This window comes from Heloderma suspectum, chromosome 7, assembly GCF_057233095.1.
Source record: "Heloderma suspectum isolate Gila_16-S chromosome 7, 16-S_ref, whole genome shotgun sequence".
Taxonomy (NCBI): domain Eukaryota; kingdom Metazoa; phylum Chordata; class Lepidosauria; order Squamata; family Helodermatidae; genus Heloderma; species Heloderma suspectum.
The window spans coordinates 28842036-28954709 of NC_139464.1; the positions used below are offsets into that span (position 1 = coordinate 28842036).

A 112674-nucleotide genomic window follows, 5' to 3' on the forward strand; every position below is an offset into this window, starting at 1 on the left:
GTATATTTGGGGAAAGTGACAAGGTGAAAACGGATGATTCCCCTAAAACCATGTTCAGCTAGTTAAAAGATTCTTCTCACAACATCTTCGAGTTAATGTGTAAAAATGCTCATCAGCAGGAAGCATTGTTTAGGCTTTGTGCTATAAGGCATGCACCTCCTTTTATATTTGCTAATCATTGTATTCCGCGTTGATGGGTTGTTTCCTGCAAGCTGACCTATGTAGTTATAACATGTAGCCTGAAAGCTGACTTGAGATTTTGTAATATTGTGGGACATGTGTTAACCATAGGAACATAGGAAGCAGCCTTGTACTGAGTCAGACCCTGGGTCCATCTAGCCCAATATTGTTAATACGGACTGGCAGCAATGGCTCTCCAGGGCTTCAGGCAGGATCTATTCCTAGCCCTACCTGGAGAAGCCGGGGATTGAACCTGGACCTTCGGCATGCAAAGCAGGTGCTCCACCAAGCTACAGCCCCTCCCTTCATACAGACTCATACTTGCCTCATCTCGATGGTCTGAGATCAAGTCCTCTGAATCAAATAGCCATCTTCATCTGTACCATCTGAAGTCTCGCCTGCATGCCTGTCTGTGTCTGCCTTGCATACGGAGGGAACCTGGTGGCTGTAAGCTGGCAGCGTCAGGAGCCACCGTTCCACAGTACCCAGAAGATTAATTGATTACAATAAAAACAAGAAAGACTCCTGTGGGTCTTTCCCGTGGGGTCCCCAACGCAGCACCCACAGGGCCTTGAAATGACGACCGCGAAGCTCTCCAGCCCCTGACCCCTTCAAAAAAAGATTTTAATAATTAAAAAAACCCTGATGTTAGGACACCAGGTTCTCCTTCCTGTTCCTGATCCTGCCACTGATCAGCTGTTCAGCGGGTAGGAACAGAAGGAAAGAGTTCCTTCCTGGTCCCACCCAATCTTCTTCGGTCCACACAGACCTTCTTCTTTGCTCTTTCTCTCTCTCCACTCCTAGCCCCATGCCTTGTTTTTCTCACCCAACCCCCTTTCTTCCCATTTCTCTCCTTTCCCTAGCCTTCTTCTTTCTCTCCCTTCCTAGCCCCCTACTTTGCTCTTTCTCTCCCACTCTCAACCTTTTATCTTGCTGCCTCTTCCATTTCCAGTCTCTAGCCTCACTATTTGTCCCCCCAATCTCTTTATCTCACTGTATCGCCCTGCTCCTAGCCTCTAGCTTTGCTCTTTCTCTCCCCTTTCCTTTGCTATTTCTCCCTCCCACCTTCTAGCCTTGCTCTTCATCTCCCCTCACCTCTTTTGACTGGCCAGCCCCCCATGGCAGCCATTACATGACTAATCACATCCTCCAGGGGAGCCATTTTGTGGTGGTGCCCACAGCAGTTTCTCAAATTCCCAAATGTGCCCATGGGTCCAAAAAGGTTGGGGACCTCTGCCTTAAAGACGAAATTATTCTGGCATACACTTTCGTGGACTATTGCCCACTTCATCAGATACATGGAATATTATGGAGAGTTTCAGGTTTATATGCAGCATGTATGGCTGCAAGGCGGTGCGAAGAATGTAAACCATGAGGTCAGAAGGAGGTTAAAAGCAGAAAGTGACAACCATATCATTATTGTGGTATTCATGTTCTAGTTGTTGCTGATATTTGACATCCCCCCGACCCCGTTTGTGAGAAATATACAGGTCACCCCGAGATATGACCCTATTATACTTTTTCCCCATGGGGGCAAGTAACTGTTTTGTGGGGAGATACTATTTAAATGGCAAGAAATGGCATGGGCAAAAAGGGTTAAACACCTCCACTACCCCCCCCCCGCACTGCGGTCCTGATCCACCTCCCCCCTCCTCAGCTGCATGGGTGTCCCACTGTCAGGCCTCGTTCAGCCATGACTGGCAATGCACGCTGAAATACAGTCTTCCCACACAATCCTAGGCATGTTTACTCAGAACTAAGTCACACTAAGTTCAATGGGGCCTACTCCTGAGTAAGGGGGTTGGGATTGCAGCCTTAGCCATCACCAGTTGTCAATGACCAAAAACAGAGGAGGGAGGGCCTCATCTCATGCACACACAATTTCCCCAATGTTCAGCTAGTTATTGTTCAGTTCCCACCCTCATCCCAATTAAATAAAGGAGCTCTTGTCTAGGCTTCCTGGATGGTCTTATAGGTCCCTTCCAACCCTATGATTCTACTGAAGAAAATCCAATAACGTGGGTTTCTGGCACCATCGTGTGTTCATTTTGTAGAATTTCATCAAAGCTGAGTACACAGAATTCTAGAATGCCTTTTCTACAGCGAAGCCCAATTTATTCGCAGGGTTCCTTGACTGGGACAGCTAATCACATTTAAACGTTAGCTCTGCCAAGCAGTAACATTCACTGCGAATCTGGTGATGCTATGACTACACAGGAGTAAGTGGCTGTAATTTCTCTTCTCTGTTTTGCTAACAGAAATGTAAGGATTTATTTTGTAAACTTCTGAGAGTGCACAGGCTAGTCTAGAACAATCACAAAGCTAGACACAAAAAGGGAAAAGAGGCAATGGAAGGACAAGACTCTCCAGTGGTGGTGACCTGCAAGGTGTGTGCAATGTTTGTTTTCTTGCCTGAGAACAACATGGCCTACACCTGCAACAAGTGCAAGTTGATCACGCTGCTGGAAGAAAAAGTAAGTGGACTGGAGCGGCGACTGTCAACCCTCGGGGGAATAAGAGAACACGAAGAGTTCTTGGACAGAATGGGGGAACTACAGCAGCAAAGGGAAGACCAGAAGCTTGAAGAGCAACAGCAAGATGAGGCAGTGGGAAATGCTGAGGTGAAGAAAAATGGAGTAGAGGATACTCCTTGGAAAAGGGTGACAGTTAGGAGAAGAAGAACTAGACGCCACTCTGCACCAGTGGAAGCAGTGGAGCTGTGGAACCGATTCCAGGTACTTGAGGATGAGACCGGAGGACAGCCTGCAGAGGAAGAATCACAGGGGAACCTACATGAGAGTGAGCAAGAGGCTGAAGGTCAGTCAAACAGAGGCGATGAAACCCAGGCCTACAAGAAGAAGAAGAGTGGTGGTAGTGGGAGACTCCTTGCTGCGTGGGATCGAGACCCAAGTATGTCATGAAGACCCGTGGACTAACCAGGTATGTTGTCTCCTGGGAGGACGGATTAGAGACGTGACTGAAAGCTTGCCTGCACTCAAAAAGCCCACTGACAGGTATCCCTTTCTTCTCATCCATGTGGGAACAAATGATACTGCCAAGCGGAGCTACGAAAAAATCATGTCAGACTTTGAAGCTTTGGGAAGGAAACTCAAGAACTTTGGGGCCCAGATAGTGTTCTCATCCATCCTTCCAGTAGTTAGAAGAGGGATAGAAAGGGAATGAAAAATACTCCGGGTGAATGAAGGTGGTGCCGACGAGAGAGATTTGGATTCTGGGACCACGGGCTATACTTCCTGGAAGATGGGCTGTTGGCAAGGGATGGGTTGCACCTCACAAAGGATGGGAATAATTTGTTTGGCCACAGTATGAAGAACTTTATCAGGAGGACTTTAAACTGAATTCTATGGGGAAGGGAGATGTAATGTTGGGGGTAACAATGGATGTAGGCGCATGCACTGTAATGGAGAGAACAGCTCTGATAGCGCCCAGTAATAGTCTTCAGACACATGTAGGAAGAAAGCCAGACTATGAAGCACATGGTCTTCAATGTCTATATACTAATGCCCAGAGCATGGAAAACAAACAGAATGAACTTGAACTCTTAATACAGGAGGGAAATTATGACTTGATGGGTATAACTGAGACTTGGTGGGATGACTCTCATGACTGGAATACAGCAATTGAAGGATATAACCTGTTCAAAAAGAACAGGAGGAACAGAAAGGGAGGTGGGGTTGCACTGTATGTGAAAAATACACATCTCTGCACAGAAATACAGGAAGATGAGCTTGGTAGCTCCATCGAGAGCATCTGGATCAAAATGAATGGAGCAAAGAATAAAAGGAACCTGGTGGTCGGAGTCTACTACCGGCCACCCAATTAAGGAGAAGACGAGGATGAAACTTTTGAAAAGCAAATTGACAATGTTTCAAGGAAGCATGATGTAGTAGTAATGGGCGACTCAATTTCCCTGATATTTGTTGGGAGACAAATTCTGCAAAACATGGCCCCTCCAGGAAATTCCTGACTTGTGTGGTGGATAACTTCCTCCAACAGAAAGTAGAGGAAGGAACTAGCGGATCGGCTATCCTTGACTTGATCCTAACCAACAGAGATGACTTAGTGGATAAAGTAGCAGTTACAGGAACTCTGGGAGAAAGTGACCATGTTGTACTTGAGTTCTTGGTTCTAAGGGAAGCAAAAGCTGAGTGTAGTCAAATGCGTACCCTGGATTTTAGGAAAGCTGATTTTAATAAACTCAGAACAATGATCACTAAGGTCCCATGGCAAGCGACGCTAACGAGAAAAGGAGTCCAAGATGGGTGGGAGCTTTTAAAAAAGGAAATTCTCAAGGCACAATTACAAACAATTCCAACAAGAAAAAAAGGTGGAAGACAACAGAAGAAGCCAATGTGGCTTCACAAAAAGCTTAGGGATGACCTGAACACAAAAAAGGACACATATAGGAAGTGGAAAGAAGGCCAAGTAACAAAGGAAGAGTACAGGCAGGTAGCACAGAATTGCAGGGATGGTGTCAGGAAGGCTAAAGCTGAGAACAAGCTGAGGTTAGCGAGGGATGCTAAAAACAATGAAAAGGCTTTCTTCAGCTACGTGCATAGTAAAAGGCAGAAGAAAGAAACACTTGTTCAGCTATTAAATAAGGATGGCAAAACGATAACAGATGACAAAGGAAAGGCAGAGGTGCTCAATTCCTACTTTGGCTCAGTCTGTCTTCTCCCAAAAGAGGGTCTATGACCCCCTGGCAAAGGCGAAGTACAGGCTGAAAGGGCAGGATTGCAGCTTGAGTTCAATAGGCATATGGTCAAGGAACACCTAATTACTTGGAATGAGTTCAAATCTCCAGGGCCAAATGAACTGCATCCTAGGGTAATAAAGGAACTGGCAGAAGAACTCTCAGAACCGCTGCCTATTCTCTTTGAGAAATCATGGAGGACGGGTGAAATGCCAGATGACTGGAGGAGGGCTAATGTTGTCCCTATCTTCAAGAAAGGGTAAAAAGGAGGAACCTGGGAACTACAGACCAGTCAGTCTGACATCAATCAATCCCAGGGAAAATTCTGGAGCAGGTGATAAAGCAATCCATCTGGAAGCACCTTGAAAACAATGCCGTGATTACTCGAAGCCAACATGGATTTGTCAAAAACAAGTCCTGCCAGATGAATCTGATCTCATTTTTTGATCAAGTAACCTCCCTTGTGGACCGTGGGAATGCTGTAGACATCATATACCTCGACTTCAGCAAAGCTTTCGACAAAGTGCCCCATGATATCCTGATGGGCAAACTAGCTCAAAGTGGGCTAGATGAAACAACGGTTCGGTGGATCCACAGTTGGCTACAGAATCGGACTCAAAGAGTGCTTATCAATGGGACCTTCTCAGACTGGGGAGAGGTAACAAGTAGGGTACCGCAGGGTTCAGTCCTGGGCCCAGTGCTCTTCAACATTTTTATTAATGACTTGGAGGAGGAGGTGCAGGGAATGCTGATCAAATTTGCAGATGACACAAAATTGGGCAGGATAGCTAATACTTTGGAAGACAGAAAGTCTTCAAAATTCAAAGTGATCTGGATAGACTGGAGCGCTGGGCAAAAAACAACAGAATGACATTTAATAGGGATGAATGCCAAGTTCTGCACCTAGGAAAAAGAAACCAAATGCACAGTTACAAGATGGGGGATTCATGGCTCAAAAACACGACAAGCGTGATGGATCTTGGAATTGCTGTCGATCACAAGCTGAATATGAGCCAACAATGTGATGTGGCTGCAAAAAAGGGAAATGCTATTTTGGGCTGCATTAATAGAAGCATAGCTTCCAAATCCCGGGAAGTACTAGTTCCCCTCTACTCAGCACTGGTTAGGCCTCATCTGGAGTACTGTGTCCAGTTCTGGGCACCACACTTTAAGAAGGATGCAGACAAACTGGAGAGGGTTCAGAGGAGGGCAACAACGATGATCAGGGGACTGGAAACAAAGCCCTATGAAGAGAGACTGAAAGAACTGGGCATGTTTAGCCTTGAGAAGACTGAAGGGAGATATGATAGTGCTTTTCAAGTACTTGGTTGTCACAGAGAGGAAAGCCAGGATTTATTTTTATTTATTTATTTATTATTAAATTTATTAATCGCCCATCTGGATGGTCACCCAGCCACTCTGGGCGATGTACAACATACAATAAAACAGTTTAAAACAATAACATTCTACAATAAAAACATTTCTAAAATACCCTAACCCACCCCAAATGCCTGCCTGAACTGAAGAGGATCTCTTCTTGATCATCCCAGAGTGCAGGACACGGAATCATGGGCTCAAGTGACAGGAGGAAGCCAGATTCCAGCTGGACATCAGGAAAAACTTCCTGACTGTTAGAGCAATACGACAATGGAAACAATGACCTAGGGTGGTGGTGGGCTCTCCCACACTGGAGGCATTCAAGACGAGGCTGGACAGCCATCTGTCAGGGATGCTCTGACTTGGATTCCTGCATTGAGCAGGGGGTTGGACTCTATGGCCTTCTAGGCCCCTTCCAACCCTACTATTCTATGATTCTATGTGATTCATCACATTTCAAGATCTCAGTATTATGACTAAAAAAACCCAACAACAACAGTTCCTTTCTTTTTAGTCATTAAAATGTAGCAAGCTCTGCTGAAAATATAAACACTGAAATTATCATCGGGCGTGGTCTAACCAAAATGAATTTCCTTTATTATTTGGTTGGATCCTGACTAATATCCTCCTCCTCCTCTGCAATGTTTTTTTTTTTTAAACAAACCTGAAATTTTATTTTATTTCAAAATAAAGTTAACAAAATAAAGGCAACAACAAAAAGAAAAACATACATAATAATAAATCAAAATTACTAAGGGTGCAATCCTATGCATGTTTAGACAGAGAAAAGGCCTACAACTCCCAACATGCCCCAGCCAGCCTATGCCTTTTCTGTCTAAACATGCATAGGATTTCACCTTAAAGCAACAAGGGAATTCAATAATTATAAAACTTAGTCTATATGCTTATGGAACATGTACAGTAAAACAGCCTAAGTATGAGCTCAATACCTAATGAAAGTAAAAATACAAATTATACAACATATAAAAGGGGGGGTATATGAGTGTATGACATTTGTGCGCATGTGTGAATTAATAAGAAAAAATACAGGCAACTGTACTCGGCTGAAGTTCTATCACAAGTTTGAAGAGCTTGAACACAGAAAACAAATGGAAGCCACAGTGCCATAATAGCTTTCTTAAAGTTAGGATTCCTGGCTTGCTGCACTTGCTGAGTAAGTTTATACATAGACATAGTCCCCCAATTTTTTTTTTAATCCATTGCTCTTTAGTTGATTGCTTTGGAGACTTCCAGTTACATGTTAAACATGACTTTACAGCTGTATACAATTGCTTAAGAAGCTCTTTATGCAGGAATCCAGGATCACTAGGTTCAAAAAGATGAAGCAGAATTGCTTTAAGAGTTATGTTTACATTTGGGACAGAGCTTACAGCACAATCTTATTGGGGTTTACTCGGCAGTAAGCCCCATTGGATCAGTGGGACTTACTTTTAGATGGGTGAGGTCAGCAGGTTTTTCCGACCTGGCGCCCTCCAGATGTGTTGGACTACAACTCCCAGCTGCGGGATTCTGGAAGTTGTCGTCCACAACACACATAGCATCATAGAATAGTTGGGTTGGAAGGGGCCTACGAGGCCATCGAGTCCAACCCCCTGCTCGATGCAGGAATCCAGGTCAGAGCATCCCTGACAGGTGGCTGCCCAGCCTCGTCTCATCTGGAGGGCACCAGCTTGAAGGAAGCCGATGCGCAGGATTGCAGCCTCAGTTCGTGCGACTGCTTTGATGGGCGTTCAGGCTGCAATCCTCTACCCCCTGACCTGGGATCGAGCCCCGTTGAGGAAGCCGATGCGCAGGATTGCAGCCTCAGTTCGTGCGACTGCTTTGATGGGCGTTCAGGCTGCAATCCTCTACCCCCTGACCTGGGATCGAGCCCCGTTGAGGAAGCCGATGCGCAGGATTGCAGCCTCAGTTCGTGCGACTGCTTTGATGGGCGTTCAGGCTGCAATCCTCTACCCCCTGACCTGGGATCGAGCCCCGTTGAGGAAGCCGATGCGCAGGATTGCAGCCTCAGTTCGTGCGACTGCTTTGATGGGCGTTCAGGCTGCAATCCTCTACCCCCTGATCTGGGATCGAGCCCCGCTGAACTCAGCGGGGCTTCCTTCTGAGTAAACGCGGAGGAGAACGCGCTGTGACCCTGCCTGGGAGCGCCGAGCACCTTTGCAGCTCCCAGCCCCCCGCCCCGAAATCAGTGGGACTCGGAAAAGCTCCCGTTGGGCAGGATCAGTCCTGCCTCGCCGTCAGTGATTCCACAAAGGCAGCGCACCCCGAGGAGCCGACTTCCCACTCCCGGATCACCCCCTCTCCGACGGGGGAGCAAGGGAGGCAAGATGGCCGGGTTCAATCCGCACCCCCTCCCCGCGAAAAGAGGAAGGCGACCCATGGATAGGGGCGTGGAGAGGTCCATCACAGCCCTCAGCCAGTGGGGGAGCCCGGAGCGGAGCTGGAAGGCGGGGCCACGGAAGAGAAGTCTCTGCTTGCGGGGACGCCGGGCTCTTCTTATTGCCGTGGCAGAAAGCGAGAGAGGGCAGCCATGTTTCAATTTTTGGTGAGTCTGTTTTTAAGGGCTGCAGAAGCTGAGCTGCTGGGGGGCGTGCAGGCAGAGGGGGGCCGCAGGCAGGCAGTCAGTCAGTCAGTCAGTCCTGGCTTCTTCCCTTGCCTGAGAGCTGGGCAGGGGAAACAAGCCAGGACCTGCGGCTGCAATGCCAGGGCGCAATCCTAGACGGAAAAACCCCACAACTCCCAGCATTCCTCAGCCAGCCCCTCCCAGTTTGACCCCTTACGTATTGGGTAGGGGATGCTGGGAGTTGTAGGACCTTTAAGCCGCAGTCCTAGGCATGTTTACGCATGAAGAAATCCTACAACTCCCACTATTCGCCAGCCTGCTCACCTCCCCCCCCCCTTCAGTAGTTTGACCCCTTACTTGTTGACTGGGGAATGCTGGGAATTAAAGGACCTTTAAGATACAATCCTAGGCATGTTTAGGCAGAAAGAAGTCCTACAACTCCCTGCATTCCCCAGCCAGGGGGAATTTTTTCTGTTTAAATATACCTAGGATTGTGCCCTTCTAGACACACTTCCTTGTGAGTCAGCCCTATTGGAAACAGTGTGACCTGTGTCGGAGTTGATATGTGTCAGAGCTGCCGTCAAACGCACACCTGGAGGGCACCGGTTTGGGAAAGTGTGTGGCTTGTAACCTTGTCAAAGGTTACAAGCCATGTGCAGAAGCACTAGACCTCTCAGTTGGGGGACAAGCCACAAAGGATAGTGAGCCCCCTTCAGAGCCCTTTATGCATTTTAGGGAGGGGTTTGGCTGGCCACCTTTGGAAGCAAAACGCTGGGCACTGGTCTGAGGTAGCGAGGCGGTTCTTATGCCTAAATGAATTAGAATCAGTTCATTTAGGGCACAATCCTATGTGTGCTTAAACATGCATAGGATTGTGCCCTTCAGTCATTATTTTCCTAGGCTAGCCTTCCTCAGTCTGATGTCCTCTAGGTGTTCTGGTCGACAGCTTCCAGAATTTCTGGCCATTCACCATGCTGGCTGGGTCTGATGGTAGTTATAGATCAAAACATCTAGAAGGCACCAGATTGAGGAAGGACTGTGTCTCCATGTTTTGACTATTTCCCATCTATTTTCCTATTTCTCCAAGAACACAAAAATCTGTCTTGTAGCTCGGCTAGCTTACTCTAGCTATATTAGATCTGCGGTGGAAATTTGCCCTCTGTTTGTAGTTTCTGTACACTGTAGCAATCATTGGACCGTTTGAGCATCACCTAAGTGCTCTGGACGGATTCTTAGCATCACTTAAGAACTGCAGTACTTATGAATCATAAGGAGTTGGTTTGCTGGCTCCTATTCAGGTCAGTCTAGTCTAGCCTTCCCCAGTCTGGTCTCCCTCCAGATATATTGGACTACAACTCCCATCACCCTGAGCCAGTGCTGTAGGGGATGGTGGGAGTTGTAGTCCAAGACACCTAGGGGGAGATGGGTTGGGGAGGCTGATTCCAGTCCAGGGGTGATCAGCTTGTGGCCCTCCAGATGTGTTGAACTACAACTCCCATCAACCCCAGCCAGCATAGTCACTGGTGACGGGCATTGTAAGTCAAAACATTTGGGAGGCCAAATGTTGCCCACCTCTGTTCTAGTCTAATGTTCTGTTTCGACCAGCAGCTAGCCAGATGCTCTTGGAAACCTGTAAGAAGGACATGAAACTTTAGCCATGTCCCGTTATTGCATTTTGTATTCAAAGGTATACTGCCTCTGAACTTGGAGGTTCCAGTTAGAGTTAAAAGTTCCAGATCGGGCCAGTAAAACAGTACTTGGGGCCCCTCACCACCACGAGCACCTGCTCTTTGGGGGGTATGCTTATAACAGAAGTGGAGCTCCGCCTGCTACTTAGATAACCTTGCCCATGCGGCTACGAAATACACCCTTGGTGTATATTGCGGCTACTGAACTTCAGGTAGCTGCATATGGGTTTTTGGCTTTTGTTCAGTTGTTTGATTTATTGCACCATGACCCTTGAAATCCGCATGCAGCGTGATCCAGATGTACTTTGTTTGTCTGAAGGCATCTGCCTTTGAGTGGACCTCGAACTCTGTTGTGCTTTCAGCAAGCGATGGGGTTGTGTATGAAAGCGGAGGAGTTCTAGTCTTAAGACCGTGTACTCCTTCAGTCAGTGTAGTTGAATATGGATTGTTAGGTGTTTTCTGTGCCACATCACCCCATCTTATCTCTTACTTCTAAGAGAGGGTGGGAAGTGGGGGTGGGGAGAAAATGTTAGGAGTTGCTTGACCGGATGGACTGCCCGAATAACCTTTATTTTATCCCTGCTGGTGTGTCCTATGGCTCTGCAAACTCTCAGGCTGCCTCTACAAAGGAAAAGTCGCCATTCAGTGTAAAAGTCCTTTCCTCCTGGCTGATTCAGTGCTCCTGGCTCGACTCAGTGGAGGCCGGTGGCTCTGATTCCAGTGGGGTGGGGAATCTGCTCTGGGTTTCAGAACCAGTCAGAATGCTAAAGGAGCTATCTGAGGCACCTTGGATAGCTCCTTTAGAGTTCTGACTGATTCTGACTGAAACCCAGAGCGGATGCAATGCCCCACTAGCACCAGAGCGACCAGCCTCCACTGGCTTGACTCGCTCCCTGAACCTTTGACTCCACCTCGCCGGTCTGCGTGGTGCCAGGGCAAGTTGGGACCCACCAGGACCAAGAGCTAAAACCAGGAGTGTCAGGCAGGCTATCCTTCTACATGCGGAGGTTTTCTCCTCCTGCACTGTCCTCTGCCATCCACATCCTGCTTGCCCTGTAGAAGCTTTATCCTGACTTGCTGCACCCTCCTCGGTTACTGTCAGGTCTCTGCTGCTGCCCTACCCTTAACCAGAGGAGCAGCGCAGGTTTGCTTTCTTTGGGCTCTTCTCTCCCTTTTCCCAGGGTGGTTGTCAGCTTTCTGTGGCTAGATCCTCGCATAGATCCTCTTCCTCATTCACTTTAAAAGTTCCCACCTCAGCGAGAAAAGTATTGATTGTAGAACAGGGGTCGGCAGAAGGTAGATCTCCAGATGTTTTGGACTTCAGCTCCCAGAAGCCCCTGCCAGCATGGCCAATGGTCAGGAGCTGAAGTCCAAAACATCTGGACATCTTCCTTCTGTCCATCCCGTTGCAGAACACACCTATATACATTGTGGTTTGCAGTCTTTTGGTATTCTCTCAGTCTGGAGTATATTGGTTCCACGCTTATAAGTAGCCACTTCTGTGATCCTTGCTGACCATAGAATTGGAGAAAGGCTTGTAGGCTCCGTGCCACACAGCTAATTGGTTTCTCCTAATGCTCACCCCAAATCTACCCTCCATTAGCCCTCTTGGGCAGCAGAGAATTGTCTCCAGGTGGCCTGGCAAGAAAACATTACATAAGCTGGTTCTATTTATTCATTCATTCAAAATATTTCTATACTGACCTTCGTTATGAAATCGCAATGCGGTATACAGAATTCATGAAAACAACAATGAAACTAAACCCGAGACACAATAAAAAACCCAAAAAACTACTAGGACATAAGTAACAGAGGTATGTGTAAGCGAGCAGGTTAGTAAACATTCAGGTGAGATTGGCTAGCAGGTCTTGTGGACTTACTTCCAAACCTTGTTGATACTTATCTTGCTGTTTCCAGCCAAATCAAGCAAGTATAGAACTGCCTTCCCACAGGGCAGCTGTCATTTTTCATCTGCCTTACGATATTAGTTATGTGCAGCCTCACAACGCCTTCCATAAATGATACAACCCGTGTTTCTCTCTCTAAAAACGACGACGCTGTCTTCTTGGGTAGATATTTTAATAACACCATTTAAATATTGAACTATTGACTCCCTGGTCAGTGCAGCCAAAGACTGGATCATGCCTAGTATTTACAAAGCACCTCAACACTAGGCATTGTATGGTATTACTTTGAATACAAGGCATACTGCCTCTCATACTGGAGCTAGCAAGTAGCCATCATGGCTAGTAGCCATTGATAGCCTTAACTTCCTTGAAGTCGTCTAATTTCCTTTAAAAGCTGTCCAGGTTGGTAGCCATGGGTACATCTTGTGGTAGTTAATTCCATAATTTAACTATGCGTTGTGTGAAGAAGTACTTCCTCTTATCTGTTCTAGTATTAAGAGAGAAGAAGAAATAATTCTCCCTATCGATTTATTCCACACCATGCATAATTATATAAACCTCTATCCTGTCTCCCCTTACTTGCCTTTGTTCTAACCCAAACAATCCCAGACATTGTAACCTTTCCTCATAGGGCACAGCCCTTTGATAATTTTGATTGTCCATTTCTGCACCTTTTACAGCTCTGCAATATCCTTTTTGAGGTGGTGTGACCAGAACGGTACACTGTTTTTCAACTGCAGCCACACCATAGTATAAGTTCCTGAAGGCTCTCCTCCTGAAAATATTTGTTCAAGCACAGGTATCTGCCTTACATCTTCAGTAGTGAAGACAGATGCAAAGAATTCATTCAGCTTCTCTGTGATTTCCTCCTCCTCCTCCTGTACTCCTTTAACTTTATTGCCATTCAATGGTCCAACTGCCTCCCTGGGCCAGTTTTCTGCTCCTCATATATTTTCATTTTTATTGCATAAAAACATCAGAGCCATGCTGGATCAGACCAAGGGTCCATCTAGTCCTGCATTCTGTTCACACAGCAGCCAACCAGCTGCTCACAGGAAACCCACAAGCAGGACACAAGTGCAACAGCACCCTCCCACCCACGTTCCCCAGCAACTGGTGTCCGTAGGCATACTGCCTCTGATACTGGAGGTAGCATATAGCCACTCGGACTAGTAGTATTGTTGGTGTTAATGTTACTAGCTCCTCAAAATTGTCTTGCACATCCCTTAGTGCCTGCTTGCAGTTCTCTTGTGCAAGGTTGTGTTAATTTTTGTTCTTATTTGGACAAGACTTCCACTCTCTGAAGTAAGCCTTCTTTTCTCTAATAGCTTCCTGACACTGCTTGTCAACCATGGTGGTGACCTCCTGGACTTCGAGTTACCTTTTCTGACCCACGATATACATTCTAGCTGAGCTTCTCAGCTCAGTTAGAAAAATGATTATGCCAATTCAAATACAGCTTTTCCTTTTCAGGCACTCAGAAACAGGGAGCAGGAGAGGTTGAGCCCTAACACTGGTGCATTTTAAAGGGAACGACACACACACAGTTCCATTCACATTCCTTCCATTTCTGATGTTCAGGCTGTGAGTGCTGTTGGTTATGTAGCTAAAATGGCACCAACCACAAGAGGGAGGAATCAGCAGGGCTGGGAGAATCCTCAAAGTTTGAAGAAGTACAAAAAATCTTTAGGGAAAGAAGCCAGGGTGGGGGGGAACACCCCAGATCAGCCCACTGAGGGCTGAGCATGCTCCATGGGCACAGTATGCTTGACTGTTGGAGGGGAAAAACAGAAAACTGGTGGTGGCAGTGGGATAGAACAGAGTGGCTGCAATCCTGAAGGACAGCACGCCACACTGCAACATTTTGTTGCAGGTTCCACTTGCAACAGCTACTACAGATGAGAACCCTGAGCTTATTTATTTTGTTATTTATTATTACATATATTTTGTTATTTCTTATTATATTTATAACCTACCTTTTTTCCTCCAAGGACCCCAGGGTGACTTACATAATCCTCCTCCTCTCCATTTTATCCTCACAACAACCCTGTGAGGTAGGTTAGGGTGAGAGTCTGTGACTGGCCCAAAGTTACCCATTGAGCTTCATGGCTGAGTGGGGACTAAAACCTAGATCTCCTGCTTCCCATGAACTGAAAGACATAGAGGGACGTTTATCCTGTTTACCACTCTCCCTCTAATAGCCCTCACTGTAATCATAACCGGGTGGCTAAAAGTGCTTTGGAGTAACCTCAGCAATAGTGCTTCTATGAGGATCTTCATGGGAATATAGCTTGAGTTAAGCTTTTGTCATGTCCATAACATTTACTTAGTTTTAACAAGTCTGATATAGAGATGATGGTGGTATACATAGCAATGTGGCAACTGTGGTTTCTAATTCTGTCTGATAACTACATATAACATTATTTCCCATAACGTTTTATGCCTGGGCCAGTTTCCATCCTGGCTTAGAAACATATTTCACTCCCACACTTTAAAATATGCATTTATACTTCCTTGACCCTCTCCAAGTTAATATTGGCTTGAGATTATGTTTTGTGGGTAGTGGCGATGCTTCTGAGATGCCCCTGCTCTTGCCAACTGCAGCACGGTCTGAACCCTAATGTATCCTTGCTCCCTTAGGATCAAGTATCTTCCCCAATATTGTAGAGGGATGGAAACAGGGCTCCACTAGAGCCCTCTTCAGTCGTTCGGTACACATGGGTACCGAATGCATGAAGGGGCTTGCCAGACTGCACCCAGCTAGCTACACCCGCTAGATATGGATGTGCTTGCCAGCCAAGCCCCCCCTCCCCCGGTGACACACAATGGCTGGGCTCACACAACATGACAACCCATACTCAAGGTTGACTGTTAGTTGAACCGTGGGTGGTTGATGAACCATGGGTTGTTGTTTTGTGTGAACCCAGCTGCACTAACAAACCATGGTTTGTTAACCACAAACAACCCACAGTTCACAATCCAACAACAAACCATGGGTTCCACCGTGAGTATGGGTTGTCTTGTTGTGTGAACCCAGTCAATCTGTGTCAGACTGAAGGGCCCTACATGTATATAGATCCTTCCGCATCCTGTGGAGGGAGCCTTATGTATGGCCAAGTGTGGATGGACTGATGCTGATGATGTGTCAGCTGTGAGGTGGGGAGTCACACATGTCAACATCTAGGGGTTAGGGCTTGGAGAGTGTGTTCTGGAGAGGCCCTTCATGCAGTTGATACCTGTGCATAGTGAACAGGGCTTAGGCCACCCTACTCTCAGCGTCAGAGTAGTAGACTCCTCAAACATGGCACACTTCATCTCCTCTGAAAGCACAGTTTGGGAATTATGGACCTATAAGTGGTGTCCTCTGTTCACATTTAATTCCAATAAGTCCAGATTATTAATTGCATTAACATTTGATCTATATATAATAAAGTAATCGGACTTCCAGTGATTCTTAATTTGTTTTTTCTCTTATTTGTACAGCCACATAGCTCAGACTCTGGTCATTGCTGAGAAGTCCGTCTTTGTTGGTATTATCGATTTTTTTCTCACTTGTAGCAGTCCAAAACAAAATTGGAATCTCTTTAAGGACGTCTGTGTTTCTTCAGGCTTAGTTTTTTGGGACTATCTGTTATTCCTCTGACAAAACTGTGGATAAGACCCTCAGAAGAGAGTGCCTTAAATATTTTGTGACCGGGTGGTCTCCTGAAACTCTTGTGTTTCAAATCCATGATAAACATCACTTCTACTTAAGACTTCTGATTAGTGTTTGAGAACTGGAAGAATGGGAAAAGCTGATATAGTCGGCCTTCTGTTCTCTGGTGCATGGTGTCAGACCCGACTTCTTCCTCATGGAGACTGTTACAGAGCGATAAAGGGATAATCTTATAGACAGTGCTGTTGTTTTCGCTTTTTAAAAGATCAAAATAACTGCATACTTTTGTTTTTAGGGCTATGCATAATATTTGGATAACTACAGCAAGCCCTATACATTGTTCCCAGTCCTTTCCTGCCCCCACTTGGCATATGAATTGCTGACTTTCAAATGTGCTGGCAACTTTTCTCCATCTTCTTGCAAACTATTTTAATCCAGATGGAGGTGGCACCGGCAGCCTTTCCCCAATTTCATGCCCTTTTGATGTTTTGAACTAAGGTTCCCAACAGCCCCAGTCGTCATGGCCAGTGGTCAGTTATGATGGACATTGTGGTCCAATACATCGGAAGGGCTCCAGGTTGCAGAAAGTGGTCCATGTGTAGGTTCCACAAGGTGTATCTTGCTACAAGAGCTGGTACTTTGGAATGAAGTTCCAAAGATCTGCCACCACCAGTGGAGGCTGGTGGTTCTGATTTTGGTGGGATTGTAAATCCATTCTGGGTTTCAGTCAGAGCCAGCCAGACCTCTAAAGGAGCTATCCAAGGTGCTGAAACACATCCCCCAGATAGGTTCAGCATGCTGGCTACATCCTTTAGAGTTCTGGCTGATTCTGACCGAAACCCAGAATGGATTCGCAGCCCCACTGAAATGGGAGCCACCAGCCTCCACAGTTACCACCACCTTAAACTCAGAGGAACGCTTTGTACGTTACAGCGGAGGCTGCCAGAGTCCAGCTTTGTGTGGTGTCACTCAAGGTGGCAGCTGCAACACTTGCACACCGTGCTTATCGCGCAAAGTCAGCACAGTTGAATGGAAATGTTTCCACACCAGGTCCAGCAGCCGGGATGTGTGGCACAGGTGTGGAAAAGCGTGGTGCTCTGTACACATTACAGCTCTTGTGGAGCTCCACCACACTGATGTGTTTTGCATAGGGGTGGACGAAAGTCACTTACCTGTTGTCGAAGGCCGTTCGCGGTGGGGGGGAGTGCTTCGCTGCTCCCCCCACGAAGTTCAGGCCGGGGGGGGGAGGCTTCCCGCCTCGCCCGGCCGCGAACGCGAAAGTAAAAAAAAAAAAAAAAACACTTCCCCTGATAGGCTACGTGACGATTCACGTAGCCTATCACGGCTAGATCTGCAAAGTCAGCCGTGATAGGCTACGTGAATCGTCACGTAGCCTATCACGGGTGACTTTAAAAAAAAAAAAGTGTGTACGCATAATGGCGGCCCCCATAGGGAGCCGCCATTCCCGTTCCTTATTTGGTGGCTGTAGTCTACGTAAATGTTTACGTAGACTACAGCGAAAATAAGGGCAACGCTATTTGCGTTGCCCTTATTTTCGCCGTAGTCTACGTAAACATTTACGTAGACTACAGCCACCAAATAAGGAACGGGAATGGCGGCTCCCTATGGGGGCCGCCATTATCCATACACACTTTTTTTTTTTTTTTAAGTCACCCGTGATAGGCTACGTGACGATTCACGTAGCCTATCACGGCTGACTTTGCAGATCTAGCCGTGATAGGCTACGTGAATCGTCACGTAGCCTATCAGGGGAAGTGTTTTTTTTTTCTTTCATTACAATGGTGGCGGCGGCAGCCGGTCAAAAGACCGGCTGCCGCTCCCGCCTCGCTCGAAAACCCGCCGAACCGCCGGCCGGACCAGCCACCGGGAGGGACATTCGCAAAAGGTAAGTCCCGTCCCGGGGGCGGTGCGGGGGGCGAGGGGGTGCGGAGGATTTCTCCCCGAAACTTGTTCGGGGGGCCGAACACGTTGGCGCTCGGCCCCCCGAAGTTTCGGGGAGAAATTCTCCGCCATCCCTAGTTTTGCACAAGGGGGCTGAAACGTATGAAGCAGGCCTGGTCGCAAACCTTCATTTTTGAAGCAGCATAAAATCCTCTCCTGGCAAGTCAACCACAATGGCTTCCGCGTGTGAAGTGCTTGAAACGGCAGTTGTGTGCCAATTGCTGGTTGCCAGAGCAAACACTTGCCTTGAAGCAGGGGTGCAGTACCTCTGGCCCAGGTTTCGAGCCCACCTTGGGTCACAACCTGGCCCTCTGGGGCCCCCCTGTGCCATGCCTCTTCCCACCCCCTTTTCCACGACTGCCAATCATTTGGTGATTTCCTGGCCTTTGTGCAGTTTATTTTCCCCATTCTCAAAGGTGGAAATGCCCCTCATAAAGCTTCGGTACTGGCAGTAATTGCTTCACGCTAAAATATGCTGGTATTTCACCCCAGACCCTTTTGCCTTTGGCCTGCCTCCCACTGGAATGTGGCCCCCAAGGGTGTCTCCAAAAGTGGAATTCAGCCCTTCGGATGAAAGAGCTTCAACACCCCAGTTTTAAGGAGTGTTCTCAGGTGTGGTAACCATGGTAATTATCACATGATGGTGATTTCGAGCAAATGATCCTCTCCCCCTGCCCTCCCCACGAGTAGCAGGTGATTGAGACTACAGTCCCATACATACAAACTGGGACTAAGGGCTATTGAACTCAGTGTGGCTTATTTCTGACTACGTGTGTGCAAGATGGCACTGCAAGTGACTGTGAGAATTTTCCCTCCTCAAAGATCAATGCACGGGTGGGGAACCTGCAGCCCTCCCAGATGATATGGACTACAACTCCCGTCATCCCCATACATGGTCAGTGGTTGGGGAGAGTGGGAATTGTTATCCAGCAACATCTGGAAGGCTGTAGGTTCTCCACCCCTGAGATAATGTATGTGATGGCTGTTCATTCCATGTAAAAATGTGAACTGAGCACAATGATTTCTGGTGAACCAAATAAGAGTATGCCCCACCCCTTTCCCCAGTGCCTGCCTTTTTGTGGAATGCCTTGTAGTAAATGGCTGGCTGCCCTCATCATCTTCATGGGCCTCTTTCCTCCCTAGGTGATCCTTTTTCCTGGTTTCAGAATGGAACCATAGACAGAAGATCCAAAAATGTAACAAAGAACTTCTCAAAATACCTCTGGTATTCTGACAACCAAAATAGTTTGCCGTCCCCTTATCCAGAAACCAGCAAAACAGGGTGTGTGAACAAAGTGTCTGGAGCCATGCCAACCTGATAGGCTCCCTCAAAAATTAATGGAAGAGGGGTGTGTGAAGGTATGTGGCATTAAGAGGAAAAGAAACAGGAGGTCAGAATACAGATTGAAGACCAGGAAAGTATTTGTATAGCTCGGGGGAAGATGAGGATGTCCAAATAGACAGAGCCAACTAAGAGGAAGGCCATGTTGCTGTCATACAGATCTTTTGATCTGTGGTTTGCCTGAATGTTTTTTCTGTAAGAACTGGGCCTGTTGCAGTGCCCCAGCAGCTGTGCCACAAAACATGAGTACAGTCAATTTTTCCAACCACCAATTGGTGGAACAATGCCGGTATGAATTTTACGCTCTTTTGGCCAGAAGCAAAGGAGCCAGCTATACTGTAGCAGGGATGAGCTGGATGTGATTCTTCCTGCTTGCATGGGTCAAACTTTTAGATGCAGTGTCTTCCCATCCCACTCCACATCTGGACATGTAGAAGCACATGCAGGAGAAGTAAGACGCTGGGCTCTAGAAAATGGTTTTCTAAAAACGTAGGGATGGTGGAATAGCCATCCTGGAACCACTAGATGTCAGGACAGATATATCAAAAATCTGATGAATAAGGATGATGAGAGGAAAAAGGGATAGTAGGGGGTGCAGAGAGCAGTGGGGCATCTCAGAGGTGGGCATGTCTTTTCAGAATTAAGAGTGTTTCTTTAAAAAAAATATATTATGGAACTGGATAATAAGATGGAAATCTGGTTAGGTGTCAGTTAACACAGATTTCAGTGTCAATGTGAAGCGTTTCTTTTTCTTGGAGGGGAGCTGGAAGCAGAAGCACACTTAGCTTCCAACTAGACAAAGTGTCTCCTGGCCTGCTTTAATGCGCAGCACTATTTCGGACAAAGGAATGCAGCAAGTAACTTTAGAGTACACTGTGTTTTTGTGAGTGTACACTGATGTTCTACATCAGCTCAGTAAATCATAAACAGGGCAGTGTTCTTCATTTAATATGTCTGTGAAGATATCATCAGCTTTTTATATTTATCTTTGAAATTCAGCATGTGTATGTTTGTTTCCTATCTGGAAGAAGATGGCGTTTTTGTTCAGAAATCCACCTGACTCTGGCTTAGATTCTTGAGTGACCACCTGACCATGCAGGCCACCATGGATGTCTTCTATATTCACCCTTGGATTCTGCTACTTTCCACCGAGTGGCTTCATTGACACATTAAAGGCATTGCCAAAAGTTCAAGTTGTGCACTGGGGAGAGTTTGTAGTTCAGTGGTAAAGCACAAGCACTGAATGCAGGAGGTCCAGGGTTCAATCCCTGGTGTCTCCACTTCAAAGGATCAGGTAACAGGCGATAGGGAAATCTTCTGGCTGAGACCTGGGAGTGCCACTGCTGGTCTGAATAGACCAGCCTCCCCCAACTTGGTGCCCTCCAGATGTGTTGGACTCCAGATGTGTTGGACCAGCATCCCCCACCCAGCCATAGTTCTGAATATCTGGAGGCATCAGATTGGGGAAGGCTAGAATAGACTGTACTGGGCTAGATGTATATTTATACTCTCACCGGATATAAGGTGGCTTCCTGCGTAGTCCAAGCAGCTTACAGCACAGTCATCTGTGTCAGGAATGAATCTCAGCGTGTAAAGATATTTGGCAGCTCAGATTCAGGTTCAGCATGGGAACAGCAAGAACAGAGGGAGGGACCCTCCCTAGTGAGCCCAGATATGGCAAGACTTTCTTCCCAAGACCTTGACACACAGATGGCCCAGCCTGAACGGCTCCCCCATTCCTCCACCATGAGAACTCAAGTTGAGGAGGAGGAGGGCAAGGGGCCCCTTGTGGAAGCCAGCATAGGTGGGAGCCACCCTAAAGGAGGGGCATCCCTGCGAAACAGGTCTGGTCATGAAGTTCATGCTCAGACTGCTGGCAACTTCTCTAACTTCCACTTCATATCCTCTATTGATTTGGTAGATATGTGGATTAGCTGGTTCTATGCAGTCTGAGAGTTTCCTAGAATCTGCATTTGTAAAGAAGCTAGTCGTTTACTAATAAAGTAGTGTTGACCTGAAGCTTGTTTCCTAGAGTGTGTTGATTGCGAAGGGAGAGGACAAAGGAACGTGACAGTGTGCATGTTTACTCAGAAATAAGTCCTGCAGTGTTCAATACTGGCTTACTCCCTAGAATGTGTGGTTACTAGGATTGCAGCCTCAGACATTTGCTTTTCAGCACTCCACTTGTGATGCAACTCTAAGCCTTTCCTTGTGGTTTCTCAGGGCTGGCCCTACCATTAGGCAGAGTGAAGTAGTTGCCTCGGGCAGCAGATGCTGGGGAATGGCAGCAAGGTGCTGGAGGAGAGAGCTGTGGGCCATGCTGCCTGTCCTGTGCCCCCTAAGCTAGCCTGCTGCCTTCAGGTGTGGTGGAAGATGCCGTCCCATTGCCACTGTTGAAGAAAGATTCAGCCGCCAGTCCATTTAGCTGTTGTACGTGGAATGGGAGGGGGCACCATCTTGTCCTTTGCCTCAGGCAGCAAAATGTCTTGAGCCGGTCTTGTGTGACAGAAAGACCAGCCCTGGCTAGCGGGGGCATAGATGCTTGACAGCTCTTAGCCTCTTTTCTTCGAAGTCTGAATAGGCAGCTACAGACTGGCAGTGGGTGTTGCCGTCTTTTTTTTCCTAGCAGATAGGCCCACCTAATCAGTAAGATCTTCGAACAGGAGAGGGCAGCAAATTAGCACAGTAGCCTAGTCAAAACAGTTCACCGGATTGCCTTTGCAAAGCCAGAGACCCACAGATGTAGGTATCTTGAAATATATGCAAGGGTATTTTATGAAAGGCAAGCAAATTTCTGATGCCTTTTGAGCTGTGTGTTTGTGGCTTTTGAAAGGCAGTTTGTGGCTTTGGAATATGCGATCACCGTCTGCTACTGTAGCATTAGAGAGCCCATGCTAAAAGTGAGCAGTTACTGCAAAGAGAGAGAGAGAGAGAGAGAATGGAAGAGTCAGAAGCACACTTGAGGCGATTGTGAGCCACCAGTAGCCCTCGGGCCTTGCAATGAAGAACTCTAATGTACGCTGAATAGTTTCTCACCGAGTTTATATTCAGGGCCCTGAATTGGCAGGTCTGACCTTTAAGGGCATGTCAGTGGAGCGCTGTGAGCAGTTCCCCACTTTTGGCAGGGGTGGTTTGGGCAGCCACTTTTCCCACCACTTCCTCTCCCCCCTCCCCCCCCCCCCGTTTCTGGAATCTCTGTCCCTGTGAGAAACACTCTGGTCTGTGTTCTCACAGGGCAGTATGGTACAAGAGGATGCTCTGTCACCCTGCAGCACCATAGAGCCGCATGTCACTGCTACCAGAGTAAGTGGACAAGTAAGATAAGTAACCCGCTCTTTGTGTGCACGCGCATGCATATCCATGTGGCCATTGCTTGATGGTATATGACTCAATTGCTAATAACGCTAAGCGAGTCTGACCCTGGGCAGGACCTTGTTGGAGATCTGCCTGGGAACAATATGTGAGCCACTGTGAACATCTTCAGGGGGAAAAGCAGTGTATAAATGTAATTAAATATTGAAAGGCAAAATGAAATACAGCCTGTTGTTGTAGCTGTAAACAAACTTTTAACAGCAAGCAAGGCAGTGGGTTGGAATGGCTATCCCCCACTTGGACATCCAGCCCGTTTGCTTGACTTGCGCCACTGTAATGAGTATTAAATCCTGCTTATGCAAAGGTGCAATCCTATGCATGTTTAGATAGAAAGAATTCCTATAATTCCCAGCACTCCCTAGCCATTATTATTATTATTATTATTATTATTATTACATTTCTATACTGCCCCATAGTCAAAGGTTCACAAAGAGTAAAGACCATTGATAATAATTAATTTTAATTAATAGCACTCCTCCATTAATTGATATCATTCCATATGGGGGATGGGGGGGAGATTTATTAAGTTTCCCAGTTAAATGTAACCCTTATGCAAAAGCACAACAAGAATGTTGCTAATTAATGCGTGAATCAACTAAATGGAAAAGGAGTGCGGTGTTTTAAATGCTGTGTCATCATCCCGACAAGTCGTACATTAGGTTAATAGCTGTGACCTTATGGAAGGATGAGCAACCAGTTTTAATTTTCTATTGAACCCTTTTAATGGCTGTACCTGCCAGCAAGAACATTTGTTTGTGACCCTGAGAAAGACACGAGCTGTGTTTGTTCTTTTTGTTTTATGATTCCTTTCTAGCTGGGTGTTGATCAGAAAAAAGGTTGGGCTTATTAATAAGTTGAGGTTCCGATGCTGGGAAACCAGCTGCAATCCCCAGATGACTTTATTACTTCAAGCTGTCTGTGGCTACAAGATTTCAAGGACTGGCCTGGCTGTTTGCTTGCAATTTGACAACTAACAAGATTATTATGAATTGATACAGTTGGCTACTGATGGCTATTTGGTATACTTAAGCACTGTGTATCATATATATGAAAAGTCCCCAAATCCTGCACACTTTCGGTGGGTTTCCCTAGGAAAGCCCAAAGGGTCTCTCCTGCCTCCAGTGCTCAAAACTAGAGCATGCATGCTAGCTTTAGGCCAACAGGACTAGAACCTCCTAGATGCTCTGTAGCTAGCACGCATGCACCACCCTAGATATTGTTGGGAGAGAAGACGCTTCCTCCCTGTTCTAGTGGTGTAGCAGAACCAGGGTTTGCAGGGTCGATGCACCAGGACATTTTGATTAGCAGGAATGATGATGCCATCTGCTTCCGCCTCCAGGCTTCCGTGTTCCCTCTGAGCTTAGCTGCAGTCCTCGCAGTAGCTGGAGGTAAAATGCCCAGCAACAGTATATTGTTGTGAGCTATTCCTGTTGTAGGGCCGCGGTGGCTTAGTGGTTAAGACACTGAACTGCAGACTGGAAGGTCGGCAGGACAGCAGTTCGAGACCCGAGTGCCGCGTGACGGAGTGAGCTCCCGTCTTCAGTCCCAGCTTCTGCCAACCTAGCAGTTCGAAAGCAAGAAATTGCAAGTAGATAAATAGGTACCGCTTCAGCGGGAAAGGTAACAGCGTTCCGTGCACCTCGGTGTTCAGTCATGCTGGCCACATGACCACGGAAGCGTCTTTGGACAGCGCTGGCTCTTCGGCTTAGAAATGGAGATGAGCACCACACCCTAGAGTCGGACACGACTGGTTGGGGACACCTTTACCTTTTTATTCCTGTTGTAACTCAAAAGTATTTTAGGGTGGCTTGGACTCAAAGAGCCAAAAGTGCTGCTTGTGCTGGAGATGAAAACTGCTAGAACTGGTTTGTTGATATGGATCCATACCGCTGCCTCATTTTTGGTCTCTCCTTGTGAGTGGGCGTGGCAACGGGGAGTGTTTTGATGAGCATTTGCACTTCAGCATTTACTGCTGCGCTCCTGTTCCTTTCACCTCATCTTGTGTGCCCCCGACGCAACTGCTGCCTCCTTTTCTTCCAGTGCTGCCAAGAACGGGGGGGGGGGGAGTGGAAAGCCCTTTATCTCTTGCTAGAGCAGATCACACTCTGTCAGGTAGGAAGAAACCCTCTTGAGACCCCTTTCTCTTCATCTCTCATGACAGAGAAGCAAGGTGTATCAAGAAGTAGTGATGGTATCGGGCTAGCCAAGAGGGGAGGCAACATAGTGCAGTGAGATGTCCAAGTGGAAGGGGTGAGAAGGGAAAAGGTCCCATCTTCCTCCATTGCATTCTGCTCCTTCCACCCATTTGTTAGCTACCGCTACCTTTCCTGAGCCCTAAATCCTTGTATTCAAAACAAGACTGAATCTGATGGTTGCATGCTTGACAACTTCGCAGATGCTTATTTGACATACCTGGGGAGGCCTTTTGCTGGCCATGTGCCTAGGGAGGTAGCCACATGTTGGCCCAAGTGTATGTTACAAATCCTACATCTCTGGTCCATTTTCTAACGTGCATCAATAAAAAGGGGAAGGTAGATATCTTAGGGCTTCTTCCGACATGGTTTTTCATTGCAGGTGTCAATAAGTAATCGTTAGGAAAGCGCAAATCAGCAAAACTCAAACTCACCAAAGTTCTCCAGATTTTATCTCGAAGCTCATTTCGACTCAAGTCCATATAAGATTGCAAGCCTTGTTTTTTTTTCTGTTTCGAATGAAATCCATGCATATTTTCATGCATATTTTCCCAAATGTACAATCAGTTATGCGCATTTTTGAAATGTATGCATTCTTCTCCCATGGATTAATGCATATTTGTGCGCATTTTTTAAAGTGTGCTTTTTTCATGTGCATTTTTCTAATATACGCATGCTGCCGAAAGCTTTCTTTTGTGCCCGCAAATTACATTGCAGGCTCGCAAATGTACGTATGGACTTTGTTTGTGCAAATCAGATTGGTTTGGTTAGAAATGTGGACCAAACAAAAAAATCTGTAGCCGTGAGTAATGATCAGAAATCATGTGATGTACATTCAAATACTTTGAATAATACATGAAACAACCCTTAGAAAGCTTAAGGCAGCCTTCCCAAATACAGTGACCTCCAGAGGTGTTGAGCTACAACTCCCATCAACCTCGAACAGCATGGCCACCCCAATGGCTGTGCTGGCTGGGGATGATAGGAGTTGTAGTCAACACATCTGGAGGGCACTGTGTTGGGGAAGGTTGGCTTTAAGGAGAGAGTGAAAATGCAGGCTTTTTGCTTCTCCTTAAGGAGCTGTAAAATGAGTTTTATCATGGTGCACATAATTTGAAATTAATATGCCTCTCTTCGAAGCACCAAACCCATTATATTCCACAGGAAGTGAGATATATGTTCTCAGTTCCTGAAATAAATAGTCTCCCTACTTTTTAAATTAACAAGACGTATGGTGGCTGCATGTTTAAAACAATCATAACTTTACCGTGCATATTTATAACAGCACTTTCCCCAGTTTCAATAAATCCTGCGGTTCTTTTGGGGTTGAAGAACAGACCTTCATATGGAAAAACGATGAACCATAGTCACTTAAACATTTTCACCCCTTGGTGAAATGTTTTATTTATTCTTTTAACATTACACGATTTGAAGACTTCATTATTATCCAGATGGAAGATGTTTTAAGCAGCACACATGAAAACTAGCTATAAAATGTTGAGTTTGGAAAACAGAGGAATGGAAGTGGCTAAGCCCTTCTGCACAAAAGCAGGCAGCAGCTGACAGCCAAAAGTAGACAATATGGGCTAGGGTGGATGGTGGATCTGTATTGGGCAAACTTCATATTGTTAGTGTGTTCTAATTGGGGTTGGGCCGGTGCCAGAGTTTGGCTTGATTGGTCATCCATCAAGGCCCACACCCTGGCAGGGGGGCCACCACAGCCTGCTGTCCCTGCTGCCGCTGCTTTTCACACTTCCCACCTGTTTGCTCGCCAGCGTTCCAGCCTAGAGCAAGTGAATGGCAATGGCAGTGAAGCTGAGGCGCTGCTGCAGGAGGAGGCTGAAGCAGCTGTGCTCACCAACACCTGCCCTGTGGCTTTCTCTTTGGCAATGGGGACGAGTAGGATGAGGGCCCCCCGAGACACCCCCCCCCGAGCGTGTTCACTGAGATCTCCCAAAAACCTGGAGCTGGCCCTGGTTTAAATGCTAGGCAATGTTCACAATTTGCAAAATTCCAGTGGTTTTACTGAAAAGAGTGACTGAAGGAATTGATTATTTGTATAGAGCATACATGGAAGCAAACGTTCCAAAGAGTGGAAACCATTTGGAAAAAAACATCGGCTGAGAATATGACAAACACTTTAATGAGAATCAGGTTTGTTTTGAAACTGGCAAAAACATATATTTTAAAAAGAATAATGGGAAAGGAGGCGTTTTCCCTCTCTCAAATGCATTCACTAGTAGTGAGGGAGAAAAGTGTCTAATCCTTCTTGTCTCCCCTTTTCGTTTCTTCTTTAGGTTGGTTTTGCACTTGGCAATGTAGTTGGGATGTATCTGGCCCAGAACTATGATGTAAGTATTTTTGCTGTTTTGCTACTGTTAAGCATTGTCTGTGTCAGGAGTGGGGAACCTCTGGTCATCCAGATGTTGTTGGACTCCAACCCCCATCAGTTTCACAGTGATCAAGAATGCTGGGAGTTGTAGTCCAGCAGATGGGCCACAAGTTCCTTCTCGCTCTGGTCTATGTAATCACAACCTAATGGTGTGGGTGTAAATTTTTGTTTAGCTTCTGTTTTTAATATAATAAAATAATAAATATTTGATATTGCAAATACACGTATGCATGAGCAAGCAAGGGAATCTACAGTGAGAAACTACAGCCGCAGAAGCCCAAAAATGCTTTACAAAAAATTGTTAAATCATTAAAAATTGTTTTAAAATATACACTTCTTGTTGTAGACCCCCATTGTACACACAACTATAAACACTGTTCCCTGTGTATGTTTTTAAATAAGTGCAGTTTTACTTTTAAATTATTGCCCTGTATGCTGTCCTCTTTGCACCCTTGCTACTGCTTTGGCTGTACCACTAGAGGTTTGGGACTCCCCATAAATACTGGGGTGCTTTTATCAAGGAGAGGTGGAACAAGAATTGTAGTGGCCTGGACAGCTGGACGGTAGCAAGAGGGATTGTAATATTTGTGGTAGCGCAAGAGAGAATGTTGGCCAGGAATTTAAGGAATAAGTTTGACCACCCCCATGTCCTGCCCCCCCCCCCCACAACAGACTTCTGAGAAATCAAGCAAAAAAGAGGATTGCAACAACACCACGGAGGAGGTGGAAACGTAGAGGAGCAAAAACAACAACGGTTTTGTATAGTATCTTGTTCTTGAGACTGGCCGATGTGATCCTATGATGCCATACTTGGTCATCTGCACTGGCTGCCAGTCCGTTTCCAGACTCAGTTCACAGTCCTGGTTTTAATCTTTAAAGCTCTAAACAGCTTGGAGCCAGCTCACTTAACGGCACATCTCCTCCTGTATTTATCTCTCCGGACACAAAGTTCATCATTTAAAGTAACCCTGCAAGTGCTCCCACCAAATGATGTGGCTACAAGAGAGCGAGCCTTTTCAGTGGTGGCCACCTGCCTCTGGAATGCTCTCCCTAGAGAGGCTCGCCTGGCGCCTATCTTACATGTTTTTAGGTGCCAAGTGAAGACCTTTTTATTCTCCCAAGCATTTTAAGGGCTGTTTTTACTGCTTTTTAGTCACTGCACTTCTATTGCTGCAGGTTTTACTTTGGTGTTATGTGCTGGAGTGTTTCACTGTTGGTTTTATCTTGGTTTTGTTATGCACTGTTTTTATTCATTGTCTTATTGTTTGTATTTTATGTTTTTAGTGTATTGTACACCACCCAGAGAACTTGGGTTATTGGGCGGTTTAAACATATAATCAATAAAATAATATAAATAGATTCGGCGTGGCATCTTTCACCTGGCAGCTTGGGATACGGACACGTAAAAGGACTACCTGCTCTTGCATGAATCTGCCCAGCCATTCAGATTCGTCTCAGAAACTCTGTTCCACATCACCTACCATATGGAATTAGGCAGATGGTGATGGGAGACAGAGCCTTCTCAGCTGTGACCCCTTGTCTGTGGAATCCCCTTCCCAAGGATGCTCACCTGGAGTCTTCCGTATTCCCCTTTTAATGCCAGATCATGGGGAAAAACTACTCTGACCTTTTAAGTTGGTGTTTTCTAGTTTATATATTGGACTTGTAACCACTGCTGCAACTTTCCTTTGTCATTTCATTGTATTTATACTATTTACTGTAGGGATGCTTGAAGAATTTGATCTTTGCAAATTCTGATGTAAATTGAACTGATCTGCACCTGCTTGGAGTAATGTGTGGATCGGAACTGATTCATCCATGGGATTTTGCACTTCTCTGAATTTTGCAAAGCACTTCTTGACTGTTTATGCTGTAGCTCCTCCAAGCCACATTCCGTGCTATCTAGAGGGTCCCTTGAACCACAGGAGCAGATTTTGAGGAAACATAAGGGGCTGCATCACAAGGCTAAAAGATATGACGCCAGAAGATGAGCCCCTCAGGTCGGAAGGTGTCCAATATGCTACTGGGGAAGAGCAGAGGGTATTTCCAAGTAGCGCCAGAAAGAGTGAAGCGGCTGGGCCAAAGCCGAAAGGACACTCAGCTGTGGATGTGTCTGGTGGTGAAAAGAAAGCCCGATGCTGTAAAGAACAATATTGTTTAGGAACCTGGAATGTCAGATCAATGAATCAAGGTAAGCTGGAGGTGGTCAAACATGAGACAGCAAGATTGAACATCAACATCTTGGGAATCAGCGAACTAAAATGGACAGGCATGGGCGAATTTAATTCAGGTGACCATCATATCTACTATTGTGGGCAAGAATCCCTTAGAAGAAATGGAGTAGCACTCATAGTCAACAAAAGGGTGGGAAAAGCAGTACTGGGGTACAATCTGAAAAATGATAGAATGATCTCAGTACGAATCCAAGGCAAACCATTCAACATCACAGTAATTCAAGTCTATGCCCCAACCACTGATGCCGAAGAAGCTGAGGTTGATCGGTTCTATGAAGACCTACAACACCTTCTAGAACTAACACCAAAAAAAGATGTCCTCTTCATCATAGGGGATTGGAATGCTAAAGTAGGAAGTCAAGAAATCACTGGGATAACAGGCAGGCATGGCCTTGGTGTACAAAATGAAGCAGGACAAAAGCTAATAGAGTTTTGCCAAGAGAACATGCTGATCATAGCAAACACTCTTTTCCAACAGCACAAGAGGCGACTCTACACATGGACATCACCAGATGGTCAATATCGAAATCAGATTGGTTATGTCCTTTGCAGCAAAAGATGGAGAAGCTCTATACAGTCAGTAAAAACAAGACCTGGACCTGACTGTGGCTCAGATCATGAGCTGCTTCTGGCAAAATTTCGGCTTAAATTGAAGAACGTCGGGAAAACCACTAAACCGTTCAGGTATGACCTAAATCATATCCCTGATGAATATACAGTGGAGGTGACAAATAGATTTGAGGGATTAGACCTGATAGACAGAGTGCCTGAGGAACTATGGACGGAGGTCCGTAACATTGTTCAGGAGGCAGCAACGAAATCCATCCCAAAGAAAAAGAAATGCAAGAAAGCCAAGTGGCTGTCTGATGAGGCTTTACAAGTAGCTGAGGAAAGAAGGGAAGCGAAAAGCAAGGGAGAAAGGGGAAGATATACCCAACTGAATGCAGAGTTCCAGAGAATAGCAAGGAGAGACAAGAAGGCCTTCTTAAATGAACAATGCAAAGAAATCGAGGAAAACAACAGAATGGGAAAGACTAGAGATCTCTTCAAGAAAATTGGAGATCTCAAGGGAACGTTTTGTGCAAAGACGGGCATGATAAAGGACAAAGAAGGCAGGGACCTAACAGAAGCAGATGAGATTAAGAAGAGGTGGCAAGAATACACAGAAGAACTATACAGGAAAGATCTGAATATCCCTGATAGCCATGAGAGTGCGGTCACTGAACTTGAGCCGGACATCCTCGAGAGTGAAGTCAAGTGGGCCTTAGGAAGCATTAGTAACAACAAAGCTAGCGGAGATGACAGTCTTCCAGCTGAGCTATTTAAAATCCTAAAAGATGATGCTGTTAAAGTGCTGCATTCAATATGCCAACAAATCTGGAACACTCAACAGTGGCCACAAGACTGGAAAAGGTCAGTTTACATTCCAATTCCAAAGAAGGGCAACGCCAAAGAGTGTTCAAACTACCGCACAATTGCGCTCATTTCACATGCCAGCAAGGTGATGCTCAAAATCCTACAAGCTAGGCTTCAGCAGTATGCGAACCGAGAACTACCGGAAGTACAAGCTGTGTTTCGAAGAGGCAGAGGAACTAGAGATCAAATCGCCAACATTCGCTGCATCATGGAGAAAGCAAGAGAATTCCAGAAAAAGTCTATTTCTGCTTCATTGACTACGCTAAAGCCTTTGATTGTGTGGATCACAACAAACTGTGGCAAATTCTTAAAGTGATGGGAGTATCAGACCACCTTACCTGTCTCCTGAGAAACCTGTACGAGGGTCAAGAAGCAACAGTAAGAACCAGAGATGGAACAACCGATTGGTTCAAAATTGGGAAAGGAGTACGACAAGGCTGCATATTGTCACCCTGCTTATTTAACTTATATGCAGAGTACATCATGAGAAATGCCGGGTTGGATGAATCAGAGGTCGGAATTAAGATTGCCAGGAGAATTTTCAACAACCTCCGATATGCAGACGATACCACCCTAATGGCAGAAAGCGAAGAGGATCTCAAGAGCCTCTTGTTGAGGGTGAAAGAGGAGAGTGCAAAAGCTGGTTTGAAACTCAACATTAAAAAAACGAAGATCATGGCATCTGGCCCTATCACTTCCTGGCATATAGAAGGGGAAGAAATGGAAGCAGTGACAGATTTTACTTTCTTGGGCTCCAAGATCACCGCAGACGGTGACTGTAGCCATGAAATTAAAAGATACTTGCTCCTTGAGAGGAAAGCTATGGCAAACCTAGACAGCATAGTAAGAAGCAGAGACATCACCTTGCCGACAAAGGTCCGTCTAATCAAAGCTATGGTTTTCCCAGTAGTAATGTATGGCTGTGAGAGCTGGACTATAAGGAAGGCTGAGCGCCGAAGAATTGATGCTTTCGAACTGTGGTGCTGGAGAAGACTCTTACGAGTCCCCTGGACTGCAAGGAGGTCAAATCATTCAATCCTAAAGGAAATCAACCCTGAGTGCTCATTGGAAGGACAGATACTGAAGCTGAAGCTCCAGTATTTTGGCCACCTAATGCGAAGAGAAAACTCCCTGGAAAAGACCCTGATGCTGGGAAAGACTGAAGGCAAAATGAGAAGGGGACGGCAGAGGATGAGACGGCTAGATAGCATCACTAATGCAATGAATATGAACTTGAGCACGCTCTGGGAGAGAGCGCAGGACAGGAAGGCCTGGCGTGCTATGGTCCATGGGGTCACGAAGAGTCGGACACGACTGAACAACTGAACAACAACAAAGGGGCTGCAGGAATAAGGGGGTGGCAGGAAAGCCCCATAACCAGACCTCTAGTCATGCTTCTCTGTATTCAAGCCAAAAGGCAATAAATTAAAATGGGGCCCCCATGTAAGAGTTTGGAATTCAAGATTGGCATCAGGTCTGAAAGGATTGAAGAGATTTGCTCTACAAAGTAGGGATGCTTGAGGAATTGAGTCTTTGTGAATTCCAGTGCGAGCTGACCTGATTTGTGCGCGCACAAACACGCACACTTCCGGACTAATGTATGAATCGGAACTCAACTATCCATGGATTTCACACCTGTGATGCAATTCTTGACTCCAAAAAAATCAAGATATATTTAAAATGTGGATTTAGATGTGACTGGTCATGTAGATCAAAATAAATAATTATTGCAGAAACGGCCTGAATGGATTTTTGGGTGAACACATATGAAAGTGACATAGACCAGAAATAGACAGATTCACCCCTTCCTACTGCATAGCTATCCAAATGCTGTTTGGAACATTGTACTACCCCAAGTTAAATTCCCATGTATCTCAGGGTAGTAAAAGTCCCAAAACAATTGTGATGTTTCAGGTTTTTTATAACTAGGATGAGGAGGGGCAGGCTGCAATCACCCCAGAGGCAAACAAATCAATATTTAACAATTTTAACTTAACTTAAGGGTGTTTGGTGAAGAATAGCATTTAAAAAACTCAATTAACAGAACTATGAACCAAATATGTTCAACTCCAATTTCAAGCAACAGTTCGCTGTGAAGAGCATTTATTGTTGCTTGTCCCAGTTCTCCAGTTCTTGGTTGCCTGTCCCTGTGGGGAGGTGCACTCTTCGTCGAGCTGCAGACTGTCTCCTTCTGCACCAGGCTGCTGGTTTCCCATCCTTTCGTCTCTTTTCTCCTCCGTCACTCTCTTTCTGCCTCCTCTTCCTCCTGGCCACCAACCACCGCTTTCTTCTTCAAGCCGACCTCCACTCTCTCCTTCCTCCATTCCGGACCCCTCCCACTTTACTCAGCCCACATTCCAAGGCCTGTAGAGACAGGCATTACACCATTCCATGATGTTATCAGGAGCAGGCCACATAAGACTGCTTCGCTGGGTATATTTTTTTGTTTGAAAACCCCCATGGTACATTTTTAACCCAGTACTTTGGGACAAAAATCACAGCAGTGATGGAAATCAATAAATGTCATGGCATATTTTCTTTGTCCCAGGTTCTTTTCAGTTTTCATAAAGAACACTCCGTATGGGCACTTAAATCTGCATCCCTGAATCAGTTTTTGTTGTAATTTTTTACCCCAACAAATTACATTGGATGAGACAGAAAAATCCCTGAAGTGCTGGGGGGGGGGGGGGTATTTCATGGGATTTTTTTTTTTTAATGTCTTGAGCCCTTTTTTAAAAAAATAGTAAGTGCCTGAAATTTGGAACATGGTTAACTACTGTGCCGATTACCGTATCCTAGCTGGGCTACATGGTGGGACTACTTCAGTGTAAATTCTGCAGTGAAAAACATATCTAGGGTAGGGTTTTGTCCCAAACCTACTGAAGAAGATTTAAGGAAATCATTTTGTTTAGATGAAAGACAGATTCACAAATGAAGTGACATATGAACACATTTCCAAGTAATAAAGCAGCTGAAAAATAGGATTTTTTTCAAATATTGGAAATACGGAGTTACTGTAGTTAAGTGGACAGATGTGTCAAACTCAGCCAGTTTCTGCTACACTTGCCTCCATTGGTGACATCCTCTTCCCGATAAATTCTTCAACCCTAAATGATGCTGATATTCTCTTCTGCTTTTTAATAGGTACCAAACATTGCAAAGAAGATTGAAGACGTCAAGAGAGACGTGGAAGCTCGAAAGAAGCCTCCAAATGACAAATGATGTTGACTTCGCCATCTCTGTATTAAGTGTAGATGATTATAGTGTTGCCACAGGGCCGCAGGTGCCAAACCTTAATGTGGCTTTTGTGGATCCCCCTCCAGGTCTAGTCTTGGAGAACCTGGGCTGACATTGGGCTGAAGTGTCACCACATCTATGGGACTTTCCAGTGCTTTCAGGATATTTGACGTTTTTCTAACCCCATGCAGAACAAGAAAAACAAAAGAGAGAGAAATTGGACTTTTGTTCTCTGTGCATTTGTTCAACAATATTTTATATAAAGTATTAACATGATTTGGGTGTAGAGTAATGACATTCATTGAATTATTCCAACCCAACAAACCAGATTCTGGCTGTTACAATAACTCATGAAATAAATTGAAATGCATGTATTGGGAACTAGCATCCAAAGATGCACCCCCCCACACCCGAATTTAATCAGGAGCACAGTTTTACTGTCCTTTGTACAACCTAAGGTACCAAATCACTGATAAAAATCCTCGTCATTTTTCCTGACATGAGAGTTTTTTGTTTGAAACTTGTCTGGTCTTGGGCAGTCAGTTATTGCTGATGCAAAATGAGTCTGAAATGTTGAGCAAATCAGTGAGGCGTGAAATACTGTCAGTTTTATATCTTGCTTTCACCCATTCTCCTTCTCTTAGGCATTTCAGTAGCTCTTTTATAGGTTATACAAGATGCTTGTTTTTAACTTTTTAAAAAATTGAACAGCAAGTCTGCTAATGAAGTATCGTGTGGTGGTGGAGAAGGAATACATCATGTAGGACTAATTCTCAATATGTGCCCCGATGTTTCAGCCTGTGGTTTAATGATGAGTTTGCCCCCCTGCTGTAACATTAACAGTTGGTAGAGTCCTGCACTTGTGTGTTGACAGCAAAGTCTTTGAATCACGCTGGGCAAACTTTGCAGCATGTTCTTACTGTGTTACCACGCAAACTGTTTCAGAGGATCCTCTAATCCTCTGGGGAGGACTTCCAAGGGGAAGGAGGAATTGGAGAAAATCGTCTTCCTCTCCTTTCGTGAATGGGAGGTTCCATGAGTAGAAGTCCACTCATGGGATCTCTAGATCCAGCCCACTGTGTTTAATACATCCCTACAATAACTTTGTTGGGAAGGTTTTTCTTTGCGCTCAACCAGTGGAGTTGGCTAGTGTCTTGTCTAAGACCGTGCAGTGAGTTCTTAGCCAAACAGATTTGAATTCAGGTTTCCTGCTTCCGTGTCTGCTGTGCTAAACGCTTGCCCTGTTAATGTTCTTTTAAGGCATAGCCATATGAGAAGCACTTTCACCCTTAGTTTACATCCTTGAGTGCATCAACTAGACCTGTGGTACTGGCAGGGGCATGATAACTGTACAAGTGCATTATTCTGAGCAGGGCCTTATGGATTTTTCCATTGTGTAGACCAGGAATGGCAAAGTGATGAAACCCAAATCAATTCAAAGTTTTATTGTGTAGCCAAATAGGTTATTACAAGACTTTGTCATCAAAGTCACAAACAGATAAAATCAAACAGTGAATAAAACTGTACCCAAAATGAAAACAAGTGGTGCATGAAGCAAATTAATCAGCTCCCTCATGGCCCCATCCAATTTTACTAAAGTTCGTTGTGTCAGAGGAAGCCCTACATTTTAATGTTGCGTTTTTCGTCGGGCTTTGTCTGTAACACTCCTGCTGATTGGTACTCAGAGACTTGATTATAGAGTCTTGCCCTCTCAGGACTTCGGGCTGTGCAACAAAATATATCTCCAGTCTTCCTGTCACTATCTGGAGCAGCCTTCCCGAACCTGGTGCCATTCCAATGTGTCGAACTCTAACTCCCATCATGCCCAGGCACCATGAGCAATGGCCAATCTGCCTGGGTATGATGGGATTTGTAGTTCAACATGTGTAGATGGCACCAGGTTGGGGAAGACTGATCTGGAGAATAGAGTCACAGACTTACCAGAAAATGTTCCACTTCAAAAAAGTTTCCAATGCGTGAATCAGCTGGGATCTGATGGAGCACGTTCAACTGATTTATATTTAGTAAATTAAAAAGCTGTGTTAATTTTGTGCATTGTATAAATGCCTCAAAGCTTTTTCCAATAGCCCAAAGTATTTTAAACTGAAATATTTGGGGTGGAATAAGGGGAATCAATAAAGCACATTTAATGTGACTTAAACATTATATAAAAATGTCAAAGCTTTATGTGGAAACTCTTTTTATTGGAAAGAATACTTGTAAATATTTTAAGACATGACAACTCATTAGCTTACACTTCTCTTACGTTGTTTAAATTTAAAGGACAAAACTGCAGGCTGTGAAAGTTGTTAACATTGTGGGTAGTATCCAACTGTCCTGAGCTAGCGCTAGTGATCTTACGCTAGTGTAAACCAATGTAACTAGCGCTTGCTAGGGCAATAGGAAAAAGCACCACTAGTGCTAGCTTTTTACGCTAGTGCAACATCATTAACGCTAGTGCGGAGACACAGTTGGATACTACCCACTAATTTTAGCAAGCCTAAAGAATTGTGCCTGTTATATGCTTCCTAGGAATAGTTGCCTGAAAAAAGCTGACGGCTTTGAAACTGCCCAGTTTAATTCATTCTGTTATTCATTCATTCTGGTACTAATTAATTTTGTTTAATTAGCAATACAATAAAGGCGCAATCCTATGGGGATAGTCGGCCACCTCCAAACTCTGAGGCGCCTGACTATCCATGTAGGGCGGGTGGAGCGCGGAGGGGATCCTCTCCTCCATGCTCCAGCCACCCTGCGTTTTCAGCTAGACATCCGATTTTACATAGGAAGCATGCACCGCTGTCTCCTCCCCTCTGCATCCCCAGAAATGCCCTTTTTCTCCCTCCTCGCACTGCTCTTATGCATGCGGAGACAGGGATGAACCGCACTGTGGTATAGGGGTGAGGTTTCTGGGAACCAAAAAATCCTATGGCCCTCTAGACACTGTCTAGCGGCCCTAGGATTGTGCCCTAATTCAACTTTTAGAAATTGAACATTTTCTGCTGAAAAAATGGAGTAGAGACCTTGCCATGGAAATTTTTCTACCCCACATCACTGCTGACCCCTGAAAATACAAACATTGGCCAATTTTGGCCTAAACTCCTGAATTTCCACAACCTGCCAGACGGATTTCCAGGACATCTGCATGGGTACTTTGTGCTCTGTAGACAACAGATCTGCTGAATGACCTGCTCCAATAGTCAAGTGGGACAGATCATGATGTTGCTTGCCAACACTGTTGCTGCAGTTTTCACTGGGTTCTTGAAGACATCTGGGTGATCATGGTATGCGTACATATCCAAGAAGTATACAATAGCTAGTAAATATTGGAAGTATTGTGAGCCGTTTCAACCAATAAAAAGTGTCTGCTTGGCAGTGAAGTAATTGGGAGGTTATGCCCTTGACTAGACCTTGAATTCTATATAGAAGCGATGATCCGACATATTAAAACTGATACTTGATTGTTGTATGAAGAGTATAAAAATCTTACATTCGTATACCCTCTTTTTGAGCCCTTGGCCACCAAATATAGGTGTACCCCATTAAGTCACCATTATAGAATTCAAAAGATGTTTTGGCTACAATCACTTGAATCACGTGTGCTCTCTCTCTCTCCATCTCTCAGAATTCTGTCCAAACTGTTCGTGTTATGGAGCAAAGCGAAACGTTTTCGCATTCTGTTTTTGCTAGCTAAGCTGGGGTTGCCAAGAAGTTGACTTTCAGACAAAAAAGACTTATTTTAAACAAAGCCAAAAGAAATTGACACTCATGCCATCTCAGTCCCCATTACTGTGAATTGAATTAATTTTTTTTGTCCCTTTCAAGATCTGCAGCCCTCTGTACGTCAGTAGTAATGATCTTTTGAAAGTTCCTAATGGGTTTCTGAAGATGCCGTAAATCTGCCTAGTGACAGAATTATGAAGGCACAAATGGAAAGGTTAGCCAGGTTTTGAGTAAAGCCCCATGCCTAAGCAGAAAGCACTGTTGTGTCCCCACGTGGGTTGCCACTTTTCCCCTTGGTACTTCGTGCCACATTGCACACAACTCCCAAGGGTGTCCCAGCCCTCCAGTGTAGATTGGTGGCAGAACAGATATAACTACAAGTTCTTCCAGCATTATGACTTGGGGTATGTAAGTGTTTTACAAATGCACTGCTATAACCATAGCTTGCCAGAGATTTATTTATTAAGATACTTTGTACTCTGTCATTTCACAATCGTGATTCTCAGGGTGGTTTATATTTTAGGAAAAGATGAAATAAAGAAACAAGTCCATCTGTAGGACTAGGCATACTCTAGATTTATATACCGCTTAGAGATTTTTTAAAAAAAAATATGGTGAGAAAAGGGTCTTCACCATATCCTTTATTGTCCGTACAGAAACAGAACACATGAATATCAACGGCTTGAATAATTTATTTTATTAGCAAGCACTTTCTACAGCAGAAACATTTTGACTAGCAACAGGATATTATTTTTCTTTTGTGGGGAAAAAATTAGAAAACCTGATCATAGTACAATTACTGTGGGTTAACGTAGTGTTTATATGTGTGTGTTTTTCTGTACAGATTCACGATTTACAGGTTACACCAGTTATTAAAATAATGTGTCTATTGTAAAGGCACGTAGCGTCATACCTGACACTTAGTAGATGAGAGGTCTAGATGTCAGTGTTGTCTCTGTGAGGCTGGTTTGATTGCTCAGGGCTGCCCCCATGGGATCTTTCTGGGGAGGGATGCGGGGTCCTCCTTGGGTTCATGGCCAAGTCACACTTGCACGGAGGCACCGTATGTGTGGACAGGATCCTCTACATGGGCTGCAACTTCTCTGCTGGCAGCAGCTCTGACATGTAGAAGCGACACTTGACACAAAACGCTTCTGTAATGGACCCACAGCCTTGGTTAGTCCTTCTGAATAGGATGCCCCTAGCTTAGGCCTTTCTTGCACACCCTCCGGCCTTCAAATGCCCATTTGTCAGGGCATTATTCACACAGCAGCTTCCTTCCCTTGCTCTTGTACTAAGAGTGTGGGAAACATCCTGGGTGTAGACAAGTGTAAAGCCAGCCCCACCCTCTCCCTTGTGACACCCAAGGTGCTTCTAAGGGTTTGTTCAGAGAGCTCTCTGTTTGATCATCAGATGCACTAAGCAACTTCGCTGCTTAACGGCTCTACAGTGGGGAAAAGGTATCTCCCTTTCTCCAAAACACTGTGCAATGCATACTATGGTGTCAGATTCTCTCTCTCATGCATGCACGCACCCCCCTCCAGTCGTCTATAAAGGATGGATGTCTTCTCCCTGAACATCAGGCTGTTACGTGAATCAGGGCCAAAGAGAGGGAGAGGGTGAAGGGTACACTTTACCACAGCGCCAAGATCCAGGGGGCCCTAAACTGTCATCCCATTACCATGAGAAAAACAAAAATTAAGACTCATTGGTTCACAATGAAGGCTAAGGCTCGAGGATGTTCCATGGAAACTAATCACCCTGTATCTATGTACCTAAAGTCCAGACCTTGTGAGATTTGCTGGAGCCCATCAGAAGCAGTGCAACCCCCACTGGGTGCAATCCTTAATAATGCTGGCTGGGGAATGCTGGGAGTTGTAGGACTTTTTTCTGCCTGAACATGCATAGGATTGCGCCCTAAATGAAATTTTAAAACAACAACCAACTGATTTTCAGTGAAGTGTGCGTAGCCTTCAGATTATTTTACACACTGCCAGTGCACTCAAGAACAGTTAAGTCAACTAGCTTTTTTGTGTATTGAGTGTGAATGTGCAAGAGAAATGGACTCTGGGGTGATTTTGCAGTGAAAAGGGCCAGAATTTATGGAATTATCTCCCTGATGAGGCATGCCTGGTGCCAGGGAGATTATTCCTTAGAAGCACCATTGTCATCTTTTTGGTGCCAGGTTAAAACTGCCCTCTTCTCTCAGGCATTTGGCAGCATATAATGAGTCTCTTGATTGTCTCTGGCTGATTGTTTTAAATTGTTTTAGATATATGTTGTGTGTGTTGTTCTGTGTCATTACATGAATGGTTTTATATTTGATATAATATATTTTAATGGTTTTTAATTTTTGTGAACCACCCAGAGGGCTTCGGCTATGGGGCGGTATAGAAATATAATAAATGAATGAAATGAAATGAATGAGAAAAATAAAGCTTTAAAATGAATTGGTCTATTTTATAATAACAGCTGCATTGATCGATTAGAATAAGAAAGAAAGCAGAAGCAAAATATCAATAGGGTAATACCTTTACTAAAAAGGTAAAGGTGTCCCCAACCAGTCGTGTCCGACTCTAGGGTGCGGTGCTCATCCCCGTTTCTAAGCCGAAGAGCCAGCGCTGTCCGAAGACGCTTCCGTGGTCATGTGGCCGGCATGACTGAACACCGAGGTGCACGGAACGCTGTTACCTTTCCCGCCGAAGCAGTACCTATTTATCTACTTGCAATTTCTTGCTTTCGAACTGCTAGGTTGGCAGAAGCTGGGACTGAAGACGGGAGCTCACTCCGTCACGCAGCACTCGGGTCTCGAACTGCTGTCCTGCCGACCTTTCAGTCTGCAGTTCAGCGTCTTAACCACTAAGCCACCGTGGCCCCAATACCTAGTAAATACCTTTACTAGGACCAATAAAATAGTAGAAAATAGACAGCAAGTTTTGAAGAACTTTTTTGTAGCTGGATGTTAAGTTAAAGTAAAATACAAAAAAAGGGGGTATGGTAGAAAAGCCTCAGTGTGGGCCATGGTGTAGTTTCAGAAATGTAGAAAATGTAATTTCAAAATTAAAATAGAAACTTTTATTTTTTCTTCACACCTGAAATTGTATGTATTGGGAGGGGTCTTAGTATGTGTGTGGGAAGGGAACAAGTTTGTACAGGTGTCCAAAAAATAATGCTTGTTAACCTTGATGCAGATACCTTGTATTTCCCAGAGCAATGGATGATCAAATAGTTCCTCCTTATAAAGCAAATAACTCCATGTACAACTTTCCACATTTAAAAACTTAAATGTATATGCAGACACGCACACACAGAGAGATACGACCTTTAAAGATGCTTTAAATGTAGAACCGGAGCCACTGTGAGTTATATATACCCCATCAAGTAAAAAAGGAGGAAGACTGGTTACATGTTATATACAGCAAAAAACAAAAAAGGTTTTCTGTGGAAATAATGGGAAAGGACTGGAAGAAACCCAAAGCAAAACCATTCCATTCCAATTTTGAAAGATAAAGAGAGTACTACATGGTAAAGGCATGATAATCTTTGGGAGAACCTCAAATAGAGTTACTGCTTATTTAGTTCTGGTTACTGGAATAATATATACTCAAGTCTTCCTTTCTTATGTGCAAATATGTTGCTCCAGTTGCTGCAATTTAAGAAATTCTGCCGGTGCTGACTATGATGGGCCGGTGATGTTGCTGACAACTGCCCAGTCTGGAAACATACTCAGCTCAAAGAGTTCGATTCCCCAAGTATTTATTGCCACTGTAACAACCACCAGACCGATCAGATTGACACCAAAGCCAGCTTTGATCTGTGAGTAAAAAAGAGAACAGACCACAGTAATGACCATCAATTAGAGCAGGAATTCTCAACTCAGGGGAGCAAGGTGTCAGAGCCCAGGTGGACATGGGTTCAATGAAATTATGAGACTATCCATTTTAATTTCCCTTAAACGTTAAGTTAGAGTCCTCATCATTCTAAAAAAAAAAACCCTTTTCAATTCATTATATATCCTAGAGCAGAAGAGGGGAGCCTCTTGCATTGTGGCCCTATTTCCCGTTTTAATGTATGTATGCACAGCTCTTTTTGGCCCTCCACCATTTGTACCACTTTGGTTGAAACCTGCAGGGAACTTCACTGCTGTAGCTGCTACAACAAATTTTAGAGGAGCAGGTTGAGACTTCCCTTCCTAGTCTCCCATAGTAGTCCCGCCAAGAAACCTATCCTGCAAAACACCCCGCTGACCAGACCCACAGTAAGTGTTGCTTTATTCGGTTAGGTGCAGTGGTGAATGCAGCATATACAGTTTCTAAGGAAGTCCCAGCGATCAGCAGGAGGTTTAAATAGAAAGGGGGTGTCAGTTCATAGACACCCCTACTCTTTGTAGTTGTGTTTGGTTGTCCACATACAAACGCCAACAGCGGAAATCTGAATATAAATATAAGTGCTAGGGGTTTGATTAGGGATATTGGAGAATTTTGTTCTGTCCACATTTTTGGTGAACCAACCAACTAGATCATCCCTGATCTAATGCACACATCAGGCTGTGACTATCAGTCAGATGATTACACACTTCTTGGAATTTTACGTTGCAGTTCTCGGCTTGAAAAATGCATACAAAAATTTATATTTGGGGGAAAATGCATACAAAAATGCGTATTTCCTTTAGTATTTCACAGAAATTGACTGGACCATTCAAACCCTCTATTCCAAAACGCTATCCAGTTTCAAATTTGGGACAGTATAGTTTCAATTCCACTACAAAACAGCTACAACGTAAGCTCATTATTATTGCTGCATTAAGAATGGAGTGCTTGATTTTTTCCACATCTAACTGATTTGATCATGGGTTCTTCTGGTCTCATGATCATTCTTAGTGCTTACCATATCTTTGATCCTGCAGTGCCCATAGTTGAAGACAATGGCATTCGGAGGGTTGCCTACTGGAAGCATCACCGCGAAAGAGATACACATGGTCACAGGAATCAGGGTGTACAGAGGGTTGATTTGCAGAGTTTCTGACTAGAGAAAGAGAGGGCAATGCATTATTATAGCTGATGAAGGAAATTCCACAACAAAACCAGTTCCTTGGTCTTTAGAGGAAGCCATGACATTTGATAACTAGTGTCATGTAGTGGTATCACCATTAGACTAGGGGACATGGGTTCAAATCCCTACTCAGCCATGAAGCGCCATGAGTAGCTTTCAGTTTGTTACCCTCTCTCAGCCTGACCAACATCACAGGGTTGTTGTGAGAATAAAATGGAGCGGGGGAACCATGTACACTTTGAGGAAAAGCAAGATAAAAATATAATAAAGAATAACTTAATCCTTCTCCAGTGTTAATCCCTTGTGCTTCCCCCCCCCCCAGCGTCACAAATAATAACAAAACTCACTTAAGAAATCTCTTATATATAGGAAACAATCCATTTCATTGCAATATTAAGAATGGGTTTTTTCCCCCAATATACCTAGTCAATATACTTTTGTTTTAAACCACTGCTATGAACATTGAAAAATCCAAGCATAATAAAAAATGTATATATACAAAGGAAGATGGGGAAAAAAGACAAATGTGCATATCTATGTCATTTATTATTACCATTAAATAAAGCAGGAAGCTAAATATAATCAAGTAAGTATGGGCCCATTGGAACCCCCCCCCCCCCGTCTCCAACTGATATTTTCTGCAAAGTCTAAAATTTAATCCAAAATCTATACTCACCATACTGCATAAAATAGGTAGGAAGATCGTTATGGTTGCTGGGTTACTGACAAATTCTGTTACTATGGATACCAGGAGGCAGGCCAGCAGACTGACAGCCCAAGAGGGAAGGCTACTCAGAGACAACATTTGTCGCCCAATCCATGTGGAAAGGCCAGAGGTCTGAGGGGAAAGATGGTGGTGAAAGAAAGAAACTCTGAAGTGGAACATCTTTTCCAGACACTGACCATCCTATTTTGCAGGGATGTACTGGAACCTAGCAAGCCATCTTCCCCCATCTACACCACATCAACCACTTGCATCTTCCGGGGAAGCTTTCTTGGCTGTTGTCCCATGACCCATGTGTCACATAACAGCACATAAGCAGACACCCAGCCTCTGGAGCACTCTCCAATGTGTGGTTTGAGAGTCGGAAACTGTGGTAAACTTTTGATGGCTCTTGAAGATGTACCTGTTTACTTAGGACACAATCTGATGGGGATAGTCAACTGCCTCTGAACTCAGTGATGACTAACTATCCAATGGCGGAGTGTGGAGGGGATCTTTTCCGTGATCTGGCACCCTGCATTTCGGCTATCTAGCCAGGGTGCCTCGGAGCAGCGAGGGGTGGGGGGAGGCCAGATGGTGCATAGGAAGCATCATAATGGCACTTCTGCCATCCCCTCCCCGCCCCCAGGAATGCCCCCTTTTCCCCCACCTGTGCTGCTGTTCGAGTCCCGGGATTTCTTTTTGTTCACACACACACACACACACGTCTGTGTGTGTGTGTGTGTGTGTGTGTGTGTGGTGTCTATTCATATGCTTCTATGCAAATGGTTTTCTATTATGTACAATTAGGGATGTCAGAGAATTCCTCCACGGACCCCAATGAGACCGAATTCAAAAGAATCCGTGGTGGAAAGGATCCCTTACCTCTGCCTCCCTGCAGAATCCTCCCTGGCCGGATCCTCCCCTCCGGTGGCTCCATATGGCTGCCATTGCCATGCTTTATTGCTGGCTGAGGCTGCCTCCGCCATTTCCACTAGGGCATTTGTGGCCATAAAGCTCTTAGATGGGCTGCATTTAGCTTAAACTAAGGGCTTTACAGCCACAAATAGCGTCTGCTATGCCGTTTGCATCTGTGGTTTATTTCATGCGATAGGCTAGCAGAATCACTGCGGAGCGGAGCCAGCAGGCGAGGATTCCGGGGGGAGGGACGGATTGCCTCCCCACAAGGGCGGATTCCTAGCGGAGCAGCAGGTAGGGAATCCACCCATCCCTATGTACCATATTGTGTTTGTAAGGTTTTTAAACTTTGTAAACCTTCCAGAGAGCTTTTGCTATTGACCGGTATAGAAATGGAATAAAGGTATTAAATGAATGAGCTCTCCTCAAAATCTGTTCTTTTTTCAAGATTTCCTGGAGAGGGTTTGAAATGACCTTTTTCTAAGAACCGTTTTGGGGAAAAGGATGAAACACATAGCTCTTCCCTGCTTTTCCCTCTGTTGCCAGACAAAAACAATTACCTCTTGAGTAAGTGGATGGGGTAATCAGTAACAAGAAGGGCTCACTAGAAACAGAAAATACTTTGCTGACCTCTCCTTAAGTGGAAATGAAAATGACAGTGCCATTTCCTACCAGGGAGCATAACATTTTTTATACAACATCCAGGAAGTTTTCCCTGCATCTTGAATTGAACTGGGAGATAGAGAAAACCACAATCATTTGCTCCCCAGCACCTCCTCAATATGCTCAGGAGCATCATTTCCTATGTCTAGTGTGTCATCCTCACTACCGGTTCCCTCCTCTGGGCAGGGATGCAGTTATTTTGGAGCCACACCTAAATTCAGAAAGGACTGAGACAAGCTTGAAATGGGGCGAGGATTTTTCAAATGGAGGGAATTCACTATGTTGAACTCCTCCCGTTTCAAATTCTCCCCATCACTAACTGTGACCAGGCTACTATTACATTAAAAACATCAAAGCATCAGGTTCAGTTCATAATTGCAGCCCATTATTATCTTCATCTAATATATTTTGTAGCTGCCTTTCAAGGCTGTGGTGGTATTCCCAGGGCTGCTTACGATATAAAACTGTAAAATTCAATGGGTAGTATCCGGGGGCGGGGGAGGGGGGCACTGGTCTCCTGCCAGTTCTATTGTGCAAGGAGGAGCAATAATTTGTGCAACAGGGGTTTAGCACTTCTAAAAGCAAGCCCTGAAATGAGTGGAAAACTTCTTTCCAGATGAAGCCAGGTCAGCAGAGCTCCATAACGCAAGCTCCGCTGACCTGCCCCGTTCCAGAAGTTTCTGTTTTCTATCTGAAGTGCTAAATCCTTACTGCACAAGCAGTGGGCACTGCTGGTGCTTGGGCCAGATTGGATACCACCCAAAATCAACGAATTATAAAATGACCTTAAATTCAGACAATTTAAAAATAAGCCAGTAAAATAAAACAGAACACTGTTCAAATATGTAGCAGCAGCAAATACAATAAAACCTTAGCAATTAAAAGCCAGAGAAAATAGGCATGTTTTTAAAGCCCTCTTAAAAGCTGCCACAAAGAGAGCCAGCTGTATATCTCTTAGGAGTGAATTCGATAGGGTAGGGGCCACCACTGAGAAGGCCTTCTCTCTAGTGTCTGCCAGTGTTACTAATCTTGGTGCTGGGCCAGCAAGTAGGGCCTCTAAAGATAATCTTAAAACCTGGGCAGGTTCATATGACTGTAAGAATCCCTTTGTCACTGGGTCTTATGGAGACCAAGAGGAAGAAAAGGAGGGTGGGAGGCAGCTCAAAGAAGAATAACTAGAGCTGTGCACTGATGGCCTCTCAAAATTCTCCACCTTATTGGTGGGCAGAGAAATCTGGGAGATAATTTCACTGAATTTCTCCATAGGAAGGAGAAATTCTCAACCATTTCTCACAGATAGGGCTCCCCACCCCCCACTGGCAGGGCTTGTAGCACAGCTTCTTTCGTTTTCGGTAAGGGTTTGGGGCTTTTCGTGCTGCAACAGCATCAGCTGTGTTGGCAGGCTGGGGCCCATTTTGCATCCACTACAATACAGGTGCGTGTGTGTGGCGGGCAGTGCTGTGTCCAGCTCCAGGGATGAGGTGGAGTTAGTGCTAGGGATGGCGGAGAATTTCTCCCCGAAACTTCGGGGGGCCGAGCGCCAACGTGTTCGGCCCCCCGAACAAGTTTCGGGGAGAAATCCTCCGCACCCCCCCTGCCCCCCGCACCCCCCCCGGGATGGGACTTACCTTCACCGAATGTCCCTCCCGGTGGCTGGTCCGGCCGGCGGTTCGGCGGGTGTTTGAGCGAGGCAGGAGCGGCAGCCGGTCTTTCGACCGGCTGCCGCCGCCGCCATTACAATGAAAGAAAAAAAAAAAACGCCCCCTGATAGGCTACGTGACGATTCACGTAGCCTATCACGGCTAGATTTGCAAAGTCAGCTGTGATAGGCTACGTGAATCGTCACGTAGCCTATCACGGGTGACTTTGAAAAAAAAAAAAAAGAGTGTACGGATAATGGCAGCCCCCATAGGGAGCCGCCATTCCCGTTCCTTATTTGGTCACTGTAGTCTACGTAAATGTTTACGTAGACTACGGCGAAAATAAGGGCAACGCTATTTGCGTTGCCCTTATTTTCGCCGTAGTCTACGTAAACATTTACGTAGACTACAGCGACTAAATAAGGAACGCGAATGGTGGCTCCCTATGGGGGCCGCCATTCGCGTACGTGCTTTTTTTTTTTTAAAAGTCACCCGTGATAGGCTACGTGACGATTCACGTAGCCTATCACGGCTGACTTTGCAGATCTAGCCGTGATAGGCTACGTGAATCGTCACGTAGCCTATCAGGGGGCGTTTTTTTTTTACTTTCGCGTTCGCGGCCGGGCGAGGCGAGGCGCCTCCTCCCCGGCCTGAATTTCAGCCGGGCGAGGCGGGAAGCCTCCCCCCCGGCCTGAATTTCGGCCGGGCAAGGCAGGAAGCCTCCCCCCCGGCCTGAACTTCGCGGGGGGAGCAGCGAAGTGCCTCCCCCCCACCGCGAATGGCCTTCGACAACAGGTAGGTGACTTTCGTACACCCCTAGTTAGTGCTTTGCCAAAATCTGCCCTCCAATTTCCAGAAAGTTTTCTTCCCCATGAAAGGGGCTTCCATTGTTCTGCCTCATTCTCAGGACAGTCTATAATTTAGGTTGAATTTCTTGTGGTGATGTGCTCAAGCTTACCTATCTAGGGATGTACGAAACACCTACCTGGCTCCACGCCGGGCAATCGACAGTGGGGGGGAGGCGCTCCGTCCCTTCCACCCGGAATCCTCGACGGGGGGGAGGCGATCTGGTCCTCCCCCCCGGAATCCTGCCCAGCTGGCTCCACCCTGCTCCGTGGCCAAGCCGCGGAGCTGCCAGCCAGCTCTGGCCGCCCGCAGCCAGACATCCGGCCACTGGGCAGCCCTGCAGGGATGCAAATGGCAGCTGTTGTGGCCGCTGCCATTTGCGTCCCTGTATTTAACCGTGATAGGCTACGTAAATACTTACGTAGCCTATCACAGCTAATGCAGGGATGCCATTTGCATCCCTGCGGAGGCCGTGATGGGCTATGTAAATATTTACGTAGCCTATCACGGCAGGGGGGGGAAAACCCAGCGTACGCAAATGGAGGTAGCCGCCGCCATTTGCGTACGCTGGGTTTTTTTTCCTCCTGCCGTGATAGGCTACGTAAATACTTACATAGCCTATCATGGCCTCCGCAGGGACGCAAATGGCGTCCCTTCGTTAGCCGTGATAGGCTACGTAAGTATTTACGTAGCCTATCACAGCTATGAAGAGGAAGCGAATGGCGGCCGCAGGACGGCCACCATTCGCAAAGCAGCGCAGACGGGAGCAGGTAAGTGCTCTGTTTCGCACGCCTTTTGTGGGTTGGGGGTGGCGGGGACTTTGTCCCACGCACCTTTCATGGGTTGGGGGGGCGGGGGCTTCGTTCCGCAACGGATCTTGGGAGGCCGAATGCACTGGCATTCGGCCTCACCGAGATCCGTCGTGGAATTCTCTGACATCCCTATACCTATCCCAACTAGTCTCTCAGGCTGCCTGCACTTCCTGATCTGAAAAACCCCTAAGGAAGGAATTAGCTCATGATGCCTTCCGTTGGGCTTCGCTTGAAGTGTAGGGAGCTGAGGTGGGTCACTCCTCAGCCACCTCCTAAGTAAGGTAAGCCCAAGAAGCCCAAACCCAACCCTTGAGAATTTCTCTGAAATTTCTTCTCCTTTGAATTTCTTTTTGAAAGCAATTTCACTTCTATCAAATTGAATGAGAACGTTTGGGAAAAAAATGTGGGAGAAATTTTCGGCACAGCACTAAGAATAGCTATGTTAGCACCAGACGGGATAAAAGATAGTGAAGATGGAATGACCTGAGATAAATGGGTGTTCTGTTATAGCAGTGATGGTTAACTTGTGGTCCTCAGTAAAATCTCATGTAGCCCTTGACCCAATTTCATAAATGCTCTGCAACGTATCAATTGAGATCTCTAGTGAAAATGATCCATCCCTCTTCTGGCAGCTTGCTGGGCAGGGAGGAAGAGGAACAAGGCGGGGGGGGGGGATGACAGAAAGAAAAAGAAGAGGTAGCCCCACCAACTTTTGGCTCTGGCCTTGCCCACTTTTGGCTTCAGCCCTGCCCACTGCCAGAATGCTGCCCCCCACAGATTACCCCCGAAAGAATGCCACTCTTGACAGAAAAAAGGTCCCCCACTCTTGCCTTACAGAGAGAGGCATTTTTGTTAGGAAGACAGATATTACATCATCCAGATTCTGTTTCATCAGACTGTGATCTCATATACAGGGATAATCCCCTTACCTTGCATCCAGCTGCTAAAGCATAACCTCCCCCCACCAGAACGACAATCTCCCATGGCATTGTTTTCTCAAAGTCCTTCCAGGTGATGATTGGCTCCCCTGAGCTGACACCTGTAGAATTCACAACATCTCCTGTGATAAAGGAAAATACATCTAGAAAGATAAACTTGCCATTTTTCTAGATTCCTTTGCAAAGCCTGTTCTTCAGATTCAGGTTTGTGTGAACCACACTGTCAAGTAATTTTCACAAAGAAACATGAAGAGTTCCTAAACAGGAGCAAAATTACCAAAGACAGACACCCTGCCTGACGCATATCAGTCTACTCTACACTGTTTTAAAGTCTAAAAACATGTATTAAAATTGGAGTTTGAGAGCTTTTCTAGAAAAGGCTTTTTAACCTGCTACTTTTGCTTCCAGATTCTTTGCAGGATTAAGATTGGATCTCTCCACAAAGTCTCCATCCCCCGCTTTTTCTTTCCTGCCTTTCTGCACTTTTCACTACATAACCTCCAGGTGGTGCTGTGGTATAGTGGAACACAGAGGAATAGCACAACTACACTAGTGGAGAATTGTGTTTTGTTTTGCATTTCTAAAGAGACCCCCCCACACACAAAAATGAAAAAGAGGTTGGAAAACATTGGGAAACTGGAGGATGACAACGTTGTCTAAAACTACCATGAGTGAGGAACAGTGAGCCCACAAGAAAGCCTCATCAAGAAAAGCCCATAATGAAAGCTGCATAAATGGAGGATATGCTGAAAAAGAAGGGCTAGTCTGACTCATGCTAGTCATCTGATTGTGTGAACTCTCCCACAGATATTTGAGAAGTATTGGAGACCAATAGGAACTAATACAGCTATGTCAAGGTAGTACTACACTTGTGAGTCCCTCATACCTTTCCCCTTCTTTCCAAAGCATGGTTTCTTTGCTGGAATCAAGAAGAGGAGAAACCCAAGGAAGACAGAAACAGTGGCATCCGTCCGGTAGCCTTTCCTAGAGAACCAACATTGAATCGTTTTATGGCAGGCAGGGGAGCAATAAGCAAAAAGATGTATGTCCAGGTACTCTGTTGAATGTTCTCATGTTTCATGTTACTATTCTAGGATTCTATGATCCCCCAAACACCATATCATGCATTTTTATCCCACATGTTGCAGCAGCCTTCCACAACCTTGTGCTCTACAGATGTTTTGGACTTCAGCTCTCATCAGCCCTAGCTAGCATGGCCAAAGGTCAGGATTCCTGGGTGTTGTCTTCTAAAACATCTGGAGGACACCAGGTTGGGGAAGGCTGTGTTTTAGGAATACCACTACTTCTACTACTATTGCTACTAAACATTCATACACTGCTTTCACATGTTCAAAGCACTTTATATACATTATCTGCTCCTAATCCTTACAATTCAATCCCACCCTGGGATCTTACTGGAGGGAAGTATTAAAATATGAATAATAAATAACTTAGTATCCCCTATATTGCAGATACCATGACTGAGGCTCAGAGAGAGTGGCTTGCCTAAGGCCACCTTGCTCATGCTTCAAACTGATGCCCTCATCACTTCACACTCTCTGAGTAGGCATTTGGGGAGCCCCCTCGGCTGCAGTGCCCTGGACTTTGCCCCCAAACTCAGCCCTAACTAAACCACTGGCTGGACAGCCATCTCTTTGGGGATGCTCTAACTCTGGCCTGGGTTTCCTGCCTCAAGCAGGAGGTTGGGCTACCTGGCTGACAAGGCCCCCCTCCAACTCTATGATTCTATGAGCCAATGTTTCTGAGTGGGAACTTACTTTTCAAAGAAAGATGACCAGCCCGGTACAAATCCAGGTTCCCTTGTAAACCAGAGCAAAGTCATCAAGATGAAAAAGAATGCTGTCACCATCTCAGGATAGCTAGGGAGAAAATTTAAAGAAGGAATCATTTAATACTAGAGATCTACAACCAAAGATTTTTCTGATTAGTTTTATTTAAAATAGAAAAGTCATAAGAACATAAGAAGAGCCATGCTAGCTCAGACCAAGGGTCCATCTAGTCGAGCTTTCTGTTCGCAGAGTGGCCAACCAGCTGCCCACAGGAAACCCACAAGTGGTGTACATAGGCACATTTCCCCCGATACTGGACGTAGCATATAGCCATCAGGACTAGTAACCATTGAATGCCTTCGCCTCCATGAATTTGTCTAACCCCCTCTTAAAGCCATCCAAATTGGTGGCCTCATAGTTTAACCATGCCCTGTGTAAAGAAGTCCTTCCTTTTATCTGTCCTGAATCTCCCACCAATGAGCTTCATGGGATGACCCCATTGGGTTCTAGTGTTACGAGAGAGGGAGAAAAATGTCTCCCTATCCACTTTCTCCACACCATGCTTAATTTTGTACACCTCTATCACGTCTCCCCTTACCCTCCTTTTTTCCAGGCTAAACAATCCCAGCTATTGTAACCTTCCCTCATAGGGGAGATGCTCCAGCCCCATGATCATTTTAGTTGCCTTTTTCTTTTAGTTGCCCTTTAGTTGTCAGTTCCTCTGTGGTCTTTTTGCCCTTTGCTGCTCTTTGGATCCTTGGTCCACTGTCATGCATGAGAAGCAAAACCTATAAGCTTCTTTTACCTAATATTTCCCAGTTTCTCATATTCTTCTTGGATTCTCTTCTCAGACATCTCTTCCCGTTTGGTCTTCTTCTTCTTGCTTATTGAGCATGTCTCTTTAAAACTGAGAATAATATCAGATGTAGAAATAGAATGTAATTAGATTATGGAACTGAACCTTGATTTGCATCAAATATTCTCTATGTTCACCATTCACCTTGAAATCCACATTCTGGAGGCAGCTGAGCTAATTATAGAAAAAAAAAATACTAACCTTGCCAAATGTTCGTATTTCATAAATGTTCAACATTTATGAAAATGAACAGAAAAAGATACCTCTCTGTGGATTCCACTGAAATCAGTGGCTTTCCTTCAACCTACAAAGTATAATCTACTGGAAACTTCTCCCACTGAAATGAGTGGGATTTGCACAATGGAATGTGATAAACTTGGGATTTTAGTTTTCCTTTACCGAAAACCCTTCTATAAGAACATAAGAAGAGCTTTCCTGGATCAGACCCAAGACTATCTAGTTTAGGAATGGATGAATGCGTCAGTTTTGGGTTCTCTTAGGGTGCAATCCTATGCATGTTTAGACAGAAAACAGTCGTACAACTCCCAGAATTCCCCAGCACGTAAAGCTGGCAGAGGAATTCTGGGAGTTGTAGGACTTTTTTTCTGTCTAAATATGCACAAGATTGCGCCCTTAGTTTCACATTTACCAATCTTAAATTCAGTTCATCTCAACGTTTGAGATTTTCTCCAGTCTTAGGGTCAGTTTGTCCAGAACTTGGAGATTTTTAAAAATTCACATGAAAATTCATAAGCATTGTTGTGCATATTTCTCTTAATATATGCATTTTGGTATGAGCCGGACATCCTAGAGAGTGAAGTCAAGTGGGCCTTAGGAAGCATTACTAACAACAAAGCTAGTGGAGATGACAGTATTCCAGCTGAGCTATTTAAAAAATCCTAAAAGATGATGCTGTTAAAGTGCAGCATTCAATATGCCAACAAATTTGGAACACTCAACAATGGCCGCAAGACTGGAAAAGGTCAGTTTACATTCCAATTCCAAAGAAGGGCAACGCCAAAGAGTGTTCAAACTACCGCACAATTGCGCTCATTTCACATGCCAGCAAGGTGATGCTCAAAATCCTACAAGCTAGGCTTCAGCAGTATGCGAACCGAGAACTACCGGAAGTACAAGGTGGGTTTCGAAGAGACAGAGGAACTAGAGATCAAATCGCCAACATTCGCTGCATCATGGATAAAGCAAGAGAATTCCAGAAAAACGTCTATTTCTGCTTCATTGACTATGCTAAAGCCTTTGATTGTGTGGATCACAACAAACTGTGGCAAATTCTTAAAGTGATGGGAGTACCAGACCACCTTACCTGTCTCCTGAGAAACCTGTACGAGGGTCAAGAAGCAACAGTAAGAACCAGACATGGAACAACCGAGTGGTTCAAAATTGGGAAAGGAGTACGACAAGGCTGCATATTGTCACCCTGCTTATTTAACTTATATGCAGAGTACATCATGAGAAATGCCGGGTTGAATGAATCAGAGGTCGGAATTAAGATTGCCAGGAGAATTATCAACAACCTCCGATATGCAGACGATACCACCCTAATGGCAGAAAGCGAAGAGGATCTCAAGAGCCTCTTGTTGAGGGTGAAAGAGGAGAGTGCAAAAGCTGGTTTGAAACTCAACATTAAAAAAACTAAGATCATGGCATCTGGCCCCATCACTTCCTGGCAAATAGAAGGGGAAGAAATGGAAGCAGTGACAGATTTTACTTTCTTGGGCTCCAAGATCACCGCAGACGGTGACTGTAGCCATGAAATTAAAAGACTCTTGCTCCTTGGGAGGAAAGCTATGGCAAACCTAGACAGCATAGTAAGAAGCAGAGACATCACCTTGCCGACAAAGGTCCGTCTAATCAAAGCTATGATTTTCCCAGTAGTAATGTATGGCTGTGAGAGCTGGACCATAAGGAAGGCTGAGCGCCGAAGAATTGATGCTTTCGAACTGTGGTGCTGGAGAAGACTCTTACGAGTCCCCTGGACTGCAAGGAGGTCAAATCAGTCCATCCTAAAGGAAATCAACCCTGAGTGCTCATTGGAAGGACAGATACTGAAGCTGAAGCTCAAATATTTTGGCCACCTAATGCGAAGAGAAAACTCTCTGGAAAAGACCCTGATGCTGGGAAAGACTGAAGGCAAAAGGAGAAGGGGACGGCAGAGGATGAGATGGCTAGATAGCATCACTGATGCAATGAATATGAACTTGAGCACGCTCCGGGAGAGAGCGCAGGACAGGAAGGCCTGGCGTGCTATGGTCCATGGGGTCACGAAGAGTCGGACACGACTGAACGACTGAACAACAACAATGGATGGTTGCCTAATATATATATTTTCACCAGCACGTTTCCTAATATGATGAATTTTTAAACATTATTTCCCCTAATATGTGCACATTTTGACTGGAGAACACCACTGTAAAATCCAGATAAGTGCGAATTTCCAGGGATAGTTGAATTCCTGTTCACATAGTGGTTCAAAAGCACAACTTTAGGTAAGTTCACAATAAAACTGAATGAATTTCTCCTGCATCCCTAATCTAGTTCATCCTCCTCCTTCCCTCAGTGGCCAAACAGATGCCCACAAGCATGACATGAGCGTAATAGACTTCTCCTGCTATTGTTCCCCATTTGCCTCTGATCATGTTGCCTCTGATCATGGAGGAAGTAAAATGGCAATCCAATCAAACTATGGCACCATCAGAGGTTTAAGCTGTTATTAATTGTATTTTGTTGTTGTGATTTTATTGTATACTTTAAAAAAAATTGTTGTGAGCTACCTTTGGGGTCTTGTTGTCGAAAGGCAGGATAATGTTTGAGTAAAGAAATAAACATCTCCCAATAATCTGCAAGTGAACAAGCAGATGTGTCTCAAATTATACTTGAGGGCTGAGGCCAAGGTACATTCTTTGGAGTTAAGCCACCATCTTGAAAGAATGTACAAATGAACTGTGCATAACTCAAGTCTCCGCACCACTCTAACTGGAGGGTAAAAGTCTCTCAAACAACCTCTTTGCTTTCCATGTCAGTGAGTAAATGCTATGCTTCTATTTAAGAAAGGTAATAACAAGTACATTATATGGTCGAGCAGGTTTGAATCTCCTCTCTCTATATATGCAGATCAGGAGCATGTCTTGAGATCAAAGAGATCATCTCTGCAGTATCACAAGACTCGACTTCCTAATTTAACTGAAGCAGTTCCAGGTTTTCCTTCACCTTCCTTTTTTGTCTTTCTCTGGTGTTGTGTTCTATAGGTCAGTCATGTGTTATGCCAGAGTGGTGTAGAGCTTAGAGTCCAAATCCCTTCTCAGACACAACACTTGCTGGATGACCTTGTGCCAGTCACTGTCCCATAGTCTGATCTACCTCACAGGGTTGTTAGGAGGATAAAACAAGGAGAGGAAGAACCATGCATGCCACCACGAGCTCCTTGGAGGAAGGGTATCCAGGTGCCAGAGGCTTAATCCACCAGGTGGAGTGTCCCAACCTTTTTCTCCCAGACTTTCTATCCTCCCACCTCTTTCTGTCCCGTATTTATTTTCTCCTGCCTCCTCCTCCCTTTCTTGTCCACATCTTCTGTCTTGGTTTGCCCTTTTCCCACAGATTCTACAGGCATATTTGACCCACTGCCAGGGTTAAACAAAATGCCCTTTGGCTTCTTTGTATATCGCCTGTTCTTGGACTTTTGCAGTGCCAAGTTTCCAGTGAAATATGTTCTTGAATGAAATGCACTAAACAGAAGTCAGAGATTAATGAGCCTCAGAATCTGCTAATGTTTCATAATAGGTTTAATTCTCTTACAGATTAAAAAAAGAAAACTTATTAGGGTAAATTATTGGAACTGCAACATGGAATGTGAATGCTGTTTGTGAAAGAATTTAGAACATGTTAGGACTTGTTGTAGGATTATACATTATTTCTGATCTATTATAACCCATTTTTATTAGGAAAGAGAAAAGCCCAGGAGACTCAATGAAGTAGTTCCATGTTCTATGCCAGATAAGACCAGTGGCAACTAGAGGTCATTGGCATCGTCCAGCTATTCATGTACTAGCATGAAAACTATGTCTTTATTTAAAATAGTTCTCTCAATGTGCCTTCTAAAACAGAAGATTGCCATTAAAAAAACCTCACTAAAATAATTGATCCAAAATACGCTATTAAATACAATTAAAATATAACTCTTTGTAGGGCAAAAAAAGCCCATAATGATACACAAAGTTGCGCATGCTATATGTATGCAATAGAATGTAACCATAGCTAAGATCAAGATTCAAAACAAAATAAAATAGAAGAAGGAACATTGATATCAGTAGTCAGCTTTTGTATATAAAAAAAGTCTTCATCTGTCAGCAACAGGAGAACTAGGGAACTGTGAGGTGGAACTCCCTTGGCAAATAATTTGGGACTGGCATTACAAGTCTCAGCATCAGCAGTGGCAAACTGATGCATAATAGCTATTTGTATCAATTTCCCACTGCGGATGATGGGGCATAGCCCCAGGCCCAGGCCCAGCCCCAGCCCCAGCAGGAATCTGCACTCTGCTGCAGATCTGTTCTCCACCTCCACTCACTGCCTTTCTGCTGCCACAGGTAAGTCACTGGGCCCTTTTGGGGGTGGAGGGAAGGAGGTGGAAGAGGCAGCAGAGATAGCTGCTGGAGACTGAAGTGGAGCAGACCGTGCTCACGAGCTGTGAGCAAGAACCTGCTCAACTTGAACCACAAGCAGTCAAACAGGAGAACTTGTGACAAAACTACTCAGGAGGGAATATCGAATAAGTTCTCACCTTCCAACTGGGAAAGCTGGGAGAGAATGTTTGGAATAAGGCATTCCTTAAGTTACCCAGGGCCCCAGCTGTTAAGTTTGATATTTGAAAGTCATCGGTATGATACAAGCTGGAATCACAGTTTGTTCGTACATGAAGATGTGGAGAATGAAACTCATTTCCTCAAGCCGTATTGGGAGCTTTCTGCTCTTAGAGACCACCATGTATGGTGTTCCTCCTCTTTTCTTATGGTGAATTTAGTGAAATGGATATTTCAGAAAATTTTGAAAATGTTTCCTGTGCAAATTAGATTAGTTTGCATATGGCAATTTGCATCAGAACATTTTAAATTTGCACTGGAAAATTTTCAGATGCCCTAATGCAGGTGTGGGCAGAAGATAGATCTCCAGATATTTTCAACTTCAGTCTCCAGAAGCAAATGTTTTCCAAAAATGTTCACAAATTCCCAAACTTGTGCTTGCATTCACAAAATGTGCACTTTTTAAAATGCTTTTTTTAAAACATGCACACATTAAGAAATGCACAATTTTACAAACATGGTTTTAAGAATGCACAATCAACATTTTCATGCTTTGAGGGAAAGTGTGCACTTCTGAAAAATGTGCACTTTTCCTGTTCAAAATGCATACTTTTCCTGTTCAAACCCCCACCCCCACCCCATTAACAAACAAGAACTGGAATAAGTAGAACTAGCTGAGCTTTGAAGTGAAGTTTGGAGAATTTCAGTGAGCTAGAGCATCCCCGGTTCTTCCATCCCTAGACTTACTTGCAACCCAGGAAAAGCCAATGCATCCAGAACCAGGTCAGCACCAACATGATGAGAGAGATGGGTAAGCTGAATAAGAACCAGGTCCCAAAATTCACCACATCAGCATTGGGGTAATGGCTGTGAAGACATTTTTTAAAATATGCATTTCACAATCCCTTCATTTAATGCTTTCTAAAGTATCAATAATGAAAATGTTCAGAGATTACATGAAGGAAGTATATATAAAATAAATTAACAAAAGAGAAATTCCTCAAACATGTGCATTCTTTCTCTGCAAATGGAAGGGAAGGGCAAAAGTCCCTAGAGGGGGGAAACATACAAACCTGTCTTATTATACAGAATCAGACCATATGTGAAATGGTCCTCAGGATAACTGCAGTGGTAACAACCTTTGACTCTTTGGTTGTGTGGACAATGTACATTAAGGAGAGGATATGGCTTCTGCACTATTTTGTAGAAGTCATATTAGAGTTCTTGAAAAAAGAAGATTCAGAGTATTGTCTTTAAATTATCTTCTCCCTCTCCGGCATTTCATCTCTCTCTCTCTCTCTCTCTCTCTCTCTCTCTCTCTCTCACATCCTTAAAAGTAAATTTGCATGAAAATATTCATAAAATCAGATCATTTTTCTTTTGAAGCAGTTTAGGCACGCCTTTGGCTTCATTAATTTCCCATCTATTGTTAACATAATTTGCTACATTAAAAAGCATAATGATGTTGCACTTGAAAGATTATTACTTTGCAGGGGGAACAAATCACTAGAACAGATGGAGCCATCCAAGAAACAAAAGGGTCCCTCCCCCACCCATTCTGGAGCCTGTAGTGATAAAAAAAAAGGAGGGAAGAGCGTAAGTCGAAATGAAAAAGAAAAGCTGCTCTGTCTAGTATACTGTTAAGAGCTGTGACAGAAAGTCAGCCAGTTCAATTACCACTTTGTAAAGGGACTCTCGAGTGGCCTTAAGCAGGCCACTAATTCTCATCCTCAAATTCCCATCAATATCATGAGCTCAGTCCTGGCTTCTCTTCAGGGCTGCAGCCTGCAGTAAGGATTATTACCATAAGTTTTGCGAAATACATTGAGCACTTAGGTGGAAATGAATAGAATTTAGTTCTGTGCAAACATGGCTAGACTCGGGTTGTCACCAAGGGTGTGTGGGGAAGCTTATATAAATATTTAAATATGCATAAAAAAATTGAGAGGGAATTATAATAACTCTCCATGTAGAGACTTTCCTAGGAGTTAGTTCCCGTGGTGTGATCCATCTGTGATGTAGCTAAGGGACAGCACCACAATTTGTACTATGGAGGGTGTACCCAGAATGCATACTTCCCAGGTTCAGGCTGAAGCAGTGGAGGCTGGTGGCTCCAAAATCAGTGGGGCGTTGAATCTGGTCCGGGTTTCAGTCAGAAGCAGTCAGAACTCTAAAGGAGCTATCCAAGGTGCTGAACCCAGCCACTGATCTGGGGTCTTCTGTGAAGTTGCTCCACTTTCTAGAATGACCTTCCTGATGTAAATCTCACCTAGATCTACCCTTTTCTTCTGAGGTGCATTCTATTGGGTGGTGGTGGACCACGGTTTTGAGAGGTCACTGTAGATGGATCACTTACTTGTTGAAATACTCTAGGAAGATGAGGTTAGTGGAGGTGCCTATGATGGTTGTGAGTCCCCCAATGGTTGCTGCATAGGAGATGCTCAATGAGAGGCACTTGCAGACCATATGATCATGCTTAGATGGGTACCGGTGTTTACTACCAAGGTCCAAATTTTGAGGCTGAGTTGGCAGAACAAGGATCTGAGCCTGTAAAGGAACCATACCATGTAGGTTGAACTAATCTCTGCACAGATGAGTACATAACTCTTGGAGAAAGAAACTGTCCATTGCTAATTTGCCCATGTTAGTTCTTTTAAATATTGGTTCTTAAATTTCCCATTACTCAGTACTAATCATAGATGTTAAAGACCTACAGCCCAGTGCACTATCACACACAATCCTCCCCCCCAAATAGTACTTTGAGGATACTTTAAAGCAGCCTTCCCCAACCTGGTGCCCTTCACATGTGTTAGACTACAACCCCCATGATGGTGGGATGATGGGAACTGTAGTCAAACATATCTAGAGGGCACCAGGTTGGGGAAGTCAGCTTTAAAAATACTACCGAAGACAGTAATTTTGAATTAATTATTCCACTAGAAATTTATCTACAGCATCACCACCTTTAATAGATTGGTACAAATGATTATGGATTGTGACTATATTACGTAAGGTAACAAATTACAGAAAAGTGAAAGAGGAGAATATTTCAGAGAGATTTATGGAAGAATTGGGCAGTATTCAGTTCTGCCAATCCACTTATGCTATTGATGTACTGGGTTTCGCCAGAAAACTAGTCACGACAGCTTATGCTGTTGGTATACTGCCAGAGGTCACTTACTCCAGCAGTACATCAATAGTGTAAGTGGACTGATAGCGTTGCATACTGCCCATGGATTTTATTTATAATGCATTGGAACAGTAAATTTCAACACAATGTCCAGCCTTAGACATTGTTTCCACTTTTTAAAACCACAGTTGTTTTTGTATTGCATCACTCTTGTTTATTTTAGGCTGCAATTCTATACTCATATACCCAGGATTAAGCTCTACTGAAATCAGTGGGACTTACATCTGAGTAGACATGTACAGGGTTGCTATGTTAAACACTTAAAAAAAAAACCCTACAGCCCAAAGTCTGGCTGGTATTCTAAATCCATTTTTTAAATCCATCTCTTCTTACTTCCCCATAACAAATGCATACAACTCCTCTCATCCCAGATACAGTGTGAAGCTTTCCCCCAGTTTTTTGGCCATCAGCTTTCCACAGTATCTCAGTCAAAAGCATACTGTGGACTATGCGCTCTCTGTCTTCCCAGCTGTGTTGGTACACAGATGCTCCTATCCCTAGGCTGTGTGAGGTTTTCACTTCTTGCTAAACAGATACGTTTACTTTCCCCAAAGCATTTTCCCAGTCCGTCAGTTTTGTATGACTGTCTCTACTCTCACAGAAATTAAAATGTTTGTGAACATTCCACAGTTTCACAGGAGCTCAACCTATGTCTAGGGGATATTCAAAGTTGAGCAGCAGGCAACAATCAAATATTGGCAATTATATATGTCATACGTTTGAGAAAGGCCAAAGGACTATCAAATTCACACACACACACACTGTATGGCAAACCTCTAAAGACAACACATAGTGCAGAGCAGTTTGCTGCAGCTAGAAAGCAAGACAGCGCAGATAATTCCATCGAGTCATTACAGGTTTGGATCAGGGGTTGCTAGCCATTGAGGAGAAGGAAAAGAAAGAAGAAACTCCTGAGCAGAATCTCATATCAGGCTGCTTTAAAACGGGATGGGTAGTAAGTAGTAAGGTTCAGGCCGCCATGCCAGAATGCCTGATAAAATGTATAAATGTTTGGCCTGGCCAGGAATAGAGAATTTATGCATGCCAGGATGTCTGCATTCTGCAGGCAGCTTATTTTCCCTGGGAACGAAAAAGATTCAGAGCAGGCACCCTCACTGGTTTCCTGCAAACTGTTTGGTCAATGACAGGAGTGAAGGATAATCTGTAATCAAGCTGCTGATCTACATGCATCCTGTGGGGAAAGAGTAAGTTCAGACAGGTTTTGGTAGGAACATATAATCCACAAGTCACGCGAGAAGGCCAGGGCAATAGCTGGCAGACGTTTCACCTCAAACTAATCATGTCTGGAATGGTCTTGGGCAAATTACTCTCAAGTCAATCTGAGCTGTCCATCTGTCAAATGGGACATTAGCCAGGGCAAGCGTCAGCATGATGCGTATTTGGGCAGCTGCTAGCACCCCAGTGGGGCCCACCATTGCTGGCTGCACTGAATACTTCCCCCTTCTGGTCTGATCAGCAGTGCGTGGCTGGGCCTGCAATTTTAGGTTCCCACAATGCCCAGGACCGACACTATATCAGAGGCATTGTGGGAATTTAAAATGGCTACCGGTCACTGATTAGAATGTTGTTGCTGCCGCCAGGTAAGGCCATCAAGGGCTCATCTGCATATCAAGGGACCCACCAGAGTGCATTTTGCTGAGCTCCCCACCTGCTCAAATCTGACATCAGCTTTCTGGAAATACATTACACAGAGAGAGACATTCTGCTTGTGACCAGAAAATTCAACATTCTGTATAAATCAGGCATATCAGTTATATTGGCATATATATTAATAGTTTTACTAAATTTAACCTGCCTTCATTATTTTTCATTTTCAAATAAACCAAATTGTTATATGAAGAAGGAAACTGGAGAAAATAAAAGGCATAGAGATCTTTTGATGACCATGAGAGCTAGAAACTTTTTTTTTTTAAGATGGAAGTTGAGGTTCTCAGCATACCAAAACCAGGTCAGTATATGTGACATTTTTATTATTATTGTTGTTGTTTTGTTGTTGTTGCTATTATTATTAATTAGATTTCTATACCGCCTCATAGCTGAAGCTCTCTGGGCAGTTTACAGAAGTTAAAACATTAAATATAATATACAAAGTTTAAAAACCATTTACATAAAAGCACACAGACAATATACGCAAACAACATAGAACTAAAAACAACTTTGAACTGTCAGTCATAACTAAAGACTACATTTTATATATGTATGTATGTATGTATTTATTTATTTCTATAGTGCCCAATAACCAAAGCTGTCTGGGCGATTCAAAAAAATTAAAACCACAAGGTTCAGCATAAAACAAAATAAAATATGAAAGCTTAAAACTACAATATAAAAGCGCAACCTATAATATAACCACAAGGTTCAGCATAAACCACAAGGTTCAGCATAAAACAAATTAAAATATGAAAGCATAAAAACTACAATATAAAAGCACAACCAAAATAAAACCTAGCAGCAATGCAGAGATTTAAAATACAGATTTAACAGAGCAGAGCTAAAAGACTAGAGTGCTAAAATGCTGGGAGAATGAAAAGGTCTTCACCTAGCACCAAAAGGAGTACAACGTAGGCGCCAGGCGAACCTCTCTAGGGAGCTCATTCCACAGCCAGGGTGCCACAGCAGAAAAGGTCCTCATCCTGGTAGCCACATTGACATGGCAAGCCAGCAGATGGAGTACACTCAGCCCTGGAGCACAGGAAAGGGCCTTACATTTGTCCACTGAGCCCAGTATGATCTACCCCTGAGCTTCAGACCCTCTTTTGCTTCTGACACGTTTGACAGATTGGCTAGGGCCCCTGTGTCATGTTGAGTAATCACTAGATAGCAGGAGAAATATTGTGGTAGCGGTGACACTATTCTGCTTAAGGAACTCTGAAAGGAGAAGCAGCATCTGGAGAATATTGGAGGGTTGTCTTGACTACAGTACAGGAAATTATTGTGGCTAACCATCAAACTGCAACGAACTACAATATAATCCTTTTCCCGGAGTAGATGGCGTTTAATTCTCTTTTAGCTTGCTGTAACACAGAGATCTGTAGGAAGCTGCCCAGAAATAAGCTATCCTGTGGCTATTTGACTTCAGACAGTAAACAGTATTGGAGGAAGCCAAAAAAGGAAATGTGGTAGCAATTTAACCAGTTATGTGACCACTGGTAGGCCCAATGTCAGTATGCAGCATCCTCAGGCGGTTGCTCAGATCAGATACCAACCTTTCCATGCTCCAATCAGCACCAAGTGACTGAATTTGAGAGCCATCATTTTAATTTCCCCCAATGTAGCATCATGGGAAATCAAAATGGCAGTTCCACGATCCAGCCATCTGGTGCTGACCACTAATCAGGAGCACTGCTGCCATCACTGCCAGTTAAACTCACGGGGGGGGGGCATACTGGCATTTTGGTGGAGCCCCAGCAAAAGGCACTTTGCCAAGAAGCCAGGACTGGGAGCTAGCCCTTCACAGTGAGGGAAACATCACTTTTTGACAGACTCTTTAGCATGTGAAAAAGTCAGGAGTATCATGAAGGGGGAAAGTAGGCATATAACAGAAGCAGTCCCTATTATTACATGTTCTGCAGCTTCCAATCAATAAGGATCACGAGGTAATAAATGAAGAGTGGATGAACCTGGGAGTATGTTCTCACCTGAGGCAGATGCTGCCCATTGGTTTTGGAGCCCACAGTTCCAATTGTGTTGGCTATCATGTGTACGCCATTCATGTTCTATGGGAAGAGAAATGTCCCTTTGTTAGAAAGCATCCCTTTCAGTGCCTTTCCAGGAGATGCCTTGGGTCTTTTCCTAAAGAAAATTCATACTTCCACAAACCTTGGGTCATATGCTGATACCTCCCTTTTGTGCATGGGTGGTACAATTTTGGCCACATACGCAACGGCACTCACATCAGAAAAAGAGGGAATGAGTCGGTTTTCACATTTCTCTGCCCTTTCACCAGGGCTCATGTGCTGCATGCAGCACCCTGCCAAATTTGCTGCCGCATTGGTTAAGAAATCAGCAGTTTGCCACTGAAATTCGGTGGGGCAGAAGCTGCAAAAATGGGTTTATGTCACTTTAAAATAAGGCCTGTGGAAATTTTCCAGATATCTGAAGGCAGTATCCTGCCTGCCCTTAACTGTCTCTTCTCCAGACTAAATATGCTGAGTTCTTCCAACCATTTCTCATGGGACATAGTTTCCAGACCCCGCCATCCTAGTCACCCTCCTCTGGACATGCTCCAGCTTGTCAACGTCCTTCTTAAAAAGTGGGGCCCGGAACTCGATACAGGACTCCAAATGCAGTCTGACCAGAGTGGGACAGAGTGAAACTATAACTTTCTGTGATCTACAAATTTTGCTTCTGTTATTGCACCCAAGATCGCATTAGCATAGAGTGTTGCATACCACCAGACAGATTAAAACAGCCTTCCCCAACTTGGTGCCTTCCAGACGTGTTGGACTACAGCCTACATCATCTCTGGCCAACATGGCTAGTTGAGCATGATGTGGTTGAAGTTCTACACATCTTGAGGGCACCAGGTTGGGGAAGGCTGAACTAGAAGGATGGAGGGAATTATGCAAGCGTTACCATCATGTGTTGTTTTCTGTAACAGATTTATTATTTTACAAAGCAGAGGTTCAGCCTATGAAAATACCTTGGAATGCATCAGAGAGCTGAAGTCAGCAGTTGTAGCACTACAAAGAAAAGGAAAAAGGAAGAAAGAAAAACATCAACTTTAATTTCCAGCCCTATTATAGTATACCACACCCTGGGAGATCATGCTATTATAGATGGAGTTATACAAACCTACCTTCACAACAACCTTGTGAGGATGGTTAGGCTGACAGTGATTAGCTCAAGGTCACTTAAGATGCAACCCAGGAAAAGAGGCCTACAATTCCCATCATGCTCCAGCCAGCCATGCTGGAAGTGGTAGGCCTTTTTTCTGTTTAAATATGGATAGGATTTTACCCTTAATGACTTTCATGGCTGAGCAGAGATTCTATTCCAGGGCTGGGCAAACTTCAAGCTTGTGCGATCTAGTTTATGTTTTTACTAAATCCTCAAGATCCACCAATCGGTACAAAAGTCGTAACTTAGAACTAAAGAATTCTGAACCCATGAATTTGTTTTGAGTACCAGAAGTGAATGGAACTTACAGTTCTTCCATACAAAAATCCAGTCTTGGTTACCCCAAGCATTCTTCATTTCAGCAGTACAATTTAGAGGAGGGATAATGCTGGCACCAGAAATAGCCACGTCACCAGCTCCTCCACAAGGAGGGGGGCTTCCAACGTTATGGAGATAACACCAGAAGTAGCCCCAATGTTTCCCAGGGTCCTCTCAAGAAGATCCTAACACTGTATATACCTCTTTACAATTGCAGCTTAGATATATCCATCACTTCTCTTAGAGAGCAATCCTATGGCCCCTAGACAGCATCGGGGGGGGGGGGGGATAAGATAGTTCAGATTCCTAGAGCTGTGGTTGGAGACAATGCTCCATCGTTGGGCCCAGGAGTCTGAGTTCCCCTCCCCCTCACCGCTGGTGTGGAAAGAACCACACCAGCCGCCTCTTCAAGGCTGCAGACAGGTGGGAAAGGGGGTGGTTCTCTGGACGGGGAGGGGACTGGGGAAGTGGGAATATGAGCTATCACCAGCCCTCCCCAGCCTCCTTCCCTCCCCCGCTGCAGAGCCCTAGCTAGACAGGCAAAAACGCCCATCTAGCAAAAATGCAGAGTGGGAGAAGCGCGGAGCTTCCGAGCTCCTCCCGCTCTGCATAGGATGTCCATCAGCCCCCAAGTTTGGAGCATCCGGATAGAATTGCGCCCTTATTTATCTTATAGAAAAGTCACTCGAGTTGTGAGGCACAGAACAATTGTGATTCTGTTTGCCTCGCTCTGTTTCTTATCCTATTGCACAGAACCAGTCTGGTGGGATGGAAGCATGCTAAGGCAACAGAAAGGGAAGGAGTAATAGAATGATACAGGTTGTTTTCTTCTTCCGCCTGTTTTCTTCTTCTGGTTTCCTGCCTGTGTTCCTACTCCTGCCAGCTAAGGATGGGGGAGCAATTTGTTTGGTTTACATTTTAATGTGAATTTACCTAATCCACACTTCCCAAATCAATACATGGAATGGAACACAGTTATACTTCAACATTTGCATTTTCCCAAATTCTCAGTTCAGATGCAGTTCTCCAATCAAAAAATGTGTACAAAGATGCATATATTATAGGGAAGGGAACACAAAAATGCATTTTCCTATAACACACAAAACCACATTCAGTTAGGGAACACCATTTGCAAAAAAAATGCATGTATTAGGAGAAAATGCATACAATAATGCATATATAAGGAGAAATATGCACAAAAATGTGTATGAGTTTTCATTCAAACTTCTTTTTTTTTTAATTGCAAACACACAAAACTAACAACAAGGTTGAAAAAGTAAGACTGAGAAAATGTGAAATTGAGAGATTCATCCACCCCTACTGCTAGCTCAAAAAGAAATCTTTAAAAAGAAGGGGAGTTTGGGATTCAGATGGGGCTGGGGAATTCTTCTCAGGCTTCAATCATAATCCAAGCCAGAGATACATTCTAGGCTTCGTAATGCTAATATCTTCTTTTAAGGTAAGCGTTATGAGCCCCTGCAGTTTAATTTCCAGGGCTGAACCCAGAGAGCATTGGTGGTATCTCTCTAGTCCTTTGTTGTTGTTCAGTCATTCAGTCGTGTCCGACTCTTCGTGACCCCATGGACCATAGCACGCCAGGCCTTCCTGTCCTGCGCTTTCTCCTGGAGTGTGCTCAAGTTCATATTCATTGCATCAGTGATGCTATCTAGCCATCTCATCCTCTGCCGTCCCCTTCTCCTTTTGCCTTCAATCCTTCCCAGCATCACGGTTTTTTTCAGGGAGTTTTCTCTTTGCATTAGGTGGCCAAAATATTTGAGCTTCAGTATCTGTCCTTCCAATGAGCAGTCAGGGTTGATTTCCTTTAGGATTAACTGATTTGACCTCCATGCAGTCCAGGGGACTCGTAAGAGTCTTCTCCAGCACCACAGTTCGAAAGCATCAATTCTTCGGCGCTCAGCCATCCTTATAGTCCAGCTCTCACAGCCATATGTTGCTACTGGGAAAACCATAGCTTTGATTAGACAGACCTTTGTCAGCAAGGTGATGTCTCTGCTTCTTACTATGCTGTTTAGGTTTGCCATAGCTTTCCTCCCAAGGAGCAAGCGTCTTTTAATTTCATGGCTACAGTCACCATCTGCGGTGATCTTGGAGCCCAAGAAAATAACATCTGTCACTGCTTCCATTTCTTCCCCTTCTATATGCCAGGAAGTGATGGGGCCAGATGCCATGATCTTTGTTTTTTTAATGTTGAGTTTCAAACCAGCTTTTGCACTCTCCTCTTTCACCCTCAACAAGAGGCTCTTGAGATACTCTTCGCTTTCTGCCATTAGGGTGGTATCGTCTGCGTATCTGAGGTTGTTGATAATTCTCCCGGCAATCTTAAGTCCGACCTGTGATTCATCCAACCCGGCGTTTCTCATGATGTACTCTGTATATAAATTAAATAAGCAGGGCGACAATATACAGCCTTGTCATACTCCTTTCCCAATGTTGAACCAATCAGTTGTTCCATGTCCAGTTCTTACTGTTGCTTCTTGACCCCCGTACAGGTTTCTCAGGAGACAGGTGAGGTGGTCTGGTACTCCCATCTCTTTCAGAATTTGCCAGAGTTTGTTGTGATCCACACAATCAAAGGCTTTAGCGTAGTCAATGAAGCAGAAATAGACGTTTTTCTGGAATTCTCTTGCTTTATCCATGATCCAGCGAATGTTGGCAATTTGATCAATTTCCTCTGCCTCTTCAAAACCCAGCTTGTACTTCCCGTAGTTCTCAGTTCACATACTGCTGAAGCCTAGCTTGTAGGATTTTGAGCATCACCTTGCTGGCATGTGAAATGAGCGCAATTGTGCGGTAGTTTGAACACTCTTTGGCATTGCCCTTCTTTGGAATTGGAATGTAAACTGACCTTTTCCAGTCTTGTGGCCATTGTTGAGTGTTCCAAATTTGTTGGCATATTGAATGCAGCACTTTAACAGCATCATCTTTTAGGATCTGAAATAGCTCAGCTGGAATACTGTCATCTCCGCTAGCTTTGTTGTTACTAATGCTTCCTAAGGCCCACTTGACTTCACTCTCGAGGATGTCTGGCTCATGTTCAGTGACCACACTATCATGGCTATCAGGGACATTCAGATCTTTCCTGTATAGTTCTTCTCTGTATTCTTTCCACCTCTTCTTAATCTCATCTGCTTCTGTTAGGTCCCTGCCTTCTTTGTCCTTTATCATGCCCGTCTTTGCACAAAACGTTCCCTTGAGATCTCCGATTTTCTTGAAGAGATCTCTAGTCTTTCCCATTCTATTGTTTTCTTCGATTTCTTTGCATTGTTCATTTAAGAAGGCCTTCTTGTCTAGGGTTGGCGGAGAATTTCTCCCCGAAACTTCGGGGGGCCGAGCGCCAACGTGTTCAGCCCCCCGAACAAGTTTCGGGGAGAAATCCTCCAAACCCGCCCCGCCCCCCGCACCCCCCCCGGGACGGGACTTACCTTCACTGAATGTGAAGTCACCTATCACGGGTGACTTTAAAAAAAAAAAAAAGTGTGTACGGATAATGGCGGCCCCCATAGGGAGCCGCCATTCCCCTTCCTTATTTGGTCGCTGTAGTCTACGTAAAGATTTACGTAGACTACGGCGAAAATAAGGGCAACGCTATTTGCGTTGCCCTTATTTTCGCCGTAGTCTACGTAAACATTTACGTAGACTACAGCGACTAAATAAGGAACGCGAATGGCGGCTCCCTATGGGGGCCGCCATTAGCGTACGCGTGTTTTTTTTTTAAAGTCACCCATGATAGGCTACGTGACGATTTACGTAGCCTATCACGGCTGACTGTGCAGATCTAGCCGTGATAGGCTACGTGAATCGTCACGTAGCCTATCAGGGGGAGTTTTTTGTTTTTTGTTTTACTTTCGCGTTCGCGGCCGGGCGAGGAAGGAAGCCTCCTCCCCGGCCTGAATTTCAGCCGGGGCGAGGTGGGAAGCCTCCCCCCCGGCCTGAGTTTCGGCCGGGGTGAGGCAGGAAGCCTCCCCCCCCGGCCTGAACTTCGCGGGGGGACCTTCGAGGACAGGTAAGTGACTTTCGTCCACCCCTATTCTTGTCTCTCCTTGCTATTCTCTGGAACTCTGCATTCAGTTGGGTATATCTTCCCCTTTCTCCCTTGCTTTTCACTTCCCTTCTTTCCTCAGCTACTTGTAAAGCCTCATCAGACAGCCACTTGGCTTTCTTGCATTTCTTTTTCTTTGGGATGGATTTCGTTGCTGCCTCCTGAACAATGTTACGGACCTCCGTCCATAGTTCCTCAGGCACTCTATCTATCAGGTCTAATCCCTCAAATCTATTTGTCACCTCCACTGTATATTCATAAGGGATATGATTTAGGTCATACCTGAATGGGTTAGTGGTTTTCCCTGCGTTCTTCAATTTAAGCTGAAATTTTGCAACAAGAAGCTCATGATCTGAGCCACAGTCAGCTCCAGGTCTTGTTTTTACTGACTGTATAGAGCTTCTCCATCTTTGGCTGCAAAGGACATAATCAATCTGATTTCGATATTGACCATCTGGTGATGTCCATGTGTAGAGTCGCCTCTTGTGCTGTTGGAAAAGAGTGTTTGCTATGATCAGCGTGTTCTCTTGGCAAAACTCTATTAGTCTTTGTCCTGCTTCATTTTGTACACCAGGGCCATGCTTGCCTGTTATCCCGGTGATTTCTTGACTTCCTACTTTAGCATTCCAATCCCCTATGATGAAGAGGACATCTTTTTTTGGTGTCAGTTCTAGAAGGTGTTGTAGGTCTTCATAGAACCGATCAACCTCAGCTTCTTCGGCCTCAGTGGTTGGGGCATAGACTTGAATAACTGTGAATGGTTTGCCTTGGATTCATACTGAGATCATTCTATCATTTTTGAGATTGTACCCCAGTACTGCTTTTCCCACCCTTTTGTTGACTATGAGTGCTACTCCATTTCTTCTAAGGGATTCTTGCCCACAGTAGTAGACATAATGGTCACCTGAATTACATTCTCCTTTGCTTGTCCATTTTAGTTCGCTGATTCCCAAGATGTCAATGTTCAGTCTTGCCATCTCATGTTTGACCACCTCCAGCTTACCTTGATTCATTGATCTTACATTCCAGGTACCTAAACAATATTGTTCTTTATAGCATGGGACTTTCTTTTCACCACCAGACACATCCACAGCTGAGTGTCCTTTCAGCTCTGGCCCAGCTGCTTCACCCTTTCTAGCGCTACTTGGAAATTCCCTCTGCTCTTCCCCAGTAGTATATTGGACACCTTCCGACCTGAGGGGCTCATCTTCCGGCGTCATCTCTTTTAGCCTTGTGATAAGTTCCGTGGGGTTTTCTTGGCAAGAATACTGGAGTGGGTTGCCATTTCCTTCTCCAGTGGACCACATTTTGTCAGAACTCTCCACCATGACCTGTCCGTCTTGGGTGGCCCTTTACGGCATAGCTTATGGCTTCACTGAGTTACGCAAGCCCCTTCACCACAACAAGGCAGTGATCCATGAAGGGGCTCTTGTCCTTAGCTTCCATATATTTCTCAGCACCTTGTCCCCATCCTCAGCGATCAGTTGTATGAGGTTTTAATCCCAGCCAGCTGACAGCCTCCCCCTGCCTCAGAGAAGCTGGACTGCAACCTGTATTATCCCATCAACTGAAAGTTCAGAGTCATCACATCAGCTCAGCCAATCAGACTATCAGAGTCATGAGGCGTCACCACCATAAGCGCATGAGGAGGACAGTTCTCACATTCAGCCATGTGTCATCAAGCTCTTCTCAATGCAAGTAATGTACAGTGATGTACTGTCCATAAGGATCTAATTATACACTGAATGCAAATGAATGTAACAAAGCTCTGATACCTTTCTTTTAAAAGAAAAGCATATTGGGGAAGGGAGAATTTAAAATAGAAAGGTGTTGTGAGGAGGAAGTGCTTAATTCCTTCCCTGCACACCAGAGCTCTGCTCCAAATTGTGATGCCCAAGTAGCTTTACTGCCTATGGGTCTGTAAGCTACAAGTACAAATTTGTATTTGGCAGGGGGAAAAGTAGCTTGGGGAGAGAATATGGAGCAGAGAAATGGTAGGTAGAGAAAGGGGCATGCATACTCATCACTGTTTCTCTCCTAAAACTACTTTTCTTTTTAAATGCGGGAGGGGGGGGTCATAGAATAGTAGGGTTGGAAGGGGCCTACACATTTTGAGACACATTTCTGTGTAATGTGTAGTGAGCCACCCAGTCGAGGGGAAACATTCATGCATCCCCAAATGTTACAACACTTCCTTCTCACCCAGAAGATCATATATTTCCCCTTTCATGTCAGAAACATGAATTCCTTCCACTGCAACTGAAATTAAGGGCCAAAGCAGGTATTACTTTTAGTGCATGGTTAGCAACCATGCCTGCATTTTTTAAATAAATGAATACTTGGCACGGTTATGGGTGTGTGCGTGCGTGCGTGCATGCGATTTTCATGAGAACTGCAATGGTTTCACCCTGCTTTCCCCCACCTGGTGCCCTCCAGTCCAGATGTGTTGGACAGCAACTCCCAGCATTCTCAGCCAGCATCCTTGGCTGGCTGGGAATGCTGGGAGTTGTAGTCCAACACATCTGGATGGCACTAGATTGGGGGAGGTTGGTTTAACCCTTCCCTTCCTTCCCCAACCACAATCCTAATGAAAACTTATCCCCGCATACAACTAGCAGTAGGGGGGAAAGTCTCTATCGGTTCCAATGGGAGCTTCCCCCCCCTCAATGCTAACTGCCAAACATGGAGGGAGGGGGGAGATTTTCATCAGCATTGCAGCTAGGCAGGGAAGGGTTAAACCTCCCCTCCCAGTGGAGTAGTGGAGTCAGGGCTCGCAGAGACACCTTTTTTATGAGTAGGGACACTGATGTCATATCCCACCCCCCTCAGAATTCCCTGTTCCCCCTGAGCTTAGCTGCAATCCTCACAGTAGCTGTGTGGAAATTAATTTTCCAAACAACGATACATTTTTGTGATGCAAAGTATGTTGGGGCAGTCTGGTCTTGAATGGGCAGTTAAGACCCATTCGATTTACAAAAAAATCTGCTCCTGGTGGAGATGAAAGCTGCAAGAACTGGTTTGTTGATAAGGACCAACACATCTGCCTGCAGTGTGGGGCTCTCCTTGGGGGACGTAGCTATGGGGACTGTCATGGTGTCTGCACTTAAGCATTTATCACTACACTATTTTATCCTCCCCTCACCACATGCTGCAATCGCAGTGAAAATTGGGGTCTCCTGCATTCAATGCAGTACTTTAAAGTATTTTAAAGTAAATGTAGTACTTTAAAAAAAAAAACCAGCATGGTTGTTAAGCATACCATAAAAGTAATATCTCTTTGGTCCTCAGTCCAAGAAAACAAATTATTTAATTTCCACCCCAATTGCCACCATGTATGCAAAATGGAAATCTGTTTGTCCATCCATCCATCCATCCATCCATCCATCCATCCTTCCTTGTTTCCCTCTCTCTCTCTCTCTCTCTCTCTCTTTCTAACAACCACCAACGAACACAATAATAGTGAGCTCCTAACCAATCCTGTCTCATGCTACACCTCCCATTATCCCCTCCCCTTCAAGCTATCTAAAACGATATTTGTAATCTGTCATTTGCTGCTCCTAATTTTACATTTGATCTCATTGTGACCTGAAAGGGTTCATAATGTCCATTAGAGCTGGACAGGCTTCGTTCTTACTCCTCGTTGATGAAAATGAGCTCCAGTGATGCTTGCCCATGCTTCTCACCGAGACCTACAGTGGAAGCAAAGGAAGATGGGGGTGACTGTTTCTCAGGGAGTCATTTCAGAACTTGGTAGACAATACAACAAGGCTATGTTTTTAGCTGCTCCTAATGAAACTATTGTGGATTTTGGAAGGTGCCACAAAGTCCTGTAAACCCCAATACAATACATTATTACTTGTGCCAAAATAAAATATCGTGAGGTTTTTAAATTTGGTGATCTTTTTCTTTTTTTCTTTTTTACCTGGAAGCTATTGAAATCGATTCTGAATTATTGCAAGTTTCACGGAACCTGGATGTTCAGTATAAAATCTAGTTTTTCATGCACAAATAGAGCAAACACGGAAATTGATAACCCTGTCCCACTGTAATAGGAAAGAGAACCAGGGAGGATCTTTTTAATTGTTAGGGCTTCTCCACATTAGCAAAAATCCTGCAGCATTACTGGGGCTTTGTCTTCAAGAGTCTTCATGGGTTTAATGCTTGGCACAATACACGTGCTCCCCCACCCTGTTTTCCCCAGTTTCCTTACCATATGTTTCATTTGTACCACCAGCAGATGGTGCTGTTTTATTGGGCAATTACTTACGGCATTTTCAGGGTTTTATAAAATGGCAGATTCTCGCTTGTAAACAATGGGAGAGACATCGGAGGCTGACAATGTCGTGAAAAGGACCTGTGAACTTCTGTGAGTGAACTATCACAAGCACACGATAAATGCCTCATGTAGAGAAACTCTTAGTCATGGTTCATAAAATCATAGAATCACAGAATAGTAAGGTTGGAAGGGGCCTACAGGACCATCGAGTCCAATGCCCTGCTCAGTGCAGGAATCCAAGTCAAAGCATCCCTGATAGATGGCTGTCCAGCCTCGTCTTGAATGCCTACAGTGTGGGAGATCCTACCACCTCCCTAGGTTCTTTCTCTTCCAGTCTGTTGTTATGAGCTTGAATGCAACTTTTGTTCATCATCTGAGGCCCTGTTATGCATCCCATTTTTTAGAGAGGTGAGGGTATTACATACCCAAGATGGGGCCTTTTGGGTAGCAGTGCTGCTCCCTAGTGAAGTTTAGGGATGGCAGAGAATTCCTCCACGGATTTCAGTGAGGCCAAATACACTGGCATTCAGCCCCCTGAAATCCGTGGCGGAATGGCCTGCCCCCCCACCCCCCCTGCGGATTCCCCCCGGGATGAGACTTACCTGGGGCAGATGTTCCGGATGGTGGCGGCTCCAGCGGCAGCTCCAGCAGCGGCAGCGATGGCTGGTTTTTCGACCGGCTGCCATGGGCACCATTTCCATCCTGGTCTTTGCTGTGATAGGCTACGTAAGTATTTACGTAGCCTGTCACGGCAAACCAAGCAAAAAACAAAACAAAACGGCATACGCAAATGGCAGCAGCTACAGCGGCCACCATTTGCGTTCCCTATTTTTTGCCGTTTTAGTCTACGTAAATATTTAATTAGGCTATTACGGTGAAAAAAAGGGGAATGCAAATAGCGTAGTGGGCGCTATTTGCGTTCCTTTTTTTGTCATAATAGCTTACATAAATATTCACATAGGGTAAAACGGTGAAAAAAAAGGAATGCAAATAGCGCCCACTATGCTATTAGCGTTCTCCTTTTTTTTGCCGTAATAGTCTATGTAAATATTTACGTAGGCTAAAACGGCGAAAAATAGGGAACGCAAATGGCGGCCGCCATAGCCGCCGCCATTTGCGTACGCCTTTTTTTGTTTTTTTTCCCAGCCGTGATAGGCTACGTAAAGACTTACGTAGCCTATCACAGCTGCCTGGCTGGACGCAAATGGCGGCCACTACAGCGGCCACCATTTGCATCCGCACCAGCCACTCTGCAGCCAGAACTCCAGCTGCGGATGGCCCTGGCTGGCTGCTCCGCAGAGCTGCCTTGGAGCAGAGCCGGCTGGGCAGGATTCCAGGGGGGAGGACCAGATCGCCTCCCCCCCCGTCGAGGATTCTGGGGGGAGGGACAGAGCACCTCCCCCACCACCATGAACACAATCCACGAAAAGGTAAGTGACTTTCGTACATCCCTAGTGAAGTTAGGCTAGCTTCCTCTTTATTGTCCTTTAGATGGCTGGTGAAGACAACATTGTCTTTGCCAAACTTTTCAGAGGTAACGCCACTCTGTTACTTTTTATATTAATCCCCAGTTTTACTATATAAAAAGTTGTTTAACTTTTTGTAGCTGATATATTTTATTATTCTTATTGCTGGTGTGTGTGCCACACCATTGTGTACATTGTGTACATTGCCTTGAGCTCCCATTGAGTGGAATTCCATTGAGTGGAATAATGATCCAAAAATATTCTTAATTACTTAATTACTTAATCTGTGAAACATCTGAAGTAGGCAGCTTACAAGGTATGTTTGGATATTTCTATGTGATCATTTTCGTTCATGCCTTGAGGTGGCTCTTCTATAATGAATGAAACTATGGGTGGTAGCCAGGATCTGCCTTCTACGAGATGAAAGGCTCAATTCACAGAAGGTCCCTCTGGCTGATTTTTGGGGACCCCCTCCTCCCTACATACTATAGTTCACCCTCTTCAATAGGGTCTCCTGAACCTCTAGGTAGGATTTTCAGGGGGGTGGAGGGGCTGTTGTAGAAAAGAGCGGGTGGGCAAGTCCACTTCCCCAACATAGCTGATCCAGCATAAATCTGGATCCAACCCTAGGTCTTCCAGTCCATCTGATTTCAAGACAACTAGAGCTCAGGGTAATGCAATGAAACCAATTTGGCAGGAGATTCAGCACATGCAAAAAGAAGTACTTCTTAACATGGTGCACAATAAAACCATGGAATTTGATGCCAAGTGGTGTGTGATGGCCACTAACTGAGATGGTTTTTAAAAAGAAGTTTTGTCAGATTTATGGAGGATACGTCTAGGAAGTGCTACTAGCAATGATAGCCAAATGTAACTTCTGTGTTCAGTGCTACTACATGGGACCTCTAGCCTCAGAGTCAAATGGATGCATTGGCACTGAACATGAGCTCCTGGGGAACACTTGGGAGAAGGCTGTGGCCCTCAAGCCCTGCTGCTTCCACATGGGAAACAATATGTTGGACTATACTGTTTGGGGCCCCAGGTGTTACATAGGAACATGGGAAGTGGCATTCTACTGTCAGAGCATTGGTCCATCCAGCTCAGTATTATTGACACTGACTGGCAGCAATGGCTCTCCAGGGTTTCAGGCAGGATTCTCTTCTAGCCCTACCTGGAGATACCAGGGATTGAACCTGGGACCTTCTGTGTGCAAAGCATGTGCTCTACCACTTAGCTACAGCCCCTCCCATTAACCCACCGCCAGCGTGGCTAATGGGCAGAGGTGATGGGAGTTGCAGTCCAGCATTTGTGGACCCAAGGTTGGGAAAGGCTGGATTAGATGAACCTTTGGTTTGGTCCAGCAGGGCTCTTCTTATGGTCTTAACTTGCATCTTTATAACAGCTGAATATATTATCAGAAATCTCTACAAAGATCAGGAGTGTATGAGGTGTCACCAGATACCTATCGTCTCTCTCTCTTCCAGGATGGTGTTGCCTGTGGTACCATTCACCTCACAATCCTCCTCGGCATTCACTAGTTCCTGTAGCACAGCTTCTACAATGGGCATCACCATGGCTGCTGTGGATGTGTTGGAAAGCCACATGGATATGACAGTGGTACAGCACATAAAGCAAAGGAGCAGCCTAGAATACAGGAAAGAAAAGTCCTTTGGGGGGCAGGCACTGTTAAAACTCCTCCTCCTCTTCCTCCTGCTCCTCCTCTTTAAATTCTAAAATTCTGGTGGATTTTCTACTGTTATCAAGGTATGAAATTTTCCCCCTTATGGGCATGAATGCAGATTCGCTCTCTGTGGCCTCAACAAGCACAATTCATGCACATTATTTGTAATCAGGGCTGGCATCAAGGGAAGATATAGTTGGGCACCTACTGAAGGCTCACAGCCCAAGGGCCCACTGAAAAGAACCACCTGGAGTTGCTCATCTTCTTCGAACAGACTGAAGGAGGGGACCGCCCAGGTGACAGCACACAGTGCTGCAAGTAGGATAGTTGAGGAAACATTTGCTTTAAGACCAACACATTTCAGGTTGCAAAAACCCTTTCTCAAGGGCACTCTTAAAAACTCTGTTGCACTCTTTTCTACAATGGCTGTCAGGATTCCTTTTACCCCCACTGAACTTCAAAAGCCGAATCAAACACAGACAAGAGGCTTCAATCCACAGCTTTTAATCCATTACCAAAAGGGGTCACACAGATGCACATTCTCAGTGACTCTCAGCCTGCAAGGAGATGCCTTCGGGGGTTCAAAAGGTAGCTGCAGAAGTTGCCCACCGCTTGAAAGGAAGGCGGGCTCACTAGCCTAACTTAAGGGGTGGGGGAAGGTCTCTCTCTCGTGAGGCTTCTAAGCGCTGCTGTTCATGCAGGGCCAATCGGGTGGACCTCCCAAGTTCTGCCCCAGCTTTCTCCCTCTTGGCTCTGCATCTGCACCTTGCATCTATTAATTCAGACTCACCGAACACCGCCTCTCCCTGTTTGCTGTCTCTCACGGGGGTAGGTGTGTGTGAAGAGGGACTTTTCAGCTGGACCTTTGAAATCTGAGGAGCCTGCCTTACCATGTCTGGACTAGCCTGGGAAATTTCCTCCCCCATGTCTAGCGGTTCTTCTTCATAATCTGAACTACCCTCCCACTCCCTGCGCTCAGAAGCACTCCTGACAATAATAAGATGAGTGGCAAAGTAAACATGCCACAGAGGATACTCCACACTGAAAGGTGAAACATCCTTATATGTGTAGCCAAGGCTACATATATAAGAATATTTCACCTTTCAGTGTGGAGTTCTGGCACCTAGGAGGTCCCCTCCTTCAGTCTGGTCAGTGATTCAGTGCCTTCCCTCTTTCGTGCTGTGGTTCATCTTCTTCACCATTGCAACCTGCTGGTTCATCTGCCTCTTGCTCTGGTGTAGGCAATGGTGATGAGAAGGAGGAGCAGTAGATGCCACGGCCTGCTTGCTCACTGACCGCCTGCCAGCCAAGCAGGAAGTGGAAGCCATGATGAAAAAGAGGACGAGGAGTAATAGCAGCTGGTGACAATGGCAGTGAGAAGGTAGGCTGACTGAGGGAAGGGGCCCATTTTGGGTGTCTTGCCCAAGGGCCTTCCAAAACCTAGAGCTGATTATATGAAATGAGGAGAATTTTTCAGGAAAGCTTGGGTGCCATCATAAACTTTTGAACTTACCCTTCAAAATCAAAGAGGTGGTGAAGAGGCAAGAGTCTCACTGGATTGAGAGTGGAAAAGAAAACCGAAGCAAGAAGGCAAAGAAGATGAGAGACCAAAAAGAGAAGAAGCAGAAAGGGAAAGGGAGGGTAGGATATTTTCAAACTATCGAAATATACTCCACACTTAGGGGATGTGACTTGGAAACATAAGTGCTTATTTATCACATTTGTATCTTGCATTCTGTCAGTCCACTGGGCTCTTGAAGCGGTCTGTGACTGGCTAATGAGCCCCACATACTACTTTTAATTATTAGTTGTGCCTTCATTTTGTAATTACTCTCTGTCATCTCAAGCAATGAAAAAGGCGGGTTCACTCACATGCCTGGTTTTGCTCCAGCCATCATAACCATACGCAAAGCGATCCGTTTGTGTAGGTTCCACTTTTCGACAGAGGCTGCCACACAAATGACCCCCATGAGAAGCAAGGTGGTGTTCTTAATGTACTCTGCAGCCACCTACAGAAAACGCAAGTCAGGGAGAGATTTGAAACAATCAGGATAGATGAGAAGGAAAGGGACAGAAATATTACGGACAGGTGGCATCCTAGGAAACTGGAGCAGCTATAGAATCTATCAGTGGGGAAGAGACCCTCCATACCCTTTCACCCTAGATTTGCATTCCTTTTCGTTTTGCCTCTGCTTTTCTTTGTTCCACAAGCCACACCATTTAAAGTAATAAGTAGACTTCCTAGAAGTCTATGAAATCTAACAGAAGCATTAAAAAGTTCACATTAAAAATAAAATATATTTTATTAATATCTGTTTGAGATCTTTGCATTGCCACTGTGAGAAAATAACAACACAGTGACCTTTGTATCATCCCGGTTGTATATACTGCCATTCGTTCCTTCCTGTTCCTCGTACTTGACTAAATCTTCTGTTGCAAACTTAGGAGATATTAATCTTGCTTGCATTCCATAATATCCTACATAGTAAACTAAAGTTGCTGCGATATATTTATTTCATTTTATCCTGACCTTCCTCAAAGGTGCTTGGGGCAATCAATGTACATGGTGTCTCTCCAGTAACCTGTTAAGATGGGATAGGCTGAGACTGGGCAGGGTCACTCTGTGAGCTTCAGTGCCAAAAGGGAATTTGATTGAAACTGGGTTTCTGTAGTTCTAGTCTTAATATTCTAACCACTGGAGCACACTAGCTCTCCTGCTGCTGCTCAGGTTTTCCAGAAATCCAAGTCCAAGGAATTATCATGTGAACATTAATAAGTTCCACTGTGGTACATATGAGTGCAGCTTTAAGAAGCCCATTCCTTGTCCCTCCTGAATCTGTGTGCATCTCTTTCTCTGTCAGTATTTGACTCTTTCAGCTACCCATGTGCTAAGTCTGGGTACAGATAGATGTTTTGGACTACAACTCCCATAATCCCTGACCACTGGCGATGGTGGCTGTGGCTGATGGAAGTTGTAGTCCAAAATATCCGGAGATCACCAGGGGGGTGGCTGCATGAACTATTTACTATGAGGTTGCGGCATTCGGAGGTTGTTCAGGGCACATGACATTGTGGCCATCTCATAGCCACCACCCTAGAGTTTCATGCCCAAACCCCTAGTTCTTCTGAGACTACTTTTAGTCTGATTGTTTTCCTTAATTCAGCTTGTCTGCACTTCTGTTGTGGTGTGCACCACCCTGCACTCTGGCATGATCTCCCTGTCCAGGGGTGTGTCTTGCACCTGGCCGTGACCTCATTGACCCGGTCAAAGGGTGTTTCCCCAATGTTGTCCCCGCCTGTGTTTCCCTGATGTTTCATGGCGGGCCATCAAAGTTCTGAGCTACCTCATGGCATTTACTTCACCTTACCTACCACTAAACTCTGGTGGCCATCCCAGCAAAGTATAGGTGTGCTCCCAGCAGCCTCTAACTTTTTTTTAAAAGTAAATAATTAAAGCAAAGTAGCACTTTTGTCAGCAGTACCTACACCTCCTATCTCACTATCTCGCATTTGCCAGCAATTCCTCTACTCCCTAACTCACTACCTCACTATTTCACTATCTCACTATCGCACAATAGTGAGATAGTGAGATAGGGGGCATAGGAATTGCTATGAATTGCTGGCAAATAGGCAATGGTGAGATAGTCAGATAGGAGGTGTAGGTACTGCCAACAAAAGCGCTATTTTGCTTTAATGCTATCTCACTATCTCACTATCCTGCATTTGCCAGGAATTCCTATACCCCTAACTCACTATCTCACTATTTCACTATCACACAATAATCACAGTAAGCCACCATTTGCTTCTCCCTCCTTTGTTGTGGAGACACCCCCCAGGTTGCCTACCCCTGTTCTAGGCTGTAGCTGGAATAAAGATTGCAGTTTTGTTAAGATGATGGTGCATCTAGCAAAGGGGTGAAGAACCTTCAGCCTGCTGGGCTCCCCAATCCAACCTGTGGAGCTTGGCCTCCAACCTTCCCCCCCTGGAGAAATCCCCTGGAGGGAATCTCCACTGTTATCTTTGGCAGAGTCCCTTCATGGCATCCACAGGAATGCTGGGTAGGGATGTATGGATTCCCCACTGTCTGTTCCGGTGGGGAATCTGTGGGGGGGGGGAGGTGATCCGTTCCTCCCCCCCGGAATCCGCACAGAGTGATTCTGCTCTCTGAGGATTCCGCAGAGCTGAGGGCCACCCCATTCCGCCATCCACATGCCCCGGATTCCCCCATTTTTTTTTCCGGCTCCCGGAACTTATGTAAATAATTCCGTAAGTACCGCCGAAAAATCCTTTCCATGCGCCTGCCATCAGTCTCCGTAAGCCTCAGGTCATAGGGAAAATGCATATTTGTTTTCATAAAAAGGGTAAAGCCCTTCGCGGGGATTCCCCACGTAACTTCCAGTCACCAGACCTCACCAGACCTGCCCTGACCTCACCTCACCTCACCTGACCTCCACAGACAATAAACAGAAAAGATGGATTTCCGTGGAGTTCAAGACTCAGCCCCAGCGAAAGAAAGTCTTGGGTCACAGGGAAAATGCTTCATAAAAAGGGTAAAGCCGTTTGCGTTCTTCTGCCTTCATTTCCGATTTACGGATTTCTTTTCATAATTATTTTTGTAAAATCCGCCATTTCACGGACAAAAAAAAAAGGGTCCGTGTGAGCTCCGGTCCGGGTCAACCGGGCCACTCCATTCCGAGGAGGATTCTGACTGGATTTGTCAGAATTCGACCCCATTTAAAATTTGTGTGGAATTCTCTGACATCTCTAATGCTGGGTAACATGCAAACCTAGGGACTAAGCCAGCATTAGGAAGAGCAGCCACGCTTCCCAGCACCGGCTGAGTTGCTTTGTGCAGAGCATGGCATCCCCACTTGGATGCCAGGTGCCACCCTAAGCAAGGAATTCCTTGCCTCTCTCAGCATGGAAAAAAGCTAAAATGGGTGGGAGGAGGAGCAGATGACATCAGTGGGTGTGGCCATGCCCACTGATGTCATCTGGCCATGGACAGATGGGGTGTGTGTGTGGAATCTACTTCCCCATCCCAAACTAGTTCTGCACTCCTAATCTAGCTAATTTTTGACTCCAAGGAGAGACTATGTGGCATCTGAATTATACAAATATGTAACTCACAGACATACAAGAACAAATACATTGCTACAGTTGGTGCTATGTGGCATCTTCTTGAGGCAGGTTCTACCCTAGACAGCTGATTACTAAGGCTGGGCAATCTTTTTGGGATGGTTAAGTATTGCCAATGATGTACAGCACATAAGGGAGTGATGGAACGACTAACAGGTTCAGGGGCCCTTGCCCTGATTCTCGGCCTTCAATGAGCTTTTCTATATGCCTAATTGCAAGGTGAACAATATCCTAAACATGCAATGAGTAACCTGACAGCTGTTCTGAAGCACAGCCAACTGTAACAAGCACTAAACATGTCAACACAGTCAGGGCCGATACTCTAGTTGTGTGAGTTTCAGTCAAAAAAGAAACAGCAGCACCAATTGGATTCCCAACGCATTTCGACACTTGGTCTTTATCAAGAGAAAAAAACTCTTGGAGATTCTTTTGGAGGATTCCCTCTCCTTTGCTTTTCCAAAGTAAAGTCTTTGGAAGAAGCAAAGGAGAGGGAATCCTCCAAAAGAATCTCCAAGAGTTTTTTTCTCTTGATAAAGACCAAGTGTCGAAACGCATTGGGAATTCAATTGGTGCTGCTGTTTCTTTTTTGACTTTGGTTTCCAGCCTTACAGTTGTTGCTGTTTTTGGTGGGGGGGAGGTCCCTACCGGCACTGTTGTGTGAGTTTCAGCCCTGGCTTCTGAGATTACAAACAGTAACGGGCTATCATTTCTCATCCTGCTAGTATATTTTGCCAAATATCTGAATTCAACTGTGTTTAACCATTTGCATTTTATGACTTTCAGGCTAGGGGTATCTTATTATTAGAGGTTGCTAATAATGCTTAAGCCAATTTGAGGTCAAGGCCTGTTAGACACAGAGTATAGAAAGGTATAATCTAATACTCCTCTTGGGATCATACTGGATGATCAGGCAGTTCCAGTGCACTGCTTAGCATAAATCTTCTAGGTAGCATTATATGAGCACAAGTCTAGATCAGGCTCAGTCTGAGAACTAAGTAGTCAACAGAGTTGAATGCTAGTTGCTCATCTCAGGAAGGTTTCCTTGAAGCCATTAAGAAGGGAAGAAGGCTGGGGAGACATGGTTGGTAGGGGAGGCCAATAGAATTGAGACCGACTCATACAGCCACTCTGAACAAGATACGTTCCAGCTCTCCCTCCTTTAATCTTCAACTGTAACATATTGGTGGCCCTCTTTACCTCCCTCTAGCTTGACTGATGGCTATTTCTGAATCAAATGCTAGCAAGATGGAGATGTTAATGGTGGGTGGCTCTGCTGATCTTTCTGTAGCTCCGTGGCAGAACCTATTTGCAAACATAGGACCATGGGAATATAGGATGCTGCCTTATACCACATCGGACCATTGGTCTATCTAGCCTAGTCTTGTCGACCCTGACTGGCAGCAATAGCTCTCCAGGGCTGCAGGCAGGAATCTTTTCCATCCCTTGCTGGAGATGGCAGAGACTGAACCTGGGACCGTCTGCATGCAAAGGTCCCAGGTTCAGCCACTGAGCTACAGCAACTACCTTGGTTAAAAGCTTGGTCACAGACTCTTAAGCATTCTTTTGTTATTATTCTTGAATGGAAGGAAAAGGATTCATTTAGACCAGCAGCACAAAGGCCTTTATTATTCCACCTTATCCCATTCACATTACTATTTTTGGGTGGCAGAAACAAAGACAAATGTTCTTACAAGCACGAGGCTCTGAGTAATAGGCAGCAGGTTTGCTTTGGCTTAAATGGGGAGACAGAACCTTCGTCATGCTTCCCAGTGTGCCAAAATGCTGAACCCTAATCCTCCAGAACTGCCATGTGCTGATGCTACTCAGTTTGCTGGGAAGAGTTTCTATGACCCAACTGTTCATGTGTCACTAGCAGTGGCATGGAAACTATGAGCAGACTGTTCCCACACCACATCTCATACCATTTGAAGGAGACAGATCACATGAACATGGACACTGACCAGCCCCCTTCAGCACTGCCCGTCCCCATGTGATGCATTTCTTTCCAGCATTACCAGGAGCAGTAGGGGAAATGTCATGTAACAATTGCTCTTATAGCAGCTCTAAGGCAACAGTCCCATATGCCAGGGTTGAGCCACGTGTGGCCTGTGGGCTGCATGTGGCCCCCTCTGACCATTCCTGTGGTCCTTGTGCTGCCACTGTAGTGGCAAGAAAGCCACAATTTATCAAGGAAACAAGTATGTGCAGTGCACTTGTCTTGTTTGTGCCCAGAATCACAATGTCCATGTGCAGTGTTTCCTTGCAAAATTGCCTCTTTTTTGGCCACCACTGCAAATTCAGTGGCAATTTTGGCTGCAGCAATTGCAGTGGCAAGGGTGGGGTGTGGCTCCTGGTGTGTTCCAGGATATGTGTGTGTGTGTGTGTGTGTGTGTGTGTGTGCGTGCAGTGCAGCCCTCTTGACTCCCAGAAGTTTCTACCCCTGCTATATACAAATACTTGAGAATATGGAGAGCCAGGGCCTGCAGGAGAAGCTTCTACCACCGCGGAAGAGGCGTGCCTGCTGCTGCTGGGCCTGCTGCTGGTGCTGCCACCGTCACCAACACCAGGCCTTCCCTGCGGACTTCTGCCTGGCAGACCGCCAGTCCCTGCAGGAGGACCAGACCCCCAGGTACTGAGCCAGCTGTGCTGCTTCCAGCTGCCCCTTGCTGGAGGGGCTACATAAGCTGGCTGGCTGAGGTGGCATGAGAGCCAGGGCCTGCAGGAAAAGCTGCCACCACCAGGGAAGAGGTGTGCCTGCAGCCACTGCCGCCGCCGCCGCCACCACCACCACCACCACTGTGGACTCCTGCCTGGCAGTATTTTTAAAGGGGATTTTTAATTGTTTTTTTTAATTTCTGGGGGAGTCTGTTGTGTTTTTAGGGGTGGGTAGCCTTCCCGATAGGCGGGAGCGAGGGGGCATGTATCCACCTGATGGAAGCAGTCAGGGGAGTGTTGGGGGCCAGAACATACTGAGGCTGGGCGGCAGGCACTGGCGGAGTGCTAGGTGCAGGCCATGCCAAGGGGAACAAGGGGGAGATGTGTAATATCTGTCCCCTGTTCCGGGCCTGTCCGGAGCCAAAGGATGGCTGGGGGAGGCGTGACTCCATCTTTGGGCCTTCGTTTGCTGCTCTGCAATGCCAGGTCTGTTACCCAGAAAACATCCCTCATCCATGATATGATCCTGGATGAGGGTGCAGACCTGGCACGTATTACGGAGACCTGGCTGGCTGAGGCCGCTGCTCCAACTCTGGCAGCCATGTGTCCAGCTGGATTTTCATATGCACAGCAGCCGAGGGCTGGGGATCGGGGAGGGGGAGTGGCTGTTATCTACTGAGAGTCTTTGGTCTTCACCAGACCCCCTCGCTGGGAGACCAAGGTTGCTGAGTGCATGTACTGAAGGTTGGGCCTGAAGGGCAGTCTGGGGATTCTGCTCATGTACTGTCCACCCCGCTGCACGACTGACTCCCTGGCCGAAGTGCTTGAGGTGGTCTCTGATGTGCGTGTACAGTCCCCTAACTTATTGGTGTTGGGGGACTTCAACGTACATTTGGAGGCCATCCTCATAGGAGCACCTCAGGACTTCATGGAGACCATGGCTTCCTGGGAGCTGCACCATATTCTAACTGGGCCCACCCATGCAGCTGGTCATGCACTAGACCTTGTGTTTGTTTCTGGAGAAGCGGGGAGTGATCTCGAAGTTGAGGGTATATCCACCACCCCCTTGTCATGGTCAGATCACTATCTGGTGACATTAGACTTCTCGGTTCCATAACCCCTCCGCAGGGGTGGAGAACCCATTAAAATGGTCCGCCCCAGGCGTCTTATGGATCCGAATGGATTCCTGAACGCGCTTGGTAGGGATGTACGAAAGTGACTTACCTTTTGCAGATTATGTTGATGGTGGGAGGGAGGCATTCCGTCCCTCCCCCTGGAATCCTGGCCGGGGGCAGAGGTGCTCCGTTCCTCCCCCCCGGAATCCTCAAACGGCCGGCTGTGCTCCGCGGCAGCTCCGCGGAGCAGCCGGCCCAGCCCGGCCAGGCCAGAGACATCCGCAGCTGGATTTCCGGCCGCGGAGGGCTCTGGGTAAAAAAAACAAAACAAAACGCGTACGTAAATGGCGGTGGCTACGGCTGCCGCCATTTGCGTTCCTTCTTTTTACCGTCTTAAACTACATAATATTTACGTAGACTATGACGGTGAAAATCAAGGGGAACGCAAATAGCATAGCGGGCGCCATTTGCGTCCCCTTTTGATTCCCTGTTTTAGCCTACGTAAAGATTTACGTAGCCTATCACGTCTCCCCCCCCCCCACAAGCCTGGAAATGGCGGTGGCGGCAGCCGGTCGGAAGACCGGCTGCCGCCGCCGCCTTCGCCGGAGCCACCACTGCCCGGAAGATCCACCCAAGGTAAGTCTCGTCCCGGGGGGGATCCGCAGGGGGGTGGCAGGCCGTTCTGCCACAGATTTCGGGGGGCCGAATGCACTGGCATTCGGCCTCACTGAGATCTGTGGCGGAATTCTCTGACATCCCTAGCGCTTGGGGATTCTCTGGAGCACGCCACAGGCCACTCGGTCGAGACCCTGGTGGGTGGCTGGAATGCTGCAATCACTGGGGCATTAAATCACTCAGGTGGCTCCAAAATGCCCTCTCCCCTTGAACAGGGCTCGGACTGCACCATGGTTCAATCCACAGTTACGAGCTCTGAAACAGGAAGTGAGACGGCTAGCGCGCCGGTGGCGGAAGTCTCGCTCCAAAGACGATCAGAGATGGGCTAGAGCTGTATCTTCAGCCTATCACGTGGTGGTGAGGGCAGCAAAAAAGGAATATTATGCTGCCTGTATCGCATCTGCAGAGTGCTGTCCCAGGAGGCTGTTCCAAGTGGTCCAGAGCCTGGTTGGTCCAGTGGCTCTGGAACCACTGGAGCATTCTAAGGCCTCCTGTGAGGCCTTGGCAAGGCACTTTGCAGATAAAATTGATCAGATTAGGAGTGTTACTCCGCACGCTGTGGATACAGTTAGTGAGCAAGAGGTGGCCTTTGGCAAACCAGTTTTGTGGGATCGGTTGCAGCTTCTTCCTCCTGAAGAAGTGGACAAGGTGCTTTCATCTGTAAGGCCAACCACCTGTTCACTTGATCCTTGCCCATCTTGGCTCATTATGGGCTGCAGAGAGAGGCTGGGTGAGGGGATCAGGGCGGTGGTGAACGCCTCCCTTGAGGAGGGAGTGATGCCATCAGTCCTCAAGGAGGCAGTGATAAGACCGCTCTTAAAGAAGCCCTCCTTGGATCCCCAAGTTCTGAACAACTTTTGCCCAGTCTCAAATCTGCCATTTTGGGGCAAGGTGATTGAGCGGGTGGTGGTGATGCAGTTGAAGGCACACTTGGAAGAAACCGATTATCTAGACCCATTTCAGTCGGGCTTCAGGGGCATGGGACAGAAACGGCCTTGGTCGCCTTGGTGGATGATATGAGGAGGGCTCTGGATAGGGGTGAATGCTCCTTCCTTGTTCTCCTCGACTTCTTAGCAGCTTTTGATACCGTTGATCACGGTATCCTCCTGGACCGCCTGGAGGGGTTGGGCATTGGAGACACCATATTGCGGTGGTTCCGGTCCTTCCTCTCCGGCAGGTACCAGAGGGTAGTACTGGGAGAGGAGGTTTCAGACCCGTGGCCACTCACCTGTGGGGTGCCACAGGGTTCCGTCCTCTCCCCGATGGTATTTAACATCTATGTGACGCTGCTGGGGGCTATCATCAGGAGGTTTGGGGTGCGGTGTCATCAATATATGGATGACATGCAGCTCTACCTCTTATTCAAATCTTCACCAAGGTTGGCCGTAGAATCCCTCTCCAAATGTCTGGGGAAGGTGAGTGGCTGGATGGGGAGGAATAAGCTGAAGCTGAACTCTGACAAGACCGAGGTACTTTTGGTGGGAGACAAGAGGAGGCTGGGGGATGTTGACCTGGTGTTGAATGCAGTACGGTTACCCTTGAAAGACCAGGTCCGCAGCCTGGGGGTCATTTTGGACTCCCAGCTGTCCATGGAGGCTCAGGTGTCAGCTGTGAGCTGGACAGCACTGTATCAACTCCATCTGATACAGCGGCTGCACCCCTTCCTTCCCGACCATCTGCTCCCATCGGTAGTACATGCCCTGGTCTCCTCTCATTTAGATTACTGTAATGCGCTCTACATGGGGTTACCCTCGAAGATGGTTCGGAAGCTGCAGCTGATACAGAATGCAGCGGCTTACCTGATTAAAGGCAGCCGCCAGCGAGATCACATCATTCCAGTGCTGAAGGAGTTGCACTGGTTACCAGTTGTTTTCTGGGCCAAATTCAAGGTGTTGGTTTTGACCTTTAAAACCCTATATGGTTCCGGCCCAGCCTATCTTAAGGAGCGCCTCCAGCAGCACCAGACAGGCCGCTTAACAAGATCAGCCTCGATGGCCTTCTCTCTGTCCCATCAGCCAGGACAGCTAGACTGGTGGGGATGAGGGAGAGGGCCTTTTCTGTGGTGGCCCCCACTCTGTGGAACTCCCTCCCTAGGGAACTCCACCTTGCCCCCTCTTTAATGAGCTTCTGCGTGCATTAAAAACGTGGTTGTTCAGGCAGGCATTTGGGGTGGGTTAGGGTATTTTAGAAAATGTTTTTATTGCAGAATTTTATTGTTTTAAACTGCTTTATTATATGTTTTGTACATCGCCCAGAGTGGCTGGGTGACCAGCCAGATGGGCGATTAATAAATTTAATAAATAAATTTAATAAATAAATATGTACGTACCAGTGGGGTTTCTAATGAGTAAGCATGCATAGGAACAGGCTGTACATCTTACTGACTTAAAGGGGAGTTATTGCCTACTTGCCCAAACGATCCATTTTCTTCTTAGCTGGGAGTGGATTGGAAGCATATGAACTAAGCCCACTACATTCGGTGGAAGTGATGGCCCAGTGAGGTTGTTAGGATCACAGCCTGAGAGCTGGATCTCAGTATCCATCCTCTTCCCATGTGATAGATCCAAAAGGACATTCAAGGAGACAGAGGACAGGGTGCAAGCCCTCCCCACTGCTGGGGAATCCGCTACTCTTTCTGTTCCCCCGCCTTTTGTACCACCACGATATTGTATTAAACTAGGTGGAGCACAAATAGCTAAGATTGAGGGTGGGTTTCACACTCAGTGACAGCAGTATCAGGCAATGACTTGCAACAATCTACAACAGACAAAGCCTTCACATTAACCTCTCATTACACCGAACACAACGGCCCTGTTCAGGTGTTCAGAAAAAGGGCAGTGTGTGAGGATCAGCAATGTGTGAGGAGAAGGAGCAGTCCAGTCCTGCCGCTCTCCTCCATCACGTTTGTTGCTCTGTACTCATGGAAGGCGACTGTCTGCAGCAGGGTGTCTTCTGTATCTGTGGGGGCTCTCCATCTGAGCCAGAGTGCTGAAGAATCCATGTTCTGGCTTGCAGGGAGAGCCCCTACTGATACAGGAGGCTCTCCTCTTCAGAGCATCACCCTCCATGCCATGAGCGACAAACCCAGCAGAAGAGAGGAGTGTGGCTGCAGCACTCCTCCTCACACATTGCTGGTAACCCTTTTTGGAATGCCTGAACAGGGCTAATATTTTTCATTGGAGTCAGCTGCCTCCCAGAGTACACAAGGTCACAATAGGACATGTTGTTCAGGACTCACCATGACCTCATGTGGTCATGCAATTGCTTTGACATGTGCAGCATGTTTCATTGTGACAATTGATCAGTCCAAAAGTGTGTTACTCAGGGACATCAGGTTCATACTGCACATTCCTCAGTCACATAAGCAGATGTGATACGCTAAAGCATGACATGTGCATGGCTCTGTCCTCCAGTACCACAGAGAATATAATGTAGACAGTCCCATTTTAATTTCCACTCCTTCACACACACACTAGGTCCAACCTCAGTGGGTTCCCTTATTTGGGGGACAAATACAGGCTCATGAAGGCTGAAGAACCGAATGACAGGGAACACGGAGGAACAGAAGAACTTGCCTCTGCTGCTAACACATCATTACAGAGCACTGACGTGGGGTGTAGCATCACAAGCCACAAGTATAAGGACAGTAATCTAAATGCTCTAAAAACATAACACACATTAACACAGAGACAGACAAACGCTTCAACGTGTAGTCATATGGTTGTGTTTTTCCACCTTCCATTGACAGCCATCATCAAATACCATATGACATTGACCTGCATGCATGTGTGAGTCAGCCCTCAAGAGCACTGATGATAAAAATACACGCATCTGACCTCGCTCGACTTCATGACTCCAAACAGTGGGTAGAGGAAAGCAGGAACAAGGGCTGCCGCCCCAAGCGGCACCGCTTCCGAAACCCAGTACACCGCTGTCACTATCAGCACATAAGCGCATGAGGCTTCCTGAAGGAAGGAAGAAAGAAGAAGTAGTTCAATGTCACTTGAGCAATGAGAGCTGCCGCTGCAATATTTTCAGACCTGCCTTGGCTCACCGTTACCAATGCTTAGATAAAGTAAGTGATCCATTGAGATAGCTCAGAGGTTACACATTGCCTCTGCGCTTGCTCAAATCAGTGGGTTCAAGGTACACTCAGTATGCTCCCAACTTGAATGATTTCATGCAGGGGCCAAGGTACCTATATTTTATCCCCACAACAACCCTCTGAGATAGGTTAGGATGAGAGTGAGTGACTGCCCCAAAGTCACCCAGTGAGCTTCATGCCAGAGTGGTGACTAGAACCTGGATCTCCTGAGTCTCAGTCCAACACTCTAACCTCTATACCACATTGACTCTTATAATCATATGGCAGCTTGCAAGCTAAATCCAGACCCTGGCATGATACCTGGCAGACACCACATACCTCCTTCTGCCATGTTCAGGTGCAGCTTCTAGACTTGCAGGTACACCCCTTTCTGCAAAATGAGAGGACACCTCAGATGTCTTTTTATCTTGGAAACTGAGGGGACTCCAAGAGGTCTTTCTGAGAGGCCTCTGAAGCACCCTATAATTTATTCCTGGAAGGTATTCCTACCTAGTTATTCAGCCTGGGCAGAGGAGATCTATTCCAGGCAAATTGTTCAGGGCTGATGCAACAGTGTAGGAAAAAGGGACTCCGGAGTTCTTTGAGTCATGTTACTGGAGAGATTCCAGCCCCCATGGGCAGAAGAAGTTGGCATCAATTGCTCCTCTGAAAAAGCAGCCTAGGTCGCTCTGGTGTCTGCAGCTTTAAACATGCATGCAGCAGCTCTGAGAACAGTATAATCCCCCACTGGTAACTTTGTTTTGGTACTTGGCCATTATGTAACTCTGATTCATGTTGTAAGCTCTCCAGCACAGGGTTCATTATTCCTTAGTTTGGTTGGGGATCTGGCTGCATTAAGGAACAGAGACCTCTTCTCAAGTTCCTGGGGAAGGAGAAGCAAGCAATCAGATTGGCAGCTGGGACCCAAGGCTCTGATATGTGCACACGGAGAACCATGAAAATGCAGGCTGCCCCATTGTCACCAGTGCAAGGGAAGAATCAGTCAACAGAGAGCCAGATAAGATGCAATGGATTTTCATTGAATTTATGAAACTCCCTTATACCAAGTCAGAACATTGGTCCAAAATGCACAGTATTATTTACGTTGAGAGGTGGAGGGCCAGCCCTACCATTAGGCAGAATGAGGCAGCTGATCAGATGGTGGGAGGCAAGGTGTTGGAAGACAAATCTGTATGTGCTATATAGCCTGCCCTAAGATACGCTGCTCTGCTACCCAGACCTCAAGTATGATGGAGGACAACTGGAGTCCACAGACAACTGCCTCTCCTGGAGGGTACAGACTAGGGATGGTGGAGAATTCCACCATGGACTCCATGGAGTAAAGAATCTGGTCCCCCAGAGTCCATGGCGGAACAGAAGACTTACCCAAGCCTCCGCACAGAATCCTCTTTGGCTGGATCCTCTGGCTCTGGATTGCCAGCGATACGGCCGCTATGCCATATCGCTGGCTGAAGGGGACTGATTGCGGATGCAAATGGCATCCGGGATGCCATTTGCGTCCGCAGTCAGTAGTTCCCTTCAGCCAGCGATACAGCATGGTGGCCGTATCACTGGCACTTCGGAGCTGGCCAGCAGCTCCGCGGAATTGCCGTGAAGTGCAGCCGGCCAAAGAGGATTCCAGGGGAGGAACGGATCACCTCCCCCCCTCTGCAGACCCCCCCCCGGACTGGCAGGTAGGGGATTCGTACATCCCTAGTACAGACTAAAGATGGACGAATCTGCCAGTTTAGTTCTCTCCCGCATCCACATTTTTAAAAGCCACCTTGAATATGAAGAATTTTTCTTTGAATTTTGGTAAATCCTTATCAAAAACAAACTGAAATGAAATGATCACCCATCTGCACCAGTGAAATTAAATAGGTCCAGCTGCTCCTGCCATGGAGAGGACCATGTTGTATGTATCTGCCTGCCCTACAGTAGCTAAAGAAGAGGTGCCGTTCAGAAAAGAAGAGATGGCAACCCTAAATCGGCACTGACATGGTTGAATACACAGGGATTCGAACTTTTAAGAGCTAAGCACTCAACACCCTGGGCCTGGATGGATGAAGCTGAGAGAAGGTTTGTTGTTATTCTTCTTACTCTTTTTCTTCTTGTTGTTAAAAGGACTTTTAATAACAATAAGGCAAAATTAAAAAATGCCCGTCTTGGCTTTCAGTCACCCAGCAAGCAACACCATGGGAAAGCCCCAGGGGAGGAAAGCCCCACTTTCCAGTCCTGGCTAAGTCCTCCAGGGTGGCTTTCTGAGAAGCTCAAGCATCCACAGAGGCTGCAAGGACAGAACGGGGGGTGGGGGGATGGTAAAAGAAAGAGCACCCCCACTCCCCTCTGCCACCTCCTTACAGTAAGGCAGGCACTGATGCCCTGCACCCTGAGAATTTCTCCAAAATTTTCATCGCTTCCCACAATCGCCCCTCCCTCCCAACGAATGGTCGAACATAAATAGGTCAAAAATTCGGCACAGTGCTAGTAAATATGGTATCAAATCCCATTTTCCTGGACATAGTCAAGAGGCTTAACTTAGGCCAAAAGCAGAGATGGACAAATGAGACACTCAAGCACCCAGAGCGGCTGTAAGGACAGAATGAGGGGAAAATGGTAACAGAACGAGCACACAGGAGGCCCACCGCCACCTCCTTCCAGTAAGGTAAGCATTCAAGCTCTGCACCCTGAGAAATTTCTCCAACATTCTCAGCAACCCCATGAAAGAGGCAGAAAAATGACACCTGCCTCTTTTGCAGGGAAACAAAGAGGTTGCAAAAGGGCAGGTGGGGTTCTGGCACAGCACTAGCATTTACCACATCACGTGTGGCATATCTCTATTGGCTGCTCTGTTGCCAAAGCTCAAAATTATTTTCTTCAGAGATCTGATCAAGATCCTGACACTGTCTAAAACTGATGCCATGCTGGCTGGGGCATGATGGGAGTTGTAGTTCAACACCTCTGGAGGGCGCCAGGTTAGGAGAGGCTCCCTTAGCCCTGTTTGGGTGTTCTAATCCTCCGCACGATTAGAACTGTGTGAGGGATGAGACAGATATGCTAACTCCATCCCCTCCTTCACCATTCTTGTCACTCTCCCCATTACCAGTTGGAGGGTGAATGTCTGCGGCAGGGAAGTCCATTCGATTTACATTTCCGAATCATGTGGGGAGCCTACACAAGCACAGCATACTCCCGGCTGTAGACGTTTGCCCTCCAACTCGTGCAGGGCATTGGGGCCAGCAACCAAGGGGGTGGAGGTAGCAAGCTCATCCCTCCTCTAATCGCATGGAGGATCAGAACACTTACAGAGCGCTTTGGGGACACTTACAGAACTTATTAACTTCTACCCCAACTTTCTATTAAAATAATCATGGTGGGATGCAAACAAAGAATCCAAACCAGCAAGGAGACAAGGAAATAACAAGCAAATCTTAAAAACAGATTTGCAAGACATTAAAGTGAAAAGGCATCAGAAGCAGCCAAAAAGTGCATTAAAGGCTGCCTTCTAGAGACACTGTATTATCATGGTGAATTCTGAATGCCCTCATCATGCAAGTGCTCATTGTGTCTTGTGATGATCCCCAAAGCCACACCCCCAAGAGAGAGGGGAAAAAATGGCAGGAAACTGTGTCAATCCATATCACCAAACCAATTCTTGCAGTTTTCATCTTTTATAAAGCTATAGGTCTTAAGGCTCAATCCTATGCATGTTTAGACAGAAAAAAACTCCTACAACTCCCAGCGTGCCCCAGCCAGCATGGAGTTGTAGGACTTTTTTATGTCTAAGTAGGCATAGGATTGCGCCCTTAATTGCCCATTCAAGACCAGGCCACCCTGAAGTGTGCATTTCAGTATTCGCTTGGTTGTCATTCAGTATACACTGAGGAATTCAGCACAAAATATTGGCTTTCTCATTAAGGGAAGTTTGAGGAATTTGAATTTTATGGCCACAGAGATCGGAACTGGATTTTGCACTTCTCCAAATATTGTGATGCAGTTCTCAGGCGTTCATATTTATCAAGATATGCATTTTAATATGCCTTTTGAGAGAAAGTACATATTTAAATGTGTATTAAAATACATATTAAATACATATTTTGAGAGGAATTTTTAAATAAAAAATCACAGATTAATGAGGAAATGGAATGGAATTATATGTAAAAACATGTGGACTGGAAATCAATATTTTAAAAGATATTATTTAAAAGTTTTGATGGTCTTTGGTGCTGTGAGATATCCGAAAATGAATTTTGAGATCTTTGAATTTTATTTTAACTGGCTTATTTTCACATTGTGGGGCTTTTTTTTTAAAAGATGATTCTGAATTTTACTGTTTTATATTGCCTTCAGAAGATCACAGACTTAAAAGGTAACTAAGAAATATATTATATAAATAAATAAAATAAATAGATTCTCCCATACCTAATCACATTCTATATTCATGGACTACTTGTTGGTTGTTAATTTTAATTTGGTGGGAGGGAGGGGTCATTATGCCTTAATTCTTTCTTCATTATCCTACCGGGTCTGTAACTTGTAATTGTTTAACTCTTGTCAGCTCAATAGATGCAAAGGAAAGAAAGAATCTCATTTATCTTCCTTTGCTTTGCTCTTAGTTTACTTGCTTAATGAGGCTGAAATTAGTTTTAGCTGACTTCTACTTTATCTAATTTGCCTATTTGCTCATTTGTTCACTCCAGCCTGATAAACAAGAGGACACCATTAATTAAACAAGTTCCAAACAAATTAATCAAAAAGGTGCATCTCAACTCCATTAAAACAAACAATTTGAATTTAACAAAGTTGCCTACATTAGAATGTTTGCAATAGTGAAAATTCATTCTCAAAAGGAAACAAAACTCTAAAAATTATGGGCATATTTCATCCACCCTCATCTTCAGTTCAAGTAATAATGCAACTCAGAGCTCAGGAGTAGAAGGAGACCAAAAATAATTGTGTGTGTATATTCCCCCATATAAAAGAGAGCTGCCCTCACCATTGCATATGTAAATCTAAAATCCAAGATTGTAAACAGGATGGGGGGAGCAATCCTATGGCTGCTAGTCAGCGGCTAGATGGCCATAGGATATCTAGAGGGTCCAGAAAGTTTGGAAGGATGCAAATACAGATTGGAGGAAAACCATCTCCAAAATTAAATTGAGGACTCCATGTATGTAGTAGGCTTATATCTTGTTCTTCTCTTAAAAATTTCAGACATGGAATTCCTGGGCACTCTCCCTGTCTGGGCATGGACCTAGCTGTCACCTGCTATGCTTTAACAAGGTACAGCACCATATGCTCTCAGAAGCCCTATTCAGGCATTTACGATCTGTGTAGAATCAGCACGTGAGGAGAGGAAGCACTCTAGCTCCCCCCACCTCTCATGTTTCCTTCACCCTGTATTGATGCAGGGCAACAATCTGAAGAGGAGAGACTCCTATATCCATGGAGTCTCTCCATGAGACCCACTATGCTCATTTTCCAGGGTCCTGGATGACATGGAGACCCTCCACAGATACAGGAGCCTCTCCTCTTCAAACCATCACCCTCCATCAGTACCGAGTGACTGAAATGTATGTGGAGGGAGGTGGGGCTAGAGCACTCCCTGTCCTCATGTGTTGACCCTCCACAGACCCTGAACGCATCAACAGATTATTCTTTCCAGTTCTTCATAGCCGAGATAATTAATGAGGAGCACTGTTGCATCCGAAAAAGTGTCCAATGAGTCCAAGATGCAGTTTCTAAGAGTGACCAGACAGATACGTCTGGGATGCTCACAAGCAGTGCATGAAAGATAGAATCATAGAATCATAGGGTTGGAAGGGGCCTACAAGATCATTCCTGCTCAATGCAGGAAGCCTGATTCCCAGGCAGTCTCCCATCCAAGTATTAAGCAGGGCTGACCCTGTTTAGCTTCTGAGATCAGATGAGATCAGGCATATCCAGCCCTTTGCAATAACCCTCCTTTGTTGTTTGTCTTTTGCGCCTGGGATTCAGTGAAAATCTCTGAAAATGGAAGTTGAATTTAGCAATCATACCCAATAGCCAAATCAAGTTCAGAGAGTGGTCCAGCATGGTTCTGCTGGGGCTTTGAGGAAGGACTGCTGATGGTTGGACGACTCCATGAATGTTGCCTTCCACTGGTCCTAAACTTGTCCCCATAGGCCTCATCCTGATGAGTGGGAGGGATTTGCTTCAGGGAGGCCTGTGGCTCCCCTTGGGAATTTTCCACGACACTTTCATAGGTTCTAGAGGCAAGACACTATTTTTTTCCATTTTACCAAACATGGAGATTCAGTTATTCCCCCATCACCATGCTCACATGTTTTTTAAGGATGCCATCTTTTTAATTGGCCTTGCTCCCTTGCCTTTAACAGAAACTTAGCAACAAGCTGAACTTGGTTGCTGGTTGTTAGGAATGGACAGATCAGCAAATTTAATGTCCTTGTCCATTCAGCATGTGTTCATAAGTCCACTCTACCCTTTTTCTCATCAATCTGCAATTTAAAAACAAAACAAAACACACGCATACACATACACAAATGTGCATTATTTTGTGTGCATTTTAATCTAAACTAGTATACACACTTTTGTACACATTTCAGCCTAAAATGCACATTTAGTACATTTTATGAGTTGAGAGCTCTATCAAAAAATTTGGAGAAGTGCAAAACTCAAAGGATTACTGTGTTCCGATCCATTGTTAGTCTGGAAAATATGAATCAGGTTGGTTTGCTTAAAGTTACAGTCCAAATGAAATCTTCAAGCATCCCTCCTGGTTGTCCCCAGTTTCTAATTCAATACAGAGGTACAGGAGCATTCCATATAAGGGACTGAAGACTGCCCACTTCTGCAAAATAAGATTTGGCCCACCTGCAACTCACATAGCACTGCAACTGAGATGCTGTCCAGTGAGAACGGGCCTAGGGTCACACGTGACCCATAACTTTGTTTTCTCAGAAGGAGCTCTCAAACATGATGCCCTCATGCCAATTGCATTCTTTCCCTGCAACTTCTTCAAGGAAATAATATAACTGGGGACTGGGCATCATGGCTGAATGTTCCTTGAGCAAAAATGAACAGACATAATGTGAGGGCATCTCATAGAGCATCAGTCCCAGATGGCAGCGATGTATGAGTTCCGATGAACTTATTTCAAGATGCAAAGCTCTCCGTTCTTTATTGGTATGTATTTATACAAGGATAGACTATTATTGGCATGGGGACATCATGCTTGAGAATGCCTTGCACAAAAACAAAGCTTTGGGCTGGACACAGTGCTAGGGAATAACACAGGGTGACAAGAATATAACAGCTGTGTTGGCCCAGAGCTTATTTTTGGGAGCAGCAGAGATGTAAAAAATCCAGTTCCTTCTTATTCAGGCTGTTTTGGCACCACTGTGTTAAATAAGGAAATGAGAACCAGGAAAATCAGCCCCATAGGAGAATTTTTTCGTACCAGTTATCTCCATATCCGAAAAAGCTTCCTCTGCCTAATCTCTACATGTCAAGCTACTGTGGTTAACATGTCATTCATTCATTCATTCAATATCCTGCCTTTCTACCACTAGGCAATCCAGGGCGACTCTTCTGGCTATCCAAATTTTCCGTTATCTATTTTTTTGTTTTTGTTTTTGGCAGGATAGCCAACGTCTGAAGAGCAGGACCAGTAGCAAAACTATGAACTCTCCTTATGTTTTTTCCTTGCTGACTACTTCCCTAGAACCGTACTTGTCTAGTTGGTCAGCTGACTCTTTCATTGCCCACATCAATCCACAGTTATGGTCAAAATGAAGAAAATGCAAAATACTTACGCTAGTAGGGTACAAGAGCGGCAGAGGAAGCAACAAGAGTGGGATTAGAATAACCAGTAGCAGGTTTCTGGCTCGAAGGAGCTCCTTGACCACAGTCATCCTGCTGCACTGGCTGTTACCTCCTTGATGACCCAGCAAGTATTCCCAGAAGGGCTCTTCCAGCCCTGGGCCAATGGTTTCTTCCTTCCCCTGAAGAGTTCTTTGCTGCTCTGGTTCCTTTTCTCCTTTAAGGAAACCTTATTAAAGGCATCAAAGTATCTATGCCTTTTATGTCAGGCTGACGAGCGCATCCTCTTGACCATCATGTTGTAAGCACCTGATGAACATAATGCTCTTCTGTTTTATCATGAGCAGGAAAATCACCAGGCTGCCTCCATGGTGCCAATTGTCTTTCCTCCTTCCATCATGGTGTGTTTGTGTTTTAAAGGATATCAGTCACACGTGCAGAAGCCCAAGAATAACATCGTTAACTTCTCTTTCTTCTTGCAGTTGCCCACTTTCAGGTATGTCCCAATGAAGAGGAAGTATCGACACAGCACAAATTAAATCACTGAAGAAAATTCACAGCTATTCAGAAGTGTTTCCTCCCCCTTTCTCCTTTATTCAGTTTGCATTCTTTCCTGTAATGTTTCCTAACTTAGCTTAGAGATTAACTTTCCCTTACTTTTTCTTTTCTTTTCACCCCCTCTGCTAGGAAATTCACACAGCAGCAATTCTTACAAAGATTACCTTGCATCTCGAGATAAAAACTTGAGGAAAAGTTTCGGCCTACTCCAAGCCTACCAATGAGAGCGGTGGAAGGGAGCAGAGGCTCCACCCATGAGCTAAAAGTCAAAAAAGATGACTGACAACTAAACATTCCACAAGACTTCCTATTCCCTCCTCCCACCTATCCCCCTGCCACCTCCCCACCCCCAGTTGCTGGCCCACGTGACTGTTTCAAGGCCAAGGAACTGCTGTGAAACTATGAATCCCCATTGACAATACAGAATGGTTCACTTTTTACCTTGCATTTCTTCTCCTGCCCCCTCCGGTTGCTTCATTTCTGAAGAATGCACACATTTGTGGCAGTGAAGTTCAACTGAAACGGATGAAACAGGCCTGTAGAGGTTGTGTCACATGGGTGGCCAGGTGTCCTCTTTTACAGTCCTCTATTTGAAGTCACCTGCTCTCTATTTAAAGAGCTGTCCTGTTTAATTCTGGGTTAAAGAGAAGGAAGCGTAAGAGGTATTGCCCTGCAACCGTTAGCACGTGACAGCAAGCTGAACAGGCAAGCACCCAAGTTGCATCCTGGTCTTCCACACTATGCCGAGATGGACTTTATTCCTATTTAAATTATAATAAGTATTTCTAAATGTGCATCTTTCAAAATAAATTAGCATATGCGCTTGTTATGCAAATGGCTGTCCTCTTTTTTGGTGAAGTGTTTCCTCTTTTTTGGCAATTCATAAGTGGCCACCCTAGCTACATCTAATGACCACCACCACCCATATTGTTACCCACAAGGGGATGCTGTAACTTCCAAACACATTTGGTAAGGTGCCCACTTATGAACTGCCAAAAAAGCAGAAATGCACCACCAAAAGAAAGAAAGAAAGAAAGAAAGCCTGCAATTACACACACAAGTGAGGCTCCCAAGGACATAAGAAGAGACCTTCTGGATCAGACCAAAGGCCTATCTAGTCTAACATCCTGATCCCAACCAGGTGAGGCTCCTTTTCAACTGCTGATAACAGGTTGCTTTGATAGACTTTGAATTTAATTAGTTTAAATTATAATGCTTTTCTAATGATGTATTTTCTGGATATTTTAGGGCACCATTTTTGGCAGAAAGGGGGATGACGATGGTGATGGTGTTGATGATGCTGCTGCTGCCAGATGGAGGGCTCCTAGCTTTATGAATTGGAAGGTGTTGTGCATCAATTCTGTCTTTTTCTCCTTAATAGATTTTCTGCAGTAAGAAAAAAGATAGAAGCTGCAGCAGTAGAAAACCACAGGAGGCTTACAAGTGGAATATGATGTTGTCTGGAGGGACACCCCATACAATTCCGGTGATGGAGCAATAAAAATGTTGTCTGGAAGCACCCTTTGTGGTGGTGGTGATGATGGTGATTTACATTTCCATACCGCCCAATAGCCAAAGCTCTCTGGGTGGTTTACAAAGATTAAAAACATTAAAAATACAGTATACAGAGATTAAAAACCATTTACATAAAAAACACATGAACAGACAATAAACACAAAAGAAACATATCTAAAACAACTTCAAACAAACAATCTCAAAAACAAACAACCCTAACCCTAAGACATTCCAAGACTGATTAAAACTTGTCATATGCTGCCCAATCCCTGGGAGAAGTGAAAGGTCTTAACCTGATGCCGAAAAGATAACAATGTTGGTGCCAGGTGGGCCTTGTTGGGGAGATCATTCCATAATTTGGGGGCCACCATCAAGAAGGCCCTCTCCCCTGTTGCCGTCTTCTGAGCTTCCCTTGGTGTAGGCAGCAGAAGGAGGGCCTTAGATGTTGAGCGTAGTATACGGGTAGATCCGTGTTGGGAGAGGCTCTCTATCAGGTATTGTGGTCCCAAGCCATGCAAGGCTTTGTAGGTTAGAGCCAGAAGAACCACCAAGCTACGAACCTGCTCCTTCAGGGGGAGTGCAACCCCATCCAGAACAGGTTGAGCACCCTCCATCTGGTCAGAAGAACCACCCACCAACAGCATCTCAGTCTTGTCTGGATTGAGTTTCAGTTTGTAAGGCCTCATCCAGTTCTTTATCACAGCCAGGCACTGATTTATCACATCCACAGCTTCACCTGAAGAAGATGAAAAGGAGAAATAGAGCTGTGTGTCACCAGCGTACCAATGACAAAACATCCCAAAACTCCGGATGACCATACTCAACGGTTTCATGTAGATGTTAAATAGCATAGGGGACAGAACTGACCCCTGTGGAACCCCATACTGGAGAATCCACAGGGCCGAGCAATATTCCACAAGCACCACCTTCTGGAGCCGACCATCCAAGCAGGAGCGAAACCACTGCAATGCAGTGCCTCCCACTCCCAGCCAAGACAATCATCCCAGAAGGATACCATGGTCGACGGTATTGAAAACCACCAAGAGATCAAGGAGAATCAACAAGGTCACACTCCTCCTGTCTCTCTCCCGACATAGGTCGTCATACAGGGCAACCAAGGCTGTTTCCATGCAAAAACCTGGCCTGAACCCCGACTGACATGGATCTAGATAATCAGTCTCATCCAAGAGTGTCTGGAGCTGATTGGCAACCACCTCCTCAAGAACCTTGCCCAGGAAAGGAACATTTGCCACTGGCCTAAAATTACTAAGGTTTTCTGGGTCCAGGAAGGGTTTCTTTAGGAGTGGTCTCACTATCACATTTTTGAGGTGGCCTGGGACCACTCCCTCTCTCAAGAAGGCATTAATCACCTCCCTGGCCCAGCCACCTGTTCCTTTCCTGCCAGTTTTTATTAGGGGTGTACGAAACCCCGCTTACCTGGCTCTGCCGGGTTCTGCAGGTGGAGGGAGGCAATCTGTTCTTCCCCCCGGAATCCTTGACAGGGGAGGAGGCGATCCGTTCCTCCCCCCCAGAATCCTGCCTGGCCGGCTCCGCTCCGTGGCCAGGCCGTGGAGCCGCAGGCCGGGCCAACCCTCAGCAGGGCCTCCAGCCGCTGCCGGGCTGCTGCAGATGCAAATGGCATCCTGTGTAGGGGATGCCACTTGCGTCCCTACACAAGCCTGTGATAGGCTATGTAAATATTTATGTAGCCTATCACGGGATGGCGTAGGGACATAAATTGCGGCCACTATGATGGCCGCCATTTGCAGCTGCAGCAGCCCGGCAGCGGCCAGAGCCGCCGCCACTGGAGCTGCCGCCGCAGCCAGGTAGGCTCCATTTCACGGGGCTTCCGCGGGGTGGTGGGGCGGGGGGCTCCGTTCCGCCACGGATTCCGGGGGGCCAAATTCACTGGAATTCACCCCCCCTGGATCCGTGGCAGAATTCTCTAACATCCCTAGTTTTTATAAGCCAAGAGGGGCAAGGATCCAGTATGGAAGTGGTTGCACGAACTTCTCCAAGCACCTTGCCAATGTCCGCAAGCTGTTAGTGAAGGGTTCATTAGCTGAATGTGGATTTATTTATTTATTTGGTGACTGTATTTATGAAAGGAAATTTTTCATATGTTAGGGATATTGTAATTGTGAATGCTTGTTGGCTTTCTAATGTGGATTTAATCATATGCTATGATGAAATGTGTTTGATATATTGTTGCCTGTTTTTGTTGTACCTATATATTGATTTGTTTACTGTTATTGTGAGCCAGTTCAAATGTAATTTGGAAAAGCAGCATATAAATAATCATGATGATGAAGAGATGGGGTAGTGGGGCAGTTGAGGTATTTGCCTAGTATATTTTTAACCAAAAGAATTAACACCTTCAGTTAGAGCACTTGCTTTGCATGCAGAAGGCCCAGGTTTGATCTCCAGCATCTCCAGACAGGGCTGGGAGAAAAGAAAAAAAAAACCCGGAGAGCCATTGCTACCTGACAGTGCCCCACAATAATGGACTAGAGGGACCACTGGACTGGCTCAGCATAAGGCAGCTTCCTGCGTTCCTCTGGAGCAGGAAAAAAATGCTGCAGGGTTAATGAGTCCAGCAAAAAGAAGATGGGGCAGAACCTATAGCAGAGTGTTAGAACAGAAGCAGCGAGATTTAAGTTCAGATTTCTGCTCAGTCCCTGTTTTCATGCATTTCCTCCAAAGAGCTGCATGTAACTTACGTTCCAAATTCATGCAGGGGTCAGTATGTGTGTGATAGTTTATTTTGCAAGACCCCTGTTCAGGCATCATCTTACCAGGTACAATGAATGCATGATGAGAAGGAGCACTCCAGTCCTGCTCCCTCCATTGTCACATCCATCACCCTCATGGAAGGTGACAGTCTGAAGAGGACAGCCTCCTCTATCTGTGAAGGCTCTCCATACAAACCAGAATGCTGGAAAATCAGTGTTCTGGCTTGTGTGGAGAGAGCCTCCACAGATGAAGGAGGATCTCCTCCTCAGACAGTCCCCTCTACAAGCAGAGGGCAACAAACGAAGGAGAGGTGTGGGGTTGGTGCACTCCCTCTCTCATTGCCTGTTTGCCCTATTCAGGTACAGAATGCCTGAACAGGGCTAATATTGCTTTTGTAATCATAATGGTTCTCAAAGTATAATAAATTATAAATTTATTGGTGGATTATATTGTCTTCACAATGACATATTCAGAATACAAAGTACTATCGATGATATCAGCTGACAGAACAGTGCAGCTCCCAGTTCTCTCCACTGAAAGATGGTGGCAGCAAGGAAAGTATTGGGGGGGGGGGCAGATGCTCTTGCTAACCTTTAATGTTGCCCAAATGAACTGTAGAAAACTCCTTATCTGTTTTCCCCAGTTGCCTTCCTGTTAAAAATCATATTTAACACTAATTAGTAGAATGATGGGTGTCATAGCTGGAAACTAAGGTTCAAATCCTGACTCAGGCTTGAAAAGAAATTAGGCATTCTTGGTGAGTCAAATTTTATCACAGGGTTGATGTGAGTTAACTGAGATATTAATGGTAAAACTTAATCTGCTGCCAACTAGGTATAGGTATTCCTATATTCAGTTCCAGGAAATTCCCTCTACCACAATCTCCTAGCCCCAACCAATCAGCTGGCATGCATGATCCTTTAAACAATTAACATTTTCAATGCTTCTCTTCAAGAGTGCTATTTCAGTAGTGTATGTGTGTGTGGGAAGATGCTGGTGCAGAGAGGGGGAGAGCAAGTTTCACCCAAAGCTTCCTTGGATACATTCAAGATTAAATGGCGGTGTATTTGGAAAGCTTCTTGTGGTTATTTTTTCACACTTCGAAATAACCACAGAGATATAGATAGAGATGATATAGATATCAGGGCTGTGCAGGGACCCCCTGATCTGACTTGGAAGCCGCTTTGCAGCTTCCGAGGCCAGCCCAATTCAGCTCGGGCAGATTGAGGAAGCCCCCGACCCGACTCGGCCCTGAACCCTGAACCCATTCAGATGGCAAACCCTGCTTTGGGTCCCCCCCGACACCCCCATGCAACCCTCCAGCTCCTTACCTGGGCCTCCTCCTCCTCTGCCACAACTGTCACCATCTCCTTTGCCACACCACCGCTGCTACCTTTTCCGCCTTCTCCACCACCACGTTCTCCTCGCTGCTGCTGCTGTCTTCTCTGGTGCTGCCCACCGCTGGGCTGCCTTCGTTGCCGCTGCTGCCTTCACCACTGCCAGCTCCTGAGGCCTGGACGCGTGGCGACTCGTCTTCTTGCAGGGAGTCACCATTTTTAAACTGGCAACCTCCTGGAAGTTCCAGGAAGTTGCCATTTTAAAAATGGTGACTCTCTGGAAGAAGAGTCACTGTGTGTCCAGGCCTCAGGAGCTGGCGGTAATGGAGAGGGCAGTGGCAGCATAGGCAACTGCGGCAGTGGGCGGTGGCGGCACAGTAGCGGGGAAGGTGGTGGCGGTGGAGAAAGCGGCTCAGGTAAGGACCTGGAGGTGCTGGGGGGGGCTGGGCCAGGGGATTGGGCCAGAGGGGCGAAGCTCTGAAGCACGCCGAGCACTCCAGAGAGCCCCTGACCCACTCCGGGTCGCTTTGTGCCCCCTCCGCTTCACCTGGGAAGGGGCTGTCAGGAGCACCCTAGCTGCCTCTTACAGTCCCCTCCAATAGCCAACTCAGGACACAGACGATGAGGATTCTTTCCAAGGCTTTATTCCGTTATTCCTTTATGACTCTTACAGATGCTAATCACTAGCGGCTAAGCAAGGAACTGCACTGGGGTAGATAGCAGACAGAGTAGCTTAAGCTCCAGGTAAGGCAGTTGGTCCCTGTTTGAAGGAGAACCGCAGGAAGACTCTGAACTTATGGGCTATGGAGAGATCCTCCCTCTTACCCTTGGGTCCTCGGGACGTGACCATTGTTTTAGCGCCAAATGAGCGGAGCGCCTCCTTTCAGTGCCCTCCATCTGTCGCCGCTCCCTGCGTCTGCGCCGAGCATCCAGCAAGCCCCCCTCCAGCGCTCTCTCACTGCTAGGGTCACTCTCTCTCCCAGGAATGCTGGCAGGAGGAATCTCTGCCAGCTGCTGTGCTTGTGAGAGATGAGCGCGCTCCTCTCCCACGGATTGCTGTTCTTCCTCAGAATCAGAACTGCTCTGGGGCTCTATGGGCTCAGTTTCCACCCTGACAGGGGCACAAAGTGACCCAAAGCAGCCCACTTCGACTTGGGGTTCGGGCCTCGGGCCAAAGTGTTGCACAGCCCTAATCGATATAGACTCCTGAAGCATAATCACATCCTGTCCAAGGGCTAAACTACACACTATGTTAAATACGTAGTGTGTAGCTGATCCTCACCACTTTGTTTACCTTAGTGTAAGCACAAGGGGGACTCCACCACATCTGAGGGCAGCAGGCTAACCTAGTGGGTGCAGGACAAGCTACACCAGAACACATAGCTCTGTTCTCCAACACCTCACTGGCATTCTCCACTCCTCAGCATCTGCTGCCTGAGGCGGCCACCAAGCTCTGCCTAATGGTAGGGCTGGCTCTGCTCCTTCCCATGATCACAGACAGTACAGGGACAGGGTCAACATAATCGACCTTCCCTCCTCTTCTTCCTGGATTCCTGTGTTTGTTGGTGCTGGAGCTTGGCCTTCTCCTTATCAGCTTGACAGCCCGCCCTCTTCCTAGTATTGCTGCAAGCTGTGCATCAGGAGTGCAGAACGTCAGTCTTGGAGGCCAAATGTGGCCTGCCTGAGGTCCCAATCTGGCCCTTTCCCCCAACCACCAATTGTTTGGTGTTTTCCCGGCCTTTGTGCTGATTTCCCTCATTCTAAAAAGGTCGACATTAGGGCTGAGTGCAAATGGTTTCTCAAAATTCTCCACCTTATTTGTGGGCAGAGAAATTTGGGAGATAATTGTACTGAATTTCTCCAGGGGAAGGAGAAATTCTCCACAGTTTCTCACAGGTAGAGCTCCCCACTGGCATGGGTTTTACAGCTTCTTTATTTTTTCATAAGTAGATTTGGGTTTTTTGTACTGCAACTGCAACCATGTTGGCAGACTGGCCCCCATTTTGCATTCACCACAAGGTGTGTGTGTGTGGGGGGGCGTGTAGCATTTAGCTGAAGAGAAGACACAGAGTGAGTGCTGAGCCCAAATCTGTCCTCCAGCTTCCTGAAAGTTTTCTTCGCCCATGAAAGAGGCTTCTATTGTTCTGCCTCATTCTCAGGGTGTTTTATAATTCTTTTTTGTGGCATTTTTGCGCTTACCTAATCACTACTGCCCTCCCAGGCTGCCTGCACTTCCTGATCTGAAAAGCCCCTAGGGGAGGAATTACCTCATGGTGCCTTCCCCTGGGCTTTAATTGAAGTGAAGGAAGCTGAGGGGGCTGCAGGCTGCCACAAAGAGATGATTGTACAAAGAAACACAGGACATTTGCACAGCCTCCTCGGTCTCCTCTGAAGTAAGGCAAGCCCAAGAAACCCAAACTCAACCCATGAGAATTTCTTCGAAATTTCTTCACCATTGAATTTCTTTTCAGAAAGAATGTTTTTTTCTGTCAAAGTAAATGAGAATGGTCGAAAAAAATGTGGGACAAATTTTTGGCATGGCACTAGCTGACATGCCTCCCCTAAGGCTTAGTTACGAGTAGTAAGAGCTCTAAGCTAAAATATGCTGCTGGTTTGACCCCTCCCCTTTTGCCTATGGCCCCGCCCATCACTGCAATGCGGCCCCCAAGAGCTTCTCCAAAATGGAGTTCAGCCCTTGAGCGACCCCTGTTGTACACGTCACTGTCCCTTCTCAGCTTCTGGTGACACCACTGGGTACCAGGAAAACAGCACTCGCCTCCCCATCACCAGAGCAAGTGGACTGACACATCCTCCCTGCCCCCGGTGCTACCTTAGTAGTTTGTGGCTGCCTAACTACTTGAACTCTATTCCTTTGCGGGCATGGGGTATTGAACACCTTTCAGACCAAGGGCAGGATTCCATTTTGGAGAAGGTCTCGAGGGCTGCATTCTAGTGGTGCTGAAGGCAAAAGGGTTGGAGCCACACAACCCACCCCCTGCCGGTATGTTTTAGCTTAAATCTTATCCCTACTGAAGTCTACCAGGAGAAGAGCCTTCAGTGTGGTGGCCCCCTTTCTTTGGAATTCCCTGCCCCTGGAGGTCAGGCAGGCACCAACACTGTGCTGTTTCTCGCATATCCTGAAAACAGCACTGTTCCAGGAGGCATTCCTTAATTGACCAGTCACGGTTTTTATTGGTATTGTGTTTTTTTAAAAGTATAATTTTAATGTGATGTTTTAATCTTTTTATTCTTTTACTGTTTTATTTCTTGTGTTCATCACTCCAAAATCTGCTCTAGAAATGGAATGGTATATAAATATTTTAAATAAATAAATAAATCTTACTATCAGTTGATAAGCCTTAGGAGAGATGTTTCTCCCTTTTAAAATGGGGAGAAACTGCACAAAACCTGTGAACCAACCGAATGATTGTTTGGTTGTGTCCAGTGGAATGGGCGTGGTCATTTGGGCAACCCAGGTGGGCCAGTTTTGGACCCCAGGCAGGCCAGATTCCCCCCCCCCAGCCTGAGTTTCTGCATCCCTCTTTTAGGGGCAAGTGTCTGGCCTTGGGGGACATTAGATCTTACTATCGCTAGTAAGTGGGTGCTTTCAGTGGCATAGTCAGGGCCCCACTGTTGGGACACCAAACACCCACTCATTTGGATGAATAGGCCAGTCTGCCAAGCATAGTTCCGACCCATCACTTTCCATGCTGCTGCATGAGAAACTGTGGAGCACATGCGTGTCAGGAGCGCCCTAGAGGCCTCTTTCAGTAGACTCCAATAGCCAACTCAAGACTGGGACAAAAAGATTCTTTTCAAGGCTTTAATCCTTTTACAACTTAATGACTCTTTCAGAATGCTAATCACCAGCGACTAAGCAAGGAACAGCAGAGTGGCCTATGTGCTGAGTAGGCAGTTAATCCCCGTTTGAAGGAGAGTCACTTGAAGACCCTGAACTTATGGGCTAGGGAGAGATCCTCCCTCTTTCCCTTGGGTCCACAGGAGGCAGCCGTTGCTTGCGCGCCAAACGGGCGCTACGCCTCCTTTCCGCACCTTCCATCGCTTGTCGCTCCCTGCGTCTGCGTCAAGCATCTAGCAAGCCCCCCTCCCACACTTTCTCACTGCCAGGGTCACTATCTATCTCAGGAATGCTGACAGGAGGAATCTCTGCCAGCTGCTGTGCTTGTGAGGGATGAGCGGGCTCCTCTCCCACGGATTGCTGATCCTCCTCAGAATCAGAACTGCTCTGGGGTTCTATCAGCTCAGTTTCCACCCTGACAATGTGTGTGCTTCCTCAGCAGCATGCCCTCCACACAAGCTCTCTTGAGCGACTGGCTCTGGTGAGCCAGTGGTCAGTGGGAGGACGTTGGCAGAGGAACATGGCAACTTGGCAGTGGCAGCTATAGGGATTGTTCCTACTCTTCCTTCCCATGCTGATCCCACACTACATGGCAAGCATTCTATGCTTTGGGTCAAACTGCACGTGATGGTACAGTTAAATACCCAAGCATTTAAATGCAAGTCTACCCCAATTATGTCATCTGTAAATCCCATCTTGGCCAAGGGCATCCCAAAAACTGGAGGCAGCACTGTTAGGCTCTACCTTTCGTTTCCATCTGCACTTCCCAGGGAGGCTGTGGAACTCTTGAACCAGTGTCTGAAGGGTGTTTGGAGATGGAAGAGGGTGAACAAGCTGAAACTTAATCCAGACAAGGCGGAGGTACTGTGGTTGGGATTGGGAAACCAACTACTTCGGATGGAGGTTTACAACTGGCCTTAGATGGGGTTGCAATCCCCCTGAAAGACCAAGTGCGCAGCCTGGGAGTCCTCCTGGAGTCTGAGCTAACTGGGGAAGCCCATGTGGCTGCGGTGTCCAGGACTGCTTTTTACCAGCTTAGGCTGGTACTCCAGCTGCAGCCCTATCTGGAGAGGATGGACCTGGCCTCAGTTATCAATGCACTAGCCACATCCAGGCTGGACTACTGTACTGTGCTGTATGCGGGACTGCCTTTGAAGATGGTTCAGAAACTTCAGCTGGTGCAGAATGTGGCCACCTGAGTACTGGTGGGGGCGAGGCAATTCGATCACATAATGTCTATACTGCACCAGCTGCACTGGTTACCAGTGTGTTTCTGAGCCCAATTTAAAGTGCCGGTTTTGACCTTTAGGGCACAATCCTATGCAGATAGGTAGCCGCCTCCAAATTTGGAGGTGACCACCTGTGTCACCCTGGCCATGGGCACTGAAGTCTTAGGTTAGAAGTGCCAAGATAGTGATAAATCAGATTCAAAGGTTTGCTTACAAGGAGACTTTATTGGGTAACTTACAGCACACTGGCATGCCCAATGGTTGGATCAGACAGCTTCTCTGAACCCCGAGCCATGGGGTACAATGGGTCTTATACTCTGCAGCTTAGCAATATGCAGCATAACAGCAGCACGCGCCCCTAGAGTAGGGATGTACTAAAGTCACTTAACTTGAACGAAATTTGATTTGCGGTGGGGGGGAGGCACTCTGGCCGGGGGGGGAGGCGCTTCGTCCCTCCACCCCCAAATCCTGGCTGGCCGGGCCGCAAATGGCGGCGGCCGTAGCCGCCGCCGTTTGCGCCCCTGCAGTCAGCCATGATAGGCTATGTAAATGTTTACGTAGCCTACGACAGCTCAGTAAAAACAAAAAACAAAAAACCACAAATATGCAAATGGCGGCACCCATGGGTGCTGCCATTTGCGTTCCTTATTTTGGCATGTCTAGTCTATGTAAACATTTAGGTAGACTATGGCGAAAATAAGGGGAACGCAAATAGCGTAGCGTCTACGCTATTTGCGTTCCCCTTATTTTCGCCGTAGTCTACGTAAATGTTTACATAGACTAGACGTGCCAAAATAAGGAACACAAATGGCGGCGCCCACGGGCGCCACCATTTGCGTACGTGCAGTTTTTGTTTTTTGTTTTTACTCAGCCATGATAGGCGACGTAAACATTTACTTAGCCTATCACGGTATTTTTTAAAAATCTAGCTGTGATAGGCTACGTAAATCTTTACATAGCCTATCACCTTGGTTTTTTTTACTGGAAATGGCAGTGGCGGCAGCCGGTCAGAAGACCGGCCTGCGCCGCCGCCGCCGAACTCCCACCGAACCACCACCGGAGCTGCCGCCGCCAGGAGGATTCACCCAAGGTAAGTCCCGTCCCGGGGGGGGGCGGGGGGGCAGACCATTTTGCCACCAATTTCGGGGGGCCGAATGCACTGGCATTCAGCCTCCCCGAGATTCATGGTAAAATTCTCTGACATTCCTACCCTAGAGTTCGTTCTCAGCATAAACTAACAGCATTTGGTTCTCAAGCACAGCCACTTGTAAACAGACTTTTCTTCCCAGGCACATCAGAGATAAAGACTCTCCTCATTAACAAGGAATGCACCAAGAAGGCTGTTAATGGCCTCTTGACTTATCTGCACATGCTCAGAGGCTTACTAGCATGGGAATTGCACCAATAATGAACTTAAGCAAGCATTATGGATCTCTAGGCCCCTCGAACACTATAAATGACTTGGCTACGCTCCTGGGGCCAATACACTGCCTATCCAATGCAGGGCAGGAGAAGCACGGAGGGGATCGTTCCCTCTGTGCTCCTCCTGCCCTGCATTTTCAGCTAGACAGCTGCTTTGGGCTGTCTAGCCGCGGGAGGGCAGAGCTGGGGAGGAGGCTGCCATACGACACATAGGATGTGTCATACAGGCACTTCCACCCTCCCTGCCCCGGAATGCCCCCCCCCCCCAGAATGCCCTGTTTCAGCCTGTCCGCTTTCTTCTTGCAAGTGCGGAGCACGGGGCTTCTCAGGGCTGCCTGTGAGGCAGCATGGAAGGGGGGAAGGTCAGTTCTCCGGGAACCATCCTCAGAGAGCAGGCTCCGAGGTGGGTTCTGGAAAACATCCTATTGCGGTCTAGCCACTGACTAGCGGCCACAGGATTGCTCCCTCCAAGCCTTAAATGGGTTGGGACCAAGTTACCTGAAGGACCGCCTTCACCCATATCAGTCTGCCCACAAGATCAGAAAGAGAGGTCTTTCTCATTTGCCCACATGTGAGAGCAGTTAGGTGGGTGACCACAGGTGAGAAAGCCTTCTCTGCAGTGGCCTCACACCTTTGCAACAAGCTGTCACTGGAAGTCCACCATGCTCCATCATTGCAGGTTTTTAAGAAGGCCTTGAAAACCTATTATTTTACCATGGCCTTCCCTTGATATGACTGCTGTTGTTGATGTAATTGCTGTTGTTGTTGTTGTTGGTGGTGGTGGTGGTTTTATTGTCAGCTTTTACTGTTACTTTTATTGCTATTTTATTGTGTTTATGTTTTTATCATTTTTTATATTTTAACTGTTTTTATGTATTTTATTGCTGTGAACCTCCTTGGGAGTGCTTCTGCCCTGAAAGATGGCCAAGCACTTTTTAAAATAAATAAAAAATAAATCCCTTTTGAGAAAGTTCTCAGACTGTCAGGCTACAGGGAGCATCATCACACCTGGTTCCTTGCATCTTGGGTTGCCAAATCTGTACATAAGTCCTAGATGGAAATATACATGACAGAATTGCCTATCTCATCCCTCAATATTGGCAACCCTCCTGGACCAAAACCTTGATGCCTCATTGGGTCTGATCTTGGCCTGTTCCCTTACAAAGAGAGCCCTTGCCTTTATGGCCACCACCAACCTAGATGGCTTAAAAGGGATTAAACAAATTCATGCAGAAGGCTATCAATAGCGACGTGTCTTGATGACTGTATGCTACCTCCAGGTTAAGAGGCAGCATACCTCTGAATACCAGTTGCTGCTGGTGGAAAATAGCAGGGAAGGGCTATTGTCCTCAGTTTCTGATTGTGGGGTTCCCAGAAGCATCAGGTTGGCTACTGTGGAAAACAGGCTGGTGGACTAGATGGGCCTTTGGTCTGATCCAGCAGGGCTGTGCTTATGTTCTCAAAGAACCTACTCCTGCAAGGAATTACACCCTGCTGGAACCTTGAACAAGCAAAGAGCACCACCATTACCCCTTAAAGATGCGTTGAGATGTTCCAGTTCACCATCTCCTGGTCTACCTCTCTAGCTTTTGGGGGCTGCTTGGAAGGAGTTCTAAATAAAAAAACAAAACAAATTAGGCACTGGTATAAGGACTTTTAAATACATTACGT

At 45.8% G+C, this 112674-nt stretch overlaps 2 protein-coding genes across 5 annotated transcripts; one reads left to right on the forward strand and one right to left on the reverse strand.

Moving 5' to 3' along the window:
* The first annotated feature begins 8747 nt into the window (after nucleotides 1-8747).
* Nucleotides 8748-38867, forward strand: STMP1 (short transmembrane mitochondrial protein 1). Its single transcript, XM_084809467.1, has 3 exons — nucleotides 8748-8837; nucleotides 27271-27324; nucleotides 34160-38867. Exons 1-3 carry the CDS (start codon nucleotides 8823-8825, stop codon nucleotides 34235-34237), a joined length of 147 nt encoding a protein of 48 aa, XP_084665593.1. The 5' UTR covers nucleotides 8748-8822; the 3' UTR covers nucleotides 34238-38867.
* On the reverse strand, nucleotides 38651-99142 carry SLC13A4 (solute carrier family 13 member 4). Of its 4 annotated transcripts, none has more exons than XM_084809464.1 (16): nucleotides 98344-99142; nucleotides 90282-90410; nucleotides 78734-78870; nucleotides 76643-76824; nucleotides 73073-73127; nucleotides 64864-64903; nucleotides 63860-63937; nucleotides 59367-59557; nucleotides 57758-57877; nucleotides 52143-52244; nucleotides 51326-51427; nucleotides 50434-50531; nucleotides 49539-49648; nucleotides 43704-43865; nucleotides 42863-43000; nucleotides 38651-41789 (listed from the first exon to the last, which is right to left on the reverse strand). In XM_084809464.1, exons 1-16 carry the CDS (start codon nucleotides 98440-98442, stop codon nucleotides 41652-41654), a joined length of 1881 nt encoding a protein of 626 aa, XP_084665590.1. In that variant the 5' UTR covers nucleotides 98443-99142; the 3' UTR covers nucleotides 38651-41651. The 4 variants fall into 4 exon arrangements, with proteins under 4 accessions (XP_084665590.1, XP_084665589.1, XP_084665591.1 ...); XM_084809463.1 differs by having other exon boundaries at nucleotides 49539-49669; nucleotides 98344-99118; XM_084809465.1 differs by lacking the exons at nucleotides 73073-73127; nucleotides 76643-76824 and having other exon boundaries at nucleotides 49539-49669; nucleotides 98344-99100.
* Between the last annotated feature and the right edge of the window lie 13532 nt (nucleotides 99143-112674).

What these genes read in the sequence shown, in the direction of transcription:
- STMP1 (XM_084809467.1), top strand. An exon ending in ATCTGGCCCAGAACTATGAT is followed by an intron (nt 27,325 to 34,159) that starts GTAAGTATTTTT and finishes GCTTTTTAATAG; the next exon opens with GTACCAAACATTGCAAAGAA.
- SLC13A4 (XM_084809463.1), bottom strand. Translation starts at nt 98,442, where the DNA reads ATGACTGTGGTCAAGGAGCTCCTTCGAGCCAGAAACCTGCTACTGGTT. An exon ending in GAGAAACTGGGAAATATTAG is followed by an intron (nt 51,428 to 52,142) that starts GTAAAAGAAGCT and finishes TTTTCTCCCTAG; the next exon opens with CTATCCTGAGATGGTGACAG. An exon ending in CTTTGGAAAGAAGGGGAAAG is followed by an intron (nt 49,670 to 50,433) that starts GTATGAGGGACT and finishes CCTTTATCACAG; the next exon opens with GAGATGTTGTGAATTCTACA.